General features: G+C 36.1%; 12 protein-coding genes across 13 annotated transcripts in view; 4 read left to right on the forward strand and 8 right to left on the reverse strand.

The window, feature by feature from the left end:
* The window catches only part of LOC141824742 (short integuments 2, mitochondrial), an 11,108-nt gene extending 6,306 nt beyond the window's left edge, over positions 1-4,802 (forward strand). The window contains exon 8 of the mRNA XM_074712073.1: positions 4,266-4,802. Within this exon, the coding sequence (XP_074568174.1) occupies positions 4,266-4,514 (249 nt within the window). The 3' untranslated portion in view covers positions 4,515-4,802. The remainder of the gene's footprint in view (positions 1-4,265) is intronic.
* Positions 4,803-6,879: 2,077 nt separating this feature from the next.
* On the reverse strand, positions 6,880-20,557 carry LOC141824484 (F-box/WD-40 repeat-containing protein At3g52030). Its single transcript, XM_074711781.1, has 9 exons — positions 20,304-20,557; positions 18,683-18,880; positions 15,188-15,242; positions 14,123-14,221; positions 12,653-12,756; positions 9,900-9,989; positions 9,559-9,701; positions 7,754-7,838; positions 6,880-7,619 (listed from the first exon to the last, which is right to left on the reverse strand). The coding sequence occupies exons 1-9, from the start codon at positions 20,555-20,557 to the stop codon at positions 7,250-7,252; spliced, it is 1,398 nt and encodes a 465-aa protein (XP_074567882.1). The 3' UTR covers positions 6,880-7,249.
* Positions 20,558-23,836: 3,279 nt separating this feature from the next.
* LOC141825764 (high-affinity nitrate transporter-activating protein 2.1-like) lies at positions 23,837-24,531 on the reverse strand. Its single transcript, XM_074713152.1, has 2 exons — positions 24,393-24,531; positions 23,837-24,309 (listed from the first exon to the last, which is right to left on the reverse strand). The coding sequence occupies exons 1-2, from the start codon at positions 24,529-24,531 to the stop codon at positions 23,837-23,839; spliced, it is 612 nt and encodes a 203-aa protein (XP_074569253.1).
* Positions 24,532-32,866: 8,335 nt separating this feature from the next.
* On the reverse strand, positions 32,867-35,759 carry LOC141823746 (uncharacterized). Its single transcript, XM_074710994.1, has 5 exons — positions 35,739-35,759; positions 34,480-34,826; positions 33,698-33,753; positions 33,392-33,577; positions 32,867-33,219 (listed from the first exon to the last, which is right to left on the reverse strand). Exons 1-5 carry the CDS (start codon positions 35,757-35,759, stop codon positions 33,065-33,067), a joined length of 765 nt encoding a protein of 254 aa, XP_074567095.1. The 3' UTR covers positions 32,867-33,064.
* Positions 35,760-36,483: 724 nt separating this feature from the next.
* On the reverse strand, positions 36,484-37,361 carry LOC141825630 (protein MODIFYING WALL LIGNIN-1-like). The gene is given in 4 exon segments (XM_074713015.1): positions 36,484-36,655; positions 36,658-36,830; positions 36,916-37,100; positions 37,193-37,361. Coding segments are annotated over 4 exon segments (540 nt in total). The 5' UTR covers positions 37,304-37,361; the 3' UTR covers positions 36,484-36,584.
* A 749-nt stretch (positions 37,362-38,110) lies between these two features.
* LOC141824980 (DNA-(apurinic or apyrimidinic site) endonuclease) lies at positions 38,111-52,207 on the forward strand. 2 transcript variants are annotated; one of them, XM_074712332.1, is made up of 9 exons: positions 38,111-38,395; positions 39,758-39,850; positions 41,354-41,498; positions 43,801-43,999; positions 45,155-45,233; positions 48,652-48,713; positions 50,498-50,584; positions 51,177-51,280; positions 51,857-52,207. In XM_074712332.1, the coding sequence occupies exons 1-9, from the start codon at positions 38,144-38,146 to the stop codon at positions 51,919-51,921; spliced, it is 1,086 nt and encodes a 361-aa protein (XP_074568433.1). In that variant the 5' UTR covers positions 38,111-38,143; the 3' UTR covers positions 51,922-52,207. The 2 variants fall into 2 exon arrangements, with proteins under 2 accessions (XP_074568433.1, XP_074568434.1); XM_074712333.1 differs by lacking the exons at positions 50,498-50,584; positions 51,177-51,280; positions 51,857-52,207 and adding an exon at positions 49,665-50,474.
* Positions 52,208-53,088: 881 nt separating this feature from the next.
* Positions 53,089-75,675, forward strand: LOC141823278 (uncharacterized). The gene is made up of 13 exons (XM_074710544.1): positions 53,089-53,338; positions 53,472-53,497; positions 56,727-56,829; positions 57,135-57,291; positions 61,384-61,578; positions 61,820-61,980; positions 68,203-68,479; positions 72,138-72,352; positions 72,427-72,525; positions 73,151-73,653; positions 73,773-74,533; positions 74,629-74,827; positions 75,478-75,675. Exons 1-13 carry the CDS (start codon positions 53,167-53,169, stop codon positions 75,619-75,621), a joined length of 3,012 nt encoding a protein of 1,003 aa, XP_074566645.1. The 5' UTR covers positions 53,089-53,166; the 3' UTR covers positions 75,622-75,675.
* A 1,888-nt stretch (positions 75,676-77,563) lies between these two features.
* Positions 77,564-79,452, reverse strand: LOC141825655 (uncharacterized protein ycf20). The gene is made up of 2 exons (XM_074713038.1): positions 79,359-79,452; positions 77,564-78,038 (listed from the first exon to the last, which is right to left on the reverse strand). Exon 2 carries the CDS (start codon positions 78,028-78,030, stop codon positions 77,569-77,571), a length of 462 nt encoding a protein of 153 aa, XP_074569139.1. The 5' UTR covers positions 78,031-78,038; positions 79,359-79,452; the 3' UTR covers positions 77,564-77,568.
* A 2,067-nt stretch (positions 79,453-81,519) lies between these two features.
* Positions 81,520-87,790, reverse strand: LOC141823279 (inositol transporter 1). Its single transcript, XM_074710545.1, has 6 exons — positions 87,261-87,790; positions 86,898-86,968; positions 86,492-86,827; positions 85,924-86,031; positions 85,644-85,826; positions 81,520-82,259 (listed from the first exon to the last, which is right to left on the reverse strand). Exons 1-6 carry the CDS (start codon positions 87,400-87,402, stop codon positions 81,585-81,587), a joined length of 1,515 nt encoding a protein of 504 aa, XP_074566646.1. The 5' UTR covers positions 87,403-87,790; the 3' UTR covers positions 81,520-81,584.
* A 6,180-nt stretch (positions 87,791-93,970) lies between these two features.
* On the reverse strand, positions 93,971-94,495 carry LOC141822756 (uncharacterized). Its single transcript, XM_074710087.1, has one exon. It carries the CDS (start codon positions 94,468-94,470, stop codon positions 94,135-94,137), a length of 336 nt encoding a protein of 111 aa, XP_074566188.1. The 5' UTR covers positions 94,471-94,495; the 3' UTR covers positions 93,971-94,134.
* A 6,925-nt stretch (positions 94,496-101,420) lies between these two features.
* On the reverse strand, positions 101,421-102,470 carry LOC141823747 (uncharacterized). The gene is made up of 3 exons (XM_074710995.1): positions 102,460-102,470; positions 102,140-102,170; positions 101,421-102,079 (listed from the first exon to the last, which is right to left on the reverse strand). Exons 1-3 carry the CDS (start codon positions 102,468-102,470, stop codon positions 101,621-101,623), a joined length of 501 nt encoding a protein of 166 aa, XP_074567096.1. The 3' UTR covers positions 101,421-101,620.
* Positions 102,471-107,448: 4,978 nt separating this feature from the next.
* On the forward strand, positions 107,449-108,470 carry LOC141824162 (putative WRKY transcription factor 43). Its single transcript, XM_074711406.1, has 2 exons — positions 107,449-107,943; positions 108,089-108,470. The coding sequence occupies exons 1-2, from the start codon at positions 107,609-107,611 to the stop codon at positions 108,264-108,266; spliced, it is 513 nt and encodes a 170-aa protein (XP_074567507.1). The 5' UTR covers positions 107,449-107,608; the 3' UTR covers positions 108,267-108,470.
* The last annotated feature ends 1,220 nt before the right edge of the window (positions 108,471-109,690 follow it).

Here is a 109,690-nt window from a genome sequence, read left to right on the forward strand (position 1 = left end):
CTTTTGTCACATTGGATGCCCATGGGCATGCCAACAAACTCTCTCTTTTTATGAAGGTACCAGCCTTTTCCCTGCTTTTCCTTATTTTTTAGTAGGTAAACTCAGTACTCATTGCTTCCTTTGTGAACCTCAAGATGAGCAGCTACAATCATAAACTTGTTATGGCTTGAGATAATTGGTAATCTTTCTTGAGAACTCTCACTATGATTGTTTATAAGCTGAACATTTTTATTTTTTGTGTAAAAGCTTCTGACGCTTGTGGAGCTGAAACTCAAGGAAGTTATTTCTAAAGAACCTACACTTCTGGTCTTGGTTGTTGGTGTTCCAAATGTTGGCAAATCAGCTCTTATCAATAATATTCATCGGATTGCAACTTCTCGTTTTCCAGGTGATACATGTCTAAGATTATTTTTAGTTTCTCTATTTTATTCCTTGGTTGCATTAATGTTTATAGTGGTGATCTCTCTAGTGCAGGAGAAGGTGAAGCATGCAACAGTCGGACCATTACCAGGAGTGACTAAGGACATTGCAGGATACAAGGTCTTGATGTTACCAATTATTTACTCACTGGTTTAGTATTTGTGTATTTTGAACTACAAATACGAAATATTAAGAACAAAACACTTTAAATTTAGTGATAGTGCGTCATTCAATTTCATGATAATATGAATGACATGATGTTTCTTTTGTTAATGTGAAAAAATAGTCGTACCAATTAAATTTTAAATTTTGTTATTTTGTTAATGCATTCATGATCTTTTGTCTTTCTATGTCATATGGAAATTAATTTGATTAATTTTGCAACTGACTTTTAACTGAACTAAAAATAATGGTGAACAGATTGCAAACAGGCCTAGCATATATGTGCTGGATACACCAGGTGTTCTGGTGCCTAGCATTCCGGATATAGAGACAGGTTTGAGACTTGCTTTAACAGGTATTACCTATCTCATATCTGTAATTCATTATCCACAGTTTTTTTTTTCTTTTGTTTGGAAATCAAGCCTTTGCACCATATAAAAAGAAAATCATTTGAGATTGAAAATCACATGTAGAGGTAAGAGGATTTCGTCATGAGCCAAAGGGTTTCCCAAATCTAATGTGTCATACTTTGCATCTTCCCTGCCATTCTAATTACCAACACCATGAATAGCGGGAACAAGTGATCTGACTAGTGCCCTCAGAGGCAGGAACAGATCAAAGAGGACCTGGTCTATAAGCATGGTAATTGTACCAATCAGATTCTGATTGACTTAATTTTTTTGTCTGTCTAAGAATGTAAACCTAACTACAACTCATATGATTAATCTGACAAAAGACAAGTTCTCTAGCCATCTCAAAACTCATTAATTATAATGATTGTAGTCCAGTCAAAATACTTGATAATAGATTTTCTAAGTGGCTTAATGAATTATCTGTCATGTGACCAATTGTAAGAGCTTACTTTTTCGTTGATATGAACATCTGCTTGTCCTATGCTTATTTTTTAAAGTTTTTTTAGGAAAAGATAGAATGACAAAGAGAAGCTCTTGCTATTTGATAATATATTAATATTATTCAAATACATACTTGAATAGTAACCGAGCTAAACTACACTAGCCAACAACTAATAAAAAAGGCTAACAATCTACAAAAAAAGACATCCCATCAAAACATAACAAAAGACTAAATAGATAACGAACACATATATCACATGAAGTCAAAGAGGAAACTAAGCCTTTGAGTCAGTTTATTTCCCTGACCCTCTATGTCACCAAGGAGACTCTTTATGTGGTTTCCAGAGAATTGCAAACTTTAAACTTAAATTTCCCTCCTCAAATTGCAAGTTTATAAGTAGAGAGATCTGTAAAAGGCTACCACTTTCTCTCTCCCGATCAAATAAATCTGCCTGTAATAGCCATCAACAACTCTTCAAAGCCGCCACTTTTTCTCTCCCTATCAAATCAGCCTACCTCAATGGCTATCTCACCAGTAACCAATCATAAATTAGTTTACAATTTAACTACTCTAACACTTGCTTCTTATGGCTGTTGGTTGAGCTCAAAAGGACCTACAAACAGCTACAAAAGTAGTGCCGCGTTAAAAAAATGGACTTTTCTTCTCCATTCTGTTGGAACATGGAATTCTCTGTAGTAGTTAAGAAAACTTCGATGATAGAACCACTTAACGTATACCTTTGTTCACCAACTTTTCTACCAACCCTTCAACTCCCACAACAATGTTAGAGTCATCAGCAAGGATTCCACTGTGCTGCTTGTTTTCCCCTTAGAGATGCTTGTCGTGATTGCACAAGGTTGACCACACTTTTATTCATCTCCCAAAAGTTCACATCCATTCCTTGTGTGTTCATTGAGATGCCCTAGCCGCGGTGTCACCCACGCCACCCTAGCAGCCTCATGACCATCAAATATTGTGGTGGCACTTCAACGACTTTGTAGGCATGTCCTTCCCCATCTTCCAAACTACCTGCCATTTCCACGGCTATGCTTAGCTCCTCGATGCCAACAACAAGTCACATTAGCTCCACAAGTTCCATCACATCGTCACCAAGCTCTTGGACTTCCCCTCATCTACTGTGATAACTATGACAGAGAGCACTATTTCGTCCACACCCTCATTGGCACATGCACCAACAAAATGTTTGATGCATCCAAGTCAATAGAAGGGGTGGCCATGCTCAAGTTTGTCCACTTCTTGTGCAATGCGTATTTACTTAGGCATGCCTAACCATTGGCCGGTGATGGAGTATGTCTACCAAGGCTCTCCCTCATAAAACTCTCCTCTGTCTCACTCCATAGATGAGAACTTGTTTTTTATGTTCCCTTGCCCATGTGTTATCTATATTATTAGATCAAATATTTAAGTAATTTATGTTGGACTTGTTTTATACATCAGTTTGCTTGTTCTTGGCTATAACACATGATTCTTGCAAATATCATATATTTTATATCCTTGTTATTTATGCTGCTTTACCTATCTATTCTCTGTGCAGGGGCAATCAAAGACTCAGTAGTTGGTGAAGAACGAATTGCTCAGTATTTATTGGCAGTTTTAAACAGTAGAAAAACACCTTTACACTGGGATCGCTTGGCTAATGAACGAATTCGATCAGCACACGAGTTGGATAAAACCAGTGCAGATGTTTTTCCTGATTCAACTGCAAGGAAGAGACGGCAATTGGATACGTCTGATGTGCTGTACATCAAGGTATTGTCTCTTTCAATCCTATATGGTTGATTTTAGGGCAACTTTTATGACTCATCTCTGAAACTCTTAAATATACCTGTTAGAACATATTACTTTTCGTTTTGCTGTAAGATCTCATTATGTGATCTATCCTCAACAGATATCTTTAGTTTTGTTTTAAAACTAGTAATGACAAAAGAATCTTGAGAATGTTCTTGTCCTGGCTTATCCAGTCCATTACTGCCTAATATCTTTTAATATCATGTGGACAAGAGTTGCTTAGTGCTGCACTGTGCTTCTAGTATGTTAGCCAAAGAAACCCATACACTCTACATAAGCTGCATCCCTCTGTGCTGATCCTTTATTGTGTGTGCATATATTCCATGGCTTAGTATTTCCTTTCATGCCTGACCGCACGGCAAGAATCCATGGACAGTTGCTCGAGGTTAAAAAGATTCTACACGCCATAAAAGTCCAATACAAAATGAATCCTATTTTTAAGAGAAAGAATGTCATTTTTAAGAGAATTGCATGACTGCACTTAGAAACAAGGTCTTTGGGATTGAGGGTGCAGGCAAAAACAGACAAAGAATAGACCCCAATCAGCATGGCTTATATAGCTGGCTCAATGTGACCAAACATCCTCTTTTAGTATTTTTGCTTCAACATATTCCACTTGTTAGTTCTGTTACTTGCAGTCATGACAACTACCTGGAATAATGTAAGTACACCTTTTCTTGCATGTTCAATGATTTTTCCCCTGTTTGAAAGTTTTCAAACCCAGACTAGGGCACCGCCCTCCATTTAATTTTGAGAACTTGTTACTCAAACTTGGGTATAAGCGAAATGTCCGTTGCATAATTTTAGTGTTAATCTCTTGTCAATATCTAACATGAGTTCAGAGGGTTACCAAATATCAGAATCAGGAATTTCGTTAGCAAAAAAATTGTTTAGCAATTAATGTTTCTCTAACATACTTTTTACAGTATTTGTCAAGAAAATTCCATTTTTTGTTCTTCATGCCCCTAACAAATTCTCTTTCTACCAATGGGAACGATCAAGATTTTCGTTTGATGTAGGATCTTGCGAAAGAGGTCCAGCAGACTTTATATCTCACATTCAAAGAATTTGAGGGAAACTTGGAGGAAGAGGGGGAATTGGAAAGTCTGATTGACGCTCAGTTTACTGCACTTCGAAAATCATGCAGAATATCTCCTCAAAAGTCATACGATGAAGCTCAGGCTACAGTCTCAAAGAAGCTACTAATCTTATTTAGGGCCGGAAAACTTGGTCCTTTCATTCTCGACAATCTTCCAGATACTTCATAAACTCTTTTTCTGTTGTCTATATAATCTTAGGAAACAGGGAACTCAGTCCGAAGTGAGCTCACAAGAAAACCAATGGAGATCCTGATATCCTTATCAATCTCATATCGACTTACGATGCCTTGGACGACATTTATTTATCTCTTAGTGTCTGATGCTGCTTTGTATCTTTTTGTCGTTAGATGGACAGTTTCGATATGCAGAGGATTTGTGAGCTTCTGCAACATGTACAATCAGAAATAGGAAGATGTGTTGGTTCATCATGTACTGAGAAAAATAAGTCTTTTTATAGTCAATGCAGAATTTGTGTGTCGAATGCATACTTAAATTTTAAAGAATGACACTTGAAAAGAGACAGCTCTAGTTCCAAATTTCTAATGGGTGTGTTCAAGGAGCAGTCAAGGATAGTTGTCTCAGTTCAAGTTCGAATCAAGAAATAAAGTTTCCTACCTTTATGCATTTGGTTCTATATTTTCATGGTTGTTTTATGGTATGCTGATGGCACATTTCAAGTGAATGAGGGTGAAGTGTGAAGGTTATGCACATTCTAGGGTTTGAGCTCGCCATAACGGTAGTAATAAAATCATAAACATTTGGCTCGCGAAATTGTAGCACTATTTTTCAAATGATGAAGGGCATGTAGCGAAACCAAAGCACACGAGTACATCTCTTGTTGGAACCGAGCAACACCTGCGCACTAGAGTGGCAATTTAAGTGATTCTCGACCAACACTTCTTCATACTCGTGTCAAAAATGAATCTGATCCATAATTATAAGAGGTAAATCGAAAAATTACATTACAATGTAAGGAGAATAACACAATAACTGAAAAATGATTTCATTTGAAATTAGAATTGGAAATTTTAAGGTTCAAATCAAATTGGATTGGATTTGAAATTTACTCTGAAAAAATTTTAGAGTTCGGATTCGAATTGACCTGAATTAGAATTTTAGGATATAAGTTAAATAATTAAATTCTTAAATTTAAATATTTAAACTCATGAAATATAATTATATTTAAATTTAAATACTATTATTATATGTTTTATATTTTTATTTAATTATTTTATTAAATTAGGACTGATTGAGTTATCTAAGTTTGAATTTATAATTTTCAAATTGATTTTGAACTCGAGTTGAAAGTTAAAAATTTTTTATAATACCTTTATTTTAATATGATCTATCTAAATTGACACCACTTCTTCCTCCATCATTTTATTGAGCCAACTAAATGCCTTTATGTTACACAGCCAACCCTGAAACCTAAAATCAACGTACACCATTCCACTATTATTATCTAAAACCCAATTTTGATAACATTTAACTTATTTTGATGTACATCAAACTAAATTCAAATAATATTTATTATTTTTAAATTTATTTTTTAAATTAAATTTAATTGATTATTTACCTGCATTCTTATTTTTGGAAGAGTCTAAACAAATTATATCAATTCGTTGTTAATTTAACTATCTAATTAATTTAAGGTAAACATTTAAGTAAAAAAATTAAGTTTATTTGACACACTTTAACATATTCAAAGCAAATTAAGTGTCATTATAATAAAATTTTGATTTAATTATTTACCTAATTACGTATGTTATTAATTAAAATATATTAAGTTAAAACATAAAAGAAGTAAAATTCAGTTAAATTCATCATTGAAGCAAGCATCCACATAGTGTTGAAATTATAATGTTCTAATGAGAACTTAAACTCAGACAAAATTATACTTTTGGAAACAAAAAAAAACATATATTAGTCGCAATCATATATAACCTTTGTGTATATGGTCTTTTCATTTTAGTGAGTGCAGGCAAGACTATGGCCTCCAAATTTTGCAGTTGCCATCACTGCAAATTAAGAAACTAGCCAGCCAACTGAAGTAAGAAAAAAACATTAAACCATTACAAACTAATTGATGTGAATCCATGAAAAAAAAAATCTCAAAAATCCACAACAAATTGAAAAAAAAATTAAATTCAATAATAAAGATGAATAGAACCTCGACTCAATGCTTAAGAACATCAAACCTTAGTATAGAGAAAGACGGAAGACGCTATAATTTTGGGATAGAGGTTGATAAGTCTTTGAACGGCACAAAAGATATCTTGATAAGTTTTAATTCAATGAAGAACCAACAAGTGAGAATCTCACCATACTTGTAGATTGAAAATATGTCAAAACATGTGTGACCGTCACCCCCTTTATTTATAGCTATAGGGTGATCTAAAAATCCTAAAAGATCAAAAGAAAGTTTATTTAGTAAAGATACTATGTAGACTACATAGTCATTTTAAACTTATGACATCATTACAACCCAAATAAAACTAAAAATTGAGTCTAAATTGAATCTATATACCCCTACTACATAAACATGAGACTTAAGTGGCTACTTAAGTTCATCCAAGACTTGAATTAGATTGACTAAGCTGCATGACTTACTCTTGATCAAACCTTCTTCAATTGTAACTTTAACCTTCACATTTTCAATTAGCATATTAAATGCTTCCTTCATCTTCTTAACCTTAGCTCTTGTAATTGGACCTCCATTGATGTATAATGGATCATCAACAACATCTAGAATGAATTGAGCATGATCCATATTAATTTGTTGAACAACTTATTCATTTGATTTAACTCCATCACTAATATATGATGCTAACCCTACAATAAAACTGAATGTGCCATCACTGCAAAATTCCAGGATAACAATTTTGCAGCTGAGACACATCCAACTAAATGTTATCCTGGAATCTCCAAATCCTAATGAACTTCTCGTTGTGGGTGGTGACAATCTTCTTCATCCCTACAGACAGACATGTGATGGGGGGCCGCAAGGATCTGGGAACATTATATAAGCAGGCGTTTTCGGGTAGACTCCTTGCCTTCTTTTCACTCACTTTTTGATTGTCATTGGCGGATTTGATTGATATTGCGGCACTGTCCACCACCAAACTCGAAAGGATATCACCAGTTCTCTGGTCCAGTATTCGAAGAACACCATCTAGTCCACCAACAGCCAATGTAGATGTGTCATTTGACAGGTGATGCACACTGTAGATAACATTAGGACTAATTCGAGTTTCCCATACTGGTCTCATAGTCCTGACAAAATTGAAAATCAAGTGATTAGCTATGATATGAATTCAACATAAAATAAAATGCAAAGATGCTTCAGAAATATCAAAGCAACTGGTGTGAAAATGGAGGATCGAAATATCACAATTTGCACGGCAAACCTGAGATCCCAACAGTGAGCATAGCCAGAAGTTGATCCAGCAAATAACAAGTAGGAATTCGTATTGTATGACAAGGTTTTCAGGCCTGCATAGGAGGGGAAAATGCTAACTGCTGAGAGTAGATTTTTGGTCATAATGTCAACAACAAATTTTGAGATAAGTGGTATATTGATGTTCAGAACTCTTGATCATTATAGGAAGTAATTCTCCAAATAACATATATCTTCAAAATTAATATCCGATAGTATGAGATGGTAACTATTTTATGCTAGTAATGGTGAAAACCTCAAGCTTACGGAAAGTAAACTGAAGGATTTGCTATGATGCAGGATGGTAAAGAACCAATCCAATTTATAAATGTTGATCTGATATCAACTTAGGCAACAACAAAAACATGAAGTTCTTCAAGCAAATTATAAATTCAAGAAAAAAAGCCAACAGTGTTAGGGCAACAACATAGGATGCTTATATCAAGAGGGGCCTGGTTGCTTAGATCAACCAGGGAGTGCCAAGGCAAATTCCTGAGTTAACTAAGGAGGGTTGAGAGAGGTTGGACTGAGTAGCTCAGTAATCTGAATGGTTGCAAAGATTTTAACCACGCCGTCACACATCTTATAGGCTTCCTTTATTGCTAATTTGTTTGAAGTAGTCTTAGTGAATTGGTTTTGAGGTGTTGCGTTGGGCATGACAAGCCGTGGGGTAGGAATAAGTGTTCCAAACCACATCCATTTTTGTTAATGTGTTTGTTTCTGTGCAGCAACTAAAACCTGATTTCAAAATATACAGCACTAAAATATTTAAAATAGATGGAATTTTGGACACAAAACGTGCATTTCCTTGCTAGAGAACTTTATCCACAGCAGTATACCTTATCTTGTAAAATAAGAATGGTTATATTTTAAAATACATAAGCTTTACCACATCTTTCATTGTACGACAAACAAATTTAGCTCTTCTTATTTCACATCCTATTGATAGTTTTCATGGTAAATGGAAAATACATATCCCACTTAAATGTGTAAGGAGAACAATCGAAGCACCTTTTAGAAAACAAGATAAACCATGGCATACTCATCATGAAGCTGTTTGTTTCAATTTTTAGGGTTGATTGCATGAATGTTATCCTTCCATTGAACTTTATGACTATGCAAGTCAATATCTAGTAGTGGTACCGAATCACCAAATTAAGATGAAAGTGGATGGGCTATATATATACCAGATCCCCAAATTTTAACAAGAAAAATAATGATGGCATAATTAAATTATTAAGGAAACCTAATATAGTATTCATTCAGCATCAATTTTTTTAAATATATATGGAAACAAACCCCTACTTTGGTAACTTGCTGAACCTAGGAACATGGCAACAATTTCAAAAGTCTTTACAACTAGGTAGCAGACATTTTCCATTCAATATCATTCAACAAGAAATATCTTGATAGACAAAATAAGTCGACAAAGAATCAAAAAGTGTAATAATCAGGCAGACTTGCAGAATTATGGTAGTTTCTTCGACTCATATGCTCGTAGACTATGATTACATTTTTTGGGTCTATATGACTGAGGTATTCAAACATTTAACAACAAAAACATGTCGTTACTTATTTGAGATGACATCACCTATGAACACAGAGAAATTGTTAAGGATATGCAATTGAATTTCCAACTAATTGTTGAGAATAAACAACAACAAAAATGTAAATAGAAGAAATGTCAATGTTATGTTTCATCATGCCTCTATGCTGGAAGTCAACCTAATTACTCAAAATGACTGTATTATGAAGTTACATTCGCAGGAAGATCACCTGTAGGACAAAAGTTGGATCTTGCAAACCCCAACCTTTCACCTGATGTTAAATCCACAACAGCTATATTCCCAAATGTAGATCCACCAAGAATTAATTGATCATCAGTCAAAGCTAAGCAAGTTACTGGTCCAGAGTGAACCCTGCCAAAAAATTAAACCCGTTATAGAATTAGCTAATGTAAGATCTTCTCATTTGTAATAAGGCCTATACAATAGAATTAGTAAACTACACAACAAAATGCAAAACATAGAGATATACTGTTGGTCTCAAATGTTGCTAATCTTCTTCTAATTTTGTCCCACACAATACGTAAGCAAAGCAGTTGGTTGCACTTGTACCTGAAAATTCGAGAACACTTCCCACTATACATATCAAAGACATGAACTCTACCATCTTCACAACCTATGACTGCTTCTGGATCAATATAACTGCATAGTTAAGACAAACATTGAAGCATACACAAATGAGAGGAAATCATGAAATAATTCCACAAGGATAATAGGAATAATTACAGACACACAAAGATATCAATAACACTATAAGAGGTACTTGAACAGGACTACATTTTCATTTAATAGAATTGTAGAAAAGAAGCCACCATGGTTTCAAAAAGCAGTCTCAATTAATAGGTGGATGACTAGGTTTTTGAAGGGGACTGCAAAACTGCCACATATGGTATGTCTGGCCTGCATATGCAATTGAAAAGAATGTTATTTGGTTCATTTTAACCAATTTGAAAGCCTTGTGACTGAACTCTCAGTGTGACATTTCCCCACACAAGCCATCATGCATGACCGTGAACAACTCTATCAAAGAAACCTCAGTGCTCTTGTTCCAAGTTCTCCACTAGATCCTCCTTGATAACATACGATGACCACCTTCCCTCAAGAGAGGGACCAAGCACGTGCCATTGCACTTGCTCGTGAGACATCTTGTATTTGTTGTGTGGCATCACCCCATTCAGTACCTTCATAGATCCTAACCAACACGAGTGGTGGGAGAACTCGACAAGTGCCAACATATTTCTATGCCAGCCTGTGACCATATCCAACCTCCTATTCACTGTCAAACCTTCACAAACGACTTTAAAGCACCATATTCGCCTTATGTTCCTAAATGTCCACCATCCGAGCCTATGCCACCATCAGTCATCCATTGCTACCTGACATGCCTTTCCTCTCACATCCTATGTAGAGGTTCTTCTCTTCGTCAACAACAATAGAGTGAGTTGCAAGAACTCACCCATTGGAGTTTTACCAGGTAACCTCATCTTTATTTTTTTGCTTTCAATAGCACTCATTGATCTTCTTCTTTTTTTCTTCCTGTTCTTTCTCGTCTTCCTCTTCAACTTCTTTTTGTTGTTGATCCTTTTTCTTGCATCTACTACTTCCTACAGTCCAAATCTATAAGCGCTGTCTCCTTCTATTGATATCCTTCAGAATTCGACTCTAATAGTGCATTGTATATGTGCTGCCTAAAATCCAAAGAAGACCTGAATAGAGAAACATCCTATTTTTATTTTGCTACGTCCAAGAAAAGGTAGTTTTGTTCTCATTTTACCAAGTCTAGCAAAGGATCAAGCAGTGCAACTTATCTTTGCTCCAAGACCCTCAAGTGTTTCCTTTTTCCCTTAGTCTATTGCATGTCATTGTAATTACCATTTTAGGAAGAAACCCACTCAAAAGATTACTTCCTGAGACTCTTCTTCATTCTCATTTTACTTTATCTTTATTTCCTCTCTTTGTTCTCATTGTTGATTTGCTGATCTGAGGCCAAAGGCATCATTTATTGTGTGCTGATTTGTGATAAAAGGAATTGTCATCTGTATTCTCCAACTATCTTCAGAGCTTTGCTGATCTAAGATAGAATGGATCGTTGCTGCATGCTTTGTTAACTCCTTAGTTTATTTAGGCTGCGTAGTATGTTTTCATTTCATTATGGTCATCTGTTAGTCTACATTTTCTCCTTCATGTAATAAGCTAGACATAGATAATATCTATGTTCAAGTTTGAGTGGGTGTTAAAGGTATTAGGTGCAGTGAGTTCAGTCCCACATTATTATTCTAGTATTAAGATTATCACTGATAGCCCATGCAATGGTTGTTTTATAAAGAAGTAATTCATTATTCTCTTCTACAAAATCTACAGCTTCATTTCATAGAAATACACAAAAGAAGCAACTGACAAAGCCAGTTACCCTCTTCTTGTGATTGGAGAAAGGGAGTGCCTTCTTTCCAGATTAACAAAGGGAACCTAAAGAAAGTGTTTAGGACTATGCCTTATTTAATCTTGCACTCGCATAAAACCACAAATATAGCATTAAGTAAGAACCACATCTGCTCAATATTATTTGGGTATGCTCATTAAGTAAGAATCACATCTGCTCAATATTATTTGGATACACACAAAATATTATAGTACTTGCAATCATGGTTTTAAATCTCATACCATATTGGCCGGCACAATCAAAATGTATTGTTCTGATAAATTACCGAAATTCAAAATTACACGGCACAGATAATCTATCATGTGTTGTCATGTCCATAAGTATCATACCATATTAATGTTCGACACCTCTTGACATGTTATATAATGTGTCAAGATGAATTGAATAATGTGTTATATTTTTTAGCTTTTATCCATGCAATACAATGTTAAAAATATACAATCCCATATGGAATGGAAGTTAGGTATATAGTTGTGTTCTATTCTTATTCTTCTTTTTCATCTCCTTCCACCTTGCCCATCCAATTCTCCATCAGTACCATACAACAAAACATCGATACAGTATCGAAATAGTATCATCCTAGTCAAAATACGAAACTCCGGCACAACTCGAGATTTAAACCCAGATGATAAATTTAGTGACAGAAGACACTGTTCTTCTAAGAGTTATTAGCACAAGTAGTTTTATAATTGATGCCCTGTCCTCAAGAGTATATAATCTATGTGTATATATCAATGGCATCAACAGGAATTTCATATATATACACATGTATATATTGGCACTCTATCTACTGAACTTGTGGAAGTAAAACCTAATATCTAACATAAAACAATAATGATCCAAAGAAAATCATGCTTCTGCTCACCTCAAGCATAATCCACGTGTGAAGACACCTTCATGAGATTGAAAGATACCCCTTTGACCATGACGCTTCCAGATACATACTTTACTATTTGTCAAACCAACAATCTGTAGACAAAATAAAATGTCATAAAAACTTCATTGAGAAAAAAAATCTGCTTTACCAACTTAAGAACACATAAACATATGATAGTACATAAGACTTATGCCAACATACCACATAATAAAATCAACAATTTACCAAGAAAGTCAAATGAGCTATTTTTAACCATTTATTTCATTCTGACATATATGCAACTTGTAAAAATTTGCCAAATTAGTGTATATATTGCATCTTATGCATGACACTCGCAGTCCGAACAATATTGACATGGGACCCACAACTAGAACCAACTTTTCACCCTATTAAGCATTGGTCAACCTACCTTAGCTCTATAAGGTGCGGCATGACGCTTCAAAGACAGTGAGCTTCAACAATTTACCAATTAGTGTGTATACTGCATGTTGTGCATGACGCTGGCAATCTAAACAATATTGATATGGGACCCACCACTAGAACCTACTTTTCACCCTATTAAACCCTGGTCAACAAGACCTACCCCAGCTATACAGGGTGCGACGCATCGCTACTTACAAAGATAGTGAGCTTCAACAATTCTTACAAAGACAATGGTGTGGCACAACGCTGTTGTGCGGAACGCGAGGTCTTCATGACTTTTCTAAATAAGGTGACATGGGGTGAAGCAACGACGAGAGACATTTGAGCTTCCACAATGTCGTCAAAGGCTTCCATGACTCTTCCAAAGAGGTGATGTGGTGGGAGGTGCATTGGGGATTCTCAACTCTTTTAAAGACGCAACTTTTTAATTATTGCTTCTCATCGATGTTTCGATGCTTCCTCTACAGTTCCCCCTTCTCCTCACCTCTTTCCCCCTTGTTATCCTCTTCTATTGTTTGACACAATTTGAAACTTTAGTCTAAAATCTCTTTAATAAGAAGCACAAGCCACAAATTTTAAGAAAAAGGTGGATTGTATTAGCTATTTTTGATTTTTTTGACAAAATCTAGGACATTTTTTATTTAAGACATCGCAAGACATTTTTTTGAGTCATACATCACTTCATATATTGACTCGATAATTTTAAACATGTGGTTAAGAGATTTTCAAAAGAAGAAAGTTTTATTAAATTATATATAATGTTACAAAATTGAAAAAAAAAATATCATACAACGTGTTAAATTGAAAATGTGTTATTTGTTACATAATTGAAAGTGCATGTATAGATCCATACACAAGTCTCAAGTTTGGTTAAAACCTTATAATTTTGTCAGATTTAGCAATTATAGCTCAACCTACATTATTGAAAAAGGCACACTAAGCTATAGGGAGAAAGCATGTTGTATTGGAAATTTGGAATCAAACACATTTAAATCAAGACACACAAGAAAATAAATATAAAAATAAGCACTTTACCTTGTTTTCATCAAATTCATAATCAACTAGTTTGTCAGTTTCCGGAATGATGTATTCATCCATGTATTTGCAGCTTGTCGCAGACCATAGACGTAGCACCTATTGTAAGTTCCATGAGAAAAAAGACTACTGAATTTAGAGGGATATCAACTAAATTTGAAAATAAGGCCTCCACCACAGTCATTAAAAATAAAAATGTGTTTCACAAATGCCTGAAAGTGTCAAAATTAATTCACACTAACTTTTAAGTACAACAAACCAATCTTGCAGTTAAAAGCACAAAAAAAATGAACAAGAAATTACAAAAACCTGAGATGAAAACATGTCAGGAAGCAAAGATAATTGATCTGAGATTCTCAAATCAGCCCTCCCTTGGTTATATATAAGACCGTGAAATTGCAAGGCACCTAGCCAAACTTCCTGAACAGAACAGAAAGGGTTTGAGCAACACCAAAACATAGGTAAACCTGTCTACGACCGCTGCTCTCTCAGGAAGGTTGGTTAGGTGATTCAGAGCTAAGACCTGTGTGTGTGCACGCACGTGAGCATGGGCATGGGTGTGGGCATGCATGAGTGTCCATGCATGCGTGTGTATGTGCATGGGCATGTGTTAAGTCATAGCTGCAATATCTATCCTGTCTACAACCTGCATTCCCATTATATTATCCAAAGGCAATGACAAGAAGTTAGGACACACTATCCATAAAGATCTATGTGTTACCATTCTTCTTGAACTCATGCAGTTAATTAAAATTTTAAGGCATGGTTGCCACCACACAGCCTTAATGAAGGAGATCATTCTAGAAATAACCCTTAAAAAGTGCTCATTCTTGCATAAGTTAACTCAGCCGATAAAGTTGTCAGTACTCTGTGGTACCAAAGTCTTCGGATTCATTCTAGTCTTAGGGTTCATACTAGCATAACTGCCCGACAAGATTGGTAAACCAGTAGTTTACAAGCACTATCCAAATAAATGAAAATTCTAAATCACAACAAATAGAAATAAAAACACGTACATGATCAAATAAAACCATGAAAATTCATAACTTCAGATGAAGACAAAACCTTATCTCCAACTCCAGATAGGACAACTCCTCTCTTCATCCGACATATGTTCACCCTGATAAATATAGAAAACATGAGATTGCAATTAATAAAATGTAATACATTATGTAAGAATTGAGCATTCCGAATAAAAAGGTAAAGCATGATAGATTGTATAAAAAATTAGTCATTTCCTCAAAAATAATAGGCAACAAACCTTATCTAATACATCAGAGAATGTAATGTCCAATTGGTTTTGAGCAAGTTCTTGAAGGAAAAAATAATTCCACTCTCATATTTAAAAAATCATCGATGACTCCAACTCCAATTTTTATATTTGGATTCGAGTGGGGAAATGAAGGGGAGCCTTGACACAACCATAAAGTTGTTGCTGTGTGAACCTGTGGTCATGAGTTTGAGTTACGGAAACAATCCCTTCCAATGCAGAATATGGTTGCATACAATAGACCCAATGTGGTCTCACCCTTCCCTAGATCCCCGTATTGGTAGGAGCTTCATGCACCGAGCTGCCCTTTATTCAAGTGGGGAAATCAAAATCTAAATTTCAATCTTATATTTGGAATCATGGATATGTATATATACAATATGAAATTATAATATTATTATCAAAGAATTGGCAACCAAGACACTGACAAATTGTCATTGGATTTCAAACCCAAGTTTTGAAATAAGAGATTTGATTCATCCTTTTATTTTACAAACATAAGCATCTGGAGAAGGGGCTCTAATTCAATAAAACTTTATGATCATGAAGTATGGACCATCCACCTGGGTGAGTATGCTACTATATCCTAGGTTGTTGAATGCATCAATTAATTAAGTAGTTATTGAACAAAACACCAAAACAAACTACCTTAAGATGATATGTGAGCTACCACAAGTAGAATAGTTATGCTCGTACTTAAATTGCATGTGGTATTACACCACAGAAGCATAATTTTGGAAACTCAATGGATACACCTATGCTTGCTACCCACAAGTTGACATGAGACATGCATTTGTTTTGTGGAATTAGTGTATAGGAGGTGCATCTTGAGATAGTACTTCAAGAAATACAAGGTTAGTACTTTGAAAAGTACAAGGTTGTGCATGACATGAGTAGTTGAGTTGCCTCTCATTCCTTGAGTAGTAGGAAGAGCATTTTAGTTTAGTTGCAGAATGAAGAATTGTATAGCTCATGTGACATGTGATTGTCTTACCTATGCATGTTTTGCATAGAACACTAGAGAAAGCCAATGACTTGGTGCTCAGAGTAAATATACAGGTCCAAGATACTACCATTTGCATGTAGGGAATATCATAGAGCATGAATGTGTGTATTTATAGGAGTTAACACAGTCATTGAAAGTGCATCGAGGCGGGATGAGCAGGGAGAGGCGTTAAGGTTTGAGCATAGAGCATGGATCTTTTATTCCAGAATATTCTCATCAATGATTTCTTAATTGAGTTTGCTAGGATAGAAGATAGTAGGCAACTAGGTGTTACACAAGTTGAATCAAGAGAACAGAGTTAGCATCAATAGGTTGGCACTATTGTAGTTTTCTGGTTTGTATTATCAAAGTTGTAATTGAGGTTTGAAATCTCCAGGTGTTTCTATCTTTGACCAAAAGTGATCAGTTGTGATATCGTATCATGTCGTGTTGATACGGTTTTTGTACTTATAAACTAATAAAAATACAGCTTCATGTGGCTTTTCAAAGGAATATTAATCTTGTTGAGATCTGTTGTTGAGAATTGTTTTCATGAGAAGAATCTTACATGGTTTCTGAGATTATGGTAGAGATATTTGTGTTTCATTTCAATAAATAAGATAATTTGAGAATGAGTTTCTTGTGCTTTGCTGAAATTTCATATGTTATGTTCTTGCTTTTTTTTAACCACTGACAAGCTGAAAAATAGTGAACTTCATGGTGGACTATATACTCAGGAGTTTGTAATTATAGCTTTTTGTTTGTGAGTATTTTATTCCTGGAAGATCTGATAAGGTGCTGTATTATCAATTTTGTACTAGGATAGTGTTTGAGTTTTACTAGAGTTTTCTGTGAATTTGCAGTTATAATTGTTGTATTTTGAGGAGTTCATTCGAGAATATGTAAGAGTTATTTCCTCATGCTTTCTGAGTTATGTAAATAGTGGGTCATATTACTCTTTCATAGTCGAGAGATCAGCCCCATGGTTGGATGGCAAGCTTTCAAGGATGATATTAAGGTTAGACATCATTAATGGGTGTTATTATGATTGTCTTCAATTTTTCACAAAGATAATCTTTTTTTGCAGAAGGCAAACAAACATAAATTGAAAATGAGAAATATGTACATGCACATCCAAGCATAAATGCGCAAAGAAGATACCAACCTCTCCTATCATTCTCCTTCCTATTACTTTCTCTATATGAAAGAAAAACATTCTAACCAAGTGTTCATATGTATAAAGGGCTCACAAGAGGTAACCTTGCCTTTGGAATCAGATCAGAAGGTCACAAGTTAGGCTCCCCTTCTAAGTGTTCACGAAAAAATAAAAAGGTATATCATCCATGTACCGAAACAAGCACCAATCACAAATCTCCAGCTCACAAGAGGTAAGAATCAGATCAGAAGAAGTTAGCATCTGCATGAGAAACCAACACCAGCATCTATCAAGCTTCCAGCATATAGTTTCCAGCCATCATAAGAATCCCCAGAAGCAACACAGATGAGAGCAAGACAGCAAATCAGATTCTTCATCTTCAAAAACACCAAAATCAGCATGATCCATGCCATCAAAGTCAAACGCATGCCCCTGTTTTTCATAAGAGACTTCAACTGACCATCGTTACCAGAATCGGCTGATCCGAATCTGAATTGGTGGTGGGAGGTTGTCTTACTCAGTAAATATTGTTATTTATTCTTATCCTTTCCATATTATTTTTCTTTTCTGAATTTTTTTACCAATTTCGATCCCATCAATTCAATACGGCTGATAATTACCTTTTCTGAATTTCAGATACTGATATTGACTATGCCACCTATTGCCACCACCAAAGAGAAACTGATCGAACAGTACGGCCTAACTTTAGTCACCCGCTTCAAACAGTCAAGGTGATATATCCTAATGGTTGGGTTAGAGGGCATTTGGAGCCTTCCAGACCATACATAAGTCCACTTCCACAAAGAGGTTTTTGTGGGGGCAGGAACCAGAAAGCTCCTACAGTTTTAAAGATATTTTATGAATATATTTCCATATGTAATTTGCAGTTAAAATATTAACATTGTAGCATGTCTAGAGTCATAAAACATTTGACTTCTAAGGCAAAGCATTCTTGAGATCAGACTTTGATGTGGTGGAACTCTTTGAAGCGGACACTGTTTACAAAAACTGTGACTAATAACAAATATGAAATATAAACGATTGTATAAATTACTTTAAGAATCACTTTAAAGTAATAATAGTAATATAAGAAGCGAAGTATATCAGGAAACACTATAATTCAACTGGCATATCAAACATAGAGCATACCTTGCATGATGACCATTCCATTGATCAACTTTGGCGGATTCTCTTCGAAAAGACAGTTTATGTTCTTCCATAGCTAATTCCCCCAGATAGAACTTAGTAGATATTTCCAGTGGAAGTGATTTTGCAGTGAGTTTACTACGTGAATTCCTCTTGTCATATAGATCTCTCATCAATGAAGATGTGTAGACTAAATGATACCTATAATATGATGACAGATAAACATCTAGTTATTCAATCTTTTCAAAAAATCAAAGCTATATTGTTCTGTGCCTCAAACTATCCTAAGGAAATATAATTTTATACCCACTGTTTTAGAGCATTTTTACTAGCAAGAAATGGAAGGATAGGATACAGGAAAGGCAAGGTCGAGTTTACCCTTGCTTACTTGGAGAGTAACATGAAGAATGGAAGAGTTGTTTTCTCTTATTTACCTGGAGAGAAATGGGAGGGAGGATAGAAAAATAATTTCTTATTGTTATGATCCTTGGAGATGGCTTTAACATCTCACCATATAAATTGAAACAAAGTTTAGCAAATGCATGTAAACTTAAGGCATGCTAAGATGTGATATCTTAATGTTGATAATTGGTGATAACTAAAAGCTTGATAAATGATGATAACATAAACATGGTTTATTGCTGATAATTTAAAATTGGTTAATCTGAAAAAGAACTCTGACATGCTATCATATTTGAATTATCTCTAGAAAGTATAATTCATGCACATCTATCTTGAATCCTACTTTGCACATTTGTGCTCATTCTCTATTAATTTTGGCAGGTTGATTATCGAGTTGCTTGAGCTGTTAGTTGTGATTTCTCCTTTAAGGTATGCTGTTTAGTTATGTTATTCACTCTAACATTACTCAAATAATGCATGCCAAGAGAAGTTCACTTTTCAATGGACCGAGCTTGGGCAAGGCGTGAAAAAAAATTATGTGCCAAAATCATTACTTTTGGAGGTATTTTTATTCAACTAGGGTTTTGCAAATTATGGTTCAAAGGACTGAATATTTATTGGTTGCCCAACGTCATCAAAATGTTATCATAAACTTGAATACTAGCCCAACGTGATGGTGTTGCTAGCCATGCCATTGAGTTATTGTGTTAGTCAAGTTTATGAAATTATAGTTTTAGAGACCATTAAAGTAGTACATAAGTATCAAACATATCTGACCAACACATCTAAAAAATTTTAATGCTTATGAATGGAACATGTGTGCGTGTATATTTAGGCATTGTACGTCAGGTACTATTCTTGCACATGAAGAGGATTTATGCACCAATGGAAAGATTTACTTTTGTATTCGTAATTGTTAGCGTTGGTATGTTTTATTTTGAAGAATTAGTTTAGGGTTATGATCATGATGTTCGCTTATATAGACTTACGACTCAAAAGAGAGAGAGATGCTCCCAAAAAAAAAAAAAAAGAGCACCATTATCCGAGCAAATTTACCATGAATTTGAACGTAACAAACAAAGCAATTGTGCTGCCCAATTTCAAGTTTCAAAAAGACCCTAACCCTAATCTAAGAATGAATTTTCGATTTTTCTTAGCAGCTGTTCGACTATACAACTATAGTAGGATAACGAAGAATTGGAGCAGAGATCCGAAAACGAACCAGGCCTTGCAGACGACGGAGCATCGAACCAGATCGAAATGGTCGAGAAGGGAAAAGACCGCGCAGAGGAGATCGGTGCTGAGAGAGTTAATCGAGCGGCTGTCTATCAAGCTTCTTTTTCCACCGCTGCCGCGGTGCCGGTGCCCACCGCTACCGGAGGGTCCTGTCGTCGAGCTACCTTTGCCACCGCCGCCTGCGCCTGCGCCTGTCCTTGCATCAAAGTCGCTGTTCCTGCCGCGGTGGGAGGCCTCCATCCTACTCTGGGGTCTTCTCTTGGTCTTCTCTAAGCCACGCGGGGAATCCTGGAGCTCCCCCTTTTATCGTTAAAAATCTACGTATTCTCTCATAAAACAATATGAATTTTTTATGAAAAAATATAGAAAATAATATGTGTGTCAAATATATACTTAAATAATATCAATTAAGTGTGATTTAAAAAAAATGCCACTTAAATATCTTAAATGATTAATTTGGAGACTTAGATGCTAACTGTTGTAAATTATATATATACAATTCCTCCATTTGAACATCCTTTAACACAATCAGGATGTCCTATTGCACCATCTCGTGCACGACATTTATTCTCGATTGAGTATGCAAGGACATCTAAATCACTTCTGGACATCCTGACTCAATTGGGCATGCATTCAATCGCATATGTTATACATACGGAAAGTCGCATAGCATATCATCTTCGTCCTTTAATATATAATTTTGATGTGCTACATATACCTATGGATGACTAACATCGATGACTAAAGCATCCTAAAGTACACTTAGTCGCCCATCATTGTCACACACAAGGGTTCTCATCTTTTAATATACCATACGCGCTTTAAAATACTCAACTCGTGCTCGACATCAGATTCAAAATGCTCAGAAATCTTCCCACCGCCCAAAACAATAAACAACGTGATTTAAAATTTTTTTACTTACAATTAAATAATTTAAATTTCTTTTTTATAATTTAAGAATTAAATTATAATATTACATTAAAAAATTAAAATAAAAAATAATTACTTATTGAGTATGATGGAATATCTATTTTTTATTTGACACTTCGTGAATAATTAAATTTTTTTATATTTAATATCATAAATCAACCTATGAATTAAAAAAAGTAAATAATTTAATTATAAATTAACAAATAAAAAAATGATATAAGACACTTATTGTTATAGGCGTCCGGAATATAATTTCGCCGACGAATCACATAAAGTCATAGTGTCATTTGCTTGGCACTGCTGTGGGCGACTGACATGGATGACTGAGAGCGCCTGGAAGTGCACTCAGTCGCCCGTTACTGTTGCGCACGGATGGGCAGGATCTAGTCACTAGTGTAAACTGAAGAAGTGTTTCCGCATACAAAGTTTTTTTTTTTTTTTTTTTTTTTGCATGTTGCCCAGACTAAAGAAGCAACAATTATGTATGTTTAGTTCTTCATAGCCTCGGCATGCAGCTTCAATGGTAGCCTCAAACTCGATTTGTGTTACCTCCTGAAGGAGGATCGATGGAAGAGGCTCCACAAGCTATTCTTGCTCTCTCTGTTTCTCTTCCCGGTCCGGCCGATGGAATATTCCGGCGGTTCCAGGTCGACCACCTTCAGCTTCTTCGACAGCGTCACGATCTCGTGCGAGTCCCACAGCAACTGCGCGAAATTCCAGGTGGAGCCGGCCGCTGCCTGCGCGACGGCCTCCATCCTGAAGCGCGAGGGGCGGCAGTGGGCGGAGCTGCCCCGCGAGGCGTGGAACTCGTCGATCGGCTTGGGGTTGCCGCACTGCGCGTGCCACGCCGGCACAAGAAATTAACCATAGATAGTCGTCGTTCTAATCAAAACTTGGCACCAAATCGATTTGCTTAGAAGAAATTTTGAAGGGGCAGGGGAAGCGTCAATGTCTTCGGTTTACCGTACTAAAAAATGATAAATCTTAATTAGTCTCATTAATTATTTTTGAGAGTGATCGATTCAGGTCTCATAGAAATTTTCCACCGACCACCAGAGTAAATCAAAAAGTACATGCAACGGTCAGCCAAACAACTTGGATGTCTTACCACAATACCATATCCCGGGGACCTTCAGCTTACCGCACTAGCTGAAGATGTAGGTCCATTATGACGTGATGGTTCAAAAAACCTGGCCCCTGGCCCATTGTCACATACACAATGATTTTGAGTTTGTGGTATAGCACGTGAGTAAAAAAGGCTTTTAGTTGCTTAGCATGCACGATGTTATTGTCTTAATACACTATGATCAACGTTTGAAACAACTCTTAAGTGAAAAATAGAATATGTCACTTTAATAATTTTATACGATCATATATGAGGAGATAAATTGAGAAATTATAGTTGACTACTATGGGAGAAAGCATTGTCTCGACTTCATTGAGATTTGACTCTTGTCCACTTCAGCAAATCTGTCATGCAGTAACCAACTCAATTATGTTTCGAGGGCAACATTTGAAACAACTCAATCGTCATTGAGTCAGTTATAATGTCTTACTTAACAAAAATTATATTTTCAATTATCATCATAAATTATCGATTTAGAAATTCACTTTTTTAATCGTCTCTCTCATACACTAACCATAAAAATACTTAAAATTTAAATGATCATGTACAAATTAATTTAGTAATCATATTATTAAAATTATAAAAATATAATATAATATAATGTTATTTGATTTAATTTTAAATATTTTATTAATTTAAATATTTTAATATATAATCTAATTTAATATTTAATATTTTTGATTATATCTTAAATATTTTTTAATAAAATTAATTTGATATTTGATTAATTTAAAAAATAAATTAAAAAATAAATAATATTAATGATAATAATAGTATATATAATAAATAAATATATTTTATTTATAATTTGAAATTTTAAATAAATATATATTTTTTAATAGTGCCTCACTTGGTCGCCACGGCTCGACTCGTCTCGTTGTCGCTTGACTCACCGTTGCTCGTTTCGCCTCGCTTCATCATTGTTTGCTTCGTCTTATCGCCGTCGTTTGCCTCGTCGTTGCGCTTTTTTTTTTATTTTATTTTGTCACACATTTCCTTCTCGTGTTGAAAAAAATTAAAAGATACTTTTGAGAAACCTCAAATGTCGAGCTCTTACCTGCCTTCTCGTGCACACAAAGTGCATCTTCTTTTTATTAAAAGTCAAACTTGTTGATTATTTATGATAAACAAGGTTGATTAAAAAAATGATGATAAATCTCAGTCAGTTTCGTGGAAAATTTCCTACCAATCACCAGGATAAATCGGGAAGCACATACGGCAGCCAATCCAGATGCCTAGTATCCTTTGATTGTGTTCCCCATTTGAAAGAAAATTCTTACAAATACGTCGTAGCTGGGGATCTCGCGAGGTCACAACCCGGACGTCCTACCGTTGCACCATTGCCCCGAGGACGACAAGGTTATTAAGAATCTTATTAAAATATATATATAGGATAATTATACGTATTACTTTCATAATGATCACGAACGTAATTAGAAGAAAAGATTCTTCTCATATCTTCTTCACTTCTGCTTCCTCTTCTCCACCACGAAGAAGAATACCAGCGCCACCGCCGAGAAGGCCGAGAAGCATCCAGCGGCGACGTCCAGCGACGGGTGGCGGCCGCTGATGCCCACCACCTCGAACAAGTTCGCCCTCTTCCCGTCATCCGTCGTCTGCCCGTAGCCCACCTGGGTGCCGTCGGCGTCCAGCGCGTACGCCCTCACGAAGTAAGTGGCCGTGGGGATGCTGCGCTCCACGGTGTACGCATAGGAGTACTTGGCGGCGCCGCCGTAGGCCTCGGTCGTCATCTTGAACTGGCACGTCTTGTCCTTCTTCAAGTTGTCGTAGGTCTTGCGCCACCGGCGGTCGGCCTGGCTCGCCGGCGCGTAGCAGAGGAGGACCTTGATCTTCTCGTAGCCCGAATCGACGCCGACCGGCAGGCTCCGGTTCAGCGACCACCCCACCGTGATCCGGTCCTCGCCGGCGTGCAACACTGCAACACGCGGACGAGATTCCTTCCGGCGACTCAAGAGGTATGCAGAAAAAGTAGAAGATCTTTAAGGACAGATTTCAAACCTTGACCCGGAGCTGGAGAGGCAGTGACCACGAGGGTCTTGGGAAGGGAGGAGAAAAGCGCCGCCATGGAAGGTGCCAAAAAGCCTACCAGTAGAAGAAAAAGAAAAAGAGAATTCTGAGACGAGAACCAGACAGCCATTGATTCTCTCGTCTCTGTTTTCCTTGGGGGGATGACTCAAAGAGGCGTAGACCTTGTATGATATATAGGCTTTAAATTTTTTTATTAATTCAATTATTCTGAAGATAGACTGATCCACGCAGTTTCAGTATAAATAAGGAAAGCACGCATGGATCCTAATAAATAATTTAAATATTTAAATTGTTTGGGTAGGTTCGAATCTATTGAAATATGGCGTATTTGTAAAAATATATTATATGAAAATAATGAAACGCAATCAAAGGATGAAAGACATTTGGATTAAGCCACGTGTATCATGTCATGTGATTTTTGGTGATCGAACAAAATGTCTTTTTAGTGACCTACAATGAAATTGTAGGGATTGAGTTAAAATTTTTTTTAGAAGGAAAGGAGGTATGAAAGACGTGATAAGCCATTTATCATTTTTTTTTCAAAGAAAATACGTGACATGATAAATAATTTAAATATTTCAGATCCATTGGGTATTTTCGAATCTATTTTTGAAATAAAAATATTATAAAAAATTATCAATTCAAAATTAATTTAAAATTATAAATCTGAATTAAAAAATTAAACTAACTCGAATAATCAGATCAATTCAATCTGATTTAATAAAATAATTTAAAAATTTTAAAATATATAATAAAATATTTTAATTTAAACACGTAATAATGAATCTCATTTAAATTATATAATAATTATATTTATTTATTTAACTATTTAAATTTAATAATTTAATCATCTAAATTATACTTTAAAATTTTGATTCGGATCAATCTGAATCAACTCAATCTAAATTACAAAATTAAAAAAATAAGTAGATTTCAAATCCAATTCGATTTGATTCGAATCTTAAAATTCTTAATTTTAATTTAATATTTTTATGATTATTTTCCTTCATTTTCTTTTTCTAATTAAGAAAAATAAAATTCTAAAAAATATATCTTTTTTTTTTTAAAAAATTATAAGTTGACGGAAATCAATGATTGCTTCCATTTCATTTGATTCCCCTTTTCAAACATGCATAATGCTCAAATTAAGAATACAAAATTACAAATGTCTGAGCTGCATTCCCCTTCCGTTCCATTACACCGTGCCAAACGTTGTGACAAAAGATAATGTCCAAACGATTTGAAAGAAAAAATAAATCATAAAAGACTTCGCCCTAACTTAATAACCCACAACATAAGAAAGTTTGCATCCGTTAAAAATCAACCCTAAATCTTATCATGCTCCCATACAAGAACCTTTTGAGCGGGCCCATGGAAGCTTCACTGTGCCAAACATGAATTATGTTCTATTATATGCTACAAATATCTGGAATGCATGGATGGTTGTTATAATTATGCCTCACATTAGAAATTCTTAAAATATAACTTGAAATGCCCCGCTAAATTGACCAAACATCACTTCTACATTTGTTCTTTCCAAAAAAAAAACATCAACATTTAATTTACATCGAGGCAGTGGAAAGAATGAAAATTCCCTAGCTTAGAAATTCTTAGCATCTAATGTTTTATAACCTCATCTCAGGTGGCTGATGCAAATACAGGTAAAGTGCGTTTCATCACTCGTAATATCCTCCTAGTAACATAAAAACACAAACCAAAAATAAAAAGCAAGCAACTGGCAAAGAATGAGGAGGAAACAAGTCAGTATCAGTCACAAGTATCGCAAACTGTGAAAGTTTATCGTCTCCGAACCCTGAAGCCTTGCCATGGAGGTTGGCCATCCTTGAGATAAATATATATATCCACTCTTTTCACTCAGGATAATCTTCAATGAACCTTGTAGCTCAGATAATTGGGCTGTGGCCAATGTAGCTTATGTTTGAATCCTTCAATAATTATTGGTCCAATTTATCTGTGCGCGTTGTGGCTGTTGATAAACACCAGCAGGGGAGTTCAGAATATCAGCAGCTGCCCCAGCAACTGTGTGCGACTGCTGAAGCAAGGGGTGAATGGAGCTAGCAACTGTCTGCGTAGGTGGGAAGACACCACTGAAGGCACCAGGGCCGGCTTGTGTTGGTGGAAAGTTCATGGGTTGTCCCTGGGGAATGTTGTAGAAAGAGCTGGCCTGAAGGGAAGTAATCTCTCGTCCAACTGTAGGAATCCAGACAGATGAGCCTTCACTCTGTTTTCACAACAAAAGTAAAATGAATGATCAAAGATATATTTATGTATGCATATTGAATGTAATCATGCACATAAAAAAGGAACATAACACCAGAATAGTTATCTGTCACACAAATACTACACATGCCAACCTGTACATGTATCATCTATGATCAAAATAAAGGGTGCAAATATAATCATGATGAAACAGGTCTTCTCAAATACAGGCATCTTAGTCAATTTTAGTGTCGATGAACCAATGGGCTAGATAAAGATAATAACACAGGTTTCATCATCTCAGATACATGTAAAAGTCAAAAGAGCACCTTTTTTTTGGAATTAAGATAGCATACAATGTTGATTTTTTATCAAAAGAACACACCATCCCTCTGTAAAATAACATAATTGTCCTCCACTATACATTAACAATTTATTCCCATTATTATCTCTCTTTTATTTTTTCCCACCAAACACAACATGAATATTAAATCCTAAACTTTAAGAGGTCATAACTTTTGACTCGAGATGAATCACAGGACACACAATATATCAAGTTGTGTTGTAAATCTCTGAATGAGCTTTGATTTGATATATTGTGCGTCCTGTGTCAAGTCAAAAATAATGACATCTCAAAGTTTAGAGTTTAACATTCACACTGGAACAGTTACGATTTTAGGGTTTAGGGATCTACAACTAGTTACAAGATGAAACCCGTAACAGTTAGGTTTTAGGTTAAAAAATATCATTTAAATCCTTTAAATAATTTTAGCCTTAACTTTTTCCCATGTTGTAGCAGCTACGAAACTGTAGCTGCTACAACTGTGTGGCAGCAGTTGTAACAACTACGGATTAATAACTGTTACAACACATCGATTTAGACAGGAGAAAATAGGAGAGAGATAATAACAAGAATAACGGTTACTGTATATTAGAAAATAATTGTGTCATTTTATAGAAGATGGAGTGCCCTTTTGATAAAAAAAAAATCAACATGGGAGTTGATTTGTATCCAATTGCGACTTATCCATCCCCGAGCGCCTGAATTGCTTCCAGACATGTGAAAGCTGAGGTGTTTCGGTCAATCCACACTTGCCACCTCATCTGCTTCGCTGGCCCAAATACTCTTATTCGAACACCTTAATCAGATAGGGGTGCCCGACCATCTAGGCACCTAGATCCAATAGGGGCACTCGGAATCTCTTTTTATATTTTCCTTTAAACTGACTTTCCTACATCACAGAGTTAAAATAATAAAAGCAAAATGCAGAAAATTATGTTTTGATAATTTTACAACTGTTTGGTCTTGACTTTCAATTTTCAACAAAATCCTAGGTCAAATCGACGTCTACTATTCCCTTCCATAAGAACACATCCTCACCTACTCCTCTTAGAAAATTTTACCTATCCGTCAAACATCCGATTCTCCAGACCTATTTAGACTTCCTACTCAGCATCTAATCTTTTGACCCCCATTCTCTGATCCAACTTGATCTTGGTCCTCCACACCCCATCAAGTCTCTGCACTTGGTGTCCTTGATCTATCAGACCCCTGCCCAGTCCTTTCGACTAGGACTTCCTTACTTAGCCTCCAACTATGACTTGCCTTGTCTAGTCTTCAGCTAGGACTTTTTTTGCCTAACCTCTAGCTAGAACTTGCTTGTTGTGTTACCTACACAGTTCATTAGTTCACAAACAATACTTAACCTTAAATCTTTATCAATATAAAAATATAAATATAATTCTGATACTTCCTGCACCAACAAAAATCTCTACAAGTTAATGATTAAAAATATGAAAAGTTAGGAATGACAAATATATATCCATGTATAGAAAGATTTAGGACCGCTTGTATTAATTATATGAACAAATTGAGAGTTAATTATTTCCAATTTCCAATAGTTATCTAATTTTTTGAAATATTAGGGTCTTATAAATTAATTATAAATTAAGAGGAAATTTCTAAGAATCTCTAAGTAAGATTGAATACTTCATCCAAAATAAAACTTAGGAAGGCTCACATCATCTAACTAAAGTTTGATTGAGATATCAAGTACTATTTAGGAGAATGATTGATTTTGTGCCTCATATGCTATCTTTTATCAATTATGGTCGGTAGCTATCAATTATGAGGTAGGTTGAGATTAATTTCATATGTAGACCTTTTATATTATGCTTTTGAACTTTAATGAGATGAGGTGACATATATTCACTCAAAATCTTTTTTAAAAAATTGATTTTGATCATAATCATATCATTTTCTTATTTGCATACTTATTTAAAAAATCAATCTGATTTAAAACTTATGAAATTAGTAATCATTTTGATTTCTATTTTTTTAAAAAAATAATATTTCACAATGTATATATATATATATGCATTTATTAATTTATAACTTTTAAAAAATTTACATTTTCGTAATAAATTTTTAACTTTTATAAATTTATAACTCGGAAATTTTTTTTATAATTTATGGTATAATTTATTATTTTTTCCCTATAATTTTTAGAAAATTATATTTTTTTACATATATATTTATATTTTCCTTAAAAAATTATTTTTTTAGTTTTTATTTATAATTTGTAATTTAAAAATATATAAAAGGCCTTAAATGACTTTCACTTTATTACTTTCTAAAATTATTTTTTATATTTTTAATTATATTTATTTTAAAATTTTAATTTATTTAATAATTTTGATCAAACTTATCAACATGATTGTAATTAAATGTAAGATTTAATTAAAAAAATTAAGAAGACCATAGTGATTAAAAATCAATTTGATTCATAATTGAAAGTCGACAATAAAAGTTTTACATCTTCTCAAATAACTAATTGAAAAATACCAAGAGTAGAGGTAAGATTTATATATATGGTATTCATTAACTTAAAAAAATTTATAATAGAGCCTTAATAGAAATTATATGAAGAATTCTAAAAAAAAAGATAATATATATTAAATTAATTAAAGATATGTATAAAGATATAATAACAAAAGTGAAAACTTTAGGTAGATTAATCACAATATTTTTTATAAAGATAAGGTTACATCAAAGAAAGATTAGTTCTAAGTCTTAATCTTTTTATACTAATCGTAGACGAACTCACTTGACATATCCAAGATATGGTACCGTGGTGCATGTTATTTAGAGATGATATTATTTTGTTAGATAAAATATATAAAAAATAAATGTTAAACTCGAATTTTGATGGAAAATACTGAAAGTAAAATATTTTAAGCTTAGAAGAGTAAAGACAGAATATATGAAATTTAAGTTTATCAATATTAAACGTAATGAGATAATTGTTAAGATATGAGATAATGAGTTGTTTAGAATTAAGAGCTTTAAGTATTTATGATTATTCTTTTAAAAGGATGATGGTATTGAGAGAGATCACTATAAGAAAAAGCTAATAGACAACACTAGAAAGACAACACTTTTTGTCAAAAGTGTTGTCTTTTTTTATTTAACAACGTTTTTAGTTAATCATACATGTGGTGGAACTCTTTGAAGCGGATACTGTTTACAAAAACTGTGACTTAACAAATATGAAATATAAACGATTGTATAAATTATTTTAAGAATCACTTTAAAGTAATAATAGTAATATAAGAAGCGAAGTATATCAGGAAACACTATAATTCAACTGGCATACCAAACATAGAGCATACCTTGCATGATGACCATTCCATTGATCAACTTTGCAGGATCTTCTTCGAAAAGACAGTTTATGTTCTTCCATAGCTGGTTCCAGATAGAACTTAGTAGATATTTCCAGTGGAAGTGATTTTGCAGTGAGTTTACTACGTGAATTCCTCTTGCCATATAGATCTCTCATCAATGAAGATGTGTAGACTAAATGATACCTATAATATGATGACAGATAAACATCTAGTTATTCAATCTTTTCAAAAAATCAAAGCTATATTGTTCTGTGCCTCAAACTATCCTAAGGAAATATAGTTTTATACCCACTGTTTTAGAGCATTTTTACTAGCAAGAAATGGAAGGATAGGATACAGGAAAGGCAAGGTCGAGTTTACCCTTGCTTACTTGGAGAGTAACATGAAGAATGGAAGAGTTGTTTTCTCTTATTTACCTGGAGAGAAATGGGAGGGAGGATAGAAAAATAATTTCTTATTGTTATGATCCTTGGAGATGGCTTTAACATCTCACCATATAAATTGAAACAAAGTTTAGCAAATGCATGTAAACTTAAGGCATGCGAAGATGTGATATCTTAATGTTGATAATTGGTGATAACTAAAAGCTTGATAAATGATGATAACATAAACATGGTTTATTGCTGATAATTTAAAATTGGTTAATCTGAAAAAGAACTCTGACATGCTATCATATTTGAATTATCTCTAGAAAGTATAATTCATGCACATCTATCTTGAATCCTACTTTGCACATTTGTGCTCATTCTCTATTAATTTTGGCAGGTTGATTATCGAGTTGCTTGAGCTGTTAGTTGTGATTTCTCCTTTAAGGTATGCTGTTTAGTTATGTTATTCACTCTAACATTACTCAAATAATGCATGCCAAGAGAAGTTCACTTTTCAATGGACCGAGCTTGGGCAAGGCGTGAAAAAAAATTATGTGCCAAAATCATTACTTTTGGAGGTATTTTTATTCAATTAGGGTTTTGCAAATTATGGTTCAAAGGACTGAATATTTATTGGTTGCCCAACGTCATCAAAATGTTATCATAAACTTGAATACTAGCCCAACGTGATGGTGTTGCTAGCCATGCCATTGAGTTATTGTGTTAGTCAAGTTTATGAAATTATAGTTTTAGAGACCATTAAAGTAGTACATAAGTATCAAACATATCTGACCAACACATCTAAAAAATTTTAATGCTTATGAATGGAACATGTGTGCGTGTATATTTAGGCATTGTACGTCAGGTACTATTCTTGTACATGAAGAGGATTTATGCACCAATGGAAAGATTTACTTTTGTATTCGTAATTGTTAGCGTTGGTATGTTTTATTTTGAAGAATTAGTTTAGGGTTATGATCATGATGTTTGCTTATATAGACTTACGACTCAAAAGAGAGAGAGATGCTCCCAAAAAAAAAAAAAAAGACCACCTTGATCCGAGCAAATTTACCATGAATTTGAACGTAACAAAGCAAAATAAGCAATTGTGCAGCCCAATTTCAAGTTTCAAAAAGACCCTAACCCTAATCTAAGAATGAATTTTCGATTTTTCTTAGCAGCTGTTCGACTATACAACTATAGTAGGATAACGAAGAATCGGAGCAGAGATCCGAAAACGAACCAGGCCTTGCAGACGACGGAGCATCGGACCAGATCGAAATGGTCGAGAAGGGAAAAGACCGCGCAGAGGAGGTCGGTGCTGAGAGAGTTAATCGAGCGGCTGTCTGTCAAGCTTCTTTTTCCACCGCTGCCGCGGTGCCGGTGCCCACCGCTACCGGAGGGTCCTGTCGTCGAGCTACCTTTGCCACCGCCGCCTGCGCCTGTCCTTGCATCAAAGTCGCTGTTCCTGCCGCGGTGGGAGGCCTCCATCCTACTCTGGGGTCTTCTCTTGGTCTTCTCTAAGCCACGCGGGGAATCCTGGAGCTCCCCCTTTTATCTTTAAAAATCTACGTATTCTCTCATAAAACAATATGAATTTTTTATGAAAATATAGAAAATGCTATGTGTGTCAAATATATACTTAAATAATATCCATTAAGTGTGATTTACAAAAAAAAATGCCACTTAAATATCTTAAATGATTAATTTGGAGACTTAGATGCTAACTGTTGTAAATTATATATATACAATTCCTCCACTTGAACATCCTACGCACCATCTCGTGCATGGCATTCATTCTCGATTGAGTAGGCAAAGACATCGAAATCACTTCCGGACATCCTGACTCAATTGTACATGCATTCAATCACATATGTTATACGTACGGAAAGTCGTATAGCATATCATCTTCGTCTTTTAATATATAATTTTGATGTGCTACACATACCTTGGGTGACTAACATCGATGACTAAGAGCATCCGTAGTGGCGGATCCAGACTAATTTTTCAACCGGGACTCAATTTTTTTAATATATAATAAATATATATATATAATAAAAATACAATTAATAACGATAATAATAAAAAAAATAGGACATCTAAGCATGAAAATATTTAAACATTTTACCAGCTCTTCTTCTGCCATTTTCAGAAGCACATACAGAAATCACATGTCCAATATAATTTTAAGATTATGCAAGATTTTTTTTAAACCAATAGATAAATGAAACTGTGAGATTCAAGAAATAAGAGACTCAAGAAACAACATACAATCACCCAGAACCGATTAACTTTTACCTTTATCACCTTGTTGATAATCCTCCCATCTTAATTCCTCATGACTCTTTTCTTTATACACAGACATTGCACTTATGGATTCCAGCTTGCCAGCAGGCTGACTACTAGTGCCACCATCAGCCTCAGGTGTTGGGCTATATGATGCAACTCTTGTTCCTCCAGGCTGAGTCCAAAAGCTGATTGTTCAAAACCTGGGTTACTAAGGGATGGTGTTGTTGCCTGAGCACCTGCAATATCAAAATACAGAGAAGAAATCAGAGGTACTACTTAAGTCAGCTAGAAAGGCATGCAGCAAATTCAAGAGCAATATATAGCCACCTAAGAGCACTACAATATGGAAATGTGAAAATTTAAAAACAAGGGAATAGAGTTTCTGGAGAAAATGTCAAAATAACTTGCCAAATGGGGAGCCTTGAGCACCAAAAGGATATGGTGATGCTCCAAAAGGTGTACTGCCAAATGCAGATGCGGACTGGCCAAAGGCTGGGGTGGAACTAAAACTGAAAGGAGTATTTGATGTGCCAAAAGCAGAAACAGTCGGAGAGCCAAATGTTGGAACTAAAACTGAAAGGGGTGGAACTAAAACTGAAAGGAGAAGTTTATGCAACATTTAATTCCAACTTCAGATACAGGAATACTTGTACTGATTTAAAAAGCATTTCAAAAAAAATAACTGAGAAAACCATATAAGATGAAAAACTATACCTTCCTGAGCCAGAACCTTAGGCTGTATAGGAGGAAACCGATGGTCCCTCAGAGCACTACAAGAAGACAATTATCCATCATTTACAGTTTCCAACAAAAATACGATTACGGTAATAACACATTATCTATAGGAGAAAAATGATATATCCTTGTGAATGCACTATTTTATCTCATATGCATTAGTCAATGAATTTTATTAATTTGACCACAGAAAAGCAATAGGTTTCAAGGTGGAACTAGTTCAAGATGAAGATTTTTTAGGAGAAAAAACATATTTAAAAAACAGGAAAGGTTTCACTGCTTTCTTCCAAGTCACAAACAATGGGCTGAAACAAAAACAATATGTTCATTGGATATACTAATCAAATTGCAGTGTCCTCTACTCTATGCACATACATATATTGACCAAAATAAAGTTGATGTCAGTAGTTCTGCAATTAGGATCATACATCATTTAGTTATTTAAGGTCTAAGGCACTAATTTTATTAATTCATCTAGTTTGTCAAAGTGTGCTTCAGTGAGAGCATATTAACAAAAAGCAATAAACGAAGAATGTCTATATCAAATTAGCCATAGGAGTATCGTGATTGTAAAATATATGATCAGTTAATTTGTTTACAACTACCGCAGAAATTAGACAAGGTCAGCATATCAAGAGCTTAAAGTCCACAATTTACTTTCAATTAATCAACAAACTGGAAACTAAATCACATTTCCAAATAAATAATGTTGGCAAAAGCAGAATCAAATTCACAGTAGTCTAAAACAGATTTGTTTATACCTAATCCTAAAGCTTGAAGTTGAAGGCACCGATCGAAGCTTGAAGGCGGGGCCCGGGCGGTTCGGAGGACGCGATCGGCTACGATCGAAGCTTGAAGCCGGCAATCGAAACTTGAAGGCGGCGAGCGGCGGCGAGCGGCGGCGAGCGGCGGCGAGCGGCGGCGAGCGGCGGCGAGCGGCGGCGAGCGGCGATCGAAGCTTGAAGGCGGCGATCGGCGGCGATTGAAGCTTGAAGGCGGTGATCGGCGGCGATTGAAGCTTGAAGGCAAGAAAGTTCGGAGGCGTTGCCGCGGTGCGGTGCGGTTCGGAGGACGCGATCGAAGGAGGAGGATGCGGACGGTGCGCTAACTTAACCCAAAAAAATTAGGGCCATATTCCCTGGGCCGTCGGCCTGATTGCCATGGGCCCCTAGCCCAGGGCCTGCTCTGTGCCTCTGTCGGAAGGGATTTCCGGAGACGGAGCCTGTACAAGACGGCAAGACGTGGGGATTGGGATTTGGGAGACACGCCGAGTCTATCGGCAACAGTGGTGGAGCAGGTTAAGAAATTAAGGAAGGAGAAGGAGTACTGCAAGGGTGTCGCTGGCGGAGCCTGGGGGCGGCGCCAGCGCTGGCGGTGCTAGTAGCGGACGAGGTGGCGGCGCTAGTACCTCCTCCAAATGCTACCGAGATCTCAGGGGGGGCTCAAGCCTCGCCCCCCCTTGGATCCGCCACTGAGCATCGCAACGCTCGTGGCGTTAATGATATACACACATTTCTTCTGCAAAAAATTGGAATCCGCCACATAGCGGCTCACACACGATTGGCCCCACGACCATTTGTGAGGAGGTAAATCGAGAAACTGTAGTTGGTCACGACGCAAGAGAGTATTACTTGGCTTCGTCAGGATTCAAACCCTCGTCCTCTTTTGTAAGTCTTCTACATCATAACCAACTCAGCTATGCCTCAAAGACTATACACACATTTCTTAGTCGTACTGAAGGAGTAAGAATTTTAATATATCAATGGGATTATAGATTTTTTAATTGGCGTAAAAATAATTAAGAAGAATTAAAATAAAATTAATTATTCTGTTGCTGAATTGACTTGACGGATAATTTTAAAAATTGTGCGGTCGTCGGTCAACGACTGAAACGGTCAACGGTTTGAACTTGTGTCTAGATTCATCAATCAATTTAATAGCATATTTAATTTAAAGATTCAAAGGAACTTTTCCGCCTAACTTATTTGACAAGGTCCAACTGTTTAATATAACAAATTACAATGTAGGTGTTTGAGCGCATCTATTAATCTTGAAAGTGTTAAATCAGATGAAATTCATATATATTTTTATAACGATATGATATTATTATTTTAGATCCAGATCTTCATGATTTTATTTTTTTATTTTACCTAAAAAGTTTCATACCAATATAAATATCTTCATCTTATAACTCCATTTTTTTAATGTATTTCTAATATAAGACTTTGATTGTATTCCAACAATCTACCTCTCAAATAAAGGACCATTAGAAGCTTCCTTTAACGGTCCCAATGGACCCTTTAGTGATCCGGATCCTAACAGATTCATCTCTTTAACAGTCCTAATGGACCTCTTAATAGGAGTCTCTCAATCATTCATTTACAAGAGTCTCACATGACTTCACATAGATCTGCTCTGATACCACTGTTAAATCTGATAGCATCTATATATATCTTTACAACGATATGATATTTTCTACTTTAAATAAATAGGACTAAGGTCATTCTTTAAAACTTAGGTGTTTATGTTTTACAGGCCGATTAATCCTGAAGGTGAATAATCTATTTGTCTATCGGATAAATTTGAAAGCGTGAGCAACTTAATTATCCGTAATCCACATGTCTCAATTTTTAAATCGATAGTCCTAAGGTATCAGACATCTAAAATTCAAAATTTAATTATGGTAAATTTATGAGGATTTTTGAAAATTTTACGGATCAAGAATGATCCAACTAAAAAAACACCATCAGCTGCTTGTGCCGTGGCGCAGCTCTATATTTTAACCATTTTGACTTCTATATATATATAACACAATTGACCAGTCAACCCCCACTATTTGACTTTTCTCCGTTGCCTTTGCCACGACTCAGTGCCCTTTCAGCTGGGCACCGCATCCTTCCCCACCCGGCCGCCGGCGATCCCCCGTCGCGGCCACCGAAAGCCTACGGCGAGCGCGAGAAGCACGACGAGGAAGGCGAGCCCTGCCGCGCCAGCATAAACGCCGTCGTGCACTATGTAACAGTCGCCGTTCATCCAGCCTTTCCCGTACGGCTGCCCGCCGTTCATGCTGGATGCGGTAGCCAACAGGACCGCCGCCAGACAGTACGCTGCCCTGTTCGCCGATTCCGCAGCGTCGCATCTGTCAGTCGACCGTACATGTAATTAAACCAGCACAATCGATGCGTATATACCAGTACCACGAGGGAAGTAGCAGGGCGACGGGGAACATTCGGCCGCCGCTTGCCTTCTCGTCGACGGAGAGAGCCACGGCGGTCCCGACGACCTGGGCAGTGGAGAGGCAAACGAGCGCGGCGATGCCCAGCCCAAACGCACAGCTGCGCGGTAGAGAGCACAGGCTTCCGTCCAGCTTCAGGTCCTCCTCCTTCCATTCGGAACCAAATCAAACGCTGCTTCGATCCGTTTTGTTACCGAAAATTCAATTGTTTTTTTCTTTTCTGTTTCGTCTTACTTTACCTTCACTTTGCTGAACTCGGCGGCGATGCAGCAGGCGGAAGAGGCGACTCCTAGAACTACGACGGCGGCGCACAAAGGCAGCTTCTTGTCGCCTAGGGATCGTCGTTCCATTGATCAGGTTCCTTGATTGTCAAATGAAGCATCGCCTGGTCCACCGTCCACTGGGAAATGATACCTGCGCCACTGCTTGCGGATATCGTCACGGGCGAATTGGTAGCGTTGACTTGGAAAAGGAAGCATCCCGGAAACTGGAATCCTTAGGCGGACCTCGCGAGTGAGCCGGGCCTTGTTCCTCCATCTCGGGCCGGAGTGCTGGCGTTGTGTCTTCCTCAAGCTGCTGGTGCCTTTGGGGCAAGGGCAAGGGATCGCGGACTGGATCGAAGTTCGCGTTGCAGTTCGACGCTGGCTCGGAGCTGGAACAGCGACGGTGGAAAAGTCCACAGCCGCCCAACTGTCAATTGATCGGAACTTTAAGATTCAAGTCAACGAGCCGACGGGGTGTGAACGGCGGCGATTGGCCTGACTTTTGGAGCTTCTGTCAGTGATCTTCTCGCACGCGACCGATGTGGATATGGAGATCCTGATACTGATAGCGAGGTGGTGGAAGAGGACCACCGAAGCAACTCCTCGCCGGTACTTTCGCGATTAGGCAGTCCCGGAGCCGAGCACGGTCAGTGACGTCACAATCGCCAACGTCAAAAATTTTTAATTAAAAAAACAATTTTTTATCTTTCAAAATTTTAAACCGGGCTCGACACACGGGCTTGACCTGGGTCTTATGGGCCGACCCGCTTTTCCCAAATTGGGTCGAGTCGGGAGGGCGGCCCAATAGTAATTTCGAACGCTGCTTCTCTGGTCTTGTTAAAGCAGCAGGGAGAAGCACTTCTTGGTTCTTCCTTCCTGTGGCGTGGCGTGGCGTGGCGCGGCGCGAGGCGGCGACGGGGCGGACCGATGAAGCGTTTCTTCCAGCCGATCGTGAAGGACGGTTCCTCCAAGAAGCCTGCGCTTTCCACCTCCGCCGACACTCCCCTTTGCCCCGCCGCAGACGGAGGAGGAGACAAGAAGGAAGAGAAGAGGGGGGCGACGGCACCGCTGAAGTTCTTGACCTGGAACGCCAACAGTCTCCTTCTCCGCGCCAAGAACAACTGGCCCGAGTTCTCCCGCCTCGTCCAGTCTCTCGATCCCGATGTCATCTGCTTTCAGGTTGTTCCTCCTTCTGCATACTCTTCATTCCTCGCCCTATCCGACGCTTTCGAGATGGTTCATTTTGAAGATATTTTGTCCTACATTGCGCCTGCTTTTTTGTTTCGTGGCTGGATAGTGCGATTCGTGTTCTACTTTTCTCGCGCTATAGCGAACGAGTTAGGACTTCTTTTTTATGTCGACGATTTAAATTAGCTTTCTTTTACCGTTCTAATTTGTTGGGGGTTTCCTGGCTTGCAATGTAATGCACTGTAATTGGTTTTACAAGGACGCATGTTCCTTATTCAGCCGAAGAAACGCGCTCCGCTGCGCAGACGTGTAACTCCATTCTGTACTCATCTTAATCAGAGCACACTATAGATATTTTCTATACCACCAAAATCTGGCCAACAAAATATCAATCCTGATAAAATACAACCAACCTATTTGGTACCCTAATTTTCTTCTCACTAGGAATACTGCTTTGGAATTGTATTCTGTTCAAATGGGGCAAGTCCCACAAGTAACTGCGAGTCTCATTATCAGAAACTGAATGAAGTAACTTATTGTATGTAATATTATACAATATGTAATAATTTCCTTGTGTGATATGATCTAGATATGTGTCAGATGTTGGAATCTCATGGATGCAACTTTTATAAATATTCAGTCTAACTTAATGCAAATAAAACTAGCACTATGGTTTTCTTTTGTTTCTCTACTGCATTTTGTTAATAAAGGGGGAAAACGCTTCTTAACATGAGTCCAAAATCTTTCATTAAATTTATCATCATCGATTAAAATATAAATGACTAGAATTGTAAAAAAGAAATTGTCATGCATCAAATTTCATTTGATATTGTGTCATGATGTATTTCATATCCAGTATCTTCTAATTAATGTTCTGATTCAAAGTTAATGGTATTGCCGAACTGCAAAAACACCTTGCTCTTGCTGTCATTCTCAGCTTGAATTTGATGGGTGCATTAAACTGTAGATTATACCTAGTTATGGTAATTGAACTTGATTGACAATCTATCAATATGTATATTATCGTTGATTTGCAGACAGAGATAAAGTTATGTGAAACAAAATTTAATTGAGTTTTAAGGTTAACAATTTTATTGAGTGGTTCATTTGAAGGATAAAAGGGAAACTTTTCTATGAAGGTGCTTGCTAGTCATGTGAGTTTGGGAAGATGTGATTTTGATACTTGAATTTCTTTTAGACAGAAACAATCTCATTTTACTCCATACTCTGGTTTATATACAAAAATTTCCAGTTCATTGACTTTCACAATCTGATTAGACTACATATAATGATCACATTCTTGAGAATCATGACTGTCAAATTATTGCTCTGATATATTATCCGAGTCTGCAGGAGGTACGCATGCCTGCAGCTGGATCTAAAGGTGCACCTAAAAATCCAAGTGAAATAAAGGATGACACAAGCTCTTCACGTGGGGAAAAGCAGGTAAGAAGGCAGTTCGTTGAGCTGGCTTCAAGTTCATTTCATGCCCCCAAAAAATGCCATGTATTTTGCATATTTCTTTTAAACAAGTTATTTTAATCTTCATGCAAGCTAGTTATTTTTTTAGCGTTCATTTAACTATTTAGGATGAAGAAAAAAGTGGCAAATACGCTCATTTACTTTTGTTGAATATTGCCTGATGCATTGAAGAAAGAATAGTTGACTTTGAAACAAATTGGTTGAGGAGATTCCTAGACTTGTATGATTTTGTGAGCACTTCCAGTAAGGTACATTTGTTAAATTTTCATCTATGTATAACCATAGCATGTTTATGACGGAGTAATGGAAGGAAAAAATTTCGAACAAATTGAAAGAGATACAAAATTGTTCAAGGTAAATTAGAACCTCAAATATTGCACCTTAGATGAACTAAAAAAAGAGTGAGAGAGGTGAAGTGAGCCAAAGGGCCTTAAAAGGCAGACTTGAATAGAAAGGTTCTTAGTAAAAGGGCCAGCTTACCCTTGTTATTGATCCATGGAAGGCCAAATCCATCTTCTTCTGAAGCTTCTCAGAAATCACCTGACCTCCACATATAAAATTTGGCAAGCACCACATCCAATATCATCACGCATATCTTCCACCTCATTGTCACTTGTGGCTGAAAATTTCTTGTTGCCCTCAACTCCTTCCCAAAATCTTGACCCTCTTCCACTCAATGATCTAAGAATCAAGGCTTCTCTTCTCCAATTTGAGGGTTTCTGCCATGATTTGTGGTTTGTTGATTGGACAACATGGGAGGAGGCCTTATCCATCTTGGACATGTTGGGAATGGCACTGCACAATAGTGGAATCATTGGTATAATATATCTGAGAAGCATTAATGGAAGGAAAAGCAAGCAATTCGAACTAATTGAATGAAATTCAAAATAATTCGAGCTAAATTAGAACCTCAAATGAAGTTACATAGTGAGAAAGACAACTTAAGCCTAAAGGTTGTATAAGGTAGACCCAAATAGAAAGGTCCTGAGTTCTTGCCAAGACAAAGAAGAGAAATGCAAAATAAACCTCCTTTAGGGTGAAGAGGGCTGAATAGACAATGCTTACTCAAAACAACGTGAGAGGTAAATAAAACATTGGAAGGAAAATAAAAGAGATTGAAGTTAAGCTGTTTAAGCTCAAGATCACTTTTTTGCTTTGCCCTTGTCGGTGTTCCTGATTTTCAAAAACTTCTTCTTTAGGGTGGGAGCAATGTCTTTGCTATCATGGGACTAAATAATACCACCAACCTTCTCATCTTCTGTCATCTTTGCTATCCTTTATGTTAATCTGCCCTACCTGGATCACACCACCAATTCCAATTTCATTAGTTGTCGTCTCTGACTCTCTATAGTGTACTAAAGTTCGAAGCTGTATTTTTTTTGTTTCATTTCTTAAGGTTTTTGTGATTTGTAATTGGCCTCTTTATGCATAATCATAATACATGGTCGTGTTTACAAATATGTCTAGGTACTGATGCGGGCTTTATCAAATCCTCCATTTCGAGAATACCATGTGTGGTGGTCTCTTTCAGATTCCAAGTATGGTGGAACTGCTTTGCTTTGCAAAAAGCAACTTGAGCCAAAGAAGGTTTATTTCTCACTAGACCGGTTAGGTAGATACCCTATTTAATATTTGAATATAGTCAATTTGTTTTCTTTCTTTTCAGGGTCTATCTACTTAAGCTTCTCTCCGTTGATCCTACTTTTCATGTCATTCATTTTCTATTATTACAAGTCTGTAGCTGTGCCATTTGTGCTTTGACATTTTTCACTCTTGTAATGAGTTAGAATAATAGCCTTGCTTGATCTTAATTCTTTTAACTCTTATGGACCTGCATTTATTTGAAACATAGGTTAATTATATTTACTAGCTTCAAAGACCTGTGTCATGCAGCATAGTCACTTAAGTCATCATAGTCACTTAAGTTTTAAGGCAGTGTAATTACCATCACCAAATAACACAATGGGCCATATCTCAATACAATCATGTCTCAAGTTCATAGTAATATGATCTCTACATGATGAAATATCTCTTGTAGGCCAATTTTAACTTCTGGAATCCAACATTTGCACAACATATAAAGGTTTTGTCAACTTTATTACATTGATGCAATTCATGGGGTAACTATTCTAGCTTATCCAACCTGGTGTAATTTCCTTTAATGTATATTATATTATTGAAATTTAAATACACCTTTCTATATTTATGCCAAATAAGTCCTCAACGATCCTCAAGCTAGTTCTAGACATTATAAATCACAATTTATAATAGATGTATTCAATTACAAATTTATGAACTAATCACTAGAATTAAACAAATGACATAAAGACTCTGTATTGCTTTTCAAAAATACTAACAAATCACTAGAATCTTATAATGAGTTTTAACCTTCTATTCTCTCTGCACTTGGCCTAGCTCATAGGGTTAGTTATTTTTCTTTTTCCAAAATATTATATTGCTCCCAAAAGTACATAACAGTATGAAGTGGACAATGGAGAATTTATCCAATCTACATGTACTGTATAATTGAAGATAGTCCTGCTCATGACACAAGATACCCTTTTTAGAGGGTATCTATTGCACACCCATTGTGGGTAGGGTTCAGAATCACTGTCGGTGTTAGTGGGCAGAGAGTGGGAGAGTTTCAAGGAAGTGTTCAAGTACCTTTATGTTGTGGGGATGTCTATTACACAATCGTAGAGGAGGTAGCTTAGAAGGTAGAACCACCAAAAGTGGAGGGACGACTAGAACTATAGGTGGAACCATAGAAGGTGGAGGGTTCACGTTGTGTTTGGAGATGATGATGCGGATAAATCAGTGATAGAGGACCTCATATGAAGCTGAAAAATGTTGATGTTACATGGATGGGTCATGGGGCACGTGTGAGCTTGCAAATGATCAGTTTGGAGACATTACACGAGGGTGAAGAGAGGTGACTTTGATACCCAAGGCCGTCTTCACTACCTTTATATACCATCACCATTACATTGCAGGATTTATTATGACAGGAGCTTTTGCTCATGGAGTTATATCAATTACAATCCAGAACAGAATGAGCATAATGTGCTGGCAAAAGTGTTAGGCCATAAAGAAACTATCATATCTCATTTAATTTAGGCCAATCTCTTTCTTCGGTCCTGTACCTTGGGTATCTATTTCTATATCTATATCTCTATCTATCTATCTATATATACATGTTATTAATGATGTATACCTTGGGCTTGCTATTGCTCAACCATGTTATTGCTCACTGCCCATTACCACTCACCATTGACCCTTGCCTGTCATTGATTGTCGAATTCCAAAGTCACAGGGGAACTATGTCTCAGCCACAACAAACAACATATGAGGGGAAGCCCAATGCCTTAACCTAACCTAAAAACTAATACCCTGACTCGGTATTCCTTAACCCATGAATCCATTAACTCATTAAATTTATCTCTGCATCACTATCCCTATCCCCTTCCCAACCTCTTGATCTAACTTTCTTCCTGAGTGGCGTTGATCTTTCCATCAGCTAGGGTTTCCTACTCCTCTAAGCAAGATTCTTCTCCTTCCTAATTGGTGCTACTAACACAGTGTCTGCATGTTGGTACAGCACTGGCATGGGATTGTTCCAATCATGGACCAATACACTGGTTGGAATTTTTTAAACTTTGCCTATATGTTATTATTACATTGTTTTATTCAAAAAGTATAAATTCACCCTTGCATATTTAGAATATGTCAAATAGGTCCTCAAGAAATGAAACATAACAAGTACAGGTAATAGAAATTGTATTGCGATTGATTGAGAAATTTAGACTCACTAGCAGTGGCCATACTAATGATGATTGCTTTGTTAGATCTATGGCCTTGGTTTGTTACACTGTCAAATGCCAAACCTGATTCTTCATTCTTTGTTTATTTGGCAGGTACAAAACATGAACCAGATGGCCGGGTGATTTTACTTGAATTTGACTCATGTTTTTTGCTGAATACTTACTCACCTAATAATGGTTGGAAAGAGGAGGAAAACTCATTTATAAGAAGACGGAAGTGGGATAAAAGAATTCTTGAGTTTGTTCTACAAATTGAGAAGCCCTTGATCTGGTGTGGAGATCTAAATGTGAGGTAACTGTCTGATGTTTAGAACTCATCTGGTTCCCATTCTTCTTTGTTTGGAATGCCTCTTCATTCAATTGCAAAATTTCATAATAGATCGTAGTGAATTCTAATTTTACTTTCTATTTGATCTATTATATGCGCATATACTTTGTCATGTTCACAAGGTTGTAAAGTATCGGCAGTTCCATCCTATTCGCAAGGAATTACATTGTGGTTGTCCTAGTATATTCCAGATAGTATCTACCTGTTCCTCGTGGACTAAGTGTAGAGACCTTAGATACAGAACTGAAGGAAACACTTTTTATTTGAATGGATCTGAATGTTCTGTCAGGTGTTGATGAAAACAATTTGACTGGTATTGAGCTAAAATGACATACCCTGGAAGTATTTGTGTCTTGCAAACAGTAGAGAGGGAGGTTAACGGCAAGCAATATCCAACTACCAGCATTAACTGAGAGAGCCTGATGTGGGCTTCATTAAATGGAGACGACAATGAAATATAGATAAGAAATCATTGATGCTGCTGGTTTGACACCCTACCATTGGTCTAGGGATCCCTTGGGTAAGCAGTACTGCATTCTGAATTCTCTTCTCCTCTACTGCTTACTCACCCTCCTCGCCCTCCTATTTCTCTGCTCTCCTTTGCTATGACTTGTATAGGTATAGCTTGATTGTCAGTAATTACTGCTCTATAATTATCTAAGAATATGTTGAAAGTTGAAACAGATATGCATACTAATATTCTCTTCTCCTCTACTGCCAACTCACCCTCCTCTCCACTGCTACTAAGAATATGTTGAAGTTGAAATAGATATTAAACACATGACTAGATTCTTTTTTTTCCCACCTTACTAGTTACTACAAAGGGATCTTGTATAAGGAGCATTTTAACTGTTACAAACATAAATCATTTATTTGGTCCTCCTAAATGTACAGATCTATTTTGATTCTAAAACTCATTTATGATGCTTTATAGAATTCTTAACTTAGCCATTCACACCTTATTTCATAGTTTTGACTTATCTTGTTTATTGCCAATCATTGTTTTCCTGAAAGGTGTGAGCTCTCTGTAGTTCTTTTAATTTTGGTGTTTTATATCTAAAAACATAGAACTTGACGTCTTTTATACTCAAATTCTGTCTATGCATATTATGTTTGCAGCCACCAAGAAATTGATGTCAGCCATCCTGAGTTCTTTAGTAATGCAAAGCTCAATGGGTACATTCCTCCGAATAAAGAGGCAAGTTGTCAACCTTCTGCACATGATTTTCTTATTGAAGATTGCATGCATGCTATTATTGGTATGCTTAAGTTGTGACCTTGTGGAAATGAGGAAACAAGTAATATTATTGCATGCAGTTTTCTGTGGATCAGTATCCTTAATATTCTGGAGAACATACAGTTTCTGTTCGTGTCAAATGTAGTCGACATATTAGTGGTTTCCAACATTATTAACAATGTACTTATGATGATGTTTTTAATTTAGGAATTAGGATAGCATATTCACAATTGAAGTCTTCATCAATCAGTATTCCATACAGTTATGGAGAACATTCAGTTTCTTCATGTCACGTGTAGTCTATGTATTTGTGGTTTCCTACATTATTGGTGATTAAGTAATGACGGTGTTTGGATTTTAGAAATTAGGTTATTGTATTTATGATTGAATTCTGCTTGTGCACACAGTGGTGTTTTGTTTACTTTGCTCTATGTTGATTGTGCTTGTTGAGGAAATCCTGTGTTTTCTTTTGGCCTGTACTGCCCTACAAGTAACTGAGGTTGCTAAATGAATCTCTCTCTCTATGGTTTTTTATTGAGCTTTTTTATACTTGATACTTCCATTTAAATTTAGTAGAGGAAAAATCTTTTTTGCATTTCTTGAAGTGTTTTAAGATCTTCATCAGTCATGTGCATTTTAATCAGGATTATAGGTTTCTTGTAAACATGAACAGAAAATTCTTAAATGATTTCCCCTCATTTGTGATCCATAAGAACAACAATGTGCTTTTCAGTAAATTAAGAGGTCTTGTACGTTCTACTATACCCACATTTTTTTGCCTTAATATTTTCATCTCATTTGCACTTTTCTAGTAATAGTCTTTTAGATCCTCACCTTTTATCCATAAAATGTGCCATTACAATTATTGCATAAATTTCTGATAATCTAAGTGGTTATTATTTTCATACTTCCTTTGATTTCTTTCTTAACTTAGCAATACCTTTGTTTATCTCTCCTAGTGAATAGTAACTTCAAGATATTTGAAATTTCTCTTGCAAGAACCTTTTATCCAAGAACAAGTTAACAATAAGATTTTTCCACCGATACTTTCCTTTTGTTTCCTTTGGCAGAAATAGAGGGAGGGAAAGGAAAGATTGAAAAAAAAAATCTTTCTAGTCTTTTCTAATTTTTCTTCCATCAAATTTACAGTAAAATCACTATACGTGTGCAATGGAGCTTAAATTTAACCTATTTTTAAAAAATTTTGATTTATATTTTTAAAAAGTTTGAAATTTATTTTCTATTTTCTTTTCTTCCATGGAAATCGTTAGGAGGAAAACATTATTTCTTTCTTTTCTGCTAAGGAAACAAAAACTAGGGAAATAATTTTCAATCCAGTCTTAGAATTATTAGGAGTGTAATAAATGAATTTGTATGGCTATAATTTCACATCAAGGGTCCACATCAAGGGTCCTTATCTAGGGGAGCCTTGGCGCAACGGTAAGGTTGCTGCCATGTGACCAAGAGGTCACGGGTTCAAATCCTGGAAACAGTCTCTTGCCAAAGGCAAGGTAAGGCTGCGTACAATGGATCTTCGTGCACCGGGCTGCCCTTTACTAGATGAATTAACCAATCATTATTCTAGGTAAACTCTTTGGTGTACAATGTTTTAGAACAAGATTTTATTCATTAGTGACTATGTAATTAAATTAAATTTTAAGCTCAAGTTACGAACAACTTTAAAAATATAGGATGTACATGGGTGTAGAATTTTTTTTTCTTGAATTTTCATTTAATGAATTAGAAGGGAAGTCTTGACGCAATGGTAAAGTTATTATTGTGTGACCTTGTGATCATGAGTTTGAGTCATCGAAATAACCTCTTGCAATATAGGGCAAGGTTTTGTACAATAGATTCAATATGGTTTGATTCTTCCTCGGGATCCTATATTGGAAATTGTGAGAAATAAGAAATAAATTTTATTTTTCAAATCCAATAATCTACACTGAGGGAGTGTGCATATAGCTTATCCTATCTAAAAACATTTTTGGTAGATTAAATCAAAATCTTGTTTATGAAGTTAAAAATTATAATTTTATTTGGTTGGAGAGAAAAAAATGATATTTCATTTACATATTCTTGATAAATACAAGTACTTAAAAATTGTTGAAAAAGTCATAAAAACTATTTGATGATTAGTATTATCTTAAACTTGTTTTAAAAAAAATTATTCTAAGCTAAAATTTAAACATTAAAATTATTTGATTTCTAAATAACAATCCTAAAAGATAAGTAATATACAAAATGTAATTTTTTAATAACAAGAAATTAATTGAAGAATATTAAGATGGATTGATGTAAAATTCTTATAAGAGTTTAGGTATATTATACTTATTATTCAACAAGGAGATAATATTGTTTATAAAATAAGGAATGAATGGTTGAAATAAAGAGGAGCTTGTGGAGTGTTATGTGCTCATTTTATGCCTCTTATCTAAAATAAATAAATAAAGGACTGTAATAAGACCCACCATTTTTATATAACAAAGTGTTGGAATGTTGCGAAGCAATACAAATGATTAATTTCTAGAGACGAGAAATCTAAGATTGAGTTGTGGAATTATAATTATAAAAGAAAAACTATAAAATTTATTTCTTCACAAATGGTCGTGGGGCCGAATTATTGATGAAGAGTTGTGGAATTATTATTATTAAAGAAAAACTATAAAATATTAATTAATTATTGGAAAGGATGAAATGAAAAATTAATTCACTAGAAAGCATAAAATAAGAAAAAAAACTGTAATCAGAGATTTATTCCAAGAGTAATTAGGTGTAGCTCTAAGAGAAAATAGTTGTAATGATATGAATATGGCCAATGATTAGATTCCATAGTTACAAGAGTTGAATTAATTATACCTGGATTATCAAAAAAAAAAAAAAAAAGAGTTGAATTAATTATAATGGAAAGTGTAAGGGATTAAATGACACCAAACAAAAAAAAAATCACTCAATGTCATAGAAAACAATAACTTGGGTACTAGTATTGATATAACCTTGCATATAGTTGAGTGATGTATACAATCCCAAATAGTTGGTGGAACTCGACTTGATGATAGCTTTCCATAAAGCTTAATGCACGGACATGATCCATATATGTAGTTGGGGTAAACATATTTGGCATAAGTAGTTGTGCTTTTAGCATTTATAACATTGCTCTTATCCTAGTTGGCTTAATTTTTAGTGTTTATCTGCCTCACTCAAATTTTGAATTTATGTTCTAGCTAATCCTCTCCCTTTGATCTATTGGGTTGTAGTTGTTTATAGAAACAAATGATTTTGTTTCATGTTTAGTAGTTTTGTAGGGACGTTATTGATTTAATTTCTTTGACACATTTTATGTGGTGAAAATTTGAGAGATAATGATCTTTGTATGCAGGATTGTGGACAACCAGGATTTACCTTGTCAGAGAGGCGTCGATTTGACAACATACTAACTCAGTGAGTAGATATGGGTAGAATCCTTTTCATTTTTTCTTAATTTTATTTTAGTTGTGTGCCTTGTCGCGCAACACAATTGTAATATATATATTTTTGATAAATTATCGAAATTCGATATTGATTCTCTTGTATCATTGTGTTGATTGTGCTATCATACTTGACATGCTATAACATGCGTTAAGATGAATTCAAGTTATTATTATTATTATTACTTGGGTTTCGATAATTATTATTTGGTTATGTAATTACTAGTCTTATTGTTAAAAGTTAAAAAATTAGTGGAAGAAGATTATAGGAGTAAAGTTTATATGAATTTATTTCAATATGCATTGATGTAAAAGAGGGTAAAAATTATTTTTAATTCAACTAAAGTGTGTTGACTATAATATTTTAATCTAATTGACTATCTAATTACTATAGTTTCATTTTTAGAAGTAAACAAGCGAAGTGAAAGTATATGAAAGATTAAAACTTATTTAAATTCATCTCGACACACTTCGATGCATGTTGAAACACAATGTGTTCGCACAAAGGCGCCAAAACCAAGTGTTCCTACTAGGGATCGATACTCCATCGCAGAATGATATTTATAAGCAATATTTATTTTTAAGCTAACAATAAATCTCTGAAATGATAATAATGATTTTTGTTTTTTCTTAGTAGCTGACTGAAAGACAGTTATTGATGGAGGGGATTGCTATCAATAACTTGTTCTCAAAAATCAATCTTTTCCATTGAACATTCCCTTTCTCTCAGGATATTTAGAGTATATTTTGGGTTTTGATAACTCCTTTTTTATGCAACCATGATTCTGGAACCTTTACAAGTATACAGGACAACTGATGAACATTCTGTTGGTTCGGTTTTATTGCCACATTGTCTTCACTGAATATGAAGCACCATTTCATATATTGTTCTTTTTTACCATTATTAATATTTTTCTCGATGCAGAGTTTGTTATCTCCCTCTTCTATGCTGTTTCTCGGCTTCTGAGAATTTTACAGCTTCACAAACCATATACATTCTGTTCAACAAAGTGAGATTGTGCGCAATGAGTAGATTTCAAGTTGTCTAAGCAGTGTTTTTACGTGACCATACAAACCAAGGTGAAATCCATTGTTTTTTTTTTTTTTTCAAAAAGCCAAGATAAAATCCTTGGCACCTCAATATTATATGAGTGCCTTAGTAAGGTGCTGGGTGAGCAGGCGAGCACCTTGCAAAAGTAACTGGATTAGAAATTAGAGGGTGAGACCAGGAGAAGGTGAGGGTTTCTCTAGCTATGGCAACTGCATATGCAGTTGTGGATGATGGGTTCTAGTATGCATGCCAGCAGTAAGATCCCATCTGTATGAATCTATTGCATGTAGTCATTGACACTCTCTGAGTATGTAGATCAGTCATGAGGTCTTACACAAGAACGAGGCCATGTCTCATGGGAGTTTCCTCCACTAGTAACTTCCTCTTGTTGGATATTTTACCTCCTAAGTATGAACTTTACATCTATTTTTCATTTCTAAGAATGCTACCCAAGAACTTGTTATGTCAACTGTCATATCATTTCAGGAAAGCCTAGAACTATGCAATTCCAATGTAAATCCAGGGTTGTGAATTTATCATCTTGTAGAGCTCAGGATAAATTACAATTTTCTGGTAACTAAAATATTGTTACCCAGCTCTTTATTTCAGTACATTTTAGTTGCGAGTACAAATATGAATCCAGATCATGAATATTCTCGAGTCTAATATGGCTAAAATATCAGAGTAACAGTTGGTATTCCTTGCAGAGGGAAGCTGATTGATGCTTATCGATTTCTCCACAAGGAGAAAGATATGGAAGGGGGCTTTTCATGGTCTGGCAATCCTGTTGGCAAGTAAGGGTCCCTAGGTACCTGATATGTTTTTTTATTTTGGCAATTATTCGTTTAAGATAAATGCTAGGCATCATCATTATGTTGAGCTATGTGATTGACCCAACCATAAGCCCTAGGTTATGTTGAGCTATGTGATAGACTAAACCATAAGCAATAATTGAAGAACACTTTATAGCTGCTATCGAATGAATAGAAGCCATTTTGTCAGGTCACAGGAGCTTCATTGTAGTCTATTAAAAGGTAATACTTGAATCTTCATTGGTTTAATCTATTGCAAAGCACATCCTTCTTTTTAGGTGTGAAAACCCTTGTTTATACAAATCTCTACCTTCCGAATGGTAACAGGCTGGTGTGGATTTGTGAAGGAAATTATTACCTGTTAAGATTCTATAAATGAAATTTGGTTCACTGAAACATTTAGATTGTGTTCTTTTTCAAGGAAATTTAGATTGTTGGTGTTATAATTATTGTTGCTTACTGGGCATCTGTGTTGTATCTGATGTTGTTGCGATATCTGATTGATAGAGATTAACTAATCTAAATAGTTTTTGTGCATGCTTACTAACAATCTTTTTTTATTTCTTTTATTTAGATATCGAGGTAAAAGAATGAGGATTGACTATTTTATAGTATCTGAGAAATTGAAGGATAAAATTGTTGCATGTGAGATGCATGGGCATGGGATCGAACTTGAAGGTAAGATCTAGCTGCTAATAATGTAATGGTTTGAAAGTTACATTTCATAAACTGAAGAATCCAGTTAGCTCTTTAAATAAAAACATCTGTATCTCTTAGCTCACTGATTTCTGTAAGTTCCCAGCTATGTTCATGTTTTTGGTGCCATTTATTCCATGCTCTTAATTCATTTCTCTTGATCGTTTACATGTGTCTAACTGATTACATCTGGCATTACTTAATAAAATGAATCTCACTCATCATTTCTGAAAATGCATCTGGTGAATCCTCTTCTAACTTGCTCTAATCTTCCATGATTTCCTTGTGCATTTGAACCATCGTACCAAATTCCATTAGATTCTTTATCATCAGAGAGATCTTTAATAGTTATTCTTTATGTCCTGTCAATATTTCGATGCAAATTGAACTACTTGCAATACAAGTATCATTTTCCATGAGTTGAACTCCACATATCTCAATTATGGCTCAATCAGCCCTTCTAGTTCTAACCAACCAATGCATATGCCATGCAACCAAAACAGATTGTTCTTTGGAGAAGTTTTATCGATCATGACCATTTCTTCTATCAAATTGCAGGTTTCTGCGGCAGCGATCACTGTCCTGTTTCGCTCGAGCTTTCAGATGAAGCATGGCAATCTTAGTCTTGTGAATTGGTCTGAACAATAGTTGAAACTGACACAGCTAACAAATTTTGAGTTAGGAAGATTGCTCCCTGAGAAGCATTTGGACAATTGGTTGCAGTAGATTGTATCTAATTTGATAATGTCATTATAACTATCAACACTCCTTCCTGAAATTTCTCTATTTCAGCATTTGTTTGTGCAGTAGAACTTGCTTGAATTCTTATTTAAGCTCGTTATCTTGCTCATGGTTTGGTTTCAATATGAACCAAGACAATAATGTTTGTCTTCCTCTTCTGTAACTTCTGTAAAAGGTGGAATTCGTCATCCCAGCGGCCACTACATAATAATGTTTGTCTTCCGATTTTAGGCATAAGGCAGATCATACGTTCATTGGAGCAACGTGTATCTCCTATGGTAAGTTGATTGACAAATTAATTAGTTCCTTATAAATTAAAAATTTTAAATATGTTTTAATGATAAATTAAAAAAGTTCATTTTGTCTCATATTTTACCGTTATTTTGGAGTAACAAATCCATAGCATGATTTATCTTAACTTGAAGTCAAAAACCTTAACTTGAAATTTGTCTATAAATTAATTTGTAAATTAGCTTGCTCTTTGACATTTGACACTATTAGATTAAAAAAGTTTATGTGCAACTTGATTTAATATTAACACAAATTTACGACTCCAAAAATATTAAAATTTAAATTTACATGATGCAAACTAATTTTTAATTTAACTTTTACTCTAAAAATCTTAGTATAAAATGATTGGAAGCAAATTTATAAATAATTCATGATCAAAATTCAATATAAAAAATATATATATTTTAAATTTCTAACTTTAATATAAATCTTAATATGAGAACCAGCATAACTTAACATGGGCAAACCACAAGGGGTATTTTTGAAAATTTCAACAGGCTACAGAGGGCAAATAAAAATATTCTCATTAATTGTAGGGCTGAAGGAATGTTGTTGTGAAGTTCAGGATCCGTATTCGCGTGGTCTCGTTCCTCTCGTTCCTCACTTGTCTCCCTGAGACGACCGCCTCTGGAGGTTAAAAATCTCACCTTCGAACCTCTTCGTGATTTCTCTCCTTGCCCTAGACCTTCCTTATCGTCTGTCTCTTCTTGGCTTCCACAGGAGGTCTCATCCTCAGGGCACAATCGTAAGGCATGTACTCGGAGAAGCCTGGCTTTTGATCCTGAAGCCACTATTCCGGTTCTTTCGTCGACCGAGAGAGCGAGTTTTGTTTCGGCATGGAGAACGTGGAGAACGGCGGTGGCGAAAACGCACACAAAACCCGAATCCTATACAAGGTGGGAGAGGTCTGCTCTGCGATTGACGCCGCGAAGCAGGTCGACGAAGTGATTTGCGCCCTCTACTCTCTCGCCGTCCTCCTCTTCCCCCTCGATGCCTCTGCCCTTTCCGGTTCGATTACGTTCCTTCTTTGATCTTATTGTAATTTCGCTTCAGCAAAAGTTGGTGAATGCTGCCTTATGCCTAAAAATTCCACCTTGCTGGCGTGGAAAATATCTCATGTCTATCTCTGGCTATTTTGCAGATGTTGATCCATCCTGCAGAAGCAAGGTACTATACTATTCACTTATTCAGCAATTTCCGTTGATACTTTCTCTTTCATTATATGGACTTGTGAGGTTGTTTGTCTCTCTGAAACTTCTTACTTACATGCAAATATAGGAAGATATCATTAGCGTTCATTAGTTAATATTGTGGAACTTGCTTAGCCTCATTTAGATGCTTAATTGGATACAAGGAACAAGTTATCTTTACTTCGTCAATGGGATTGGCTTAGTGTGCATAAACTATATAAAGGCAGCATATTATCACTATAATACAAAGCATAAAAAATTCCTAATTTTTATACACTTTCATGAGATTACAGTTGAATGGCATATCTTATTTTCCTTAAACAATTTCCTCAGCAGAAGTAGCTTTGAGGGCATCGCAACATGCCTCCTTCCAGATTCTCGCCCACCTTAAGCCCTTTCACCATCTACCCTATTAAGACATCAAGTGCTATGTCCAATAGATATTTGTTGTTGGTGCCCTGCAAGGATGCTCCTGTATCTTTTGTCTACCTCTTTCTCCAAGTACAAATCACCACCACTAATGGTGAACATAACACCCCAAAGAAGTGAACGAAGTCAAAGAAATACCTTGGTCAAATATACTTAAATATCTTTTAATCTCTCTCTTTTTAATCTTCTTTCTCAAAATTTTCATTATTATCTCTTTAAAGCCATTGCTCTAGTTTCTCAAGTAGTGAAGCATTTTACTACTTCCAAAACCATGATTGAAAGATTCCCCTTGAATTCATTATTAAAAAGACTAAAAAAACCAAAAAACGGAAGAGAGAAAATGAAGAAGGATATCAAAATGATAATCTCAATTCTAAGGTTTTTTTTAATCTGTATGCTATCAGATATGTGATTTATACACTGACACATAAATGGAATGCGAATGCATATTCTGTGACATATCCAGTCCATAATAAAATATTACAAATTTTTTATATGATGCAATTGCATATTGTATCTCTAAGAAAGTATATTAATCAACCTGCACAGTATATAATTTCACAAAGCAATAATAAGTCAACGTATACAGTTCATGTGATGTAAAATTCATATTAATCATGAGTTTTTGTTAATGCAAGCACTTGGCAGGCATATAAGGTTTAAGTGGTCTAATAATTGATCCTCTTTTGAAACCCATGGGGAGTTGTAAGCAACTTAAATCCTTTTTAAATATTTCACATTAAAAAATATCATCACCATTGTTGAAATGGAACAATGGTGACATTCTTGAAAAAAATATGCTTCAGAACTATGCTGTAAATTATCAAATCATACCATTTGATCAACCAATGACATTGATAAGAAACACCTTGTAATATTGGGAAAATGAGAAAGCAACAATCTTATCACTTGGATTTCCAATACCCTGACAACTTTTTAACCATCACATTTGAAGATCTATGGAAAACAAAAGAAGTTCAAGATCATCTTACAAAAAGATATTTTGGACCTAATTTTGCTGGACAATATTGAGGAAGAGCATGAACAATCACCATTAGACTTCTCTAAAATTTCAGTCATATACACATTTATTCAAATGAAGACAACCTTTGACTACACTAACAACAACAACAACAACAACCCAACCTTTATCCCACTAAGTGGGGTTGGCTATATAGATCCTCCTATACCATTGGACTTGATCCCTTACTATATCATCATCTATATTTAAATGAATTTTAGCTTTTTTTATTGTCACTAACCAAGTCTTCTTTAGTCGTCTTTTTTTTTCGATTAATGTGTGTATTTGTCATGGTCTCACATTGCCTAGATGAGATATTTATTAGTCGCCTAAGTATATGCCCATATGATCTTAAATGTGTCTCTCGGAGTTTTCTCTTAATAGGTGCAACCCTGATTTTTTCATTATTTGTTTTGTGAATTAGAAAACTCAGCAACTTGTTCATTATTTATGTCAAGTAGCAAATCTTTCTAGATCTCCTGGGATGACAATTCCTAAATGTAACAAGTATGCCATGTAGAGGAGTATGATGACAAACATATGCTCATACTACAAAGATAACCATTAGCAACTAAAGAAGTTTATTTGATTGACAATACCTATCAAACATGGTATGTCGATCATGCAACTAAGAATTAGCTTCATTTGTTCAAGTAGTACTTTAATATTAATTATCCTGTACTTTGCTTGAGATAGTGTAGTTCGTGGTCTGGTTAATATGTTTGAGCTTGATTGATGCAACATAGCATTTTTGTAAGATAATCCCATAGTTCATTTGTTGTAGATGAATCTCCAAATTCCATGGCAATGGATGTTGTCATGGTGTTGGAGATCAGTTGACAATTTTAGTTGTTGGCATAAGGATTTGAATGTTGTTTCAGGCCCCCCATAACAAGTGATACAAAGCTATTCCTAAAGGAGACTCACTCTGAGACTTAGCAACACCATCTAGATCTTCTATATCTTCCTTTGTACCTCGTCTTCCTTTTCTAGAAAAAGCAACACAACAGCACCACTGTAAGAAGATACTGATGTTAAGGAAATAAGATCACTGAGTTGTTAAGGAATGATTGAACCAACAAATGCAATGAGAAGATTGAATCATGGCAATGGCACCAATGATAGTTTCCTTTGTGCTTACCCTTCTTTTTATTCCTCTTTCACTTTGCCCCAGTTTTGGTCGTTGATTGATACCCATTTTATCGACACATAGAACATTGATTGGCACCAGAACCATCTCGTTGCAATTAGGTATTGAAACCTCAGCATGAAATTAGTCTTCAAACCGTGGTTGATACTTTCTGATTTTTCAAGGCTTTCAAGTTGCTTTTTGTTGATGTCACTGCTGGGTTGTTTAACTTGATGTAACGCACATCCAAATGCTCCACCCTACCTTTCAAGAAGGTATCTTTGATTTAACTAAAAGGCAAATTGTTCTATCAAAATAACAGTGATGAGTTTTATAATTAGATCACCTTGGCAAGCTCCAACACATCTCCAACTTCAACCCAGCAGAACTCCATCTGTCTTAACATGCTCTAATCAACCTCCCAAGATTGAGCTCTTTGCTATGTTCGGAGATCTAGTAGACTTTACTATTTATTGGGCTTTGATCATAATAATAGCAAACAAACCACATGCTATTATACTATTTTTGATATGTAATTTTGAAAATTATTGTATTCAATTTGAAATCCCTTGCCATAATAGGAAATAAATTACATGGATACTTGATTTGAGAACCACTGTTTTTCAGGTCTGTGAGATTGATCTTCCCATTGATGCTGAAATGACTAACTGGAAGCAGGCTTTCTACTCTGGAGCTGCATTTCCAGCAATGGCTAGGAAATTACTTTATGGTAAGTACTGGTATTTGTTAGTTATTCTTTGTAAATTAAAATACTATGTCTCAAAAACTTGGAACAAAGGCTAATATGAACCTTAAAAATTATTCAAAAAACTCTTTCAAATTATATACACAAACTTATATTTGTTACATTTCAATTTTTTTCATGTTCTATTCACTATAGAAGTGTGTTGTCTAAAACTAATAAACTTTTACAGTTTATTCAATCTTTTTCTGGTAACAAGGTAGGTTTGAATTCCTGGCTTCATTTTCAGTAAATTATTTTAATAGTTGATAGCTTTTAAATTTAACATGCAGATGTTGCAAAAGATTGGCTCCCATTTTTTTCTCCATCCATAAGGAAGCAAACTTATGATTCCTTTTTTGTTCATGGACCTCCAAGTGAAATACTTCAGGTTCTGGTGTCTGCTTTAACACATGGTAGTGAGGATACTATCTACTCAAATATTGAGAGGTGCTCCTATACTCTATAAGTTTGCCAATTTTTATCTAATAATTCATGTTACTGCTTTTTACTAGAATAACATTCAACATTACTTACAATCATTGGTTAGAAATCTCGTATCGTGCCAGACGGTACAATTTGAAATATACTGTGCTTTGTAAATTGGTTTTGATACTGATCAATATAGGGAATCTCTTTTGTAGTTATTGTGGAGATCATTCCAATGAGTATCAAACATGTCGACACTTGTCATGCTTTGACACACTACCTCATATGTAACATAAATTGAAGTAGTAGTTTGTATTTTAATTATTTTTCAATTCTAATTTAATTGTCTATCTAATTGCTATAATCTCATTTCTAAAAGTAAACAAGTTTAGTGGAATAAGATTATACGAGTAAAATTCATATAAGTTTAGCTCGATACATATTGAAGTAAAAATGAGTATCTTTTCTGAATTCAATTATCTAATTGATATATTCTTGTTAGTTAGAAAATCTAAATGAAATGAAGATAATTGAAGACATAAGCTTATTTAAATTTGTCTCAGTACACTTAATATATAACCAAGCATGTTAAGCATCAATATGATATAGTAGAATAAATTTCTTTATACATAATATTTCATTACTCTTTATTTTTTTAATTGTTATATTCTTATATTATAATCGTAGGATATGATTTTATTGAATTCATCTTCATACACTTGTAGCATTTCGATTGTTCGCTTGGCATGCCACGAGATTGTATGAAACTCTAATATGACACAATATTTAATGCTTTCATAGAATGTTAATTAATGCAACATGAAGGCAAATTAGAAGTTTGATGTAGCATCACGGGTTCAAATCCTGGAAACAGCCATGGATAAACAATCTCATACTTCTCACATATAGACTAAAACTCATTAGGAGGAATTTTATTATGCAAAAGATGGTTAACATAGGGGATTGATACTTTTTTTTGAAAGAAATAATCTTGTACCTAAAATAATTCAATCAAATTAGAAAATAAACCAAAAATTATAAAATGAAAAAGAAATCAAGTTATGAACTTCTACCAAATTTATCCTACACTCCTAATGAAACAATTGCAATTAAAAATCATCATAAATAACTTATCCTCTTAAATAATGGATATGTTGAAATAAACTTTTAAAAAGTAATTTTTAAAATTAAAAATATTAATTTGCATTGTTATTCTCCTCCACAAGTAGGAAACTTCAATTCAAGACGAGTTAGCATTTTTCTTAGGTAGTTGATTTCAAGTATATTGATGTAACTGAACAATTATATCACTAACTCTATTTGGAGTTCAACATGGGTTTTCATTATTTACCTTTAGCTTTGGTTGTCCCTTCCAATGAGTACGAAATTAGTCTGCTTTGTTTCTCCTTTTAGTAGTTGAAAAACTGAGTACAACAATAACAATCAAGCCTTGTTTCACTCGGTGAGGTCAGCTATATGGATCCTTCAATGTCATTGAGCTCTATACTACACCATGATTTATATTTAAATAAATCTTATCATATTTTATCGTTGCTAAGTTTTCTTTGGTCTTTCTCTTTCTTGTTAATGTGCGTATTTGTCATACCTTTACATCGCCCAATTAGAATATTTATTTGTCGTCTAAGTATATGTCTGTACCATCTTAAATGTGTTTTTCGAAGTTTTTCCTCAATAGGTGCAACTCTGACTTTTTCTCCAACTCTCATTTTTTATCTTGTCCATTCTCGTATGTCTGCACATCCACCGTAACATTCTCATTTCTGCAATTCTCATCTTCTACTTGTGTACTCGAGTCATAATCCAACATTCAGTTTCATATAACATAGCAAATCTAGCCGTCGTTTTGTCGAACCTTTCTTTAAGTTTTAGAGGTATTTACGATCACAAAGAACACCATACATTTTTTTCTATTTCAATCATCCTGTTTGTATTCTATAGAAAATATCTCTCCGCACTTCCATCCTTTTGCAGAAACATTCTAAATACTTAAAGCTCTCATTTACAGGTAACTTATTATCTTCTATCTTAATAATTGTCTCATTACGTCCAATAGTGTGAAATTTAAATTTCATATATTCTATCTTTACTCTATCAAGTCTAAAATCTTTCACTTCCATTGATTCCTATCAAGATTTGAGTTTAACATTTACTTCTTCTCGTGTCTCATCTATCAAAATAATATCATCTGAAAACAACATGCACCATGATAACGTGTTTTGGATGCGTCCAATGAGATCATTCGTAATTAGTGTAAAAAGATAGAGACTTAGAGTTAATCCTTGATATAACCTTATCTTTATAGGAAAAATTTCGATTAATCCTCTTGGAATCTTCTCTTTTATCATAATATTCTCATACATATTTTTAATTGTTTTAATATATGTTATACTAACACAGTTGAAAAATTGAGTGTTAGAATTTATTCTATTTTTTTTTGTTTCCTTTCCAATGGATAAAAAAATATTGCAATTGATTACAGGGTACGAATGATGCTTGTTTCTTCATAGTAATTATGTGGTACGAAAATGAAAAATCTGAGAAAGTGAGATTGATAAAGTTAACATTTAAGGACAAAAACTCAAATATCTTCCACTAAAATAGAAAATATTTTAATTAATTAAAATTAATCTTTAAATGAGTTGGTTAGTTAAATAAACATGCAAGCTTGTTGGATTTGCTAAGTTAAATTAATCTTGGATGTGTAACCCCGCTTACCGTCATGCCCTTATTAATACACCTATGTCTAAGGAAACATCCAAGAAAGAAATGACCCTTTCACTTTTTTTTGTCAAAAAAGAAAAATTCAAGTATTGTCATTGTATTTTAAATAGACAAGTTAAATTTTGCCTTTGGTGCATGGAATAAAGTAGATAAGGAATCTAATAGCTATGAAAATGGAATAAACAAGAAATAATATAGAAATAAATATTCCTCAGTTTGGTTTATGGAATGAAATAAACATTGATTAATTATTCTTATGTTTGATTTGCATGAATGTTATAGAAAATAGACAATGTATATTTTTCACAATGATAATTTTTTTGGCTGTTCACAATCTTCTTGGCCCAACCTGATAGGTTTATCAGCTCAAGTGCCTGATCGATGTATCCTTTAGACCTGATCAACCCACCATTCCGTATGGACCATGACCAGATTGAGTTACCATCTTGTTCATAAGGAGGATTGAATTGATTTAAGAATATGCATTATTATTTGGACAATGAAATAGATGAGAGATAACTATTTTGAGAATATTCCAGTTAGGTATAGCTATTCCTTATGAATACAGAATTACAATTTCATATTCCATGAGAATCAACATTGTGAGATCATTTTTGCAATCAAACATAGGAATACTTGTTCCAAAAAAAATTCATAGAGAATAGGATAACTATTCCCATAAATTAAATTCACCATAACAGGCATAGTGGTGTGGTGAAATTTGTTGACAATTCAGCTGAGTTATTTTGTGACTTGAACCAAGGTTTGAAATCTTAAACCGTTTCACTTGATACCGGCGAAAATTTTCATTCTGCCAACAGACTAGCACAGGCACAACATTCCAGCCGGGATGGAGGTGTCACATAGGTCTGGTGACGCCTTCGGTGGCGTCGCAAAGGGCCGTGTGCGGATTGCGCGACCTGCGCGTGCACCGATCGTGATCGCACAGAATTTTTTTTAAATTAGGTTTTAATAATGAACTCCTAGCTATAGTTGGGGTAATTTAAATCTGCTTAATTAAAGTCTCTTAAAATTATCCTATTATTTTAAAAAATATTTTATTTTTTATTTTTAAATATTTAGATTAATTTTTTATTTTTAGTTAATATATTTTATATTTTAAAAATGCCGAAACTATACCAACACAACACGATACGGCACCGAAACTGTATCGTTTCGATCCGGGACCGAAATTTCGGCAAGACTCGATATTTTAAACCTTGATTTGAGCTTACCATCATGGCATCACATGATTCTTCATTTTACTTCTTGTGGTTTCCCTTTGTATACCCAAGGTAACTTTTATTTTTTCCTCACCACATATCAAATAACTGGGACTTACGGCTTATTGATATTTATTGGTTTGTGCAGGTTGCTGGTGAAATGCTTGCTTAAGATGGAAGGAGTGAGACATATGGTTGAGGAATTTAGAATCCAATGTCAAGTTGGTGGGCATGGTGATGCCTGTAAGCCAGACATGCTAGCAGTCATATCTAAGGTTGCACAGCAATTGAGTTCAATTCCTGATAAGGCAAGATTGGGTGCCTTGTCTGCACTTTCATCACAGTATCCTTGTGGTACATATGTTTTTCATTTTTTTTGTTCTTTTAAAGCATGACTTGATTGCAGTTTGACTTATACAATAATGCCATATAATATGGTTTCTGAAATTGTTTATTGATTGATTCATCTCTTCTCACTAGCTTTGTAGAAAATTTGCTGCTCCTCGTGTAGATACCTATAATAACAAAACACTGTCAGGCATACTTATCAAATACTATTGTTTATTTCCTTGACCGGACGCTAGCTTGTTCTTCCAGAAAGTTGTCAACCAACTTTTGGTTGGTGCAGAAGATTGTGACTATCAAGTTTCAAACTATATAAATGCATCTGATGCAAATGTTCTGGATGGTTCATTATTATTTGTAGGGGAAACATTCTCAAGGATTTGTAGACGTGGATCAACAGGTGAGAATTGTTTGTTTTTTTGTTGAAATACTTTGGCTTGCACGTTATGCACACCAACAAGGATGAAATTGGCTTACATTTAATAAGTTGTTTGTAGATCAAGCATTAAATATAGTTGTACTCCAGCATTACAAATGAGCAATCAGTATGCATTTTATTATTTCAATTTCATATCATATCACCAGTATAGAGTCATATGTGCAAAACATATATTGTATTCATATATTGAAGGTTTAAATACAGGTCCAGAGCTCCAGACAGCATGAGTAATTTGACATCTCTGGTATAAAGAGAGTGAAATGCAAGTTATTTAAAATAATTACATTGGGCTTTTCTTTATTTTTATTTTACATGTATTGTCTTTTTCTAATAGATTTTGTTGAAGCTATAGTTCTCAACTTTATTTTGAAGTGAAAATTACATTTTGCCCCTACAATTGGAAATTACCTCCACTTTCAAAATGCTCACATTGGAAATTTGAAATTGTTGAAACACCCTCTAGATTTTTTAAATGTTTCACTTTGTCCCTTACCTGTTAACATCTTTATTTCACCTACGCCTTCGGAGGTGTCGCCGACGCCTTCGGAGGCGACACCTCCGGTGGCGTCTCCCGACTGAAATTCATGGAATACTGATTTCACCTAATGGAATACTGATGATGTCCTAAACCCAACTTATATACCACTTTCATCTGTGAACAACGAAACCCTTGGGACCATCTTCGATAGGATGACAAAGTTGATCTTGATCTTCAAATTGGTGGTGTATGGTGATAAGAGATTAATCATCTAAGACATGTTTCACAAATTTGAAACTTTGACCAGCATTTTAAAAATGAGAGAAAATGTGTGGAGTGAAATTTTTTCTTACTTTGAATCAAAATTTGAAATATCATTTCAAGTTGGGGTTTTTGTCCTTAGTCAGTATGTCATATCAGTGTGCCAATATATGGTGCCGAAGGAATCAGGAAGGAGGAGAGGGGGAGGAGAAGAGGAGAAAGATCTAAGGAGTGGAGAAGAGGTAGAAGATTCCTCATTGTTGGGGATGGAAACCTTATCACATAAGCCTTGTCACAAAATATAAAACCCCAGCCCTCGTGCTCATGGAAGCTGTCCTTGTAGTTACTCATGGAAGCAAAGCCGCAATTGTCAAACTTGTTCGGAGTGCTGGTTTTTCCCGTGTTGATTGACATGGAATGATTCATATATATATATATATATATATTTTAAATGTATTTTTTGTTGAAATATCTTATTATAATTTTATTTATTGTTTGTTGGTGTACTGATCTTTGTTATTGTTCTCCAATTTTACTGATTTGAATATTTTCCATATTTATTAGTGTTGAAACAATCTGAAATTTACTCCCTGTTTACCCTCAAGGATGGATGAAGAAGAAGAAAGGAATAAGTAGTGGAAAAAGATCCATGTTGGAAAGGAAAAAATAGCAATGAAAATCAAGGGGAAAGAAAACTCATCGGAAGGATTGTAGTTGACTGTCACGACTAACCTTGCTAGGTTGTTGTGGCCAACCTTGACAAGTTGTTGCAGCCAATCCTCACCACTATAAGTTCTTGGCGGCTCGCGGCCACCTTGCGGAACCTTATAGCCACAAGTGAAGCAACGACCTTTGTGAGGTCGTTCACAATAGCTTGGTTCGCAACCGTGAGCTACCTCGTGGCCATGAGGTGGTTGAGTTGCCTTGCGGCCATGAGGTGGCCACGAGTGACCTCAGACGCCGTTGTGAGAGATTTGAATAAGGCCATGAAAGGAAGGAAAATTCCATGGTGGAAAGGAAAAATATTAGCAATGAAATTCGAGGGAAAGAAAAGAAGGGGAAAGAAACCTCATTGGAAGGACTGTAGCTGACTGCCACAGCCAACCTTTCTAGGTTGTCGCGACCAACCTTGACAAGTTGTTGCGACCAATCCTCACCACTGTAAGTTCTCGACGGCTCGCGGCCGTCTTGCGGAACCTTGTAGCCACGAGTGAAGCAAGTCGTTCATAGTCGCAATAGCCTAGTTCGCAGTCGCGAGCTGTCTCATGGCCATGAGGTAGCTGTGAGTTGCCTTGCGGCCGTGAGGTGGCGGCAAGCGACCTCGGACGCCGTTGTGAGAGATTTGTATAAGACCACAAAGGGAAGGAAAGTTTGTTTTAACTAATTTTGGGCGGATAAAAAAATACAAAAAAGGTCTATAGATGGATGACTAAATCCGTTCACCCATCATTTTACAATGTGTTAATAGAGGAACACATCCTTTCCCTTGTTTGCACCTCTAAGTAAACAGAGTATTAGAGTGAAGTCTTTGTTACCTTGGAAGTGCTGTTAGTTTGTCTTATTCACCACTAATACAATTTTAGTTATTTAAAGTTCAGTCAAAATTTGAAATGTTAAGGTTTAACTTTTGTTAATAAAGGTTGTCAATTGGTCTTAGACTGAGAACCTAGACCTGTAGATATAGGTGCAATGGGAGCCTTAAAAGAAGTGAGAGCATAGTTAAGATAGAAGGAAAATAATTCAATTTATCTTGAACTATCATCTAAATTGGAAATTAAGGAGATATTGTTTAGAGATAAGCAACATGATTTCCCCTTGGGCTACGGTGCAGTCGCAGGGCACCTATGCAATCTCTTGGGCATCTAGGTTCGAGTCTCAGCTGCGACGCACTGCAAGATGAATTTCCTCTAGTGGGAGGTTAGACCTAAGAAAGCCAATTGTTAGGCCGCCCGCTGCGAGTGCTTCCGGATTTACTCTGATGGCCAGTGGGAAACTTCCGTGGGGCCGGACTGGTCATCCCTAGGATTAATTGGTTCTAAGAGTTGGATACCTGGTGCTAACTAAAAACATGGTTGAACTTGAAGTGGAGAGGTGTAGGATAGCTTTAAGTTCATTGCTTTTAACCTTGGACTAAATGGGCAAAACAATAGTAAAATAGTTGCAGGTTGCAACACCAACCAACCATACTTAATATGTTGAAGTATTAACATATTTGGAAAAGGATAGGTGCAGAAATGGATGTAGGTGAGATCAGTGTCAATCCACAAGCATGGAGGGTTAAGCAGGTGAACTGAGAATGTAGATGGACATGTGTAGGGAGGGTTAATTGGAAAGAATAGAACAAGATTTTAAGTGGGAAAAAGTAATGTGTTAGAGGTAATAGAATTGTTAACGTGTAATTGAATCACAACAAGCTCCTGCTCATCTTCTTCAGTGAATCCCAACACTCTCATCCTAACACAAAGGGGCTCCCAATTCCTAGTCACATGCGAGCATCATTGTCTATCAACGTGAGCTCTACTGCACATGAGCAGAGTTGGTTTTGTCAATCCACAACCATGGAGGGTTAAGTAGGTGAAATGAGAATGTAGATGGACATGTGCAGGGAGGGTTAATTGGAAAGAACAGAACAAGATTTTAAGTGGGGAAAAGTAATGTGTTAGAGGTGTTAGTATTGTTGATGTGTAATTGAATCACAAGAAGCTCCTGCTCATCTTCATCAGTGAATCCCAACACTCTCATCCTAACACAAAGGGGTTCCCAATTCCTAGTCACATGCGAGCTTCATCGTCTATCAACGTGAGCTCTACTGCACGTGAGCAGAGTTGGTTTTGGCAAGCGGTTCCAAGGCGTTTCACATGGTCAACATCCATATGACAAAGATTTCTGTTATCTGCTATCTACCTATTGCTTCATCCCTGTCTGAATGGCGTTTGCTGTTTCTTCTGAGCCATCCCAACCGTGCCAATGACTTCACATCTTTCTTGAATTTTCATATTGGATTTAGAGTCATGCACATCTTCTTCTTACATTTATGTACGCTGTTCCCTACCAGATTTGTAGGAGGATCTTGTCCTCCCAATAGCTCCTGTGCTAAGGGTTATAAATGAACAAACGTTCATGAGTAAGTTTGGTGTTTGACTTGATAAGAATTTGTTTATGTTTGTTCAATACACATAAAGTCAATTAAATGACCATGTTTGAACACATATGTGTTCCGCTCGTTAATGTTCATGAACAAGAATTGTGAACAATGTTCACAAATAAAGATTGTGAACCATGTTTATTAATAAAACTCTCATCAACATGGTAAATAAGTAAAGAAACTTTCAAAATGAACAAATAAGCTTGTTTTATCCAACTTAATAATTAATCTTTCAAACAATCAAACAAGCTTGAACTAAGAGTTCGATAACATCTAAACGAATTAAGTTCAAGCCAAGCTTGAACCAAGCTCAAGTTTGTAAAAAAGAAACCAAACCAAGCTTCAACACCATTTCAATGGCTTGGTTTATTTTAGGCTCAGCTTGGCTCGGCTCGGCTCGGGCTCGGGACCTTATCAAATAAGCTGGAACATCACGAAGCTTGGCTCGGCTTGACTTTTTTACAGTCCTACCTGTGCTGTGCTACGTAGGCTGTTCTGCCCTAATTACTTCCTGGGCATCTTTCTTGTGCTTTTGCCTTTTTGTGATTTTTGAAGCTGTTTGCTTAACACAGGAGGCGAGCTAGAAGCTCTTCTCAATCTCTTTGTGTTCTTTTATAGAGGCTTCTTTGTTTGCTATTGCTCTTGCTAAGAGTCTAGTTCTATGGTCCTTCATTGGATTGCTCTTCCTCTATCTTTGTCCCTTTTCTTTCTCTTGAAGAGAGGAGGATCCATGCTCATTGGTCCCACATGAACAAATGTGGTGATCATTATAATACAAATTGGTGAGTTTACAAATAGCTTAAACTTTTGGGATGAAGTGGTTCATTATATAAATATAAATAGGTCTCTTTTCTAATAATTCATGATTTTGGGATAAGCCATTAACGAATTAACTTTAACACTTTCCTCATTTATCTCTCTTGAGCGGCAAACAACTCTCAGGTGGGCATCTCATTAGTGTTCCCACCTTCCTTTTCCTCCGTGAGGGTGCTGAAGACACAGCGTCACTTGACAGATCTACTCTTCTTCTTTGACAATCTCATTTCTCACTCAACTTCTTCTCCCTTCTTCCAGTTTTCTTTTGGTTTCTTTCAGTTTCTAGAAGCCCTTCTTATTCCTCATCACATTTCAGATATGTGGTTCTTTCTCTTATTACTCACTATTTCTTATGTCTCTTGTCTCGATATATTCTTAAGTTGTGTCCATCTCCTTATGCTTGCATCTTCTTTCTCATCTCAGGATCCTTGTCAAGTGTTTCTCTTCTCCTCTTTCATATGCTAGTTGTATGCTGCTGTATATGCGATCACAGAAGAGGCCCATTCAAGTGACTTATCTCACAGGATCTTAATTCATCATTGTAGTTATCTTTTGGATCATCATTGAGTGCTTTCCTTCTCACCTTTATTCAGTCAATCATGTGCTATTCTATGCCTTGTTCGATGGAAAAGACCACTTTAGACATATTCTTGGGATCTCTTCATTCTCCAAATCGGAGCCAATGCTTGTGTATCAAAATTTTATTTTTTCTTGTAAGTATCCTAATATTATTATTATTGTTTCTATCATGTGTTGGTCTACCTTTTAAAAAATGTAACAAGTTGACATAGGATAGTTTCTACGCTCCATCTTGAGAGGGATCAATAGAGGTATTAGAGTTAAGGTATGTGTAGCGTGGTGGATCTAGTCCTGTATTAAATGTATTAGATTACAGTTTGTGATGAGTCCTATATTGCTAACTAATATGTGCTCATCAATACATGCAACACGATATTTTCATTCCCCAAACTCAACATTAAGAATAGTGGTTATTGAGGATGGAATGAAGATAACCAATTGAGGATGACCTAACAAAATGACTGGATTACTGATGCAAGAAAAATAGATGAGAACAAAAAGTAAGAAATCTGATTGGGGCACAATAAAGCGTGCTCCCAGTGATTGTCAGGTATGGAATCCATGGTCTGTTGATGTTTGTGGTGTTGCATTACTGATAATACATCCATAGTTTGCTTTAAAAATCAACTGTAGCCAACAACTGGTTTGGCTTGTTGGAAGTTTTCACTTTTTAGATTATGTTGGGTTGTACAAACATATTCAGGCTTTCCATGTTATCTTGGTATGATTTACAAGTTATATGTCCTCACTTCTTGGATAGTACATTAATTATTTTTTTACATGTTGCTGGGATGCCTAAATGGAATTGATATCATGTCATATAATCAATTTCTAGAATTTTAGATGCTTTGATTTTGCAATATACTTCCTAATTTTGCTTCACTAATTAGGAAATTATTTGCAGACATTCTTGTTGCTAAAATGATCCCTAGGGTTCTCAATCATATACGAGGCTGGTTGTCATCAAATATTGGTTCTATTGGTGATGGTATGATAAAACCTAGTTCACATTCCCACTTTTGGTTGTTAATTGTGGAAGCAATGAAAGATCAGTATGCTGTTGAAAGATTGGCTGAGGAGTTACTGAGGCAATTGGCAACTCAGAATGCAAGTGATGTTGAAGCTTATTGGATTCTTTGGTTGTTGTTTCATCAAACCATCAGCCAAAAAGCTACCATGAGGTGAGCTGGTATAGCCAATGACATCCATTCGTAAGTTTGTTGTTTGTGTGTTGTCAATATTCCTCCTTCCAATTGTCATGCAGTTGAATATGCTCTAGAAATCTAAATATTTTCCAATGGTGCTTGGCAGGAAAAAACAATAGCAGAAACTGAAATATTAGGAATAACGTGTTATCAATAATTGATAGAAAAAAAACATTAGGCTGTTGTAGAAACCCATGCTGCTGTTGCAGATGTTCTATAACAGCAGCACTGTCACAGGCTCATAGCCATTGTATCAAAAAAATATAATCTTGTTGTAACTACGTGCGGCAAGAATTGTTGCCATTGGTGACAGAAAAAGTCAAAGGCTATGGCAAATTAAAAACCTGTGACAGAGTTGCGTCAACTTCTTGTGATAACACATGATAGGTTCTGGAAAAATGGTTTTGGCGATAGCCAAGTTGTTGCAGGCTCGTAGTTATTACAAAAGCCTTTGAAAAGAAATAATTTAAAAATTCTAAATATTCATCAATAGATACAATGTCAATACATTTAGAAAAGTATTCTAATTAATACATCTAGAACTTTAATTTGCTGCCCATAACCTTCCACAATATTCACAACCACAATTTTCCATATCTAGACAATTTATAAAACAAATCTCAAACCAGCCAGAGAATAAAGCAACATTATGAATAATAAAATAAAACAATATAGCCAAATATTTGTACAAAATGAAAACAACATAAAATTTAAACTCTCTGTAGTAGGCATCTACATGACCAAGGGGGGCAAAAAGCCTTCCCATGCTAATAGAGTGATACTTCACTGAATCTAGTTATCCAAAAGCTCTTCAATGCTAATAGAGAAATCATCATAAATCAAGTTATCCTTGAATATCAGAAAGCAAACCAATGCCAAAGGAGCCATCCATCACAAATCTAGTTATCCTTGAATACTGAAAGGCGAAAGCTCTCAATGCCAATATAGTGATCCATCAGAAAACCATGTATCCTTCTTGAAAAGCCAAAGCATCACCGTTTGTAGATATAACTTTTGAACAATTTGTAGAGAAACTTTGAGGTATATATTCTATCTGACTAGGCTAAACATATTGTTAGATAATTATGGTGGTATGAACCACATATAAATATTATAATATACAAATATGAGTATGAAAGAACTATTATATTTAGAAAACATGAATGTGGAACACAAATCTATAGATATCGTTGTCATTTTGTGATAGTCGGTGTATTAAGTGATTGCTTACAAGAAAATTGATGAAAACTGTTAAGGTATTAGGTATAGTGGATTTAGTACTACATTAGTACTTTTAGGATTAGGGTTTTATGATGAGATATATATGCTCATGCAATCATCAACTAATTATTAAAAAAAATACAATTTTCTCATCCTCAGATACTACATGATATCAGAGCTTTTTGTCTAGGGTTAGGGCTTAAAAATGGCGCTCCCCTTAAAGGGAGGTCACCACTGTCAGCCTTCCCTCACCTTGTGATCCTTTTCTTCCCTTCATCCCTCCGATCCTCCCTGCTCCGCCTCTCTTGCATCAAGTAAGGCTGCTGGCATTGATGTAGTCTCTACCCTATCTCGATCACTATGAACCACTGTATGTGTTCTTTGGTGAGCAATGCACTTCCATCTCCTTCCCACTTGTATCTTCCTCTGTTGTCTGTGAGTTTGCTGCATCTGTCATCTGTGAGTCACATGACCTCTGCTGCCATATTTGGAATGGAGGCTCGAACACTGGCACTTGGTTCTCCTTGCCTTGTTTTTTTTACCTAAGCCAAATCCACCCTGTGGTATTCATTTTGGAAAGAGACGAGCATGATTGTCGTCCACCACCTGTGAGCCACACAAGTTTGACCCACTGACAATACTTACCAGGAGGCTGAGGCCTTCCTCCAATTTGTCTTCTGCTTGATGTGGAGTCACTGCAGAACTAATCTGTGACCTAGCAATGACAACTGTTGCTCTGGTGATTGCAAGGCTCTTGAGGTGTGCAACTGCAGTGATATCACCTCTATGGTGAACACCAGGTCCAGATTTCTGAAACCAGTTAGAATCCTTAATTCTTCAGCCTAGCATTCCGTTCTGTTGATTCCATCTTGGTGTTTTGCTTCTTGTATTTTTTGCCAAATTTTCTGATTCTCAAATTACAAGTGCTTCTTAGTAATCTGCTCATTGCTTGTTCCAAGGATTAAATAACTGAGCCATATTGCGCGATACGGACGAAATTTTTCGTTCCGCCGCGGTATCGGCACCGGCACAACACCGGCACCACTGTTCCAACATGAAAACGCCGCTGGAGGCGTCGCCCGTGCGCGGCGACGCCTCTGGAGGCGTCACCCGTGCGCGGCGACGCCTCCAGAGGCGTTGCTCGGGCACGGCGACGCCACCGGAGGCGCTGCCGGGGCCCGGCGACAACGCCCGGGCCCGGCGACGGCGGAGGCGCGCGGGCCCGGGAGTCGCCTCCGCGCGTGGGCTGCGTGCGGGCAGCGCGATCGCGCGATCGATTTTGATTTTTTTTTATTTTTTAACTTAGGTTTAATTAAGTTTTAATAATCAACTCCTAGCTTATAGTTCGGGGATAATTTAAATAGGTTTTCATAAAATCCATAAAATTAATTTATTATTTTTAAAAAATATTTTATTTTTTATTTTTAAATATTTAGATTAAATTTTTTATTTTAGTTAATATATTATATATTTTAAAAATATCGAAACTATACTGGCACGGTACGATACGGTACTGAAACTGTATCGTTCCGATCCGGGACCGAAACTCCGGCACGGCTCGATATTTTAAACCTTGGCTTGTTCTTCCTCTCTAAATACAAAATCATATTTGGCTTCTTCTCTGTTTTTGGCAATCTATCTCTGTCTCCTGCTTGGTCTTTCATCCACCTTGCTTGTGTCTCATTGATTTCTGAATACAATCAGGCAATAGAAGTTCTCTGCTTGGTCTTTGTCTTCTTTTACTTCCTCAAATCTCATCCAATCCTTGTTTTTCTTTCTTCTTTCAGTATATCGGCCTATACTATGCTATTTGCATAGATGGTTGATGCTCACAATTTTTTCTCTTTTGGGCTCAATGTTTCCTCCTGCAGACTCAATGAATTGTCTGCAACGTGCTATTTGATCTGATGATTGCAAGGGACTTCAGACATTGACTGAATGTATGACCTCACCTCATTACTAGGTATTAATTAGTGTCATACCAAGACAACTACGATATCTAATAACGATGGAACAACAATTTGAATCTACAAAGCACATACAAACATTTAGAAATACTAACAATAAGCACATTTGTAAAAATTAAGTTATTATGCATTTCACAAAATCAACTAAGCTTATCTCACTAAAAAAAATCTACAACTTGTCTTAGTTTATTTTCTTGCATTTTATCATTGTTGGTGAAAGATCATCTTTGCTCAAGAAACTGATTAAAACTCATGGTGATGCCAGTATGGTAGATACTAAATTGCTGACTGACTGTAACTATCGTTTTAAAATATTGGTCTGAGAATTAATTTGCCATTTAGGATGCATGCATTGTTGATTTTCAATATAATTAAAGATATTGCAGTACAAGCTTATATTGTATTGTATTTACAATATCTTCTGTCAAAAAATGTTTTCATTACAGATCCATGTTTGTCGATAAATTTCTCATCTGGAAAGTATTTCCTATACGGTGTTTGAGATGGATTCTACACTTATCCGTATTTGAATTCCCCCCGGACTCTAATTGTTTGCCATGTTCCCAAAAGACTTCATATTTCTTTGATGTGGTGGATCGACTGACCAGCATTTGGTCAAGGCATGGATTTGTTCAATCATCTTCTATGGAGCAGCAAGCTTGTATCCTTTTCAATCTAATAGATTACTAGATGCTTCTTTTGATTTCTGTTCTGTGCTTCCTTATGGAAACTAAGATATTACTGCTGCTGTTGGGTTATGTATTGAGAAAATGTCAAAGGATGAATTAGAAACAACCAAAAATGTCTTGCATGCTATTCTGCAAGGAGTCAGCTGTAATTTTCTTCCGATTCTTTATATCTTGTTGTATATAGATTACTTTGCAACTTAGCACACAATTTTTGTTCATCACAGTCTCATACGTTGACTTTGTAGGTTTTAATGTTGTATATTGTCAAATAAAATTGACAGAAGTAGATGAGAACTTGACCATGACTCTCAATATCTTTTTAATCACAAAATTGTTCTCTATCAAATTTATAAGTCAATTTTCTTCCTTCTTATTTTTTTCTCAGTCCCTTTCTTCCTCCCCTTCACCTTCTTCCTAGCTTAGAATAGGTGTATTGCCCCAAAGTAGCATCATCACACTGAGCTTAGGATAGTGGCACAACAGGAGAAAGGAGACAAAGAACAGAGCAGAGAACTTAAGAGGAAAAAGGAGCTAAAAAATTTTGACTGAAAAAAAAATCTGATTAGAAAATGTTGTTTGGGTTTTCCAATCAGCTTTTCATGGGCCTCCGAATTAATTTGATGGTACTGTTCAAAATTGAACACTTGTGAAAGATTATGCAATTGCTTCACAGACTGTTTATGTACTGAATTGCAGCATACCCCATAGTTCATATATTAAGCACAGAACATTTGCCCATATTCCATAAACTTGGTGTTGAAATTTTGTAGGTAGACTAGAGAGCCCAATTAATCTGGTTCGGAAGATGGCTCATGCTGTTGCACTGGTATTTTCTAGAGTGGTTGATCCTAAAAACCCTGTCTATCTTGATGATGATTATTCTGAGAACATTGACTGGGACTTTGGGTTTACATCACAAAGGAAGGATGTGATGGATAATGGTGAAACTAGCCAAAGTGAAGCAACAGGTTCATTACCAAATGAAAGGGAGAGTGTAACTCATGCCCAAAGGCAGAAAGATACGAAGTATTATGCTGATAATGATGATAAAATAATTTTGGAAAAGAGGGTAAACCCTTCCAAGGTTAGCAATCCTGCCATGCCGAGCAATGAACTTATCTCTGCTGAGGACGATTGTAGCAAGAATTCTGATGCTTCAAGTGACTCACTAGAACCTTATGATCTCCCAGACGATGATGACACTGACACAAACAAGTTCTCCCAGCTGGGTGATATTTCTGCAGCATTACGCAAACCAGATGATCAAGATGGTGTAAGTTCCTAAACTTACTATGCAATCTCAATGCAAGGCTATTCTTTTGGAGATCCTTCACATAATCAAAGATTTACCGTTACTATACATTTTTCTTTGTTATCTTAATGCTTTCTCAGGTGGAAAGAGCACTAAACATTGTTGAAAAACTTGTACGAGCATTACCTGATGAACTTCCTCATCATTCTGGTGATCTTATCAGAGCATTAGTGCATGTTCGTTGCTCTGACATTGCAGTTGAAGGAGAGGAAGACTCTGCTGAAGAAAAGAGGCATAAAGCACTGGTTGCATTGATTGTCACATGCCCATTTGAATCATTGGGCGTGTTGACTAAATTACTCTATGCACCCAATGTGGATGTCAGCCAACGCATTCTGATACTCGATGTCATGACTGATGCAGCACAAGAGCTTTCAGAAAGTATAATCACTAGAACAAAATATCACCAAAATAATCTAATATCAAGTGTTTCAGGTCAACCATGGTTTATCCCTAGTAGCCAAGGTTCACCTGGAGCTGGTCCTTGGAGAGAGGTCGCTGATCCTGGAACTTCTATCAGCTGGTCCCACCGTTATGAAAGAGAAATTCCTTCTAGATCTGGTCATATGAAGTCAGGAAAATCACGAAAGTGGGGTCCTGCAAAACCAAAAGAAACACAGTTGGAATCATCAAGAAACAGACTTACTCGTTATGCTGCTGCATTTATGCTACCTGTAATGCAAGGGTTTGATAAAAGAAGCCATGGAGTAGATCTGCTTAATAGAGATTTCATCGTTCTCGGGAAGTTAATCTACATGCTTGGTGTTTGTATGAAATGCATTTCTATGCATCCTGAAGCACTGGTTTTGGCTCCTCTACTTCTTGATATGATAAGAACAAGGTACTATATATAATTTCAATAATAAGATAAATGTGGACTGAAGATTGATTGTCTGATGCGAAGCCCTTTGAGTTATTTGTTTTTAATTTCTACAGGGCGTTGTCACATCATGCCGAAGCATATGTCAGAAGATCTGTCCTTTTTGCTGCTTCATGCATCCTTGTTGCTTTACATCCATCACACATTGCATCTGCGATGATTGAAGGCAATCAGGAAATATCCAATGGTCTTGAGTGGATCCGTGCATGGGCAGTTCGTATTTCAGAATCTGATCCTGATGCTGAATGCTCAAGGGTAAGTGTCATATCACTCACTACAAATACCTCAAGATAAGATATACTTGCTGAATGTTTGCCTCATGTTTGGGATTATCTAAAACTGAAGGAACTTTAGATTCACGTGTGCCCTTGTCTCGTTATGTTTGTTTTATTTTATCCTTGATTGAAGTAAAGGTTACCTGAATTCATCCTATTCATAAGGGTTCTCTCTATTCTTCTAAAATCTTTGGTTGTTTTTGGATCTGAAGGCAATATTTGTCTTGCTGGTTAAATGTGGTAATTAATGATTCAAGCTATCATCATTAGGTTGCAAGCCATTCTAAGGCCAGTCTTCTTCCTTTCTCAACAAACCTACAAAACTTGTTGCGCCTTACATATCTTCATTGCGAAAATGTAATCTATTGTTTCTTCTATGTCAAGTTGATGTCCATTGTTTACCAACATAACAGAAACATGATTTGTTTTGTGTTATTAGGAATAGTCATTCTTGACTGCTTATTAGGTCAGGTATGGTATGACATTGTGGCACCAATGCAGGCATTTTTAGAACACTCAAAAACTCGGTTTACGGCAATGTGTAGATGAACAACATAATGTGATGATGTATAGACTTCAGTTGATAGATCTTATTGATATATGCTGATAACCATTTATCTTAACTTGCAGATGGCTATGACATGCCTTCAGCTGCATGCCGAGATGGCTCTCCAAGCATCCCGTGCACTCGAATCAGTAGAGAGTTCGCAGGCACACAGAACCTTGCCAACAAAGTTGGATAAAATCATAATTCCATTCTCAAACTTGGGATAGGAAACATGCACAATCTATTTCTGGATTTTGATAATGCATAGCCTTACCTCCCAACTGCTTGATTTGATTTATGCTTCAAGTCTCTTGCACAGGTAACAAATTTAGTCTTCACATCCCCGAAAAAAGGAAAGAAATTGAATACTTGCGGCTAGTCAAAACCCTAAACAACTAAATGAATCTGAATCTCTAGAATGGTGTCTCAGTTTTCATGCGTTTCCTTGTTAAAATCACTAATATTGGTACCTTACATACTGTACTGTCATACCTATGAACTAATGAAACTTCGAAATGACATAATAAGCCATTTCGATTCTGTAATGGTAGCTACAGAAGACACATACATTGTCAGAAATATTAGTTCTTTTCGACCTTAGCCTTCCCTACTATTAAACTTATCTTGTAGCTTTAGCCAAGCTAAAGTTTTAGTCTTTTTGTGGGCAAGGGGTCGCCAAATATTTGATAAACTTGAATTTATAGTTTCCAGCTCCAAAGTACATAATATAGGTGGATCTTACAGTAAAGAATCCAGTTGAATTCCATCTCCAAGCCACCTTATCTGAGAATTTTGGGTTTAAGTGAAGAACCATCTGTTCCCTCTTGAATTTTAGTAGGGCCTCCCACTCAAAAGAGTCATTCAAATTGAGACCCAAATCATGAATCATGTGTTGCAATCATCATCTCCATCTAGTCGTTGCCCTTCTTCTCCAAGCTACTAGAAAACTCGGAGAGGAAATTGGCAGTGTTTAGTGGTGCTATGGCAGTTCAAAGCCCCTATGAGTACCCACTTTGGCAGTGGTTGGGTTTTTTTTTATAATTCAGGTATCTAGTTTGTTTGGTAAAATTTTCACTGACCATTAGAGTAAATCTAGAAGCATATCCGATTCTGCATTCAACAATCAACGTGATTTTTCATCATGGGAAACTCCTTTTGGTTCATTGAAATCTTAGGCTAGATGACCCGATTCCGTCTTTAACTACAACCCTTAATGAAATTCTAGTGTGGATTTACTGAATGTTGTGTTTAGTATGGCGCGTAATTTAATGTTGTTTTTAGTATTGTTTTGATGTGATTAGGATGAAGATATCGTCGCAAGATCAAGGATGGTGCGCTTATAAATCTAAATGAGGTGTTTGTAGAATTAATGGTCTTCAATTCGATACAGTCTGATTTGAATTTTGAGTTTAGATTTAGTGTTTAAGTTCATTTTGCATTTGGAATTTGGTTTAAATTTATTTAATCAGGATCAAATTGAGATCAGATAGTCATTTAGAAACAATTCATTTTAAATGTAAAATATTCAAAAATTAATTTACAATATTTCAAACAATGAAATTGATTATTTTCATAATTTTAAAAACTGTGTTTAGATAACTAAAATTTGGATTTCAAATAATTTCGAGCATTAATTTCTGCACGTTCATATATTTTAGACATGAATTTTGAATATTCAAATAAATTTGGGAATACAAAAACAATTTGATTTCCAACTCAAAATCAGCTTCGGCTCATGACGCAATGCAAATTCTCTTGAATATTGAATTTGAATGTGTAAAAAAAATTTTAAAAAATTATCTTTACAGAATTTGAACAATAGTTTACAGAGAAAATAATGGGTAGAATGTCCACTAGGTTAATATATGATATCAACTAATTAGAACCACCTCTAAATTTCATTGCCCGCATAAAGCACTCAGAAGAAAAATAATAAGAGAATTAGAAAATATTCTAGAGATTGATTTCTAAATATGTATTTACCTGATAGGCAAATAAAAAAGAAAGATTGTCTATCTGCAAAATTAATTGGACAAAACCTATACACCTAAATAGCCAAAATAATAATAATAATAATAACAATAATAATAATAATAATAAAATTTGGCATAAAGGAGGCTGAGGCTCATATACAGACAACCAAAGAGGCACATCTTATAAAAAGGAATGTCATACTAACTAGCAAGCTTAAAAGCATCAATGAAAAGTCCATACGTGAACCCCATCTTAAAATTGTTGAGTAATGCAACAGGGAAGGTTACTTTGGGTCGGCTGTAGTAAAACTTTGTCACATACTCTGTAAGGAGGACACATACCACTGCAGCAATTACATCATTCACTCCCAATGCACCAAATGATAGAGAGATCGTCTGTGCAACATAGAAGCCACCCAACAATGAGATACCACCAAAAAGTGCTCTCCTAGGACGGCTTTTGAAGTAGTTCCTTGAGATATCTGGGACGAGGCGAATGATGTCGACTAGTCTTCGTGGACCCTCATTTTCCTGTACTGCTCGAATAAGGAGTTTTCTAGGTGAATAGCTCCATACTGGAACTTTGGATTTGTGAAGGAAGAGCTTTGTTTGTGATCCAAGACCAAGGTTCACTGGCTGAATAAAAGTTGAACAACATGCCATTTTGTAGACTGCAGATCAAATGAGAAAGGGGATGTATCAAAACACTCATATTACTGTGTTCAAAATTTCTAATGCAAAAACAAAGAGAGACTAAGATGAGGAAGAAATTAGGGGTGATTATTTAGGAGCAAGAAGACCATCAGTAAACCAATCCATGCAAGGGTCAAGTTATGAGCTTTAGTTCTAAACAAACACACATTGCATAGCAAGAGTTTAGTCTTCAATATGACAATACAAAAACAACTATAAAGTGAAATTGTGATTGCATGTCAAAATCAACTGAACATCATGACAAACTAAAAGCAGTATGTGGTTTCTGAACAGAAATGTGAATTCTGGCACAGTTATCTGGACTATATATATATATATATATATAGAGAGAGAGAGAGAGAGAGAGAGAGAGAGAGAGAGATCATGGAATACTATTAAATGTAATTCCATGTTAATTTCTTACAAGTGTAAGCCTTCAAACACTTGGCTCTATTGCTTAAATAGTAAATTGATAAAGAGGTCTGGAAAGAACAAGGCCTTTCAAATAGGAAGTTAGCCCATAAAATTATGCATAAGATTGTTAATACGAGTGCTCCATCATTAGTTTAACTTTCAGAAAACAAGCATTAAAATTAGATAATATGTTTGCCAGACAAAGTTCAAACCACATAATTCAGATGTGCATACGACCTACACAATATATTCGCTAATTTGGACGACACCAAGAATTGTATGCTAACTAATTTTAATTAATTAACAGAGATAATGATTATGATGCAGAATTTATTGTAATGTCTTACGACTTGAAGGGAAGAGTGAGCAAGGACAACCACTCTGGTAGGGCTGAAACCAAAGACTACAACAAGTGAAGAAAGAACATAATCTACACAAAAATTGCAACTTCCACAGGAATTAAAGAGCGAAGAATATAGTAAGCAGCCGAATCTAATCCAAAAAATTAACTTTCCACTAAGCTTCTTTGACACATTACAACAAACACCTAGAAGGCTGGTATAACATATAATAGATCGAAACAATCACAAGCACAGATAGAAGGCAGACCTAAGCCTCCCCCACCTAACAACTACCTCGCCAATTACACATCTGTTCTGGTCAAAATGATACTAATAAAGATAAGAAAATTCGAGCAACTACAGGAGACAAAGAATTAATCGACTGACTTAAACAGATTCTAAGCGATTGAGATTAGTGATTAGAAACAGGTAAAAATCATACATCCGTCTCGATCGAGTTACAGCCTGGAGCAGATAAAGGAAGAAAGAGAATACTATAGAAGCAGGAAAAATTGAAATCCATTGTGAATTCTGTATGCTTACATCCGTGAGATCTGGAATCGATTGTAGTTCTTCGAGTAGAGGCGATGAAAGCAAGAAACGAAGAGAATCGGTGGAAGGCGATCCGAAGTCCGCAGACGGGAGGAGCGAGATGAGAGATGGATGAACGAGGGCAGGATTTCCAATCAATTTCAATTGGGCCGGATTGCCCTTACCAAGGCTTCAATAATTGGGCCTTAATTGGGCTCCTAACAAAAACGTTTGACGATATTTTCTAATGTTTGATCTCCTTAAAAATAAGAAAAAAAATTACTGAAAAATAAAAGTTCAAGGGATAAGAATTGTATTTTTGTTTCAATTTTTAAGGACTTTGAAAATATACTTACCACTAATCATCATCATTATTAATTACATTAATATATTTGCAAATGTTAAAAGTTAGATATTTAAAATGTTAACACTATTTTAATAATAAATAATGAGAATAAATAATTATTTATCATATGTTGATTTAGCAACAAACAAGCAAGACCACATGTTTCAAAGCTCCCACACAATGATAAAGCACTACGAAAAATACAAAAAAAATCCAAATGAGATGATATACTAAAAAGTTAATTTTTGAATGTGCATTAATGCAGGGGCAACGGGTAACATTGCTCCTTTTCGGATGAAGGACGAGAGTTAAGTGAAAGTCAAGCCTAGGATTGATTTGATAGTACTAGTTAAATGGACTCGAGGGAAGATGGTTCCATCCGAAGTGAAGTTGGGTTGAGACGGACTAAGGACTCGATCTCATATTGTCATTTCAGCCATGCCGTCTTGATCATCTAGGTCTCGAGTTCTATCTTGGTCATACCGTCTCGGCCTGAGCCTCTTCTTGACCACGCCATCTCGGTCCCAAGTCCTATCTTGACTACACTGTCTCGGCCCCTCTCAGACACTCGGCCACTCAACACTTCGGTCATCTTGGCACCTCATCTCAACACCTCAGCCATCTCGGCAATCTCGGCACCTCGATCATCTCGGCAACTTAGTCATCTTGGCCATCTCGGCACCTCGGCCATCTCGGTCATCTCAAACACTCGTCCACTTGGCACCTCGACCACCTTGACACCTTAGCATCTCAATAGCTCAGCATCTCGGCACCTCACTATCTCGACCTCATATGTCATCTCAGCCTTGGGTCCCAATTTCACGTATCTTCATGAATCTTTGTCTTTTGTGGATCCGCTACAAATATTTCTGAGACATGTGACAGCATAAGAATAAAAGAGTAATTATGAGATTATCAGATCTGCTTTCCTTGAATACCCTCTTTCTGCACATAATACCAAAAAGAAATGGAAGTAATGAGCATTCATCATATTTGGTCTCCTCATACACTTTTATAATGATGTCGCTCTAGTCGATATGGAGATGTTCTTTCAACAGTTATATAAATTCTAAAAAAAATTTCTAAAACTTTTTCTTTTCTTTCTAGTTCAACTTTTTAAACTCTTCTATCATCATATTCCTTCCTTTCTACATTCTATCCCTTTGAAAAAATCCTAAATTAAGCCGAAATGGTTTGTCAGGACTCACCGACATCAATCTAATCTCTTTCTAAAGTGTGTTTCAGATTTCCATCATCTTCCTCATCAAGCTCTTCCAGAAGATCACACACATCGGGTCGTTTGTTAACTACTGACCGTCCATGATATTTGATCAGAACATGTATAAATTATAGTAGAAAGAGTAAATCGTCTACCTCTAAAATTAATCAAACAAAAATCAATATTTTGACGAACCAAAATACAAATACATCATTGCTTTTCTTCATGCTCAATTAGTAACTTGATTTGGGATTTTAACTATGCCATTGCCATGAAAGTTGCAGTGGCCTCAGAAGTTGTGAAACATTATTAGCTTGAATAAGGCAGATGGCTAATCGGTAAGATTGCTGTAAATTCTCCATTTTCTCTTTCGACGGAACCAAAGGACACAAGCAATGGAACAGGACTGTCTTAGCTTAGTTCTCAAGCAAGCAATAATAACATAACCTTCCATGGGACGTAGCGACTTCGAGGAAACAATGAGCTTTATCAAGTTTTGCCAACAAAATGAAAAGGTCTGGCAGCTGCAGAACATTTCAAAATATACCTTACAGTGACTGATGGAATCTACCAGGAATCGCATCTGCCTATCAAACTGTTATCTATCACTTCTTTCACGGAGGTGTTGTACACTTGCATTGCAAATGCAAATTGATTCAGAGACCATGCCAACTCAGGCTAGTAGGCGCTGCTGTGCATCTTCAGATCCCCATGCCCTCTCCTTCCAAAGGCTTTCCACCTCCTCAAAGCTCAGGCCTTTTGTTTCTGGAACAAAAAGTGCCACAAACACAGATGCAGCCACTGCAATTCCAGCAATGATCAAGAAAGTCCCAGCTGTCCCCACAATTGCAACTATCGATAGGAATGTTTGTGAGACAATCAGGTTTGAGACCCAATTCACAGTAGCAGACATGCCTCCGCCCACCCCCCGGTAGGCCTCTGGGTAAATCTCTGAGTTGACTGCCCATGGAACAGGGCCCATCCCCGGAGAGAAAAAGCCAATATATAGAACAAGCCCTAAAACAGCCACCCAGCCAAGGCTCCTGTCACAGGTGGTATGAAGAGCTTGCATCTCACATAAGTGAGACTTAACCCCTGATGATTGCAAAAAGAATGCCCCCGAAAGTATGAGAAGTGATATAACAACACCTGCTAGACTGCAGAGTGTTAATCGACGCCTGCCGCAGCGATCAATGAGGAAGATTCCTAAAATTGTACCAGCTGCATTCATCCCTGCAACAATCAGAGAGAGCAGCAGAGCAAGTTGGTTTGAAGTAAAACCAGCCATCTGGACGATCGTAGGGCTGTAGTACATAACTGTATTTATTCCAGTGAACTGCTGGAAAGCCTGCCACAAGCAAAGTTACAAAGAATAAGTTATCAATGCATACATAACTTACAGTGCATAAAGAGTCAATAATGCAAGTTAAAAGTAAATATAAGAAAGACTTTACTATTCCACAATTTGCAATGGTCAAAAGAATAACGTTTTCTAGAAAATCGATCCATTGAATCTAAACTTATACTTCACTGAAAAATCAAGCAATCTGGAAGTCATTCAACTAGCATACTGAATATTAGAAGTCATTGTGATCGACTACATTTAGTACCTGAACCATTATGCAGGAGTTTATTTTCCTAAGGGACTAAAAAATCTGAATTGTCAAATGCAACCCGATAGCTAGTGCCTTGGAGTTAATGAGAACCAAAGTCTAACATACAATCTAGCTTAATGGATAGTGTGACCTTACAGATTGATTTAGCAAGATTACAGATTGATGATCAGGATGCTGGGTCAGGTGTGATGTTGTATTTTACTATGTCATTTGAAAAATATTTTGATGAAGGATATGTTGTTTTAAAAAGGCATAGAAGAACTGATTAATTCGAAAGATGTGAAATCAGATGGTAAGAAGAATGACACAGATTGACAAATGACTGACAAGCTAGATTATGTTATGATTAGTAGGTGGAAACATCATAGCATTATTCACCATGTGATATTAAAGACATCCTCAAGGTGTAAACTTGAGAATGTGCATGAGAGGAAGGCAATACCTTCATGATTAGAAAATCTGTGAACCTCAAGTATAAGAATAAAATATATGCTTCAAAGCTTCTAAAAAAGTTTCAGGGGATTCTAAGTCAAATGGTTGCAAAAAAAAGTTTGTTTAGAATGATGAGATGCAAGGACTGATATTGCATATTCAGTGCCAAATACTTGGAAGACTCTTGTTATGCTGAATAACTCAGCCCCTGAAGTAAGTTGAATTTCACTAGGGATAAAGACAACATCCTGATTGAATGATTAAGGAGGAGCATAATGGTTACACTACAGGTTCTAGAGATGAAACACTTACCAAAATAAAGGAGTAAAGCTAGAAAAGCCATGGACAATGATCAGTAGGCAGCAGGTCAAAGAGTAAAGAATTGAAATATTTTCACTATGAAAAACATGAACACTTTAAGAACTGTAGAAAATCAAAAGGGCAACAAAAAGCAGCAAAAAGGTAGATGACTAGACTGCTGCAACAGTCACTCTATCATCAAATCATGAACTATCACTAATTTGGATACGAGATTGGGTACACATCCTGAACACTTTAAGAAGAATTGAAGATAATCAAAAAAGCAACACAAGGCAGATGATACAACAGTTGCTACATCATCAGATCTTTCTGATGTGAAATGGATTGTGTACCTAGAAGCGCCAATGCGCCATATCATTGTCTCTAAGAGAGGATATTTTATTACCTATAGAGCAGGAAACTTGTGAAAATAGGCAACAGTACTACTAGCAAGATCTGGGAATAGGTGGTAGGAATACAAATCCAGACTAACACAAATTTTATGGTTTTGAGGAATGTTCATCGTATATCCAATCTACACAAATTCAATTTTACTGAATTTTCTGATTCTGGAGATTAAATAGAGGGTTACTCATGATTGCTAGAGGAAGTATTTGATGTTATGTAGGATGATGGATCAATCAACATATAACACAAGAGACTAGGACACATGATAGAGGAGCATTTGGACTTGTGAACTAAGCAATCTCTTATTACACTAAGCATATGAAGTCGAATCTTTATGATAATTGCTTGTTTGAAAGGTGGCATAGAGTCTCTTTCGGTACTGGAGCAGAGAGGAAAGGGAACAACCTGGAGCTAATTCATTACGATGTTTGTGGTCTTATTAAGGTGGAGTTCTTAGGTGGTCACAGGATCTTTGTCACTTCTATTGATGATACTTTGAAGAAGACTTTGGTTTATATGCTATAACAGTTACATGTTATGGTAGAAAACGAGAGACAAAAAAGGTTAAATGTCTTAGATAATAATGGAGAATACATGTCTACTGAGTTTAAGGAGTACTTGACCTAAGCATGGTATCTGACATGAGTTTATACAACCTAAGATACCTAAACACAATAGAGTTGTTGAGCAAATGAATAGGACCATTACAGAGCAAGTGAAGAGCACGATGAGAATAGCATAGTTTACCTATTGAACAAGCCTCCATCAATACCTTTAGGTTTGATATACTAGAGAGATCTTGGATAGAAAAATTCATCTTATGCTCATCTGAGGATATTTGTAGGCCTTTAAGTCAAACTCAGTTGTCCAAGGGGCCATGAGTTTGACCAAGGCACCAAGTGTTTTTTATCCTGACTGAAAGCCTCCATAAACAGTATGGATCAATGAACTTGTTTTGCATCTGACTTATAGCCGATTTGGAACTGAAATCTATTTTGCATGTACTTGTAAACTGCAATTCACTTTCAGTTAGCTAAATATCAAAGATTTGGAATCTAACGTGACATTTTTTAATCTTTAAGGAAGATGATTGGCAGGTCTAAGAAAGAAGATATCTACTATGTCTCAAGAAGTGGTCCTCCCCTAAGACAATAGTCTCCAAATAAAATTTCTCTTCCCTGAGCTGGTTGAGCAGAACGATGGGGGTAGTATCGTGGTCATTTCCTACTCACCTCTTTTTCCCCTTCTCCTTTCCATCTCCCAAGTAAACAAATTTCTTCCATCCTCTTCCCACCTCCTCACCCTCCCCCTATACTTCATCCTCCCTCTCCAACTTCCCTCCTCTGAAATAAACTGGTTGTTAGTTCCTGAAAGTATATCATATTGGCACATGGATTTACTTGGAACATGAACCTAATGATGCAACTAGCAGAAACTGATTGGAAAAGGATCTAAAAGGCTTTGAGTAAGATACCCAAAAATGAAATACTTAGACATCCACCAATCACTTCTGCAGCCTAGCCAGACCAAGTATGGAGAAAATGGCATTGGGGTCTGTCATTCACATTGTCGTCACTACAATCTCAGTGTTTTTCCTAAATTGTTTTTGTAGACAGTGGCATTGTTGATTTGCGATTTATTTCATCTTAGTTCACAACTGCCAAAAATGCTTATAATTTCTCAGCATGTCTTAAATTACTCTGATATTTTACACCGTGTATGTACATGCTTGTTGTGTGTGTGGCAGTGTAGGTGTGTGTATACAAACACGACAATTTGTGTAATCTACTCACAGAACCAATCTAACTACAACAATAAATCAAAATATTTGCCCCTGCACCGCACAGTGGTAGTCTGATTTTCCATTTTTGGACTTAAACAAAATGCTTTTGTTATTTTGTCTTATAAGTTAATATAACTGAGGTTTTACTGACATGAGAAATCCAGAATCCTGAAAGGAACATTATCTCACTCACCTGAAGGCCAGCTCCTGCAAGAAATGCAAGCCGCATTTCTTTCGAATTAAGAACATCAAAGCATCCAACATTCTGTGAGTTCATGTCTTCCTCAGAAGCAACTGTCAGTTCATCTATCTCCTCCTCCAATCGATGAGGATCATAGATCTTTGAGAGAACTGTTATGGCCTCAGTTTTATCTTTCTAGATATCAAGGAAGATTTAATATTAAAGATCAACGTTTAACCACAAAAAACTGGGAGCACAAGAAAATTTAACAGACTGCAGTGAGTTAATTCACCTTCAGAAAAAGCCAGCGAGGTGATTCAGGAAGAAACAGCATTAGAAAAAACTGCATCACTGCTGGCAGTGCAGCAACTCCGAGCATCCATCGCCATGTGCCTGGAACCTATCACCGGGCGTGTTCAATTAATCAAATATCAAGGAACAAGAGTACTAGACTGACAATAATTCATAGCATTCCCCCTGGATGCTCAAAAAACACTAGAAAGCAAATAATTAAGCTACAATTTATAATGAGAGCATGATTCCATGATTCATAATCAAAAGCACATAATAATGCTATTAGGACAAATCACTCTCTAGAAAACAACATTAACCCAAAAGTAAGTGATAACAGAAAAAGACAGAAAATAGAGTAACTGTGGAATATACAGGACCAAAATAAGATCTATGTCCCTGACCTTAGGAGTTAGGACGTGACTTCTAGTTCTTGAATTGTGGTTGTCGTAAGCAATGCAGTTTTCGAATGTGGGTTGCATCTAAGTGTTTAAAACTATAGGGGTCCAAAATACATCCTAAAATCTTTATTGCCTACTGATATCATTAGGATATAAAAACGAACTTACCTGAGTAAAAGCAAGATTTACAAGGTAGGAAAGAAACTGTCCCCCTGTGATCATGAGTACATTCATGCTAACTAGACCTCCCCTGATTTCTGAAGGTGATACTTCAGCAATATAAACGGGAGCTGTAACTGATGCTATTCCAATGCCCAAACCAACAAGAAGCCTTCCAAATATGAGAACGTACGGATCTGGAGCAACGCACATCACAACAGATCCAATGGCAAAAATGGTATCAGCAAGAAGAGTAGCTTTCTTCCTCCCATAGGCATCATTCACCCATCCACCACCTGCAGCTCCAATTATAGCTCCTGCTATTGCCATGCTGACAATTGTTTCCTACAAGCAGAACAATTCAATAGTTCAGCAATACGTTCACATAACATAAACACTGTACTTATCCTATTACCTGTAAAACATGGTTTTCAGCCACCACAGCAAAATCATCACGAATGTAAAGAAGGGCACCAGATATAACACCTAAAGAACAAAATCGATTAGCCTTCTGCCACTTGCATTATTGATCGTCCTAACGACGTTAGTAAAAGGATGCATATTTGTGAAAATATCAAATTCTAGTAACCGATGGAAAGTATCACATTAAACATTAGAATGATCGTCGACCACTCCACGATAAGAAGTGCTAAACCGAAAATTTTCTTGTACATATAGATCCTACTAACAGAAACACTGAGTAAATCTTTAACCCAAGTTACACAAAAAAGACATAGATTTGGGACTATAAAAAACGAAGAAGTATAGATTTAGTCACCGGTATCGTATCCAAACAGAAAACCACCGATGCCGGCGGTGAGGGTGAGGCCGATCAAATAGAAATTGCTAAAATAGGAGGTGTCCCTCTTCGCCGAGGCATCGATGAGACCCGAGCTCCCAGGAGAAGACTGTATCGTCATCCTACGTCGCAGCAAAGCCCAAACTATGCTCAAAAATCCACCAGCCAAAGATTCAGCTCGAACTACTAGAACTCCCCCAAAATCAAAGACTTCGGACAGTTCGCTAGAAATAAGATTAACGAGGTTTTTGGTCGGATGTCCAATCAACCACTGAGAAAGCTTAATCCACGGCTTCTAAGTTTCAATCAAACACGACGCCAAAGCAAACCGATGTCTCTTCCCATTGCTGCGGCCGATCGAACATTCAGTACAGAACAGCTTCAGGAGAACCAAATCAAAGCAAGAAGCGATGAGACGCGACCTCCTACCGCCGATTGCGATCACCAAAGCATAAGGATGAGATTTGCATCCCAACATCCCAACAAATTGGTGACTCCATCGAGGCCTAAAGACGACGAAGAGCCGAGCTTCCGTTTCTATCTTACCTTTCCGGAGTTTTGTTCTCACTGATCAGCTGCATTGCTTGAATCAGCGGACAAGGTTATTCTGCACTGTTGGAGTAAAGGGTTGGAACGGTTCTAACCTCTAGTTTCCTGTTCGCTGTATGAAGCTTACAGGCAAATCATTCCCATTTGCTACAGAAGATGAGATGTGGATTGTGGATAAAACATTGCGACCACGAGGCACAGAGTACGATTCTCTGTATTTAGTAAAACAGGATACAGCATTGTAGTAGCCATGAAACAGGGCAGAGTGGTGAGTAAACTGTAGTAGATTAGTCTAGATGTCTTCTGTTTTTGAATGTTGTCTAAATAAGGATGGGCTACCCATCCGGATCACAAGACGTGTAGGTGTCATCTTCTTGCCGTTTCCGGAAACTTCGTTTTGTTAACGCCTAGTAATAGAACACGTGTACCGTTATATTATATTATATTATATTATATTATATATATCATATTCCAACAATATTGGCATCATATTTGAAAGAAAAAATAATATATTAAATATATAAAATTATAAAAATATTTTTATTTTTTAAAAAAAATATATATATATAGAATGGATAAGAAATTATAAAATTTTATCAATATTATATGTAAAAGTTGGGATATAGAAAGTCTTAAAATAGATAACGTATGCTTTTTAGAAAAGTCCTTATCTTTGAAGGAGAAGAAAAAAAAATTATGATTATTTATCTCTGTTCTATTGAGTCTTGTCCTCGAAAAGATTTGCGACGAGGACCGATGTCGATGTTGTAGAGTACGAGCGATTGGACACTGAACAGTAACGGCATATGTTATGTAAGGAGCAACGATCCAAAAACGAGATATAGATAAGTTAATTTAAAAATTAATATTTTAAAATAAAAATAAAAATAGAATTAAATAATTTTGAGTTTCCCTTTCCCTTTCTTACATCCCAAATTGAAATGTAAGATATCTTAATGATTCATGAACATGGAAGGATAAAGTTTACCTTTCTCTCCCCTTCCCCTCCTTAACTCATTCCGTTCCAAATAAGGATCAAAATTTTTCTTCCCCTTATTTACCCTCTCCTCCCCTTCCCTCACTTCCTCCCAAACAAAGGGTAGAGGTTGGGTTATAGTATTAAGTATAAAAAAATTCAAAATGAAAAAAACTTTGGGTGCTCACCTTGGATTGTTATCTTGCACTTTTTATCCTTCACATCCTCTGAGCAACTAAATTTTTTTTATTTTAATTTTTTATTTAATACTATAATTCAATCCTTAAATTCAAAAAAAAAAACTTAAATGATAAAAAAATAATACATCCACTGAACATCTAATATAATTTTTTTAAATTTAAGGTATAGTATTTAAGATTCCGAATAATATAGTATTTAGCTTAAACAAAATAAAAATTAAAATTAAAAAAATTATATCTTTTTTAAATTTTGATATATTTTTGAACATTTAAAAATAATTTTTAAAGTAAACTTGATTTTATTATTTCCTTATGACAATTTTTTTTTACTCGTATACATATTTTTCCATGATTCTTTATAAATTTATAGCTAAATATGAAAAATATTCTATATACGAAGGAATTTCTATGTTTATAAAACAGTTAAATATTCTACACATTGAATGTACATTGTTTATTTAAATTTTTTTATATGGCAAAGAAGAAGATACTATTGTGGTTTAAATTTGAATCTGCCCTTTTAGAAAATAAGATTATCGCAGAAAGGTAGCACAACTTTAATTTTCCAATTGTTAGTATGAACATCTATCAGTATTTATTTTCTCCAACTTAAATCAATTGTCTAACAACAAAACAACAAAACAAAAATATTGGGGCTATGGTGCCTCCATTGTAGTTCATTTTAATTAATTATGATGTTTAATGGTTTGGTAATAAAATTTATTTAATGACATATCAAGTGTGCAAGATAAACCCTTTACATGGCATTAACTTTAAATATATTTGTTATCTACTAATTTTAGGTTTGTTTTCAAATATAGATTGTATCAATGTTGTGATGAAGTTTTTTCTTCTTTCTTTCGAGTTGTGTTTATTCAGCTCAAGTCATAAACTTTAGGTCAACTTATAGTTAAAGGAGGAAATTACTCACATAATGTTGATTTTCAAATAAATTTTGGACCATAACTTATATATATAAGCTTAAGTCTTTCATGATGTTTTGAGCACTAAAAAAAGATAGATCTAATATCTCAACGGTCCTCTTAAAGTCAGTCCCACGGATATAGAAGAAGGTTCACACAGGTACACAAATGTTAGACACATAATGAAATATTTGCAATTAAGATTTTATCTAACATATTCTTATTTTGATTTGCTCCCGTACTAAAGTGCCAAAGCATATCTAACAGCTTGGATAACATTTTCTTAAGGCTTCTACTTCAAGAAAAAAAAACATATTTTTAATTAAGATGAAATTATGAATTACTAATCCATTTTACTTAAATAAAATATAACATATAAAAAAATTTAAGATAAAATTTAAAATAAATTTGAAATGGATTTATAAATAATTTTTTATGAACAAATAAATATCTGTTAGAAGTGAAATTATATTTGTCAAAAAAAAAATCTATTTAAAATAAGGTTTTTTTAGATGGGATTATAATTTAGTTCAGATTTAAATAAATTATTACAGAATTATTAATATATTTTACTTTAATAAAATATAATATTTAAAAAATTTGAGATGAAATTTATAATAAATTTGGGATGAAACTACAAATAAATTTTTATAAATAAAATTAAATACGGATTATAAATAGATTTTGAAATAGTATAATTTCTATTAAAAATTTCGTTTAAAATTTAGTACAAAATTAAAACAAAAATAAAATCTATTTTAGATTCAGTTGGGATCCTTATCGCAACAGATTCCCGTCACAAATTTGTGATGGGAATCTGGACCGTTCGATTTTAAAATAAAAGCTTAAATTCAGGTCATCGCAATCACTCATTCAATCTACGGTCTAGATTTAATCTTAACTTTAAAATCGAACGGTGCGGATTCCCGTCATAAATTTGTGACGGGAGTTTATTGTGACAAGTAGCTTTTTTTGTTTTAGATTTATGTAAATCAAAGATAATTTGTTATAAAATTAATAGTCCACTTATAAAATATGATATTTGAAAAGAAATTTGAGAGAAGTTTGAAATGAATTTGGAATTGCCTCCGCTCGTCCCATATCGCCATTTCGGCCCATTTTGTTATTATAAATATGTTATATATCAAATAATAATAATTAAATAACTAATTTATTTACATTATAATTAATTAAAATAATTAGAAATAATTTTTTTTAAGTAGGAGGATTAAGTTCTTTTAATGGAGTCCTCATAATTATATAAAAATATACTATTTATATAAGTGTTTCCCAAACCCTGTGTGTCCACCAAGCCTCCGACCCTGCGCTCCTTTTCCTCGCCACCGCAGCCTCTTCTCTCATCCCCACGCAATCGCTGCCGCCGCAACTCCACTGGCGCCGGTTTCCCTATTTTCACTGCCTGTGCCACCGCCGGATCTCGCCTCTCCACCGTAGGTACTCCCTGTGCTCCTCATTCAGCGAAAACTAGTTTGGAGCATGTATGCGACGTCAGAAACCAATTTAAGACTTCCTTTTTCCGACAATAACCCGTTCCCAATCTGCGTGGATAATGTCTAGCATACAAATAAACGTCACCTATATGATACTGCTTGTGATTCATGCCTAAAATTAGAGACGCTTTCAGTGGGCTCCAGGAAATTCACATCGCGATGTTCAAGGTTGGGTTTTCAGATGAGATGTTCGTTGCTAGAGCTCTGGTCCATGACTTTATGCATAGGGATATTGAACGAGGCGAAATAGGTGCTTGATGTATTGTCGCATAGGGATATTGTCCTCTGGAATTGCATGGTGATTGGGTCAGTTTGTTCTCCGGGGCATTGTGCTGGATGGGTTAAAGAGAAGATCTTCTGTGTTCTTCATGTCTTTGTTATCACATGAATTTTGTTGGTACTTTCCCCTATGTTACTAACATCCAGGACATTCCTTGAGCAACCCAATTACGACATTGGTCCATGATTACTTGGAAGGAGACTACTTTGCTGCTAAAAATTAAGTTTTTAAGGTAGTTACTGTGCGATTCATTCTTCAAACATAATTTGTTTAAATCTGTTCTTGTTAGCAGGTCCAAAGTTTTACTCTTACTGCTACACTTTTAACCACTTGTTGGTTGTTGCAGCCTATTATTTTACCTACTTTTGATTCGATTACTTAAGTGTGCTATTCGTTCAAATTTCAATTCAAAAGCCTTCTGTATTTGATGCTTTTGCTTCTGTGGTTTTTCAGGTTTTACTTGTACAGACAGCTTCTTTGAACTGGTGTTGTTGATAAGATTGGGTAGTGCTTTGAGGGGGTAGTTCCTTGAGGTGATTAATGAGGTGTTGATAGCATTCAGAACCATCTTTTAATCTTTTGCTTGGTACTATATGCTGTAGTTTTGTTTACTAATGTTACAAGATTATTCCTTGTCAGTGTTTAGAGTTCATGTGGTATTGTGTTTGTGGATATTAATCTTTTTTAGTTTGTGATTTAAATTAATCAATGTGTAGTAAGAAGATCAACAAGCCTCTTGTATTGTCTTGTATTCCATTTTATTATCTATACTTAGAGATTTTAGGATTCAGATTCGAAGAAAATCCTATCTAAATATTTATTCACACTGACCTAATGTTCATTGTTTTGTGATGTCCATTGTTTCAAAGCCAAAAGAACAGACTTGTTGATTCTTTAGCATTGACAGATAACTATGGACTAATCCGCGGATGAACATTGATGTTGATTATGGCTTTTGTACAATCTCAATTTATTTGTATTAAAAATTTTGATATTGTAAGACTTACTCGTTTTATGTTTTGATTTGCTAGATTGTCTCAACAAACTATGTTGGTTTGATAATCTGTACAAGAGAAGCAATTGATCTCATGAGTTTGAGACAAGGGAGGGCTAAGGAAAGAAATTGAAGACATATGTGCTACTAGTAAGAGGATGAAGGAAGAAATAATTGAAAGTAAAAACAAATTGAAATTGATTATCACAAAAAGTAAGCAAAGAGAAGAAAAAGTTTATCAAGGAAGGCAGATAAAGAAAAGAAAATCTCAAAAAAATGGTTCATAAAATGATTCAAGAGATGAAATATGCAAATTATTTATATCTAAGAGGAAGTGATGAGCATCGTGATAGACAATGTATGTAAAGATTAGATTATTTATGATGATATTTTAAATTTATACAATTACTTATAGTTTAATTAATAGTGAAATTTATTTAAATGATGCAAATATTTATTTATCTCAATGGTACTTTTGGATTTAGAAATTAGTTCTTTTTAATATTTTTAATTTATTTAAAATCTATGATTGTTTCTTGTAAAATAATATGTAGATGAGAAATATAGAAATGAAATATAATAAAATTTAGTGATAAATTTAAAAATAAAATTATATATAGATTTATAAATAGAATTGTAAATAGATTTATAAATGAATTAAAATTATATTAAAATTAATTGTATTTGATTGAATTAAAAATAGATTTATAAATAATTTTTCAATAAATTAAGGATGAAATATTTTCGTTTCAAAATTAATCACGATTTTCACTAACGAATTTTGAGATTGAATATTTTATCTCAAATATTATTTAGAGATGGAAAAACAACTTTTAGAAATGGAATTTTCCATCTCTAAAATTTTTTTTTTAGTAGTGTTCAACACTTGTGAAGTTATCCTTTTGTTTATGAGCCTATGGAAATTCCTTTAGTGTGGGTAAAGTTTTTATCTTTATAAGGAGGCTTATCTATTGTCCTTTGTAAAGGGATGACATAGTGAGTCCACTTAAAGGGTGGCACACTAGAATCATCTTCAATCATAGAAAAAAAAAGTGAAATCTTTGAATCACCTTACACTTTTGCCATGTTAGCATTCTTTTCTTTTCTTTTTATTTTATTTTATACTTTCACATGCATTTGCATTTGCTTACGATATTCCGTGTCACATAAACTTTGTGAGTGCGATAAGAACAAATTTCAAATGGGATGAATATTTTAAAAATTAATTTTTAAATAGACATAAATTATGATCTAGATTTATTTCAGATGAAATTTAGATATCTGATGGTACAGAATAATCATGAATAGATCGAGTTTATCAACCAAACGATCGACGTTGTCAATCAAGGATCGAGAAGAAGAAGAGAAGGAGATGGATCATGCAGGAACTGAGTCAGTAAGTCGCGCTTGTAGCTCGGTCTCACGGGCGGAACCTCCGGTGGCAATTCCGGCAGGTGATCTCCAGGCAGGCGGAGTTCATTCCGGCGGCGATCGCCTTCATCCTCTCCGCCTTCTCCATCTCCTCGCTGGCCCGCTCCCAGATCAGCCTCGCCCGCGCCAGGTCTTGCTCGGCCAGCTCCAGCTCCCGCCGCGCCATCTCCCTCACCCTCGCGGCGTGAGTAGCGTTCTCCTGCAGGGCGGCTGCAGCTCGAGTCGGCTCCTCGCTCGGAGGCGGACAAGAGCCGGTGCTGGCGCTGATCGACAGGTTGAGGTCGAGCACGGGACGACGACGCTCTCTTTGATCGTCCTCTTCCATGGGAACAAATTAAAGTAAAGGGACAACCCACCCACCCCACCCACACCAGCTAGCCAACCCTCTTGTGGCTGGCTCTATATAGCGAGGTGCTGTAGCAGCATGCCCGTGCTGTGTGTAGGATCCATGTATTTGTTCTTTGTAATCATGCCTGAAATTTTCAGGGTGGCACTTGGCAGATGGCAAAGGACTGGGTAGGCACGTAGACCTGGGCACGTTTAATGTGTTGGGAGCCGACAGGTCCCCTTAATTAATTATTAAGCTTGTCAAGGAGTGGAGCAGCTACATCTCACCGATCGCCATGATCGATATATATGATGCCACAAATGGATTGAAACTGAAAGGTGCATGCCGCTCCATGGCCATGCTCACGTCCAAATCATTAGGCGTTGGGAAGCTTATTCATGTCCTCAAGACATGATTAAATTAATTATCATAAGACAGATTTATTAAAATAAATAATAATTAAATTTTAATGAAGTCTAAATAATGTTCTTTCTATAGTAATTAATTATAATTTTTTAATTTATCTTCTCATTATTAATTATAATTTTTTGATTTATTTTAATTTTATTTTTTTGAGAAAAAAACTCATTCAATTTGCAGCTATGCTCCATCCGTTTTAATTGACAGCATTTTAGGAGGTAGTATTTAGAGGAGCATGACTTCTATAAAAATATATATATAGGATAGAAATAAAAAAAGATTTTTTTATTGGAATCGTTAACGCCAAACGCCCATTTTTTATTTTCAATTAAAAAACATCCCACCTTTTCAGTAACCTATGTAAAATGATATACTTATCCTCAGATACAGTAATATTCAATATTATTATCTCTTATCGCATGATTTGATTAGTATAGGAAAACAGCATATGATTGAATTGTAATTTTGATGATCACACTTAGTTCAAGTTAAATGTGTGTTGTGTACTGACAAGCTTATCTAAATATGCAGGAAGCATAGAAAAATCCTAGTAGAGACTATGCAAAACAAGTTTTAATTGAGGCTAGGCAAAGCAAGTCCTAATTGAGACTAGACAAAATAAGTCCTAGTTGAGGCTAGGCAAAAGCAACTCCTAGTTTGGAGGATCAAACAGGAGTCTTAGCAAGGTCAAGTGCACCAGGTGCAAGTCCAAGCAGGTCAGGAGGACCGGATGCATGACAGAAATCTAGACAAGTTAGGAGGATCGGATGTGTGATGGAAGTCTAGGCGATCAGATGGACCGGTAGCCTAGCAGCAAAACCTGGGGATCAAGGATCATGACTACGCAGGAAGTCGACTTGTTGACATATCAGGTAAATTCTCCCGAGCGGAGTGGATAAAGGCACGTTCTCGGAGTGGAACAGTAGGCGTCGGTCGTCTAACCCTGAGTTTCACTAGAAACCTAAAGTTAAGACCACTTAATAGTTCGAAAACTGTTAATCCATTTCTGCTACTTTAGTTTTTGCACTAACTTGTAATGCAAGATTGGAGAAGCGAGAACTTTGATTCCGGGTAATTCTATTCGGAATCCAAGCGACTAGCGATCCAGCTGGCGCCCGAATTATGAATTCAAGCAACTGCACGTTAGTGAACCAAGCTAGTGAAGCGATGAGGTGGCGTTGTCCCAGTGGTCGGTGTAGGGTCCCCAAGGATGTCTGCATCTCCACAATGACATGATATTGTCCACTTTAGGCCTAAACCCTCATGGCTTTGTTCTTGGGCTCTCCCCAAAAGACCTTATACCAATGGAAATATCTTACATCCTTTTAAATCCATGATCTTTTCCATGTGCTTTAGATGTGGGACTATGTTTGCACCCTTGCAACCCAACAATCTCCCCCTCAAACAAAGGACCACAGGCCCCCTGGTCTGAATCCTCGATCCACCAGGATTTTTTTGCCCCTCGGTCCACCTGACCTAGTAGGACTTTCACCTAGCTGCAACTATGTCAAACAAAGGACCACAGGCCCCCTGGTCTGAATCCTCGACCCACCAGGATTTTTTTGCCCCTCGGTCCACCGACCTACTAGGACTTCCACCTAGCTGCAACTAGGACTTTTTGCCCCTCGGTCCACTCGACCTACTAGGACTTCTCACCTGGTGTCTGGTCCTCTTGATTCAGACACGGGAGCACCCACTTCTTTTGTTTAAGGTTCAAACCATATTGTTAGATCTGGATCATGGCTCATCCGGCGGTTAGTCCGGTGAAGAGCGGTCTCGCTTTGATACCACTTGTAGGGTCCCCAAGGATGTCTGCATCTCCACAATAACATGATATTGTCCACTTTGGGCCTAAGCCCTCATGGCTTTGTTCTTGGGCTCTCCCCAAAAGGCCTCATACCTATGGAAATATCTTACATCCTTTTAAATCCATGATCTTTTCCATGTGCTTTAGATGTGGGACTATGTTTGCACCCTTGCAACCCAACAGTCGGGACACCTCAGCTTCCAGGCAACTGGATAGGTTCTAGGCGCCTGGGTTTGGATAATCATAGCGGCGATCAAAATTCATCCGAAACTTCCATGTAAGCAAAGAGTAGACTGGAAGGGGAATCCAGACGACTGAAAGTGCTGAGTCAGCAGTGTCGATGGCGAATCGGCGGACGTCGTGGAGACGCTTAGAAAGGGATTCCAGATGTCTGGAAAGGGATTCTAGATGCTCGGAAAGTCTTATAAAAGGCCTTCGAACAGAAGGCTTCAGACATCAATTTCAAGTCATTCCACAGCAAGCCGATAGCAATCTGCACGTGAATGATCACTTTAGAAGCTATTGTAACACCGGAGTTCTGCACCGCAAGCCATCTTCTCAACCTCCGGTGATTTGCTAACGATTTATTTATATGTACTCAATTTCATTACGATAACATTTTATCGTACCTCAGATTTTGTAAATCGTTACAACTTCTCTACGTAAACAATCAAAGATCGTGGGCCTTAGAGTAACAGTTAGTGACTGTGAACCAAGTAAAAGAAACTGTGTCTATTGTGTCTCTTGTGTTCGCAATTGTTATTTCCGCTGCAACGTTATCTTTGATTTACGAGGATAATCGATGAGTTTACAAAAATTGAGAAAATGCTATTCATCCCCCTCTAGAGCTCTCTTTGATCCTACATATTCCATCAGTCAATTATTATAGCTGCTATAATATTATAGTAGTTATAACAGTTATGATTTTATAACTACTACAATGCAAATATTATTGAACGTGACAAGTTCAAATTGCAATAGTTACAATTTGTAGCTGCTACACTATTAATGTTATTGAACAACACAAGTATGAGTTGTAACAATATTAATTACAATTTTGTCACTGCTACAATGTGAATGTTAGGTGAACAAATCTGAATTGTAATAGCTATGAAACCATAACTACTACAACATGAATATTAAGTGAACAAATTAAAATTTGCATTGTATTTTATAATTGCTACAATGTAAATATTTTTGAACATATTAAGTGTACATTGTATCAACTACCATTTCGTAGCTGCTATAATATGAATGTTAGATGAACATATTAAATCCGAATTATGTTTCGTAGGTGTTATAATATAAATAATTTTGAACAGGTTAAACAACATATACTTAACTTGTTCATATATAAACAACGTGAATATTAGATGAACATGCCAAATTTGTGTTGTGTTTCATAACTACTATAATATGAATATTTTTTAATAAATTAAATATGTCTTATAGTAATTATGATTTCACAGCTACTATAATATAGATTTATTATATTCATAGAATTGATCGACCGATTCATGATTTAATGCATATGATAGAAAAAAATAATATTGAGCAATATACTAGATGATAACTATATCATTTTAGCTGAATTGTTGACCGGGTGGAATGACTTTTAATTTAAAATAAAAAAGCAATGTTGCTCGGATGATTGCTAAGGACATCCTTTTAATTATATATATATATATATAAAAGTTTCAGTGCAATAAATGAAACAATTGACAATTCAAGGAGACAATTGTTCGATCAGTGTTTCCTAATCATTAAAGATAGAACAAATATCCAAAGATGAAAAGTCCCTCAATCACCAGTTTGTTTAACTTATCACCAGTTTGTTTAATTAATTAGTCAGTAATTTTGATATTATAAATTTATTTATTTATTTTAAAAGTTTTTAAATTTATTTATAATTTTATTGACGGAAATTTTATTTTATTAATTTTATTCATGAACTTTATTTATCAATATTATTCACAAATAATTCATAATATTTATTGATGTAGTAGTAAATTATTTTAAAAAATAATTAATAAGAATGTGAAAAATGAATCCCACTTGTCAATCCGATCTGAGTCGATTTAAAAATTATCGAATTAGGATTGGGGGTGATTTTCGAATTGGGGTCGGATTCAGATTGATTGGTTTTGGATTGAATTGAGTTTGGATTGACCTGGCCGATTGATTTAAATTTAAAATTTAGAGTTTTTTTAAAGTTAAATCAAATTTTATTTTAAAAATTAAGATTTTTAGTATAATGTTAGTATGATAATAATGAAGTATTAAGATAAAAGTAAAAAATTATCAAGAAAAATAATAATAAAATAATTTTTTTCGGGGTTACAGATATAGCGTTTGAATTCAAATTTAGAATTTCGGATTGAGTTCGAGTTCGGATCGGATTTGAATTAGAATTCTTTAATAATATTTTTTGTTTCAATTAAATCCAATTTGACCACTCGAATTGAGACCTTAAACAAATAATATTGTTGTGTCTCTTCGTCGGCAGTATCAGACGCCGCGGTAGATCGCTAGCGATGCCATAACTAGTCCTCGGAGCCAGCTGCTGATCAGCCGTCCTTTTCTCACTTTTGTGGATTGGCTGATCTCAGTACGTAGGGAGAGGGCTCTGTCTCCCCATGGCGACGGCTGACCTTCTACCTGCTGTAGCGGTGGCTCCCCTCCCCTCCCCTCCCCTCCCCGTTGGCTTGGCACCTAACAGTAGCGTGGTCCAAAAGTCTGGATGCTCATCTCTATCAGAGGAAGGGAATGCAACCCAACCCTGGAGCAAAGCCACTATACTATATACTGCCTGTCGTAACAAGCTCGATCTGTCCAAGGACATGCAATGCACACCAGTTAATTTGCTTAGCTTCCCAAAGACCTTCAGCTTATCCTTGGGACGAAGCAACAGTAGCAAAGCTTCATAGCTCTAGGAAGACACTCATGTTGTTCTAGCTTCATCATTGACATGGCTAAAACAAGAAGATTGATAATGGAATCCGTACTGTTCAAGACACCATTGTGGGAAATTTGAACGAAAACAAAAAACAAAAAAAAGTTGGATGAAGAAGATTTGATTGTGCAGTTTTTTTTAGTGAATCTCATGATTTTATTATTGATTTATATTATTTCACAAGCATGATATTGTGAGTACACGTAGAGGAAGAGATTTTCTCTTAAGTGTGAATATTCCACAAGGAGTATAAATTCAAAGTCTGGATTGCATTGATCTAAGTTGACTCGTGTGCAAGTATGATCTATGCTCATCGAATGTCGGATCAGTTATGATAAAATTTATCCAAGTGATTGAATCAACATTTTGATACTCGAATTTATTTTACGGACTGTTTAAGTGTTGGTTCATGTACGAGTACGATCTGCGCACATCGAATGTCGGATCAGTAAAGGCATGCAAAATTTGTTCAAGTGAATGAATCAACGTTTTGCTAGCCAAATTCATTTTGTGGATTGCTTAAGTGTGTAATGAATACATTAATCAATGATTCATGACTAATCTGTATAAACATAATAAATAATTATTAATCAACTATTAATTGTTGTAGAAAAAGGGTACATACAACCAGAGCAAAAGAATAAAAATCTATCTACTTCGTTCCCCTACTTTCTCTCCATCGTGCACTTCGCTCGATGGGGATCTATTTGTAATAGGCTAATAGCATTTGGGTATAAGCTCAGTTCACCACGATCAACCTATGCTTGATGGCGATCACAGTTCTACTGTTGTATCATAGAAAACAAACGACCATTGTAACCTCAAAATACAATCGGACGAGAACGAATCTGTTTTAAGAAAACTATGTTACACAAGCCTCAACAACTCTTTCTACCGACTCGTCAGTAGGAAGTCAGCCCTTAGCTCAGCACTCGGGAGCTTGGTCGACTCGGCAATTCGATGACTCGACCAACTCGGCAGCTTAGTACTTGATCGACTCGGTAGCTTAGTAACTCAGTAGTTTAGCACTCGACAACTTAACTCGGCTATGTAAGACAGCTCAATTCGGTCATACAAAACAACTCAGTCATATAAAATAGTTCATTATTTTTTATTTGACAATTTAAGATTATCAATTTAAATCATCTTAACAAATAAAACTGAATTATTTTCTATAATTTCAATTCAACCATTCCTTTTAATATCCAACAAGACTTCTAACATTCTTTCAATAAAACCTCTATCTAAACTCTTGCGGCTTATATCTGTATGCTTGCAAAAACTAACTAATTTAGGTGTAACCAATTGTAGCTGCAGGATGGCCTTCCTGTCATAAAAGAGCGTAAATCAACATGTATATATATACATGTACTTCAATAAAAAATAAAATTTACCACTCCAACTGCTCCATACGATCAATCCTACGACTATCTTTATTTACTTGTTATTAAATAATAAACTAATGGATTCAAAATCCGTTCGTTCATGGATCAATTTTAATCTTTCCTTTTTCCATCAATAAATGGGCTCAATTAACTCCCTACCTTTCCGATGATCTCAGCGGCCATCTGACCATCAACTAAAATCACATATAAAGTTAAACTCGTCAAAATTTAAAAAATAAATTCTTAGAAAAACAAAAACCTACCCTTCTTTCCTTTGATGTCTTCCTAGTCTCTCAACTACCGTGAATTATCGGATAAATTTCCAACGGCAGTTAACAAAGTCAATTTTACAAAACTAAACTAAAGCATTTTAATACACGTGACGCGAGCTACCTACAAAAACAGCCGGATGCAGGAGCAATGAACAAAGCCGCTTTTACAGACTAAATTAACATTTCCTAACACCATGGAAATAAAACGCCCCTAATAATTTAGATAATAATTCCCTTGCTCTTCTTTTTTGTTCTCTCTCTATTTTTTTTATTGAAGAGAGAAGGAAATTAATAATAATAAATAAATAAACTACACGGCCGGACCCCAAAGGTTCCAGAAAACGGAGTTGAAGAGTTCCTTCACGTCCGCCCATTGCCGCCGCTTCTCGCCGCCCGCCGCCACCACCACCGACTCCTCTTCTCCTCCGCTCCTCTCGTCGCCGGTTTCCTGCCCAGTTGATGCCTCAGTTACCGTCTTCGGTTCCTCGAGGATCTTTTTCTCCTCCTCCGCCACCGCCGCCGCCGCTTCCGCCTTCTGCTTTCCCTTTTCAGATCTATCCATCCTCCTCTTCTCCTTCCTCCGCGCGCCCCTGCCGGCGCCCCTCTTCTCCGCACTCGCAAGGTGCTCTTCGAACGCCTCGATGGCCTGGTGGATGAGCTCGCGGTCGGGAGAGGCGTCCCACCGCGACCAGAAGCTGGTGTAGCAGTCGAAGCAGCCGCAGTCGAGCAGAGGCCGATGAGCCGCGCCCGACCCGCTTTCCCGCGCACGCTAGGGCATCCACAATGACCATGAATGAGGATATTTCATCCAAGTATTTGTGGCATCCACCACGTCCACATCATCAACCAAATATCTCCTTCTTCAAATATCCCAACTTTCACAATCAAATATCCCACAAATCAAATATTTATGGGTCCCACCTATTCCCATTATCTCACTTTCAAATATCATACTTAAATATATCATAACTAAATATTATAAGTCCCTTTATTATTTTATTAATTTATATTTAAATAAACTTATTTATAATTTATAATTTTTAATTTAATATTAAATAAAATTAATTTAATAAAATTATTTTATTTAACTAGAAATAATATAATATAGAATGCATAAAGTTTAAAAGAAATAGTACAACACACAAATACAAATATTTCATAAATTCGAAATTGAAGTAACTACATATTTTATAGATGATAAATTAGTTCTTCACTCATCACGGCGACATGTTTCCCAGATATGTTCAACCAAATCATGACGAAGCTGATGATGCACTTGAATATCACGTAACTCAGAATTTCTTCGAATGTATGCAGCAAATTCGGTGGTTGAACCCTGATTCACTGTGATAATATCTTGTTCTTCACGATCCCAACTCGATATTGCATGACCTTCGTCTTCCACAATCATATTGTGTAAAATAATGCATGTATACATGATTTCTTTGCATTTATCCATGAACCAATGTCGCCCTGGACCTCTTATAATTGCCCAACGAGCTTGAAGCACCCCAAATGCCCGCTCAACATCTTTTCTTGCAGCTTCTTGTCTTTCCTTAAATTTCATTCTTTTCGGATCTTGGGGGCAAGAAAAACTCTTAACGAAAGTAGCCCATTCCGGATATATACCATCTGTTAGATAGTACCCTTTTGTATATTGTGTACCATTCACAATAAAATTAACCGCCGGTGCATTTCCTTTCAAGACGTCATTAAAAATAGGCGATTCATTAAGCACATTAATGTCATTACGAGACCCAGCAACTCCAAAAAAGGCATGCCATATCCACAAATCGGCAGATGCGACCGCCTCCAGCACAATTGTTGGGTAACCATGATCGCCTCGTGTGTACTGTGCCCTCCATGCAACTGGACAATTTTGCCAGGCCCAATGCATGCAATCAAGACTTCCTAACATCCCAGGAAAACCATGCCTGCGTTCATGCATTTCAAGTAAACGAGCGATGTCAGTTGCATTGGGTTTTCTTAAATACTCACCTCCATATATTTGCATCACACATTGACAAAAGTTTGACAAGCATTCGAGGGCAGTTGTTTCACCCATCCGCAGGTACTCGTCCAATTGGTCAGCAGAACCTCCATAAGCCAATTGACGAATAGCTGCTGTGCATTTTTGAAGCGGTGATAAACCTTTTCTCCTTGCTGCATCTTCCCTCCATTTAAAATATCCACTGGGATGATTTTCCAAATCAGTGACTATGCGCAAAAATAACTCTTTTCTCATTCGGAATCGTCGTCGAAACATGTCATCAGTGTACACCGGCTCAGCAGAGAAATAATCATTGACAAGTTGGGTGTGTCCACTTACACGTTCTCTGTTAATCGACCTTCTTCTTTGTGTGCTCCCATAATAATTTTGCACGAATTCAGCCACTCTAAGTTGATTGTGCACCACCATCATGAATAACGCTTCCCCCGGATCTGATGTAGAATGATTCGTTGTGTCTTCAGGAATGTCTTCTGTGTTGGGAAGGTTAGGATCTTGAGACATATTGGAACAAATGAAGAGTTTAGTGGGAGGAAGAGTTTAGTGGGAGAAAGTGGAGAATAGATATGGTGTGGATAATTGTGAATGCTTCATCTCTTACTTTTATACCAATTTTGTAACGGTTAGTTCGCAACGGCTAGTTCGTAACGGTTAGTTTGTAACGGCTAGTTTGCAACGGCTACTTCGCAACGGTTAATTTGTAACGGCTAGTTTGCAACGGCTTGTTTGTAACGGCTAGTTCGCAACAACTATTTTATAACGGTTAGTTCACAATGGCTAGTTCGCAACGGCTAGTTTATAACAGTTGTAACGGCTAATTGTAACGGCTAGTATATATAATATTAATAATTGAAAAGTGGATTACATAAATACTAAAACACATGACATGAAAATATTAACTACAAACCACATTAACTTAATAAAACATAGATAGGACAAACCGAACTAAATTACTAAAACAAACAAAACTACTACATATTCAATCTTTTCTTCAACTGCTCACATATTGCTAGATGGTTCTGAAGTTGCTCATCTGTCATACCTCGTGTGTCCATTACAAGGAGTTGATGTGCTTGGATGAGTTGGTCCACTTTCTTACTGTTATTATACTCTTCCAAATGTGCTACTGATTGTTGCATAGCCTGACTCAATTCATCAATTAAACCCATTCTTTCTTTGCCTTTCCTCTTTGCTGCCTTCTGTCCGATCGGACGAGATCGAACTTCTCTATCATCTGCATCAATAGTTGTATTAGGATTAGAAGAATCAGTATGTGCACCTGATGATTCTGATGTCCTTGCTTTCTTTGTAGCTCGTTGCCCTGAAGATTGAGGAGCGTACATTGGACTATCTTTCACAATCCTCCACACATGTTCATATTGGAAAGTAGATTTAAAAGTACTCTTGTATTCTTCATGAGCTCGCACCATCAAATCTTCGTCACTCCATCCACTTGGTCGATCATTGTACCATTTATTGTAGATTCCATTATATCTATTCACGATCTTTTTCACTGCAGCCCAATGTGATTTTGCTTTATCGGCAGTTCTCTTTTTAGCTCCCTTCTCTCGATTGGTATTGTAGTATGTCACCACCCGTTTCCAAAAAGAATCATTCTTCTGGCCATTACCAACTACTGGATCTTCGCTCATAATTGTGTAGGCTGCTGCAAGGAGTTTATCATCTGCTATTGTCCACATTGTTCTCTTGGTATGGTCTCCATCCGATTCGTTGCCCGTCTCAGTTGCTTGATCAAGAATAATATTATCAAGCCCTATTTGTGTTGAGAATGAAGGAAATTGTGAATGAGAGACTGCATGAGGCGTTTCTATCCCTTTATCACTGTCACTTGCATCAACACTAGCCCTTCTTGATTCATTTGATTGAATCCCCGGTGATTGAAGCGGATTAATTCCATGAGACGGAGCTTGCATAGAATATTGACTATTGTGCCAATATTCTGGAGGATATGTATAAAACGGAGCTCGATGGTCGCTACTGGAAAAATTTGGATAGCTTTGGAAATTTTGATAATATGGTGGTGGGTATGGAAAAGGTTGGAAATTATATGGGTGTTGTGGGGGAAATGGAAATTGAGGATTGAGGAGATTAGGACGAACTCGAGAATTTTCTTCACTGGAATTTTCGTCGACATTTGGAGAATCCAACAAATCCCTAAAATAATGACTAGAATTTTTATCCATCGCTCTCGAAATTTTTAGTATGCAAGGGGGGAGGATTGTGATGAAAGATTGATGAAAATATGGTGTATATATAGGAAAAAAAATGAACGTTACCCAACGTTTCAAAAATTGAACGTTGGCAACGTTCAATTTGGCAACGTTCAATTTCTTGACCGTTGACAACCTAAATAATTAATCCATTAATTAATTATTTTTTAAAAATTAAATAATAATAAAAAATTAATAATAAATACTACCCTAACTTCCCTAACCTCTCTAGCCTCTCTAGCCTACTTTTTCTTTTATTTACTTTTAATTATTATATATATATTTTTTTATTATAAAGCATGTGAAATCACCGGGCAAAAGTCTTTGCCCGGTGATTTCCAAATCACCGATGAATGTCCCCCTCCAATAGGAGGATATTTGGTGCATGGGGGTATTTCTCCAAATATCCCCTCCAAATATCTCCTATTGGAGATGCCCTAAATAGCTATTATAATTATTTAAATTGATTTGGATCAATTTAAAATAATTTTGATGGTAAAAAATATTTTGATATAAGTAATAATTTTGTATATAAAGTAACTTTGATTAAACTAAAATAATTAATAGTTGCTATATATGCATTGTAATAATTAGTACAACAATACGGAAATAAAGGATATTCTCGAGATTAAAAATCTAATAGATATCTTTCATTTAAAAAAAAAGAAGTGTTTTTGAAAAGTTATATAATTTAAGTAACTATAATTTCAGCTACCATAATTCCTTTTGTACTTATCACAACGAGTACTGTAAATTAAAGTCGAAAGCAGAACTCGTTGCTCCTCTTGGTTTTCCATGCACATACTGAAATATATCGTGGCAGAGTTGCATTCTCACACATTAAGGCAGTCGACTGCTGTTTGGTTCTCTTCTCCTCCTCCATGTACAAATCTCTTCCACAGAAACTCAAAAACTACTTGATATGAAAGTTTAAAAACAAAACAAGCAAACAAACAAATAACCCTCTTACCTTGTTTCTAACCTTATTATGTCACAATCACCTTCTTCTTTTTTCTCTAAACAATGCCCAGAAACTATTCACGGCAATGGAGAAGTTCCATGAAAATGTGAAGCTTCACTGCAGTCTCGTCGGTCTCCAAATCCATCGAGGAAGCAACACAGAAACTCCACCCATCTGATAACATGAGTTTTAAATGATAGTCAACCCTCTGACCATGTGCTGCGACTTAATTCTCTGCACCAGCAAAATTGTAAATGGCCAGGCTTCTTCCTGGGAAGAAGCAGAAATTAGGACGACAATACCACGCGCGACAAACATGTACAATAATATAATATATAGCACTCCAAATGATAGGAAAAAATTGATTAATTCGATAATCAATTGATTTATTCAATTTTGATAGTAAAATTCCATCGGTTTGATTTATTAAAAAGTTTAATTTAATCGATTTAGATTTTAGATCTGTTCGATTAGATCGGTATGATTTCTACGAGATTGCTCACATTTGATAACGAGTAAAACTATACCGCCATCACTCTTTGAAAAGTTGTTATGAATATCCTCACAAGTGGAACAAAAAAAAATTTAAAATTAAAATAAATATTTTGAAGATCAATTTTGAACCTGTATAAATGTATTTATTCAAATACATAAATTAAGCAAAATCCCTCAAAAAAAAGTCATGAAGACTCAATTATTAGCTCAGCGAGTGCGTTGTCATATGGAATTTACATGTCTAAACAAGAATCTGAGACTAGTCGAAGGCTTCGCTGGTCGTGGAATTTTAACGCGCACGGTCCATGCACGTGTCGCCCTGAGCGTAGACAAATTGCCAGTTAACTCCAAGTCGTCGTCGCCGCCGCCGCCGCCACGCAATCAGTGATGCATGTAAGCTAGCAAATGGAGGTAGACCAGTCTCCTGCCCCGATCGCCCACCGCCTACGTCTCTACGAGAAGAATTTTCCGTGCCGTCTACGACTCCATTAAATCAGCGATCCACCCTAGCTCCTCGCTCCGCCGCCGTGCACAGTTTTTCCGTGCCCCCTTAAAGACCCAGCCCCAGGCAGATTTTTAGTTAATTTCGAGTAGAACGATATTATGGAGAGTTTTCCGATTCTGTTCCCCACGGATCACTTCTTCTCCTCCTCCTCTTCTTCTTCTCTGTCGTCGTCGGCTTCGTTTGTTCGATATCCCAACGTCATCGCCGCACATGGCTTTGGCAGTGGGAGCCCTGATGCAAGCAAGCTCTCAGGCTCGGCCTCCGGAGGCGGCGATCAGGCTCCGACGGACGGTTTGACGAAGAAGAAGAAAGAGAAGAAGGCGAGGAGGCCGCGGTTCGCGTTCCAAACTCGCAGCCAAGTCGACGTGCTCGACGACGGGTACCGGTGGAGGAAGTACGGGCAGAAGGCCGTCAAGAACAGCAAGTTCGCCAGGTACGTACAGTCCTACTAATTACCGATCGAAACCAATCCCAATTCTTTAGTTTCCTCTCCAAGCAATATCGAACTGCACTTAGTTAATTAATTAATTATTCGTGATGATGAATGATCGATCGAGCTTTGTGTATATATATTTCAGGAGCTACTACCGCTGCACGCATCAGGGTTGCAATGTGAAGAAGCAAGTGCAGAGATTGTCGAGGGACGAAGGAATGGTGGTGACGACGTACGAGGGAATGCATACCCATCCGATCCAGAAGCAGACTGACAACTTCGAAGACATCCTCAACCAAATGCAGATATACGCCAAATTTTGAGCTTCAGTGCTTTAATTTTCATCAGCTAAATGATCATGTTTCAGATGATTCAGTCAATAGCTAGTTTTTAGCTAGAGTGCAGGTTTTATGTAAAACAATATTGTGATGATCATCATGAAAAAGCACACAAGAAATATATCAAATCAAATCATGTATGGAATAAATATGCAAGGCCATGATCCATGTTCATGTTTGTTTTCTTCTATTTAGTAGGGTTATCTTATCAAATAAATTTGTATATTGTTATGGGCGCGAGGAATAGGTCTCGGTGAATTAAATCCGAGAGTGGTCCATTGGGCGAGACTTGGAGCTCGGAGTCCGACCGCAACTGAGTTCTCCATCCTATTGAACTCGGTTTGACTTAGAGAGCTTGAATCGAGCCGAGGCCTCCTTCAGACCGACTCCCGAATCGAGTTGAGGCCTCCTTCAGACCGACTCCCGAATCGAGTTGAATCTTCTTTCAGACTGACTCCCAAATCGAGCCGAATCCTCCTTCAGACTGACTCCCAAATCGAGTTGAGTCCTTCTTCAGACCGACTCTTGAATCAAGGCGAGTCCTCCTTCAGATCGAGTCTGAGCTGAATCCCCCCCCCCCCTCGGCTGCTTAAGCCGAACCTCCTTACGGGCCAAGTCCTCATCTCCAGGGATGCAAGTTCCTAAGCCCCGGCCAAGTCTTCAGGAGAACCCGATTCCCCTATTTGACATGGTTGCCTTGTTCCCCTGTGGACTCAACTCTGGCCCGGATCTAAGGATCTTTGACTCTTGTTGCTTTGCTTCATTAAAGACCACTTCTACCATCATCCGGTTAAGGATGTCCCTCTAACACCCCTGCAATTAATCATGGTAATACTCTGATAGACGTACGTAAAATGACCCTTCAACTGCAAATCAACGATAGGACACATGCTCTGAATATCTCATTCCTTCTGACAAAGCCCTATCGATGATGGGACATCTGCCTTACTTAAGATGTGACATGATATCCATTACAGATATATAAGGTCAATCTTTCTTCAGATGGAGGTACGCTCCTTCTGCTTTCTTTGCTCTGTCTTCTGCCTGACTGAAGCATCGGAGTGGTCGAGCCAGGGTAACTCCTGACCTTCCTTCTCACGATCGTTGTGTTTGCAAGATCTTCCAGCTTTCAGATCCTTTCCTCACGCGACCTCATCCGATCCTGGTGCTTAGAAGTCGTCGACACATCCGTAAGCTGATCTCAACAGGAACATATATTGTTATGGGGGGTTATAAGATCAAAGAGATACAGGTGCGGGTAAACAAGTCCTAACAAAGTGATCAGGTCCATTGCACAACAGGAGGCACAGGACGCCTCATATAACCCCTCCTCCGTACTCGCGCTTCTGGGGACGAACCGAAGTCCGCTTCGGTTCGGGCACGCCCCCCTCCTCCGTACTCGCGCTTCT

This window comes from Curcuma longa, chromosome 3 (assembly GCF_044706935.1).
Source record: "Curcuma longa cultivar G26 ecotype Majalengka, Jawa Barat chromosome 3, ITB_CL_G26_1.1, whole genome shotgun sequence".
NCBI classification, from domain to species: Eukaryota; Viridiplantae; Streptophyta; class Magnoliopsida; order Zingiberales; family Zingiberaceae; genus Curcuma; species Curcuma longa.

What these genes read in the sequence shown, in the direction of transcription:
- LOC141822756 (XM_074710087.1), bottom strand. Translation starts at nt 94,470, where the DNA reads ATGGAAGAGGACGATCAAAGAGAGCGTCGTCGTCCCGTGCTCGACCTC.
- LOC141825655 (XM_074713038.1), bottom strand. Translation starts at nt 78,030, where the DNA reads ATGGCATGTTGTTCAACTTTTATTCAGCCAGTGAACCTTGGTCTTGGA.
- LOC141823278 (XM_074710544.1), top strand. Translation starts at nt 53,167, where the DNA reads ATGGAGAACGTGGAGAACGGCGGTGGCGAAAACGCACACAAAACCCGA. An exon ending in CGATGCCTCTGCCCTTTCCG is followed by an intron (nt 53,339 to 53,471) that starts GTTCGATTACGT and finishes GCTATTTTGCAG; the next exon opens with ATGTTGATCCATCCTGCAGA. An exon ending in GGCTAGGAAATTACTTTATG is followed by an intron (nt 56,830 to 57,134) that starts GTAAGTACTGGT and finishes TTTAACATGCAG; the next exon opens with ATGTTGCAAAAGATTGGCTC.
- LOC141823279 (XM_074710545.1), bottom strand. Translation starts at nt 87,402, where the DNA reads ATGACGATACAGTCTTCTCCTGGGAGCTCGGGTCTCATCGATGCCTCG. An exon ending in CTGAAAACCATGTTTTACAG is followed by an intron (nt 86,828 to 86,897) that starts GTAATAGGATAA and finishes TTCTGCTTGTAG; the next exon opens with GAAACAATTGTCAGCATGGC. An exon ending in TAAATCTTGCTTTTACTCAG is followed by an intron (nt 86,032 to 86,491) that starts GTAAGTTCGTTT and finishes GCCCGGTGATAG; the next exon opens with GTTCCAGGCACATGGCGATG.
- LOC141824162 (XM_074711406.1), top strand. Translation starts at nt 107,609, where the DNA reads ATGGAGAGTTTTCCGATTCTGTTCCCCACGGATCACTTCTTCTCCTCC. An exon ending in AAGAACAGCAAGTTCGCCAG is followed by an intron (nt 107,944 to 108,088) that starts GTACGTACAGTC and finishes TATATATTTCAG; the next exon opens with GAGCTACTACCGCTGCACGC.
- LOC141825764 (XM_074713152.1), bottom strand. Translation starts at nt 24,531, where the DNA reads ATGGCTGTCTGGTTCTCGTCTCAGAATTCTCTTTTTCTTTTTCTTCTA. An exon ending in CTCTCCAGCTCCGGGTCAAG is followed by an intron (nt 24,310 to 24,392) that starts GTTTGAAATCTG and finishes CGCGTGTTGCAG; the next exon opens with TGTTGCACGCCGGCGAGGAC.
- LOC141823746 (XM_074710994.1), bottom strand. Translation starts at nt 35,759, where the DNA reads ATGCGCTCAAACACCTACATT. An exon ending in TGCGCTCAAACACCTACATT is followed by an intron (nt 34,827 to 35,738) that starts GTAATTTGTTAT and finishes TTTTGGGTTAAG; the next exon opens with TTAGCGCACCGTCCGCATCC. An exon ending in ACTTCAAGCTTTAGGATTAG is followed by an intron (nt 33,754 to 34,479) that starts GTATAAACAAAT and finishes GTCTTCTTGTAG; the next exon opens with TGCTCTGAGGGACCATCGGT.
- LOC141824980 (XM_074712332.1), top strand. Translation starts at nt 38,144, where the DNA reads ATGAAGCGTTTCTTCCAGCCGATCGTGAAGGACGGTTCCTCCAAGAAG. An exon ending in CTTCACGTGGGGAAAAGCAG is followed by an intron (nt 39,851 to 41,353) that starts GTAAGAAGGCAG and finishes AAATATGTCTAG; the next exon opens with GTACTGATGCGGGCTTTATC. An exon ending in ACATTCCTCCGAATAAAGAG is followed by an intron (nt 45,234 to 48,651) that starts GCAAGTTGTCAA and finishes CTTTGTATGCAG; the next exon opens with GATTGTGGACAACCAGGATT.
- LOC141824484 (XM_074711781.1), bottom strand. Translation starts at nt 20,557, where the DNA reads ATGGAGGCCTCCCACCGCGGCAGGAACAGCGACTTTGATGCAAGGACA. An exon ending in AAGTGTTCTCGAATTTTCAG is followed by an intron (nt 9,702 to 9,899) that starts GTACAAGTGCAA and finishes ATTTTTTGGCAG; the next exon opens with GGTTCACTCTGGACCAGTAA. An exon ending in GCTCACTGTTGGGATCTCAG is followed by an intron (nt 7,620 to 7,753) that starts GTTTGCCGTGCA and finishes CAATTTTGTCAG; the next exon opens with GACTATGAGACCAGTATGGG.
- LOC141823747 (XM_074710995.1), bottom strand. An exon ending in TGGTTGATGATGTGGACGTG is followed by an intron (nt 102,080 to 102,139) that starts GTGGATGCCACA and finishes TGGATGCCCTAG; the next exon opens with CGTGCGCGGGAAAGCGGGTC.